Below are 144,179 nucleotides of genomic sequence, written 5' to 3'. Positions count from 1 at the left end.
CCCATGCACTATAATGCAGGAATCCAAGCAAACCCAAGATAATCAGAGAGGGAATCATGCTGACAGTAGCTTCACTTAGGAAAGTTCTTTTCCAAGTGACAATTTATTCGGTTATTATAGCTCAGGTATGGTTACATAAGAAAGATTGCTTTTTCGTTGTTGTTGTTTGTTTTTCAATTCCTCACATTTTGGAACCTATGTTTTAGAGATAAATGTTGTAAGAATCCTTCACCACCATCCCAGGGAACCACACAGAGGCAAGCAGGCACAGGAGAAAGATTAATATAAGGTTTATTAGAGGAGCCATATCTCCCCAGGAAAGGGAGCATGTGGCGTCTGCCCCTATTCAGGTAGCATGCTTGTCTTGGGGAGAAGTGAGGGCGGAAGTGAGGTAAGTGCATGCAAAGTAGGTCTGGGCTGAGAGAGGGAGTGGACAGCTAGCTATACTAGGAATTCTAGGGCAGGTCTGGGTGGAGCTGAGGACCAAAGATGGGGATAATACTAACAAGTGTTATTTCAGCAGGACTGGGAGGGGGTCCTGGGGTGGAAGAGATGACATCCTACTTTATGTCTCTACCTGTCTGAACCTCCTTAAATCCCATTCCCAGGGAGAATTGTTTTTCCTTCCATATCCATGTCATTAGAACTCTTCCTTCCCTTTAAATCCATTGCAAAACTGATACTAACCCAGAAATCAACTTACATGACTTTATTTTCCCCTTGTCACCTAAGAAGTTTTCTTAGGGAAGCATATTCTATTTATCAATGTTGGGCTCATTTTATTTGATATTTTCTTTTTAAAGTATCTTTTCAAAATTGCCAGACACTGATGGCTCACATCTGTAATCCTCCCTACTTTAGGAAGCTGAGATCTGCCAGTCTGGGTAGAAAAGTCAGTGAGACATATTTTCAATGAACCACCAAAAAGCCAGAAGTGAAGCTGTGGCTCAAGCAGTAGAGCATCACAGCCTTGATTAAAGCTAAGGGACAGCATCTAGGCCCTGAGTTCCAACCCCAGTATTGCACATACGTGCATAAACACACACACATACACACATATACATGCACACACTAAGTCTATGAAGTACCTTTTAAAAATAATTAGCGCCTTTTATAATAATGTATTCTTTAAAATTAAACCTACCTTTTTAAAAATAATAAATGTTGCTGAGTGCTGGTGTTTCACACCTGTAATTCTAGCTACACAAGAGGCTGAGACTTGGGGATCACAGTTCAAAGCCAGCCTAGGGAAGAAAAGTTCTTGAGACTCTTATCTATAATTAACCATCAAAAACCCAGAAATAAAGCTGTGGCTCAAGTGTTAAAGTGCTAGGCTTGAAAAAATGAAAAAGAAAGGGATTCAGAATGGTAGTCTAGTTGGAGGGAAGTATGGGGCATCTCTCTGGCTACTTTTTATATATTCTTAGCGCTCTCTCTCTCTCTCTCTCTCTCTCTCTCTATATATATATATATATATATATGTCCTTTCTTTTTATATATTCTTAATAAAATACATTCATGTAATATTAGGGGGAAAAAAAGTGCTAGGCTTAATCCAAAAGCTCAAGAACAGTATCCAGGCCCTGAGTTCAAGCCCCAGAACTGGCACCCCTACATGCACAAACATACACACACACACATAAATATCACTGTTGCTCTGGGAACATGGATCAGTGGTGGGGAGCTTGCTTGGCATGAGTAAGGTCTTGGGTTCTATCCCCAGTACTGCAAAAACAAAGCAAGATAAAACTGAACAATCAGGGAGATGGGAGAGCAGGGATGGGAAGGGGAAACAAAAGAGGAGGCAACAATGTACTCATTCCCTTGCTCATGTAATTGTAACCCCTCTGTACGGTATTTTCACAATTAAAAAAACGTATTAATAAAAAGAAACCTGAACAATCAAAGTAAGGAGCCATCAAAAAGAAATCATACGTCACATGTTTATGTGACACATTTACCAAAGTGTGAGTATGAATCATGTCTAGTAGTTACATGTGCGCCTGTATGTGCACCTATGTTTATGCATTGTAATTTTCACTTCGACAATAAAGATTTAAAACTCACAATTATGCTGGGCACCCAGTGGCTCACATTTGTAATCCTAGCTACTCAGGAGGCTAAGATCTGAGGATCACAATTTGAAGCCAGACCAAGAAGAAATGTCTATGTAAGACTCTTATCTTCACTAAAAAACTACCAAAAAAACTATATGTGGAACTGTGGCTTAAGTGGTAGAGTAATAGAGTGATAGCCTTGAGCAAAAAGCATCTCAGGCCCTGAGTTCAAGTTCTCTCTCTCTCTCTCATATACACACTCTCTCTCTCTCTCATATACACACACACTCTCTCTCTCTCTCTCTCTCTCTCTCACACACACACACACACACACACAGACAATTGTGTGCATCTTTTTGTTCAATTTGAATGTTGCTTTAACTTATTTTCTTTTGTGCAGATACTGGGGCTTGAATTTAAGGTCTGGGTCTTGTTCTGCAGTGTCCCATAGCTTTTATGCTCAAGGCTGGTGCTCTACCACTTGAGCCATACCTCCACTTCTTTTTTTTTTTTTTTAGTGATTTATTGGAGCTAGAGTCTCTCAGATTTTCCTGCCTGGGCTGACTTTGAAGTTTGATCCTCAGATTTCAGCCTCCTGAGTAACTAAGATTACAGGTGTGAGCCACCGATGCCTGTCTACTTTAACTTTCTTTTGAGCCATATTTTTCATCTAAGTGCCATATTCACTTTGATGACTGATCGTTCTCCTGTCTTCACAGAGGCCAGGCTGGTTATCTCTGATAGCAGGCAATAGGAACTTTAAGTAAGGCAGTCTTTATCAACTACTGTTTTAACAGCTGATTAATTAGCACTGCAGAGATCCTAGGGAGGCCTTTATCTGAAGAGCAGTTCAACCATTAGCAAAGGAAACTTCCTTGTGCACCCGCAGCTCAGATAACAAGGTAAGATAATAGTTCACAATCTGTCTTTGGCTAAAGCAAACAGAAGCACTCCCACTTTTCCCCACTCCCCGGCCAAGTTGAAAAGCTCAGCTGAATTCTCAAAATACCAAGGCAAGATCTCCCTAACCTGCTCAATTTTAGGAATATTTTTCTCCAACAGCCCAGTTGTACAGTTATACAGTTCAGCTACTCTTTGGAAATCAACTTATTTTCAACAGCAATTGGCTGGCTATTGAGAAAGAAATCAAGTGCCAGTGGAATTCTACCATGAGTTGGGTGGGGAATGTGGCTTAGTGGTACAGTGCTTGTTAGCATGCATGAAGCCCTGGGTTCGATTCCTCAGTACCACATAAACAGAAAAAGCTGGAAGTGAAGCTGTGGCTCAAGTGGTAGAGTGCTAGCCTTGTGCAGAAAATCTCAGGGACAGCACCCAGGCCCTGAGTTCAAGCCCCAGGACCGGTTAAAGAAAAAGGGGGGGGGGTGCTCAGTCAGTCTGATCAGTTTTAATAAGCGAGCCTGAAACCAATGCCCTTTTGAGCTATACCTGGTCAAGCTACTTACAATCTCTACACTCAGTTGTCCTCTTGGTGAAAGGAAACTAATAATGGTATTTCATGCCTGGTATTATTGAAAGAATTAAGTAATTCAATGCTTTCAACATCTGTAGAATTGTGTCTGACATAAAGGCAATTAAGTATGGACAATACTCTGTAAATGTTCCAAAGTTAGGAATGATGAGAAGAATTTTGATTCTTACGTCCTGATAGGATTAAGAAGTGACCCGAGGACAGTGACTCACACCAGTCATTCTAACTGCTCAGAAGATCTTGGTTCCAAGACATTTCAGGAAGTAAAATCTAAGAGATTCTTATCTCTAGTTAATCAACAAAAAGCTGGACTGGAGGTGTGGCTTAATTGGTAGAGCACTTAGCTGAGCAATCAAGTCAAGTTCAAATCTTGGTATAGATTAAATAAATAAATAATTTTGAATGAAGAAGATCCTATTAAGTAGAAGTAGATAGGATCTGGGCTGTAATGGGGCACAGACTGTTGTTACAACTATTACCCCCAAGATCTTTTTTATGACATCTGTTAGTAGCAACCTTATAATAAGGCATTTTATATGGATATATCTAGCCTTCTCAATGCTATGTGATAGATAGGCACTATTGTTAGTCCCTCTTTACAACTCATGAAATAGAAGCCTGGGCACTAAAAATGACTCAACATCACAGAGCTTACTATAACCATCAAGGTTGGACTTAAGCGACCTGACCATAGACCACCTGCTCCTGACCTCTAACGATTACAATTCTGTTGTTGTTAGTACTTCAGATCCAATCTTTGTCTCATCTCTTCCATGTGGGAATGCTCACAGGTGAAGTGACTTTGAACCAGAAACCCAAGACTAATAAATATTTGGCCAAAATTAAAAGCTAGATCTTCCCTAACTCTTTTACTTGCACCCTGATGCCTCTTTATTGCACAAGTTTGGGAAAAGGGGAAGTTAAAAGTGAAGAAGGACAAACTGGCAGGAGACCCAGGAATGTAGACCTTGATCTTTAGACTCCCTAAGATGTGGGATCCCCTCAAAGCCTTTGGCCCTGTGCCGGACCAACGTGTTTCCTTGGTGAGGAGGGCTGGGAGCTGCAGGTGTGAGTTGGCTGCAAATAGGAATAGTAGCTCACCCCAGCGTCTCCTGAGTTGTAAATAGACAAAGAGGTATGTACAGAAATCTGACTTGTTTACCTAATTGCCTTTATGATACAAAGTGGTACTTTTAATTTTTTTTAACAAAGATGATAAACTTATCTGTTTTTAAAGCACGAGTATACAAAAGACTGTATAAGCTCTCTCAGTTACCTGGACAGAGTTGAGGTGGGGGTTATTCTCACATGTAGACAGAGGATGGCACACCTGGTGTTGGCCTCCTGACCCATCTCCCCTATCCCTTTAAAACTTTCATAGAAGCAGCAGAGGATTTGCCACATTTGTGTTCATACTCCAGCTCTGAACATACACCTAGCACACAGTAGGATGCACATTGTACAATGAGTGCATAGTAGGAGGCCAAGGGAGGAGATCATATTATAATGGATCAACACAGAACTCACAAGAGGGCATTCAAAGAAATTGTTAGTCCTATGAGAAAGGATGTGATTTCATACCTCTAAAGGCTGAAAGCAATGATGAAAATGTCAAGGCTGAAGTCAGAAAAATCTCAAGGCCACCTTTTGAGAGGAGTCAAATAAGCCAAGCAACTGTTTAGAACTAGAATCCCATCACATTCAAGAAGAGCCAATATGAAGATTGTTTGCCTCTGTTCTTTATAACACTGAATGGCCTATAGATGTAAGTCCAGTGATGCTTTTCTGAATATAAACATTACTTGGAGTGCAAAACATCAAGTCATTTCTGGTATAATCCTTGGCTACTTAATTCTTCTGTACCTGCCCAGGAAATCCTAAACCACTTTTCCTGCTAATTTTCTCACTAGGGCCACCTCTGTCTACCTGGTAGTAGATGCATCAAAGGAGCAAATTGACCCCCTCAGGATATGCCCCTCAACTGTGAAGGAAATGTCACATCAATTATGGAGGCAAGTTGGCTGGGGATTGGACTTACAGCACTTGAGGAACTTGTTCTGTGATTGTACAAACACCTATGGAGTATTCCATGGAAACAGGGCCCCAGGGAAGCCCAGATGAGCCTCACGTGTGCCCTCTCCTTCGAGGAGTATCTGCTTACAGAAGAAATAAGGAGGAGGTAGAAGATGTTAACTGCCACAAAAGTTTTGCAGGTTAGGTGCTTTGTGAAGGCTGCAATCATGGAGAGGGTAACCTACCCATGTGCTCTGTCATAGTCATTAGCACTCTGCAGTGTCTTCTCAGAAAAACTAACAAAATGCTACACCATGTCAAAGTATTTTCTAGGCAACAGCAAGAACATATATTGTTGAAAAGTATATTTATTTATAAAAGAGAGTATATACTAAAAAATGGAAATTTATTATAGGAGGGTTTTGGGTCTTGTAAAGAATCACATAGAAACTTTGGTGTGGAGGGGGAGGAAGACTGGGTGGGGGGGGGTGGGGGGAGGATGGGAAGGGATGGGAAAGGGAAACAAAGAAGGAGGCAACAATGATTGATAAGAAATGTACTACATTATCTTGCCCATGTAATTGTAACCCCTCTGTACAGTATTTTCACAATTAAAAAAAAAAAAAAAGAATCACACAGAAGCTAGGTGCCAGTGGCTCACACCTGTAATCTTAGCTACTAAGGAAGCTGACATCTGAGGATTATGATTTGAAGCCTGCCTGGGCAGGAAAGTTCCTGAGACTCTTATTTTCAATTAACCCGCAGAAAGCTGGACTTGGAGCTGTGTCTTCAGTGGAACAACACTACAACACTAGCTTGTATACAAAACCTCAGGGATAGCAGGGATAGTGTCCAGCCCCCAAAGCTGGCACCACACACACACACACACACACACACACACACACACACACACACACAGAGCAAACAGAATAATCTTTCCACAAGTAGTATATTACTAAAGTTAAAAACATACTTGAGAGTTTGGTATCATAGTGCATGCTTGTAATTCCAACATTTAGGACGCTGAAGAAGGAGGATTGAGAGTTTGAGGGTGCACTACATAGTGAAAACTTGTCTCAAAAAATGTAACTCCCAAAACAAACAAAGATCATTGTGCTTGGAAAGAATGATATATATATATACACACATATATTTATACACTAGTTTATAATAATAATAATAATAAAAGCAAATTTATGAAAGGTCACATTAGCAATAGATCTCAGTGAGTTGTAGAATTATGAATGATTCTTTACTATGATTCTATTTTTCAGGTAATTTTGACTAGCATTCATGGTTTTTGTATTACTATTACATAGAAGTGAATTTTAATTTTAAAAATTGCTGTATGCACAGCTGGGAGCCAATGAGTCACAACTGTAATCTTAGCCACCCAAGAGGCTAAAATATGAGGATTATGGTTCAAAGGCAGCCTGGACAGGAAAGTCTGCGAAATTCTTATCTGTTATTAACCAGCAAAAAGCTGGAAGTGGAGCTGTGGCTCAAGTTGTAGAGTACTAACCTTGACCAAAAACTGCTCAGGAGCCCCAGGGCTGACACCAAAAAAATAAAATAAATAAAAATGCCTGTGTTTATCGTTCTTCCACAATTTTGTTGTGAGAGTGCACATATTTTCCGGGTCCGGGCTAGCTTCCCAGCAGTTCATCTTATGTTCAGTTGAGACAACACTTCAACTCCCCTGTCCTCTTGGCTGAGTCAGTGGTTGGAACCAGACTAAAAGAGCCCTGTTTTGTTGATTCTCCCTGCCTTCCACTTGAGTTTCTACCAGTGAGTGCTTTTGTGTTTAGTTTTTCATGAGAATTTTCTCTCTTTATGCTGTTTAAGTATCTGTATGTTTATGTCATAGCTGCCCTTCTTACTTACCAAGGACACTTCACCTCTTAGGGATAACCCAAGGTGTGGCTGAGAGTGACCTTGATGTGACATTCCAGCCCCAGGTTAGGTTTCTCAAAGGCTGTTGCTGCCTGATCCCTCCCTCCTTACCGGTTCCAGTCCCAGGTGAATTGAGGTGTAGTCATGATGACCCACTCACTTTGGTGTCTCTTCCCCTGCTCACCTCTGGCCACCATTCTGTGCTCTTTGACCCTTAGTCAAAGCTCCAACCCTGCAGTCCTCAGAACAGCGTGTGGTGAGGTCCCTGGCCCTGGTCCTCTCTCCGTCCTTCTTAGCCAACCATAATGAATGGGGTTGTGACCTTTGGACTGTCATGCTTCATACTTAGGAAGGCCTAAGACTGTTATTAAAACTCAAAACTCTTCACTTGTTTTTGTTAGGTTTTTAAAAAGAGGTAGCCGAGTAAGAACAGCACCACGCATGTGGTATTCAGGTAAAGGGTAGGTTTATTTAGTAGACCTGCTGGGACCAGGACCAGGTTGGCACTACATGGGGCTGGCAAAAGAGAGCTTGGGCCTGGGTTAGGCCTTATATAGGGTAGGGGCGGGGACAAGTGTGTCCAGGTAAAGGGAAGTGGGACCAAGTAAGAGGAAGTGGGACAAGGTGGGAGAAAGGTGTGGCCACAGCAGATTCAGATGTGACCTCAGCAGATGCAGATGTGACCTCTTCCAGGTGTCCCAGTTGCCTAGGTAACGCAGGTACTGGGCAGGGTCTGCTCGCCATTCACGAATGGACCTTACAGTGTTGTTTTGTGTTGGTACTGCCTTGAACTCAGGGCCATAGGGCTGTTCCTTAGCTTTTTCACTCAAGCCTGGCACCTATCACTTGAGCCACAACTCCATCTCTGATTTTTTGTTGGTTAATTGGAGATCAGAGTTTCATGGACTTTCTTGCCCAGGCTGGCTTTGAACCATTATCCTCAGGATCTCAGCCTCCCTAGTAGCTAGGATTACAGGTGTGAGCCACACATACCCATTTTGAAGGAGGGGCTTACGTTTTCATTTTTTGCACTGCATGTTAAGAAGGTGGTCCTGTGGTTTGGTTTGCAGTGGGAAGTTTGTGTGAAGACAATGGAGAAAGAGTAGGATATTCGGGCTGGGAAGGTGGCTCAGTGGTAGAGTGCTTGCCTTGCATGCATGAGGCCCTGGGTTCAATTCCTCAGCACCACATATGCAGAAAAAGTCGGAAGTGGCACTGTGGCTCAAGTGGTAGAGCACTAGCCTTGAGCTGAAGAGCTGAGGGACAGCGCCCAGGCCCAGAGTTCAGGCCCCATGACCAACCAACCAAAAAAAAAAAGAGTGGGATATTCATCTAGACAGTCCAAAGTTTAAATCTCAGCCCTGCCACTCAAATGTGGTATTCTGGGCAAGTTACTTGACCTCTCTAGGTATCAATTTTCTCATCCACAATATAGTATACAGATATCTACTTAGAGATAAACATCTGTAAAATAACACAGACAGGGCAACAGAACTACAGAACTATTTTATTGTTATCATTGAAAAATTATAGCTTTAGGACACTTCTCTCCCCAAATGTAACTTTATTTGTAGCTTTATTTGTAACCTCTGAATTTTATTAATGAAACTTAATTTTATTTTTTTTTTATGGTCCTGGAACTTGAACTTAGAGCCTGGGCACTGACCCTGAGTTTCTTTCTTTCTTTTTTGTTTTTTTCATCAGTGATGGGGCTTGAACTTGGAGCCTGGGTGCTGTCCCTCAGCTCTTCAGCTCAAGGCTAGCGCTCTACCATTTGAACATTCCAGTTTTCTGGTGGTTTATTGGAGATAAGAGTCTCAAGGTCTTTCCTGCCCATGATGGCTTTGAACTGTGATCCTCAGATCTCAGCCTCCTGAGTAGCTAGGATTACAGACGTAAGCCAATGACACCGGCTCAGTCTCTGAGTTTCTTTTGCTCAAGGCTAACAATCTACCACTTGAGTCACAGCGCCACTTCTGTCTTTTGTTGTTGTTGTTGTTGTTAATTGGAGATAAAAGTCAGCCCATACTGGCTTTGAATTGTTATCCTAAAATCTCAGTCTCAAAGTTTTTTTGTTTTTGTTTTTTGTTTGTTTTTAGTGCCCAAGCTTGGAAAGTGTCTGTCCTATCTTCTACTCTGATCTTATGCCAGTTCTGAACTAAAGATTGGGGACCAAGGTCCTCAGGCTGATACTCTCTCCCTGAATCCTCCACTGGAAAGCCAGTGTGGCCTTTTACAAGGATGGAGTGGCAAGTGGAACATGAAAATCTTCAAGTTCTGTGAAGAACAGAGACAGACCAAGGGAAAGAATGAAGTAAGCACCAAAGTAAGGTTCTGAAGTAATGACAGTTGAGCTACAATAGGAGGAATATGATGTAGTTCTTGCAGAGAACTTGCAGAAACAAAGACAGACAGACAGACATAAGATGCATACAAAAATGACAGTTATGCCAGGCGCCAGTGGCCCATGCCTGTAATCCTAGCTACTGAGGAGACTGAGATCTGAGGATCACGGTTCAAAGCCAGCCCGGGCAAAAAACTCTGTGAGACTTTTATCTCCAATTAACCACTAGAAAACTGGAAGTAGTGCTATGGCTCAAGTGGTAGAGTGCTCACCTTGAGCTGAAGAGTGCAGGGACAGAGCCCAGGCTCACAGTTCAAACCCCCCGACAGACAAAAAAAAAGTTATTGGTAGTAATTTACAGAAGTCTAAATTAGATAACAACTAAGTTTCTAAATTCAAGAAAAAAAGTGTATTGGGGGAAGGGATGGGAAGGGGAAACAAAGGAGGAGGCTACAATGCTTGATAAGAAATGTACTCATTATCTTGCCTGTGTAATTGTAACCTCTCTGTACAGTATTTTCACAATAAAAAAAAAAGAAAAATAAATAAAGAAGAAAAAAAGTGTATTGGGGGTACTTGAAAAGTCTTTCTTTGAGTGTGTACAATCTTATATATGATATGTTTAAGATGGTCTATGGTATAGTAATAATCAGAATGTTTCCTGTTGTTAGTTTTGCTCCCATTTATATATGGCGTGACTTAAAAACCTAGTCTACCCAACATCTGTGGCTCACACCTGTAATTCTAGCTACTTAGAAGGTTGAAATATGAGGATCCTGGTTCAGAGTCAGCCTAGGCAAGAAAATCTGTGAGACTCTTATCTCCAATTAACCAGCAAAAAGCCAGAAGTGGAACTGTGGCTCAAGGGATAGAGTACCAGCTTTGAGCAAAAATGCTAAGGGACAGTGCTTACCCAGGCCCTGAGTTCAAGCCTGAGTACTAGCATTAAAAAAAAAAACCCGCAGGCCAATTCATTGTCTCTTGACTGATATTAATTTTTCCCTTCTGTACTAATTTTTTCCTTTGAAATAGAACTTCTACTTTCTGTCACCCTCTGTAGGGTAGAGGGGAGCAACTCCCCATCTTCTCATTGTTTGAAATGACCCTATTCTATTCTATCTGTTACCAAGTTATGGCTCTTTTCTCTTAGTGGAGTACGTGTTACTCGAATATGACCCTGAGAGGAGTTTTATAATCTGAAGAATAAACAGATTGTTTGTCAAGTTTTCTTTGTCTGCTCCATTATGACCTAGTAATATTTCCACTGCTTCACAGAAATGAGGAGAAAGGTTTGGTTGGCCTCCATCAATGATTCCCATGTTGAAAATGTGATTATGATGGCTTTCAGGTGAAGAGTAACACCCCTACTTCAAGGCTGTCACCCCCCAACCCACCCAAGACTGTAAGCCTGTAAGAATGAATGCTCTGTAGTCGTTCACAACTTGGACTCATTTTCTAATAATTCCTTTGAGAGTATTGATGCATACATGAGACTTTCGACAACAACCACACAACTTATTTTCTCATGCATTGTTTTGAGATTCCTTTTTCTCTGTATTTTATTTGGATAAATGATGAATATGTGTTTCCTAAGAATCCATGAGGTTTTTTTTTTCAGTTAAAAAAATCATGGACACAGAGCAATGTTTCTTAGCGATAAAGTGAAGGATTTTTCAACTATGGCTACAATGGCTTTGAAAGGTCGCCTAACACACCACCCCATTTCAGTTCTGTCCCTTTCTTTTTGCAGACAATCCTCAGCACAGCCCAGTGAATCTGTAGACAGTGTCAATAATTAGTAAATTCTTTCTAATATGCTGCCAGAGGTCACCTTTCTTTTCTATCCATTAGCCTGACATCTGCTTCAGTTATTTCACAGAAATATTGTGACATAATAGGATTGCTGGAAAGACTAGTAAGAACCAGTGGTCTCTACTAGTTTTGCCCGCACACTTTCTCCCTGGCTTCTGTGCCAGTACTGGAGCTTGAACACAGGACCTTATACTCTTGCTTAGTTTTTTCACTCAAGGCTGGTACTCTACCACTGAGCTCCACCTCCACTTCTGGCTTTTTGTTGTTGTTGTTGGTGGTGGTGGTGGTTGTAGGGCCTAAACTCTGGGCACTCAGTTCTTCAGCTCAAGGCTAGTGTTCTACCACTTGAGCCACGGTGCCACTTCCGGCTTTTTCTGCTTATGTTGTGTTAAGGAATTGAACTCAGGGCCTCATGCATGCAAGGCAAGCACTCTACCACTGAGCCACCTTCCCAGCCCCTACTTCTGGCTTTTTTTTTTGGCTCTTAGAGATAAGAATCTCTCAGATCTGTCTGCTCAGGCTGGCTTTGAACTGGGATCCTCAGAACTCCTGAGTAATGAGGATTACACCTTGTGCCACCAGCCTTCTTTCTGAAGTCTCACCAGCCCTGATCATCCCCAAAGAACCAGTAATGCTAGCACTGTCCTCTATACAATACTACAGCTCTATGGTTGCTTCCTTTTCTCAAGCATCCTGGATAAAATCTGATCTTCATAATGGAGCAAGAATGTGGATTCGATCATAGAAAGCCTGAAAAGTTTAATTATCTGAAGATCAATCTCACCTCTTTCCTTTGGCTCCGCTTATGTCTGACTCAAGTTAATTGATAAGAACTAAGAAAAGACTATTTTGAGACCAAGACTTGAGGCTAAGGGCCATCCTCCTCCCAGTTGCCCTCCCCCATCATCTACCCCAGTCTTAGAGTTACATCTGAAAAAGGGACCTCCTCTAAACCAGTAACATAGGTCTCCTGCCTGCAGCTAGGAGCCTATAGCTAGCAATTTGCTTCATCCTCTGGTCTAGGTGCTTTGCTCCCTGATACTTTTCTCCTTATAATATCTGAGTACCTGTCACTGTCATTTCAGAATAAATCTGAAAAAGATATTTAGTATGTCTTTATTGTCTTTTCTTATTAGTTTTTGATTAAACATTTCTTACCCTGGGTTAAAATAGCTTGGAGGTAAAACCAAGATGGGCTTCAGCCAGAAAAGGTGGATCTTCATTTTTTTCCCCACATGCACTAGCTGTGTGTCTCTGGTTAAATCACTTTGCCTGTCTGAACGTTCATGTTTTGGTCTATAAACCAAGAAGATAGAGTGGATTATTTCTGAAATTATTCCTGAGGCTGAAATTTCACAACAATGTGTAACTGTAATTTATGTTCAAAATTATGATGAAAGAAGTCCTCTAATTATCAAGGGAAAGTTTTTAACATAAGTAAATTAGTTATCATGGTATTAATCTAGCAAGAGTTCTCCCTTCATGGAATTTTAGATTTTTCCATGAACTTTTGAAACAGTCAAGAAGATTAAGAAGATGACAGAAAAATAAGTAACACTGTGCATGCAAACATAGTAGTTTTGTGTTTTTTTTTGTGGGGGGCGGGGGGGGGCGGGGGTCCGGTCATGGGGCCTGAACTCTGGGCCTGGGTGCTGTCCTTCAGCTCTTCAGCTCAAGGCTAGTGCTTTACCACTTGAGCCATAGCTCCACTTCCGGCTTTTTTCTTTTTGCTTATGTGGTGCTGAGGAATCGAACCCAGGGCCTCAGGCATGCAAGGCAAGCGCTCTACCACTGAGCCACCTTCCCAGCCCAGTTTTGTGTTTTTTTTTAAGATGAAAGCACCTCTTTGAAAAAATTTTTGTGTTTGTGCCTCCACTGGGATTTGAACTCAGGGCCTCAAGCTCATGCTTGTTTTATTTTGCTCAAGGCAGGATCACAACCACTTAAGCTACACCTTGACTTCTTAGGCAGTATATTTAACCAACCCATGTATTTTTTGTAATTTAATCCTGAGGAGTTTGCTAATTACGTATGTATAGTCATCCCATTTAGGTTTACCTAAAAGTAATGGGAATGATGTCTCAAAACCACACCCAAAGAAGTCTCATTGTGTGTCACACATCTTATATTCTTCTTTCCACAGAAAAGCCATGTTTTAAAGAATAGTTAGAACTTAATGGGTGGCTTATTTTGCAGAGCTCTTCTTTTTCTCAGTTCAACAGTAGCTACAAGTCCATAACCAAACAAGAAGTTAGGTGATGGTAGCTCATGACTGTAATCCTAGCTCCTCAGGAGGCTAAGATCTGAAAATCCAGGCATGAAGCCAGTTTGAGCAAAGTCCATGAGACTTTTACCTCCAAGTAACTAGTAAAAAAAACCAAACACTAAAACTAAAAATCAGAAGTAGAGGTATGATTCAAGTGTTAGAGTTCCAGCCTTGAGCATAAAAGCTCAGGGACTATACTCAGGCCCTGAGTTCAGGTCCCAATACCAGCATGTGTGTGTGCCCATGTGCGTGCATGTGCAAGCATACACACACACACACACACACACACACACACACACAGAAAAGAAAAGACCTAGATTTAAATCTAGCCCAGATGATATTTTTTACTTGTGATTTTTAATTATCTTCTTTCATTGGTATACATTGATTTTACAAAGGCATTTCATTGCGATAAAGCCTTATAAAGCCTTCATGCTTATAAAGCCTTTCCATACATTGCCCTCCTGGTCCTCCTCTCATTCTGTCTTTCAAAAACTAATTTTAATGGGTTTCATTATTCTATTTCCAAACAAAAAAATAATGTACTTCAACCATAGCTTTCCATATTATGTTATTCTTTAAAATGTTTTAAAGTATTTTCAAGCTGCGCACTGCTTCTTCACACCCATAATTCTAGCTGCTCAGGAGGCTGAGAACTGGGGATCCAGGTTCAAGGCTTGCAAGAACCAGAAAGTTCATATAACTTCTATGTCCAATTAAGCAGCAAAAAGCCAAATAGAGGTATGGGAAAGTCAAGCAAGAATGACCAGTCCCGAGTTCAAGCTCCAGTACCACAAAAATATTCTAAAGTATTTTTACATAAATAATTAGCATTGTCCTTCTTAAGCACAAAGGAGGATATTTTCTGTACTTTATGAAGGCTAAAACTCAAATCTGGATTTAAAATTCAAAAGGAAAGAGAAAGGGATTGCCGGAATATTAGAAGATCTCATGTGTAGTTGGAGAGCCAACAAATTGGCTTCCTTCAGAACAGATAATTGGATGTAGGGGACTGGGCATTAACCTTCTATTTCCTTAATCAAAAAGTCACTCAGCAAATCTGAAAGGTGTGTTCCCTAGCTCTTGAATGACTGTGCCAAGGACCCAGCCTGTTTAGGGGAGTTTTGAAGAATTTTTTGTTATAATCCTAACTGCCTAAAAAAAAAAAAAATCTATAGCCTGTGGTATATACATAAGACATACATACATCCAAATTTCTGAATGAGCTTCTAAAAATTCCACAAGGCCAGCTTGATAGATAGTCTAGGATGTTGACAGAAACTAAAATCACTGTGCATTTCCTAAAAGAAGATTTTGTGATATACAATCTGCCTTTCATATAGTCAAATGTGTAACAACACTTTCCTTTTTTTCCCCTGAGGACAGAAAGTGCTCTTTTCTACTTGAATTTTGGATTGACACATGTGTAGCACAATATTATATCATCTTAGGTTCAGCCTGTCTTTCGTAGCTCAAGAGAGCCGTGGACTTGAACGGCGAGGTCAGAGTGTCAGTCACATTGTAAGAGCTCACAAGTATAATCCACCAGCCTGAAGAGACATCTCATAGCTTTGCAGTCACCTCTGCACACCTCCTGCAGGTCATCTCACACTTCCTAGCTTGAGGCCTTTGCAAAATCCATACAAACTGTGAAATGATTTCTCTCCATAAAACCCTGGAACAAAGAAGCTTGTGCTCTGCTTTCTGGTAAGCCTTGCTGAGCTATCTAGAATTGTGGTTTAGTTCCACAGCCTTGGACCTTTGGCAAACAATATCATTTCTTTCAAATGAAGATAATAGCAAGCAAGGCTTACTATCATTATGACTTTCCCTTTCACTCTTCTTTTTTTCCCCCCCTCTATGAAAGTTTCAAGGTTTTGGAGGCAGAAAGAAAAAAAAAATCCAGGTTTGCAGGTCAGTAGTAACAACTTTGGACACATTTCTACAATAGAGCTTCACACTATTTGATTTAGCCTATTTGAGAGCAATAACTTGCAGAGACAAGTAATATCTTGTAACACTTGGCCTCTGTTCACCTGATTTTTTTTGGGAAAATAGCAAGTTGTTTTGGATTTTAATACCCTGTGTTTCAGAAAAGTTAAATCCTGGAAGAATCCAGATTTTGAGATTTATTTAGGGAAAAGAGCTATTCATTCTAAGGGTGGAGCTGGGAGTATTGAAAGGAATTTGGACTTTAGCATGAAATCATTCCATTTTGGAATCCTCAAGTATCTTCAGCTGGGGAAAATTTGGACTGATTTAATTTCTTGGTATATACATCCAACTGGTAAAGACTTGTAGTTGGATGTGACTTATACTCCCTTATAGTTATGAAGATCTTACATCCTTGTCATTCAACCTCTCATAGATAATGAAATCTCCTCTATCAAAGATACCTGCAAGCCAGATGCTGGTGGCTCGCCTCTATAATTCTCGCTACTAAGGAGGCCGACATCTGAAGATCACTGTTCAAAGTTGGTCCAGGTAGACAAATACAATAGACTTTTATCTCCAATTAATCAGCAAAAAGCTGGATATGGAGCTGTGACTCAAGTAGTATAATGCTGGTTTTGAGTGAAAATAACAAGTGAGAGATGAGGCTCTGTCTGAATTCAAGAAACCAGTACCATGGTGCACACGAGCCCCCACCGCCACACATGCAGGCACACTTACATGCACACATGCATGCATGCACATAATTGCCACCTACATGGAATTAGTGAGTAAAGACCAGGATCTACAGGGTGGTTGAAGAGAGGATAAAAAAGCAAATACAGACAACTTAGATATTTCTATTAAAAAAAGTAAAATGGCTCAAAGAAGTGTAGCAAATAGGACCAAAGGGTTTTGCTGTAGCGGGCGGATAGGTGACATTAAGGTAGGCTGAGATGTCTACTGATATGATTCAGATATAGCAAGTAAGGAATGAGGAATGACAGAGAAAGATAACTATAAGAATTGAAGGAGAGTAGGTTCAGAGTCACAAGTGGGAACATAAATGCTTCTTTTGTCTTACAGGAAGGAAAACTGGTGGTTTTGCTGGTTGGACAATGTTGCTTTGATCTAAGTGCATTATTTTTGAAATGTAATTCTTATCTGGGAAAGTAGACATGGTTAAACAACCAGAATATAAAAAATTAGTGGAGAAGGTGCAAAGGGAATCTGAAGGAGGTCTGCCTGAAATTGCACAGGAACTGAGTAGAAAATCCAGAAGTAGAATACATGTAGGAATTTAGTGTAAGATAAATATTCCTTCACACCAGCAGGTTCGAAATGGATTGCCTAATGGATGATATTGAAATATATTTCTAGCTATTTGGTGGTCTGTGAGGTTTGATTTCTGTTCCACGCTTTACAACAAAACACATTGCAACCAGGCATAAGTGGCTTATGTCTATAATCCTATCTAAGATTGTATCTTCTCAGGAGGCTGAAATCTGAGGGTTATGGCTTGGAGGCAGAAAGTCTACAACTCTTATCTCCAATGAAGCATCAAAAAATCAGACATGGAGTAGTGGGCTCAAGTGGTAGAGTGCCAGTCTTGAGAGAAAACAGCTAAAGGACAGCATCCAGGCCCCCGAACCCAGCAGACTACTATATATCACTGAATATTCTAGCATTCATGATCCAGAATATTAATTATAGCATTATTTGTAATAAAAAAACTGGAAGCAATTTTGTATCAGCTATATTATTAAATATTATTGTTAATACAATTAATATAATTATTAATATAATATTTAATAATATAATATTATTAAATTTCTACAGTGGCTGAAAAAAATTGAACTGTAACACATGGTGTAATACATGTGATTTATGTTATACAATATTATATACTAATTAATAAAAGTGAAACATGTTATATATTGATTATAATATGAAAAGATGAAGATCTTGATTTAAAAAGGTCAAGTTATAAAAATTATCTTGCACAAAACTTAAAGTATTTTTTTCTGCTAGGTGCCAGAGGCTCATGCTTATAACCCTAGCTACTCAAGAGGCTGAGATCTGAAGATTATGGTTCAAAGCCAGCATAGGCAGAAAAGTCTTTAAAACTCTTACTATCATTTAACCACCAAAAAGCCAGAGGTAGAGCTGTGGTTCAAGTGGTAGAGCACTAGCCTTAAGCCCAAAAGCTCAGGGATAGCATCCAGGTTCTGAGTTCAAGCTGACACACACACACAAAATAGTTTTTTTTAATTGCAAATAACTTACATTTATATAGAAAAATCTAGAGTCTATGCTCTTAATATTTTTAGTTTTCTCTAAGGAACAAGGTTAGGATTATGGGATGACTGAGTACTTTTACATTTCATCTTTTACATGTCTGTATATTTAATTTTTTTCACCAAGAGACTCTATTATTTCTAACACAAGAGAACTATTTGATTTAAAAATTGTTATGGGTACTGGTGACTCACACCTGTAATCCTACCATTCAGGAGGCTGAGATCTGAGGAGCACAGTTTGAAAAGACAGAAAAGTCCGTGAGACTCTTTTTAAAACTTTTATTTTGTTGTAAGGGTGATGTCAGAAGGGTTACAGTTACATAAGTAAGGTAATGAGGACATTTCTTGTTGAACATTGTTAGCCCCTCCCTTGTTTTCTCCCACTTTCCCTCCCCCTGCCTCGACTCCCCTTCCCCACATGTTGTAAAATTCATTTCCAACATAGTGTCTTGTGAGTATCCCTGGTGCATTGGTTTACCCTTTGTCCTTTGTCTCATCATTTTGTTATTCCTCTTCCCTTCCCCAAATCAGATAAATGCATAAGACACAGGGTAGCAAAATCAAAAACAGTGACAGCAGAGGATAAACCAAAGGAGGGAAAAACAGGAAGAAAAAAGAAATAATTTCACATAGTACATAAAAAAAGACTCTTGTTTCCATATCTTGGAGTTCATTTCAATGAGCATCATTTTATATGGTCATATGTACATAGCTATTGAGCTATTCCATGAGATTCTTATCTCCAATGAACTACTTAGAAAAAGCCAGAAGTGATGCTGCTGCTCAAGTGGTAAAGTGCTAGCCTTGAGCAAAGGAGCTCAAGGAAAGTGCCCAGGCTATCAGTTTAAGTCCAACCAGCACCAAAAAAAATAAAAATAAAAATTTCATCCAGTGCTGATTGTGGTGCATATACATATGTACATACATATATATACATAGATGTATATATGTGTGTGTCTATCTATCTATCTATCTATCTATATATAATTCCAGCACTTGGGAGGCCAAGGCAGATTAAGCTGCATAGGGAGACTGTTTCAAATAACCAAAACTATATACACACGTACATATATACTAGATGCATACACACACACACACACACACACACACACACACACACACACACACACACACACAAATGCATCCATTGGCCACTCAAATCCAGATACTGTCCAGTATCTGCAGAACGCAGTTTATGGCTAACATTTCCCTTGTTCTTGCCTCTTTGCTACTGCCTTCAGTGAAACTTGTCTTGCATTATCTCAAATTTTCAATCTTCACTAAATGCTTTCAGGTTATTTTAATTCCAGAGAAATGACAGATTTGAGACACTTCAGCCTTGGAGATATACACCAACATGGGTATTTCAGTTAATCTTGTCAATGATAATTTAAAAAAAAAAAATCTAGACCTAAATACAAGATTCCAGATTATATCTGTAAGTGGAAAAAGAAACGGAAATATTACTTGCTTTGCTTTTTATTTATTTATATTATTGGTTGTGTGAAATGTGATGTTTTGATATATATACATATACATATATACATAAACTGATTTCTATCTTCAGGCAAATTAATACATCTACCACCTCACATGGTCAACTGTATACACACTTGTGATGAAAGCACCTAAAATGGATTTTCTTCACAACCATAAAAGGTTATTCATGGTATACCAGTGCTGTGAATTTGATTTCTTGGTTTTCTGTCTTATAGAACCGTCACTTTCTACCTTTGACCAGCATCTCCTATCTTCTTCCCTTTCTTGTTTCTGGTAACCACCATTTGACATCCTTTTCTTCTTCTTCTTCTTTATTAATTATTATTTTTATCAGTAGTTATACAGGGGTTGCAATTTAACAAAGCAGTTTATGAATACAATATATCTTGATCAATATTATACTTGACTTTTTAAAGATTCTACAAATAAGTAAAATTATGCAGTATTTTTCCCATGTCTAACTTAATTAATTTTAAAAAATCAAGTCACTATTCCTTACAGATAAAGCCAAATTAATTTTGCTGAGTTATACATCCTATGAAGATGGTTCTGAATCTGATGTTTTTAATTTATGACACAGAAATGCCCTCATCGACATTCACGTTTTCATTAATTAAAAGGTTTGGATAAAATCACTCACCCAGTTATAAAACTACTTCTTGAGGTTCTCCAGTGTTCAAGGGTCATGTGTTAAATAGTTCAGATCATAATCTGTCTTATAGTACAAATGGGAACAGATATGCTTTGGATCTAATTAGAAACGAAGATGAAGTTGGCAACTTTTGAAATAATAAGGATCACGATTTTACATGTTCAATTTTTTGAGATGAGGTTCTCACTAAGTTGCCCAGGCTGGACTCAAATTCATGATGTCCAGCCTCAAGCTGTAATATACTGGGACAATAGGTACATGCCTAGATGCACCTAGGTATCAGGCCTAGATGTTTTTGTTTGTTTGTTTTTGTGGTATTTCAAAACTCATCTCTGAACATTCTGTTTCCAAATGGATTTTGTTTCTTGATGAATCTAGTATCACTATTCTTATTATCTTCAAGGATGGTTGAATATGTGTCCAACCATAAAAATGTTGTAAGTTATATTGAAACTTTCTTGGCTATGTCTGGTTAAACTCTAACCAGAATATTTTTATTACATTACAGTTTATCTGTAAAAGGATAATCCTTTGTTGTTGCCAAGCACCCAAATTATTCTGAAGTCAATGGATTTGAAAATATAATATGAATACTTTCAAAGCATAAAAACTGATAAAAGACAAGGAGATTTAAAGTAGACAAGATTGTGAATCTGATTGGATATCTCTTCAATAACTTTTCCATCTTAATTGAAAAGCAAACAAGCCAGCAATGGCAGTGCACACCTGTAATCCTAAATCAAGAGGATTAGAATTTGAGGTTAGCCTAGGAAAAAGTGTACAAGACTCCTGCCTCATGTAATCATGTAATATAAAGCTGGTTATGGTGGCATGGGTCTGCCATCACAGCTACCTGGGAAATGGAGGAGAGTAGACCAGGCTAGCCAGGAAAAAAGAAAGATCATATTAAAAACAAAACAAACAACAGCAACAGCAAAAATGGTTGGAAGTGTGTTCAAGCAGTAGAGTACCTGCCTAGCAAGTAGGAAGCTGAGTTCAAACCCAAAACAAAAATAAAACAAAACAAAACAAACAAAGCCATAATCACAACAAGTACGCATCACACCATTTTAGAAATTGAAAATAATAGAATCTCTGGTAATTGCTTTTCTACCTAAGATTGTTTCAACAGGATGGAGAAAAGAATTAGGCAAATATTAAATAATATTATTAAGTCACAAGTTTACTATTAGTAGTTATAATTAAGACTCAAGTGTTTATAGTAGGAACAAAGGAGTATTCTATTAAAAGCTATTAATTAGCAGTTCAACTATTAGTGGATAGTTAAGAAAGACAGTTGGGACAATGTCTTCTAGGATGTATTTTTTTTTTTTGGGGGGTCCAGTCATGGGGCCTGAACTCTGGGCCTGGGCGCTGTCCCTCAGCTCTTCAGCTCAAGGCTAGCGCTCTACCACTTGAGCCACAGCGCCACTTCCGGCTTTTTTGTTTTTGCTTATATGGCGCTGAGGAATCGAACCCAAGGCGTCAGGCATGCAAGGCAAGCGCTTTAACCCCTGAGCCACCTTCCCAGCCCCTAGGATGTATTTTTTTATTGAAGCAGAATTACAACTTTCAATAGTAGTAGTTGATGTATAGACATTTTCAAAGAAAAAAAACAGTATTGAACAGGAAAGAAAAAGAAATAGGTAAACAAATTATTTTAAAAGTTTTTTATTTGTCTCTGAGAATTCTGCCCTTTCTCAAAAGAACTCTCCATTTAGAACACTTGGACAAGGGCAGACATTTGTGGATCATGGTTATTTTCTTCCTTATCTAAGTTACCCCTTGCTCCTTTTCTTCATTCACATATCCTTGAGTTTTCTACCATCCCATTCTCTTCTTCCCCTTTTCCCTAGCCATATTAAAAACCTACATAAAGGAAGAAGTTGCTACTGGTAAACTGTACTCATTTTTATGAGTTTTCAAACTTTTTCCTTCTCCAGGATATATGTAGGTTATTCATAGTTCTTTCAAAATAAAATCTACCATTCTTATAATAGGGTTGCTGGCAGAATTATGCTAAAGCTAGAATCCCATACAAAATGCTTGTTCTTTCACTAGCATTAATAGTGCTTGGTTAATTAGCTCCCAAAGATTTTTCACTTAGAATTCTGGATCTATGATCACAGTTGACATACACATGATACATTTATCTGAAAGGTGAGAACTAATGGTGATCACAGTTGACATACACATGATACATTTATCTGAAAGATGAGAACTAATGGAGAGAAAAATCAGATTTAAGAATCTTCCCCAGAAAATGGAGATGAGAGAGAGACAAATGGACAGACAGATTAGACAGTCTTAGAAAGTACAGAATAACCTAAAGAAGCCAGGAACTAGTGATGCACACCTGTCATCCTAACTACTCAGAAGGCTGAGATATGATGATCAAGGTTTGAAGTTAGTCCCAATCAGCCAAAGCAGAGACATCTCCAAATTAATCTTGGAAAAGTAAGAAGTGGAGGTGGGGCTCAAGTGGTAGAGTACCAGCCTTGAATGAGAAAAACCGAGCAAGGTCCAGGCTCTGATTTCAAGCCCTAGTACCTTTTCTGCCCCTCCCAACACAAAGACATAAATATTCCTAGGGAGCACATACTTTCAAGTAGGAGTAAAGGAAAAGAAAAAGAAAGAGACTAAGTGCTGAAAGGAGCCCTGGAGATCACCAGGCCCAACATTTTTTTTTATTTTATTTCACTAATGTCAAAATTAAGCTTAAACATATTGAATACTTGCTCATTCATGGCAGATGTGAAACTGGGATTCAGACTTCCATGTTAGTTTTGAGTTTGCTCATTTCTTCATTCATTTCCTCATCCAATAATCGTGGAGGGTAGGGTCTCTAGATCCTTGGATCTCTGCAGTTCAGTAACAAAACTATGAAGAAAGACAAGCTGAGCTTCTAGGCAAAGAGCTAGGATCACTATTGATCACTTTGTCTGGGAGTCAAGAGCTGCTCCCAGAACATTGCCCAGAACCCGACTGACCTGTACAACAAGCCAGTGAGTAAACTTCCCTGTTCATTACAGCCAGCAGAACCTTTGCGAGAGCTTAGCAGAAGCTGACACCTACCTGTCCTTTCTCACCACAGACTTCAGGGGAAATTCAACTCATTCATCTCTGACTCATTGGAAGTTTAAGTACTTCTAGGGCTGTTTACAAGAGGAGATTCAACAGCCAAGATTCTATTTTCATAGCTATAGGTTGAAAGGGTAAAAGGTTTTCAAAGTTTTACAGTAAGTAGAATCACCCTTCCCTCTCTCCCTCCCTCCCTCCCTTCCTTTTTTCCTTCCTCTTTCCTTCTTTTCTTCCTTCCTTCTTTCCCCAACCCTTCCCCCATCTCTTTCTTTCTTTTTTAAATTTCTAGCATGTTTGTCTTAGCCAGTACCCATTCTGCCAAAACTGCTCAAGTATCATATTTGGTAGTAATGGATGCCTAGTTTCTTTTTGAAAATATAATTTTATTGTATTGTAAAGGTGATGTTACAGAGGGTTACAATTACATAAGTAAGGTAATGAGTACATTTCTTATTGAGCATTGTTACCCCTCCCTCATTTTACCCCACTTTGCCTCCCCCTTGACTCCCCTCCCCTCCATGTTGTAAAGTTCATTTCTAACATAGTGTCTTGGGAGTATCGCCGTTGTGTGGGTTTACCCTCTGCCCTTTGTCTCACCATTTTATTATTTCCCATCCCTTCCCCAAATGAGAAAAAAATATATAAGACACAGGGACCCCAAATCGAAAACAGTGACAATAGGGGACAAAACAAAGGGGGAGAAAATGAAAGAAAAAGGAAGTAACTTTGCACAGTACATTAAGAAACAAAAAGAAACAACAACAAAAATTCTTGTGTCCATATCTTGGAGTCATTTCTATTAGCATCATTTTATATGGTCATATGTACATAGCTATTGAGCTATCATCTAGTTTCTTTATTTTGGGTCTGGTAGTGGGCCTGAACTCTGGGCCTGGGCGCTGTCCCTCAGCTCTTCAGCTCAAGGCTACCGCTCTACCACCTGAGCCACAGCGCCACTTCCGGCTTTTCTCTTTTTGCTTATGTGGTGCTGAGGAATCGAACCCAGGGCCTCAAGCATGCAAGGCAGGCACTCTACCACTGAGCCACCTTCCCAGGCGTATCATCTAGTTTCTAAGACAGAAATATGATATATAAATGGATTTATATATTAGGGATGACAGACTAAGTTTTCCTGATCAGCTCTCATTGTGGGGGGAAGGGGGAGGGGCAGGGATTGAAATAGGAGCTTTGCACGTGGGGTTTGTCTTAACTGCACCTTGACATCCCAGCCCTGGCTTTTATTACATGTCATGTCTAAGCCCCCAATTTATTTGTTGAGGTCTCTAGTACCTGCCTCTCAGATGTGAGATGAGAACTGAACTTGGACCCAACCCTATGTTGGGCTATAGAGGCTATTTAGAAAACTGACCCTCTTGCCACGTAGCTCCTTCCCTTTGCTTACCTCTGGTTTCTGCATGAGTGGAGCAGTTGGCCTTGCACACGGGGTTTGCTTTTCATTATCCTGCCTTCATGGCACACAGGGAGCTTGTTCTGGTCAGTCCAGCCGATTGTCCAGATGACCAGCTGCCTACTCACCTCCCTACCCCTTACATGGTGTTCTAAATGCATAAGAAAATACCACACTGGGCGCCAATGGCTCACACCTGCAATCCTAGCTACTTAGGAGGCTGAGATCTGAGGATCACAGTTCAAAGCCAGCCTGGGCAAGAAAGTTCATGTGACCCTTTATCTCCTACACCAAGAAGTCAGAGGTGGAGCTGTGGCTCAAGTGGTAGAGTGCCACCTTGATCAAAAAGGTAAGAGGTAGTACCCAGGCCTGAGTGCCCTAGTACTGGCATTAAAGGGGGAAAAAAGAGCATATTATGTTAAGTCCTAATGGAAGCTGTATTCACGTAGGGGAATCTCTTCCAGTCAGTTCTAGTGTTTTCTGCCCAATCATACCATTTGGAGATGCCCACATAAAAATACTCATAGTGGGGCTGGGAAGGTGGCTCAGTGGTAGAGCGCTTGCCTTGCATGCCTGAGGCCCTGGGTTCGATTCCTCAGCACCACATAAGCAAAAAGAAAAAAAAAGCCGGAAGTGGCGCTGTGGCTCAAGTGGTAGAGCGCTAGCCTTGAGCTGAAGAGCTGAGGGACAGCGCCCAGGCCCAGAGTTCAGGCCTCACGACCGGACCCAAAAAAAAAAATACCCATAGTATGTTATTACATGAAGAGGAATGAATAGGTACAAAGCAATATTCTCAATATACTTCCAGTTTGTATTGTAAAGTATTTGTCTAATTTTTGTTTGGCCACATTGAAAAAAATTTGGAATAGATACACTCAATAATCTTTTACTTTCAGGGAACAGAATTTGGAAAAAGAGAACAAATGAGAGGCTTTTTCCCTCCCTTCATTGTACTGATACACTATGTTATTTTTCTGCAAAAACTCTAATGCTGCAAAAGAGTTATTTAAAATAAAATTAAAATGTTGTAAGACTTGGGTTAGAAATCGGATCTGTCCTCTTCTTTTGTGTGTGTGCATCGGTACTGGGGCTTAAAATCAGGGCCTCACCCTCTCACTTGGCTTTGAACCACATTCCCCGCTTCTGGCTTTTTGCTGATTTATTGGCGATAAGAGTCTTCCCAAATTTGTCTGTTCCAGCTAGCTTTGAACTGTGATCTTCAAATCTCAGCTTTCCAAGTAGCTGGAGTTATAGGCACTAGCCATAGGAGCCTGATTTGACCAATAATTTGGTCTTTCACTGACATTTTCTAATGATACAATGACCTTTCTAGTTAAATGTAACAACATGTCATCTTTTAGATTACTGGAGATAGCATACCACAAAGTCTCTTGCCAATTTTTTTGAGGTGACTTTTAATGTCACAGAATTGACTGATGAACTTGATTCCAGATAATTCACAGCCTCTACATCCCTCAAGAGTAGAACCACTTCAAGTTCTTATTGGAAGGTGTGATGTTTTAAATACAAATTAGGCATCTTTCCATTCAAATTCAACTCATCTTCACCATACACACATATTTTGTCCCTCATGGGACTGTGTGGTTTTATATGGATTTTTCTTCTTTGGCCTCACAACAAGCTAGGAAAACACATTTTTGCTAGCTTCATTTACAGATAAGCAAATTAAGTTTGCACAGAGGGTCTTTCTTCTGAAGACACACAGTGAGTTACATCAGAACCAGGAAACAAACCCCACTTTTCAAGCTTAAAAATGTGTGCTTTCTTCTGGGCTTCATATGACTTTTTTGTGGGGGGGGGGTCCAGTCATGGGGCCTGAACTCTGGGCGGGGCACTGTCCCTCAGCTCTTCAGCTCAAGGCTAGCACTCTACCACTTGAGCCACAGTGCCACTTCCGGCTTTTTTTTTCTGCTTATGTGGTGCTGAGGAATTGAACCCAGGGCCTCATGCATGCGAGGCAAGTGCTCTACGACTGAGCCACCTTCATAGCCCTTCATATGACTATTGATACTCCCGTTGATTCACGACTTCCTAAGGAACACATGACTCGAAGTCTCTCCCAGAATTAACAAGCATGCTTTTTTTTCTTTGGGCTGTAGCAAATACCCTTTGCCTGCCATTCTTATACCCACTAGAAATATCTGTATCAACAGTCCTCTGTCACAACCTCATATCATCCAAAACCCAAGAGCACCCAATTATTACTGGAAATCAGAATTTCAGTGTCACTAACAAAAAACAAAAATACTGATTAATGACAACTCAGAGACAATATTATCCACTATATCCTCTAGAGCTGACTCTTAGACTGCAATTAAAAAAAAACTGCTTCTTTGTAACTTAATAAAGCCTGCTTCTCGTTGTAAGTAATAGAATTTATTTATACGTAATATCCTCTGAAAGGTGGCCACACTTTGACAACTGAGGCAGAAAGTCTGCTGTAATGCTTCTATACATGATGACACACAATCACCAGATAACACTGTTATCATTTTCATGCTGGAATAAACTTGTGTGCTCATTTCCCAAACTGCTTGAGATCTAGTGTGTGTGTGTGTGTGTGTGTGTGTGTGTGTGTGTGATTTCTAGGTGCTTAGAACAGGTCTGTTATAACCCAATGATCACACTGAAGTCCCATAACCTGCAGGACCAGTTTGTGTTCACTAATTCTGTGATGAGCTCGCTGCTCTACGTGGCTTTTCTCACTGCCAAGATTTTGGCCACTCTTTCTTGCTTGTCAGTCTTCATATTTGTCTTTGTATTTGGCATGAGTCACTGCCATACTTGTCAACAAAGTTTCCCAAGGAGAAACTCTGTCTACGTTTTCCTGTCATACCAAATGATCCTACTGGGCAAGTTTATTTTGTGTGTGTGTTTGTGCCCATGCAAGCATGTGTGCGTGTGCAAGACATGCCAATACTGGGGATTGAACTCAATGCCTCCTGTTCTTGAGACCTCAAAACTGAAACTCTAGCCCAGCACCAGTGGCTCATTCCTGTAATCCCTAGCTACTCAGGAGGCTGAGATCTGAGGATCATGGTTCAAATCCAACTGGGGCAGGAAAGACCAAGTGACACTTATCTCCAATTAAGCAACACAAAAGCTGAATGTGGAACTGTGGTTCAAGGGGTAGAGCCCTAGCCTGGAGCAAAGAAGCTCAAGGATAGCACTCAGGTCCTAAATTCAAGCCCTAGAACAACAACAACAGCAACAAAACACCTGACAATATTTGCATGTAATCTCCAAGTCTACTTCCATTTACCTCCCACCCACCCACACACACTCCATCACTGGTCCTTTGTCATACCCTTGATTTAGGCTAGTGTATGGTATTAAGCTGGGTACTGCAGTCCTCTTGCTCTTTCTTTCCTTTTCCATCAACAAAGGTTGATGGTCTGTCAGAGGCATCCTGTCACTGCTCCTCCTGTGCCCATGGAAGACATGGCCAGTTGAATGCAGAACTCTTCTCTCAAAGGTCTGGAAATGACCATAGTATCTTCAGTACAGCATCCAGATGCACACATGGGATTTATACATCCTCAGAATAGCTTTTAGGACACAGCTCTCTTCCTAAGTTAGACTCTTTGAGAAGATGTTTGGGGTTTTGCATTGTAAGGTTTTACAGAATGAAAGGAATACAACTGATGGCTGGCACTCTTAAAATGCTTCCCCTTTAAAAAATATCCTTTGAAACAGGGTCTCACTATGTAAATCAGGATGGTCTCAAGCTTGTGATCCTTCTGCCTTAGTCTCTACGTGATGAGATTATAGCATGCAACACTACAACTGCCTGGCTGAATGTCTTGCTAATAACCTAGACTTGTATCAGTTAACCTGGTGAAATCTGCCAACGAGTTGAGAGGGCTGATGGGTTTATGGTATTTTTATAAGACTTATCTATAAGTCTTAGATTTAAATGCTGGTGGGGTTGCAGGGTGGGGGTCTGCCTTATTATTCCATTGCAAAGACAATAGAGATGTTTAGGGAAGAGCTTATTTATAATATTTCAGTAACTACCAAACTCCATGTTTTCTTCTCTGAACATCTCAAATATCAGTTCAGTTAGTCATCAGAATAACTCTTTGATGTGGGAACTACTGATTTCACAGTAGGTATACCTCATTTTACAGATGATGAAACCAGAATGGTTAAGCAACTACCCATAGTCACACAGCTGGATAAGGGTGGAGCTGGGATTTCAACCTATTCTTTCACCCTTGGATGAAGTTCTTAACCACTGGATTCTTTTCTCTCTCTTCTTGTGAAAACAATGAGGTCTGACCTGTCTGGGAGCCATCCTGGAAAAGATAGAGTTGCCCTCTACCAAGAATCAATGTAATAATAATGTTGCAAGGACTACCTCCTTAAGTAACCCATACAAAGGACCTGGGGACCTGGCCAACTGAATAGGTGCTTAATCTCAGCTCCTGACTTCTGGCCTGTCTTTTCCTGTTAAGAATATGTGAATCCAGGAGATATATTCTCCGTATTTAAAAGATGGTTTTAAGCTGGTCATGGTGGTTCATGCTGGTCATCTTAGCTACTTGGAAGACCGAAATTGGGAGGAATGTAGGTCAAGGTCAGCCCAGGTGAAAAGGTCGAGAGAGTCAATCTCACAGAAAAGACTGGATGTGTTGACACATACCTGTCATTCTGTCTATGAGGGAAATGTATATAGGAGGCTCTAGGTCCAGGCAGGCCTGGGAATAAATATGTGACCTTATTAAAAACAAACAAGCAAACAAAAAAACCTAAAGCAAAAAGGGCTGGAGGTGCAGTAGCTGTCAGCAAGCTCTAGTCCCTAATTTCAGAGTCTATTACTACTACCCTCAGAAAAAAAAAAAGAAAGAAAGAAAAAAAAAAGATGTCCAGCTTGAATTCTGAAATAACTTCTATGAAAATCAAATGAGTGAATATAACCTGGTGATTTGGGGAAAACTGGAGATGAAGACAAATCAATTATTTAGGGGTATTTATTGATGTATTTTACATATACATTTACTCTATATGACAGTCTAAAAACCACAGATGCGAGGACTTTATTAAGATAGCCCCTTTTTCTCTCACCCACCATTCATGACCATCTTGTCACTGACATTTCTTTTCAATTGACTTGATGTCCTCAAGGATCTTCTCATGTCAGGATTCTATTCATCCCTCTCTTAAAGGAACAGCCAAGAGTTGTAAGAGCTCAAAAGGTCTCTGACAAAGAGGAGAGTTTCTTCTGAATTCCTTCTGGCCAGGCCTTTCACTCAAATGCTAGTGGAGATGTTCAGTGGTTCATTTTGTGACTTTGCCTTCCATTGACTAGCATTCCTTTGTAAGTGGCCCTTCTGGGCTCAGAACATCTTAATGACACCTGTTTCAGCCTGAGCAATCTAAGTAGAGATTGGAAAAGGGAATCTTCTAATCTCACCCAAACCCTTGTTCAAGAGGGGATCTTGAATGAGGGGTGAGACCTGACCTGTAAAGGCTGGCGTTGTCTAAGCTGGGGTGGCTGGAATGGCTGGGGAAGGGGATCCACTCTCATTTTTTGGATGGACTCTCATTTTTGTCCTGTATGTTCAATGATATGGCAAGTCTCTTGATTGAAATTTACAAAAATTAAAATTAAGATTAAACTAAAATTTACAGAGAGAAGGAGGTGGAGGCAGAGGGCGGCGACACTGTTTCACCGAATGGAAAACACACAACACCTTGACTGGATGCTCTCATAGACCTGGAGTTCCCCTCTTAGCAGTGTAGATGTTCCTGTCCTTTTGGTCAAGTCTCTGGTTTTGTTTTGTTTGTTGTTTGTTTACTTATGTATGTATGCATGCATGTGTATATACATGTATGTACATATGTATGTGTGTATTTACTAAGGCTTAAAATTCAAGGCCTCATGCTCTTGCTTGGATTTCTCTCCTGCTCATGGCTAATGCTCCGTCACTTGAGCCACATCTCAACTCCCAGCTTTTTTTTGCTGGTTAATTAGAGATAAGAGTCTTACTGACTTTTGTGCCTCTGTTGGCTTTGAACCACCATCCTCAGATTCAGCCTCTAGAGTAGCTAAGGTTACATATGTGAGCTCTCAGTGCCTGACACTGGTTTTGTTTTAGAGAAATACTTTTGGAGGAGAATTGAGGCTAGATTAGAAGCAGAAACAAAATGGACCCATTGTTCTAGAGAGAAATGAAGAAATGATAAGAGGCTGGAGGGATCAGAGGGTGATGGATGGAGATAATGGAGGAAGATGAGTGTCTCTTGACCTTGCGTTAAGGACACAGGGAGAGAGAGATTTAAGACAATTGTTAGGTTCTGGTCTTAAATACATGGGTCAAAGTAAGGCCTTTACTGAGACAGAAATATCAGAGAAACATGAGTTAAATTTAAATTACGCAGGACCCTTACTCACAGGTTTCTAGTAAGTTGAGTTTGGAAAAGCACCCCCTGCTAGTGACACGGATCTGGAATTCCTCAGTGCTTACCAGCCCTGAAAGGATAGAAGCATGTAAAGGTTTTCAAAGAGAAAGAAGGATTGCAAATGGAATGAACAGGAAGATAGTGTAACAATTTCATGTCAGAATACGTAACCTTTAACTTCAACACAAACACACCAAATGTTTCCAGAACCTATAGGGCAGCTAAATAAACTTGGTCTTTGCATCTGGCAAGAGAAGAATTCACGCAAAATGAGAACATAAGTAAATGACAGAAAAGAGAAAGAAACACAACAGCAAAAGAGTGCATGTGACATAGACATACCACAGGGAAGATAGTAGTTTATCCCATGTCCGCCATCTTGACTGTCTTTCTTGTTACAGAGATTGGTATTGGGTTAAATAATGAGGATTACGATCTTTGAAGACAGTTTTCTGATTGGTGGGTCTCCTTTTTGCTTCTTCCAAGGTTGTGACACCAAAAATTGAATGCCCTACCCTTATTTTCTCATTCTTTTGTAGTTTCTGACCCCCCCCTCCCCATTTTGTAGCCAGGTAATATTTGGTTTATTAGCTCTCTTTCCATCTGCATGTTGTATAGGCCTGCTTTTCTACTAATTCTTAGCAAGACAGCAAAATAGGAGGAATACAAGGCAGTTGTCAAGAAAATAGGAAAGAGGGAGGAAAAGTCAAAATTCTGGGTGATTTAATTAAATTAAGAGGTATAAAATGTCCATTGTATGTAATAAAAAGACCACTGTCAAGCCAGGTTAATGATGAAATTCCTGGCTTCAACAATTAAACATGAAAAGGAAAATCACAAGCACTCATTCAATCAAATCAATCAATTTATTTACTTATCTCCCTCTACCAAGCACACTGGAGGATAACAATAAAAATAGGAGCACCAGAAACGTAAATTTGATATTTTATGTTTAATTTAGATTCAATCTGGCATCATAACTTAATTTGAAACATGAGCTGAATTTATTCAGACAGGTTAGGTTTTCTGAAAAAAAAAAAGGAAGGTGGTTTATATACTAAAGCATGTAATCAAGATCAGAGGATTTTGTTTCTTAAAAAAAAAATCAATCACGTATGATTGTGCTCATCAAAATTATTCTTCATTATCTCTGTGTAAGCTCTAATAAGTACTGCAACTTTATCCTATTTCTATTCTTGCCAGTAGGATGGTTTTCAACTTCTCCTGCTCAGTGGCTTGATAGAGAAGGAAGCTCTCTCAATAACAGTTGCTACTTAATGAGTCCTGGTCACCATGCTGTTGAAGCAGCTCTTCATTTGCCCCCTCTATTCTCTTTTCTTTTGAACCAAATGTGCTAATGGCGTCTACCTGAAAGATGGTCGCTTCCCACTGCTTGTCCCTGTTTTAGCTCTGTGGCTCCCAATGATTCATCTTAATCTGTCTTGTGATACAGTATGACTTTGGAGGGTTATTGTAGTCCATCCCAGGGTCACTGAAAAAGCGTCAAAGTCAACCAGTGTCAGGAGTATTGGAACTCAGAATTCCTGTGACTTTTGGCTTCAGTGACAGGCTTCAGAGTGTGAGACCTACCCTACTCACACCCCAGAGTGGATGGGTCACCTCTAGCAGTGGACTGCCTTTCACCAGGTTGGAATGGATGACATAGCTTTGTTCCTTAAACTCCCACAAGTTGAGATATTCCCAGTAGAAACATCCAGACAGAATCGAAACTTTTCATGTCTCAGGTTCAATCAACAGGATTGAAAGAGAGAGCTCAGGCACCTCTTCCTTTTGATTCATGTCTTCCATATTCTCACCACCAAGATGTCCTTTCTTGTGTTTTTCTCTAGTGATGGAATATATACAATGCCATTGAAAGACATTTGAGGTACTTGCTGTTTGTCCTCCTCCTTACCACAGGAATGGGCCATCAATGGGTGGTTGTTTCTGGTGTGTGTGAGGGAGACTCAGACTCCCAGCAATTACCCTTTCCACAGCCTTTGCACCAGACCATTGAAGGCCCTTGGGTTACTGAAGGCCTTGCAACAAACCTGACTTTGTTCCTTTAACATCTTCTCTCAATACCAACTCATTAAAGCATATTGCCTGTGAAAGCCACCCTGACAGTCTTTCCTCTTTCAACCTGAACTGAACTGGTCTGTTTAACTTTTGTGAAGAGTGGACTAAGTTATTCCTAAATAATTTAGTAAAGAGACATGATGAAGCCTCGGTCCCACTAATGAGGAAGGCATTTGGTCACACTTGTCCTGTGGTCTTCACTAGGAGTTACAATGGCAAGATAAGATCCAGGAGCAAAGAGAGATGAGTGGCTAGAAAGGTTTAGAGTGACAGAGACTCTTACAAGAATATTTGGGAATAAAAGCTTTTTGAGGAATTCTTATTAAAGAGTGGTAAAATCTTCTATATCTAGATGGAAAATTGTCAGATAGAGGGTATATGAATGTAAAAAATAATTACTCTACTTAAGATACCAAACACTGTAAATTATACTAATTATTGAAGGAAAACATAGCCCCACTTCCCTTGACAAAGACTTTTCTCCGGCTTCTGCCTTCTATTCTGGAAAACCATCAATGATGCAGAAGCAGAGCAGAGGAAAGATGAGTTGGAACACATTTCTACTCTTAGTGGCAAAATTTCAGATCTTTGCATCCAGTTGTCCTATCACATTTCTGTTTCTTCAGATGCAGAAAAGAATACACACACACACACACACACACACACACACACACACACACACTATAGATATAGATATGTATGTATATATACATATATATATATGTATATATATATATGTAAAATCTTTAAGCAAAAGAGGAAATTAGAAGGAATTTAAGAAACAGAATCCTGACCCTGGATATAAACCACTACATCTATTAATGTATTTATTTACCTTTAGATTTTTCAGGGAGTTGATACACTGATGGTGACAAGAATAGTCTTGGATTTAAATTTCAACTCCATCTTGTTATCTTATTCCCTTGGAAGCCAAGCCAAAACATACTCCTTTTCATCCTCTGACTCAGCTGCCCCACCTATAAAGTGGGGTTCAGAATTAATTAAGCAGTTCCAAGTTGGGGGGTTAAGGCAATGCTTGGCATAGAGTACAACTCATAAACATTAGGATCCTTATTCCTACTCATGAAAAGGAGTTTGGGAAAGTTTTAGTAACATTCATCTGACCTAAAAAAAAAACCCTGTATGTGCCCCTATATAATATGTGAACAATTGGCCAAAACATTGTCTCCTGGGAGGAATTGGTGTGAAACAGGAAAGGGCTTAAAACCTGGGGAGAAGAACTGGAATTAGCTAATATAAGTGCTTTATAAAATTACCCACAGATTGCTTGGGTTTGTGACTGGCTGGACAGCTAATGTCATGGTTGCCCTTCCATTTACAAAGACTTCACTTCTATGTTCCTGGGGGTTCAAATTTAGCACTAATTATGGCTCCTACCTGATCGTCAAGGATGCCCAAGTGAGTTCCTCACCTGAATTATGAATAGTAGTGAGGTAGCTTTCTACACTAGTTTCGACCCTAACAGCATTACCATAGCATATCTATCTCTTCTTTTACAGGTAAAGAAATTGACACACAGCAGAGAAACTGTAGGTCAGAAAAGATTGCTACTTCCATTTGAGTCCTGTCTTGTTTGTGAAAAATATTTTGCATTAATACATAGACCTGTTTGCTTAACCCTTCCACTTATTAAAAAAAATGTATAAGCAAAAGATGCCATCCTAGTTTCATACTGAGTGTAGTTTTAGAGAGATAAGCTATGGTTTACCTACTCAGAGGACCCAAGTGTGGCTGGTGTGAAATCTGTGCTCTTCCCATAATATTACGAGTCCTTTGCTCCTAAGGTTACTCAGCTGTATTGGAGATGGTGATTGTAAAAAGGTCAGCATCAACAAACTAAGCTTAAACCACAAATGGAAAATTTGACGTTTGTTTCAAAAGATTCAGTTAGGCTCAAATGATATATTCAAATATTATTTTGTTCTACTCTTATGTTTCATAAACAGAAACATGTTTGTTCCCACGTATATATCTTAAGGCATAAATTCAAACATGCCTTATGAAATCTGTTCTTACAAACTCAGAAAACTCAATTCTACCCTTAAAAGTTAAATATTGCCGGATGCTGGTGGCTCACGCCTGTAATCCTAGCTACTCAGGAGGCTGAGATCTGAGTATCAGGGTTCAAAGCTAGCCCGGGCAGGAAAGTCCGTGAGACTCTTATCTCCAATAAACCACTCGAGAACTGGAAGTAGCACTGTGGCTCAAGCGGTAGAGCGCTCGCCTTTAGCTGAAGAGCACAGGGACAGCGCCCAAGCCCAGAGTCCAAGCCCCACAACTGACCCCCCCCCCCCAAAAAAAAATGTTAAATATTTATGCAGAGCACATGGGCAGCAAAGATGGCGCTGAGAGGGAGTTGAGTGGGCAGAGCCCAATTTGCCTTACCAGCCCGTGGAAGCTTAGGTGCGTGATAGGGTGTGACCTTGACAGTGATTGGTTCCTCTTCCTCCCCTGCCATGCCACTTGCCCTTTTTAGCTTTAAAAGGGGCTGCTCTCTGTTAATAAACGAGTCCGTCCCCCCCCCCCCCTCCGGCTGGGGAACGGGCAAACGCCACACTTACCTTTCCTCTGACCCAGTATGTCTTTTGTGGGACCGACCAAGACCCAACATATTTACATTTAAGTATTTTACTTACATTATTTTTTTTTTTTTAAATTTAAGTTTATTGTAAGGGTGATGTCAGAGGGGTAACAGTTAAATAAGTAAGGAAATGAGTACATTTCTTGTTGAACATTGTCATCCCCTCCCTTGTTTTCTTCCACTTTCCTTCCCACCCCCCCACTACCACCACTTTCACCCAAGTTGTAAGGTTCATTTCCAACATAGTATCTTGTGAGTGTCATTATTGCATTGGTTCATCCTTTGTCCTTTATCTCACCATTAAAATATTTTCCAAATATTAAAACTGACCTAAGGATCATAGTTTGAAGCCAGCCTAGGCAGGAAATCTTGTGAGACTCTGATCTCCAATTAACTACCAAACAACAACAACAACAACAACAAATCAACCACCAGAAGTGGAGCTGTGGCTCAACAGTAGAGACTTGAGCAGCAAAGCTAGGGGACAGTGCTCAGGCCTTGAGTTTAAGCCCAAGGACTGGCCCAAAAAAGAAACAATAACAAACCTAAATATTAATCATAAGTTCCACAGAGAATAAGAGGGCATACAGATTTCTGGGGAGGTAAGAAAACTGTCTTACTGCTGAATGGACAGTCCCTATGAGCTACCACTGGAATCAACCTATGCTGTTGAAGCAGGCATTTGGCAATTGCTAGGTCTGATTTACAAAAGGCCATATAAATTACTGAATCTTCTGATTCTAAGTCCCTTTAGCTGAATTTGGATTTACAACGTCTGGAAATCAGGGTAAAGGATATCATTTGTCCAGCACATTACAATCACAAATTGCATATTCTTTGCTCTGGTTCTCAGCACTTTGCCAACCTCATTCTTTTCAAAAGATAACCTTTAGAATCTATTCTTTTACCAATCATTAGGTGAAATTTCCCAGAGAGAAAATGACACCAGAATAAATTTTTCTTCTACCTCTTCTTGCTAGCTTGTCTTTGTCTAAGTTGTCATCCTGGCTTGCTTGGCTCATCTCTTGTTCAGAAATACCCACGATCATCTAGGCCTTTGGATCCATAGCAGATGGTGGACTCTCCCTTATGTAAGGTCGGACCCCCTGGTTTTGTGGGAGAAAGAACATCTTGGAGTGGGATCTCTAGATCATTCCTGGCTGGGGGAAGGTGGCAGGGTAGCTATTGCTCTGAAATAACCAGAAAGAAAGGAAAACTAATGACATTCCCTAGTTGGTGGCAGCTCTGTTCCTGTTCCCACTCTTCACAGGCCCAGAAGAGAGTGGAGTTAGAGGTTGGTGGAATCCTTGGAACACATTCAAATGGCTTGAGGTCTTGTTTAAAGGTCTTTTTTGCAGACTTACTTCACAGTAAAAATGGACTCAATTGTCTCTTCAACACAAAGAAAGGCCAGGTTTCAGTATGGATAAGGCACCAGAAACTCAAAGTATGACCAGAAGCAAAATAATGGAAAAAGTTCAAAATATGAGGCCATCTTTATAGTGAAGAATCAATAGATTAGTCTGTTTAGCAGTGTGCATGTTAGTTGTGATGGAAGGAACCAAAGAAGTGATGCTTTTAACAATATGTCTCTTCCTCTTGAATGAAAGGGAGTTAAGGACAACATTCCTTTTTAAAAGGCAGGACGAAAGTCATTTCTTGGTCTGTGTTTCCCATGGCTGTTTCTTCCTGTAAAACTGAAGGTCTTTTTCTGTTTAACTTCTGGTAATAACATGAGCCAAAATCTGATTACTCAGTGCCATTGGAAACCAAAAGATAAATAAAGAACAAAGATACAACTTTTTATTTTCTTTTTTGGTGCGGGTCTGTGGTTTGAACTCAGAGCCTGGGTGCTTTCCCTGAGCTTCTGTTGCTCAAGATTAGTGCTCTACCACTTGAGCCACAGCCCCACTTCTGACATTTTTTGTGATTAATTAAAGTTAACATTCTCACAAATTTTTCTGCCTTGGATGCCTTTGAAGCATGATCTTCATCTCTCGGCCTCCTGAATAGCTAGGATTACAGGCATGAGCCTCTGACGCCCGGCAGATAAGACTTTTAAATCTATTAAAATAGAATATTTCAAATAATTCCAAGGATTTAAATTGTTTGCAATCACTTTTGTGCATACTGAAAGAATGAAATTATGTGTCTAGGAGAATAATGAGGAAAACAACTGTCCATGAAATTGTAACAAAGTCATGCTAACTAAAAAGAACCTAACATTTAGGAAGATATTGCTAATCAGTCAACTTCAAAGTACTGAAATTTTTACTCTTAGAGAGACTGTGAAACGGATCATTATCTGGATACCATTTCCCCACAAATGGCAAAAATCACCACGACCACATCAGTAGATTAGTAGTATACATGGTTGATTTTCATATTTCCAAAACTTAAGTCTTCATGTATACTATTCATTGCATTCATTTTATTATACATGTATTTTCATTTTTGCCTTTCTCTCTGTATGTTTACATGTGTGCTCCTGTGTTTACTGAATCTTTACTACTGCAGACATGGATTCTGGACATACAAGGACAAAGGCCTGGCCCTGGTGGTTCACACCTGTAATCCTAGCTACTCAGGAGGTTAAAATCTGAGGATTGCAATTTGAAACCAATCAGAATATTCCATCAGACTCTTTTCTCCAATTAACCAGTATAAAATGCAGAAGTAGAGGTTCAAGTGGTAGAGTACCAGCCTTGAATATAAAAGCCAAGGATAACATGAGGTCTTGAGTTCAGGCCCTGAGATTGGCTGGTACTCCTGTGCTCCACAGGAGCAGTGGACTGTGTGTGTGTGTTCTATCTAAGCAGTATAAGCCACCAGCTGCAGAGACAGTGCATAGTTTTAAAGATAAGAGGACTACTTAATGGAGTAGTGCCTACTTACAGTGAACTCAGAAGGAACATGAGGAAATACTTTGAGAATGCTTCCGTTCTTATCATAACAGTATGTCATGTTCATTTTTTGTTGAAATAACACTTTTCTGTTTTTAGAGCAACTTGAAGTTTATAGAAAAGTGAGTGAAGTCCATTTCCCTTACAAGCTCCTGAGGCCTGTTCACGCTACTCGCCTGGATCCCCCTGTTACTAACATCTTGCATTAAAGTGGGGCTTTTGTTGTAATTGATGAACTAGTGCAGATACATGATCATGAACCAACACCTATAGTTTACAATTAGAGGTCTGTCTGTGTGGTGCAGTTCTTTGAATCTTGAAAAATGCATAGTGCCATGTGTCCATCATAGCTTCGATGCACTAAAAACTATCCTGTGCTCCATTATTCATCCCTTCCTCCTCTTCCCTGAGCCAGAAGGCCACCACTGATCTTTTGACTGTCACCATAGTTTGCTCCTTCTCGCAGTAGAAATGGTTCCTTCCTTCACAATTAAGCCAATAGCTGTTTCTGACTCATTTCTTTCACCTAGTAACATGAATTTAAGAATTCCAGCTTCCAACAATGCTCAATAGGAAATGTACTCATTACTGTACTCATGTAACTGTGACCCCTCTGTACAGTATTTTTACAATAAAAATATATATGAAAAATTAAAAATAAGGGCTGGGAAGGTGGCTCAGTGGTAGAGTGCTTGCCTTGCATGCATGAGGCCCTGGGTTCAATTCCTCAGCACCACATAAGCAAAAAGAAAAAAGCCGGAAGTGGCGCTGGGGCTCAAGTGGTAGAGCGCTAGCCTTGAGCTGAAGAGCTGAGGGACAGTGCCCAGGCCCAGAGTTCAGGCCCCATGACTGGACCAAAAAAAATAAAAAATAAAAAAGGAAAAAGAATAGCCTCAAAGAAAAATACTGTTATTCATTGGGTGGGAAGGAAAGTGGGAGAAAAACAAGGGAGAGGGTAGCAATGTTTGATAAGAAATGTACTCACTCCCTATGTATTTAACTGTAACCCTTCTGTATATCACCTTGATAAATTAATTTTATTATTTATTTATTTATTCATTTATTTTGAAAATACTTTAGAGGGAAATAATTTTTTAAAGTACTCTAAAAAAAAAGAATTTCAGTTTCCCCCATGTCTTTCCATGCTTTGATTGCCATATTCATTTTCCCTACAAATTAAAAACAACAACTGTCATCCATTATCCCTGAGACAGATCCTATGAATGATTTAGTATTTTTTCCCAGTATTTTTTCATAAATGAGACAGATTTTGTAATCTTTTATCCAAAGGTATATAAAGAAAATTCTATTATTAAACATCAGTTTTGTAAAATCACTTATCATGGCTAAAGATGATTCCATTTCTGGTTACATCATTTATTTAATTAAGATCCTGTTTTGAAGGCATGAAGGCTGTTGCAATTTTTCTGCTGTCTACACAATGCTATGATGAATATTCATTTGGGCCAATATTTGTTCCACATTAGGAAACACATATTAGAAATGTAATGGTCATATGGAGCATAATATTCCCAGATGTTTGACAGCAACCACCACACTGTCCTCTGGAAGGTCTGTAACAATCTCTATGACCAGAAACTTCCTCCCCTTATCCCATCAAGATGTGACAATAGCCTTTCAAACAATGCTTAAGTTAGAAGGCCATTTGGTATGGATGTACTGAGTGGTTAGGAGGGGAGGGAACCCTATGGAAATAGCATGAGCAAAGGCCTGAATTCAAGTAGGCATGACCATAGTCTGTTCAAGGAACCCTGAAGTCAAGCCAAAAAGGGAAGGGCCTGGTGGAGACCCTAAGGGTGCATTACAGTCAGTGGAGGGCCTCAAAAATCCTAGGTACAAGTTTCTAGGCCTTTGGAAAACAAAGGCAAATTTTTGAAGGCTTATGAAGGATATGACTTGGGCAAAACTATGAGCTTAATGATTTGAGCGACAGACTAAGGATGAGCTGGAATATCACCCTTATGCCAACTAAGAATCCTGAGGATCTGCTTGGAGATGTGGAACTTGTTTATAAAGTAGGGAATTGAACTGACTGGCACAGAGGCTGCCACAGACTGCTACAGCCAGGAAGTACTGAAACCATTGCTTTCATGTAGGGGGCTTTCAGGACCTCAAAAGAAAATGATTTTTGCCCCTAGTTGACTTGTAGGTGACATGGTCAGGTAGGATCCGTTTGTGACTTTTGAAACATGTGGTAATTTTTTTAAGCTAGCTGAGAACTCTTCTGCATGCATGATCACACCAGGAAATTATCCCAGGCTTGCATTTGCTTGTATCATAAGCCATATGAAGGTGTAAAGTAGAAATCATATTTAGTTACAGTCCATAAAACTGATTGTTAAAAAGCATGCTTTGGCCAGGCATTAGTAGCTCCCACCCCTAATCTTAACTACTCAAGAGATGGATCTGAGAATATCATAGTTCAAAGGCAGCCCATGTAGACAAATCTGAGAGACTCATCTCTGGTGAACCAGCAAAAGGCTGGAAATGGAGGTATAGTTCAAGTGGTAGAGCTTCAGCCTTGAGGGAAAAAAACCTAAGCAAGAATTTGAAGCCCTTTTAAAGCCCTAGTACCATCAAAAAAAAAAAAAAAAAGCCTGCAATTACGTGATATTGAGACCATGACAAAATTCTGGGATGTTCAGTGACTGCCATTGTAATCCTAGTCCTTCCTGACAGCCACAGGATTTGCAAATACAAGATCAGAAAACCGAGTTCAAGGGGAAAGAGCAGAAGAATGGCAGGTTTGGAAGGAGCTAGTAGGTCATTTATATTTAAATGTCCAGCCACAGTTGCAATGGCAGAACTGGAACCCAGGAAACGTTCCTGTCACTTGCATTGTAAGGGAATTCCTCTGCAGGGTCACAATGGTCACGATTTTGAATATTGATAAAATTCCCTTAAAACCAAATTTGGGGTTGTGTTAGATGGCTGAATGAAGAGGAAAAGAAATACTGTGAACACTTTGTCTATTCTATTTTTTTTTAATTTTCACATACAGTTAGATGTGGGTCTTTTATAATTCACTTTGACTATTGAGAAGATTGGGTTTTGTTGGTTTCTTCTTCTTTTTTTTATTCTCTTACTAATGTATGTGTGTGCACCTCCACGTGATTCCTTCTCTGTCCTTTTCTGTTTTGTGTTATATAAGATCTTACTGCTGTCTTCACCAGGATCACACTTCAACAGTCAAAAAAAAAAAAAAGCTATATTTCAGGTGTCTGAGATGAAGGAGGTTGTGTGAGTTTAACCTTCCTTGGTATCCTTGTGAGCTTTCTGTATTTAATACTTGTTTTATCTGAAGCCTGTGGAGGTTCTAAACTATTAGAAGACACACTTTCTGAGAACTACCTTTCTAGTAGCCTGAAGACATAGCATTGATGTTAGGCAACAAAGTTATTCTCTGTAATCCTCTTGATGTTGTAAATGAAAAAGAAGACGGAGCTAGTTTCATCTGAACTTTGGGCAAACCATTTGCTCAAAAGGATCATCAAAGAACCCGGCCCTGCCAAAATAATATTTTTTTTTTAAAAATCCAACAGAAAAAGGAAAACATTGAGGAGCCCACACAAAAATGAAATTGGTGCAAATTAAGTCCATTGTGATTGGAGAGAAATACAAAACAAACTCCCCCCACAGTCCGGAAAGGAAAGCCACACAAGCTAGACATTGAAGTTAGAGCCTCTCAGTAGCCATCTTTTAACAGCTTTCTTTCTTCAATGCTTTAGCCTAAAAAAAAAAAAAAGAAGAAGAAGAAGACGAAGAAGAAAAGAAAGAGAAAGAAAAAAATGAAAAGGAGAAAAAAAGAAAAGAAAAACCTACCCATTGTTACACTCCCTATTCATCCTTCATTCAAAGTCATTCACTATGCATTAATTACCACTTTCTTCAAGGCAAGCACTGAAGCTCCCAAACACATCTTGTTTTCAAAGAGGCATTCTTCCATCCCTCTGCTATTTATATGCAGAGCCTGTTGAAAATTTCATCCTCATATTTTGAGATTCTCCACCACTCCTAATTTTTTCATACTGTAATTGTTCATAAGGAGGGGGAAAAAGACAAAAGAATGATTCCACGCTTCTGGGACAGTTGTTTGCATCCCTTTCATTCTTCTTTCCAGCTGTGACTGGCAGCACAAGGTTCTTTAGCAGGTTTCCTGCCTGCCCTGTGATAATGTTTAACTTTCCTTCATTTTCTTTCATGTCTGCACATTTAGAGAGACATTTTTACCCCTGTAGCCTGGTGCTGCTTCCCCTCTTTCTTATGTCAATCTAATATCTGGATTTCTCCTTATGAACTATTTCACAAGGAGGAAAGCCATTGCGATGAGAGTTCAAAACTCTCATCTGGACCTTTTAACTACACAGTAATCAAACCTCTGATGCTCACTTCACTTCTGTTCCTATAGGTCTCTTCACTCTGCATCTTATGAATACTTCAGTGATGGTTAATAAGAAATCAGTGCAGCTAGGCATTGGTGGATCACATCTGTAATCCTTGCTACTCAGGAGGCTGAGATATGAGGATCATGGTTCAAAGTCAGCCCAAGCAGGAAAGCTCATGAGACTCTTATTTCTAATCAACCAGGAAAAAGCTGGAAGTGGAACTGTATCTGGAGTGATAGAGCACTAGCATTTAGCGAAAGAAGTTAAGGGGGAGGAGGGGGTCCAGGCCTTGAGTACATATACACCACACACACACACACACACACACACACACACACACACACACACACACACACACACACACACACACATAAAAGAAAGAGAGAAAAAAGTGCAGAGTTGCTCCATGCTCTTCCCCAGCATTGATTTTCTAATTCTATGTAAACATCAGGAGATTGATGAGGTTGATTTTATAACTGAACATAACTACACTTAATTAGGAAGTATATTTATAAGTTACTTCAAATATACACAAATTCGTGATGTCCTAACCTGTTCTTGGCTGAACAACAGATATTAACATTATTTAAGGATGCAAAATAGAAGAATTAAGTAAATTGTATATAAAAATTGTGTATAAAAAGGCAGCTGTCCAAATTGCCACATCAGGTGCACAGAATGCTGGCTGTAGATCAGTCTGACATTTTTCTAATAGTTGAAGGCACCGAGGTCCAAATAGTGTGTTCTCATGGGAGATTTTTGGTTTCATTATGCTGATGGCACCATATTTTCTATTATATATGCAGCTAATAAAGGTCTTTGTGGGCTCTGTACAGGTATGGTACACAGAGTATCTCACTCATGCCTAGCATCCTCAAAGGGCCATGATGTTGAGATTGCGGGAAAATTTCCATATCACTGCCTATGGTGCCTGAAATGCAGTACCTGCTTTAAAATGATTGTTGCTAATCCTGTAGTCTTTATGATGATGATGATGATGTGGGTCCCCTTCTAGCACTTTCCCTTACATACATGAGAAGGTTCTGTTTTGGAAGTCTATTCAAATAGCAAATCTGATAGACAAAGCTGATTTCACTATGGCATTCAGGGTCTCTGATAGGTGGAGCAAATAAGAACACATAAACTATGATCATAGGAGTGTAGAGTTGCATGGATTACATTTCATCAGTTCTCCCACTGATAGCATTCCCTCAGTCCTAATATTAGATTTCTTACATTAAATAATGCAATATGTCACAAGATAAACCTAACAGTAACTTGAAAGGAAGTAAATCCTAAGAACAATAATCATGGCTTATCAATTGTCCATTTATAAGCACTATATAACAGGAGCTTTATATCATTATTTCTACCACAAAAAGATCTTGAATATTAAATATTCAAATCAATTCCATTTTAACACACGAGTATAAAAGATTCCATGGGTGGTATCATTACCAAATGTGTAAAATCAGAAAAAGACAGAACTAGAGTTCTGTTCTAAGCTTGCTTACATCTAAAGTTCAAGTCCATTCTCTCTTACTTCTTGCAGGTAGATTCTTCAATCAGGGGGTAATGGCCCCAGAACTCTAGTATTCCCCCCACCTCTCCCTCTCTCTCTCTCTCTCTCCCTCTCTCTATACATTTTATGGTATTCTGAATTGATATGCCACACTTCAGTTTGTATGACGGCCAGTTGTTGGGCCATCATATAGGTTCAAGGAATCTAAACATTAGTTATGAAATAAGCTTGGTTTACTACAAATAAAATGTCACTGTATGGCCTTGCAGTAAGTGAATTTGGTTTAATAACATTCGCATTGCCATAGGTCCCAGCTGGAGGGGATGTCTGAGTTTATGTCCAGTTTTGTGTCACCTTGACTACTTCTATCTGAGCTTTAGTTTACTGTCAGACAGTGCGGTCCCTTCCTGTCTTCCTGATAGAGTGCGAAAGCAGAGACATCTGCACACAGCATGGTTTATACATTATAAGACATAGAAAGAAGGTTTATCATTAATAATGATCCATGTATAAAATAAAATAGAATTTTGTTTTAGAGTGGTAAACAAAGTAAATATAAGACAACTCTCTTGAAGCAGAACTTACATGCTATGATCAATTTTTTTATCTCATAGACTAAAAAAAGAAATACCAAAAGAGAGAGTGGAGGGAGAGAGAGAGGAAGAGACAGAGAGAGAGAGAGAGAGAGAGAGAGAGACAGAGAGAGACAGAGAGAGACAGAGAGAGAGAGCTAAAGATACTTTTTGTCTTATTGGTTTGTTTTTGAAGGGAATTTTTGCTTAAAAATGAGGCAAATAAAATCACTCAAAGCAATTGTGATTATGTTTGAAATGTGGTTCTTGGGTTTCTAGGCACTTAGGATAACATCATTATTTGTTAATTATGGGAACTAAAGCATAAGCAGTAATCATATTCTCCTAGGGCTACACAGACATTGGAAGCCAACCTAGCCTGCCTTCCTGAGCTGACTTGTGTGGAAACAAGATTGAGAAAGTGCTGGTTCAAGTTCACCAAGCTCCTGAACTTGGAGCTGGGTCTCAGAGGCAGTTTCTTCTAATTCAGACTCCAGGGCTCCTGTTTCACCCCAGGCCTTTGTTCCACTCCATCCTGGACACCTGGAGGGCCCACAGTTTACTGTGTTATGGCTGTAAACTCTTACAAAAAATGTTTGTCTTCAATTTCACACACTCTTTAGAGTATCAGGGCGACTGAGAAGCCCCCAGGGATTCCAGGTCAGACTAAAGAAACACTAGTTTTGTGTGTGTGTGTGTGTGTGTGTGTGTGTGTGTGTGTGTGTGTGTGTATGCGTGTGTGTGTGTGCACGCACACACACATGCATGCACATGCACACGTGCACAAGGGCTGGGTTGAGAAGGGGAAAGAATGCACATAAAGGGCTTTCTAACACATCTTAATTTGAGAGAATTTTCTATTTACTGCTGATAGCTAACACTATCAAAGTGCAATTACATCCTTTATCAGACAATAAAATGACCAATGCTTTTGATGAAAGCCAAGCAGCAGCACCACCACCAGCTAAACAAGTGGGCCCTCATGCCCACTCACCCCCTCAGGGCACATGGATTTCCACGGGGATTTCTTTTCATTACAGAGTTCTCAAAGCCACCATTTGAACAGCTAATTGTTACTGCTGCTCACGAAAGGCACTATTTATCATTTATAATCTGCAACACGGAGCGTATTGCTTTAATTATCCTGAGGCTTACACTTTATCATTAAAAGAAGAGTGAATTGGGGCTATGTCTGACAGTATTGGAATTTTAAAAAATTAAATTAAATTTAAAATGAATCAGTTCTTTCCAGAAAAGCATATAAACATGGTCAGAAAGACATAGAAATACAAAAATTGCAATTAGCCACCCAAAATATAACAAAAAGTAGCAAACTCAAGCTCCTATTTTTGACTGTTCAATGTGGGTGTGTATTGATTTTTCACACATACTATGTTATACTCAGGACGGCCATCTGTGTGTTTTTAACATTAAAATGATATAAGATATGTTTCCAACAATTTTTACTTCAGCATTTTTTGAGCTTTATATTTTTTACTTCAGTATTTGTCAGTCTTGTATGAGAAGCTTGCTTATGTACTGTGCTGAGGATTTTTATTTTAAGTCAACACAATGAGTCTCTGCCATTATCTGTGCCTCTCCTCTGAAAGAGATGATTGTATAGATGTTAATTGGTGGTATGATGGTCCTTTGGGGTTATTATGCACGAATGAGGAATCCCCTGTCAAATGTTTACCTTCTACAGTGTCTTCTTATTTCCTCTTCAGAAGAGCATTTTGATTCATCAAGAATGATTAAGCTCTTAGGGGAAGTGTAACTGACCATTAATGTCAGTCTTCTGTAAAAAGATGCATTTTTAATATTGTCATTTTCAGGTCACCAGTAATGCTAAGTAAGGCAATGTTCCCTGGTTATGTTGAAGTTTACAAAGCACTAATAAAATGTGATTTTGTTAAAATTTTATTAAGCCATAGAGCAAAATGGTTCTTACAGAGACAATGAGATTCAGCCTGAACTCACAAGCACTGACTTCCAGATGTATTTCAACACTAGTGACTTGGAAATCCAGCAACTGTTTCCCTTTTCCTAATTTCTCTGCCCCAATATCCAGGTTTCCACTCTTGCTCACTATTTTCACATGCTCACTATTTCCAGATTAAAGAGGTGACACTGCTCAAGAGGCATTGTATTCATAAATGGACTCATAAATGCACTAACAAATGCACTCATAAATGTACTCATATGTATGGACTATTGTATCATAAAAAAGATAATAAAAATAAATATAAATTCTAAAAATATCAGTATCTGTTATTCTGAATGGGAAACAGAAATTTAGCAATAACATAAATAAGGAAAAATGTAGAGTGTTAATAATACTCTTACAAGAACGCTCAACAAAGAGAATTAATTATTGGTGACATTCTAATCTTCTGTCTTGGGTTTGGCTCACATATTGTAACATACAGATTACATCATATGATATGATTAAAATATCAAGTGGCCTTACCAACAAAAGCATTATGATTAAAAAGTTATCTGCTCTGTACAGCATATTTACAATAAAATAAAATAAAAACATTATCTGAAGAATTCTCCAAATGCTTTGTACTGGAAGTGACCAGGTCTCCGAATCCTTTACACGTAGCAGAAGCTATTGGTAATGGTCACTGGGATCTGTGAGGCTGGGCACATTTCATGCACTTAAGATACTAAGTTGCTACAGTTGGTGCTATTAGCTTCATTTAACAAATTCAAACATGTTAAATAATATGCTAGCTAATGATAAAGCCATCTTTTAAACCCATGTCTTTTTCTCATATAAAAACAAATGAAAGCAGTTAATACAGTACATGCAACTATTTAGTGTATGTGAAGAATCATAGAAGGTTATGAAAAATACGCTTACAGTCTACTTTTTAGTACCCATTTTTTTTAGTCATGGGTTTTGAGATCTGGGCCTGGGCACTGTCCCTGAGCTCTTCAGCTCAAGGCTAGCGCTGTACCACTTAAGCCACAGCGCCGCTTTCAGTTCTCTGGTGGTTAACTGGAGGTAAGAGTCTCATGGACATTCCTGCCCTGGCTGGTTTTGAACCCTGATCCTCAGATCTCAGCTTGCTGAGTAGTTAGGATTACAGGCATGAGCCACCAGTGACCAGCATATTACCCAATTTTTAAATGTGAAAAAAGAAAATACCATTTCCTCTTTTTCTTTCCACTTCTCCATGGTCTTAGAAAGCAGAAATAATTGTCCTTATATTTATATGTTAGCAACTGATGTGTAACCAGAAGATAAATGTTAAATCCATATCATGAATTGTGAACTGGCTCTAAATACAAACCAGAAGCATCATGATTCCATGCCCTGTGTAACTGCTAAATATTCAAGCATAATTTAGAATATCAAGAAACAAACTTCATTTTTTTTAAATTTCTCAGTGTTCATGAGGTTCAAAGAATAAACAAGACTTTTTCCTTTGATGAGTAGACATTACTGTCTCTTTCAGCCACAAACTGCAAGATGATCAGAGTTCACCATGTAGTCTATCCATTAGCAAAGGCTACAGCTTTTTCCTGGCAAAGCAAATTTGCTCCAACACCTGTCCCAATTACTCTTTGAGGCAAGGGGACAAAGGCAGTTGACATGTGACCCTTTAACCTCTCAGGCACTTCCATACCTTCAGTGTTTTACTGAGAAATAGGCCACTCCCCTGCTTGCTTGCGCTCTCCTGTTATTCTCTTGTTTATTTTGCCCACATTGCTGTATTTGCCCTGAACACAGCTAAAACTCCACTGCCCTTGTGGCCTCTTGTCTGCCATGTAAACAGCAGGTAGAAGGAGAAATCCTCAAGATTCTTGTGTAGCACACACTCTCCAAGTGGGAGGGCTTAGCAAAAATAGCTTTATGGTACCAGGGTGCAGATGCATGCTTTCTCCCTCAAGCTTTGTTTTCATCCTTGCTTTCCCATCAAAGGTAGTTGTATGTTGACACTTGGTTGCTAAATGTGGCCAGGTATGGGCTGGATTTTTGCTCTGAGTTTGCACTAAGTGACAGTGTAAAGGTTTTTTATTTGTTTGTTTACTTATTTGTTTTTGGTGCTGGTACTGGGACTTGAACTCAGAGCTTGGGCACTGCAATTTAACGTTTTTACTCCAGGCTGGTGCTCTACCACTTGAGCCACAACTCCACTTCTGGCTTTTTGCTGGTTAATTGGAGAAGAGTGTCTAGTGGCATTTTCTGCCCAGGCTGGCTTCCAAGGGTAATCATCAGATCTTAGCTTCCAAAATAACAGATAGTGGGAGCCACTGGTACAGAGCTTAAAAATAAATAAATAAATAAATAAATAAATAACCCTCCCAAAACAAAAAAATGTTTAAATCCTGAGATTCCATTATTTCAAGAGAATAAGGTCAATGCTTATTCATTTTATTGATTCTAAAACATTGTTTTGCCAATAAACTTAACAGGGAATAGAGCTATAAAACTTGTTTTCTAAGCAAATAATTTACAAGTCATGTTAATTAGCACCTTAAATATTCAGTGTCTGCCCTGGACTAATGTTTCAATTTTGTTAAAGGGCTACCATGGACTCCTCAGCACGGTCAGATGTTAGATGAAGGCTGAAGAGAGCTTTACACATATAATTGTTCAGGTATGCCTTCATCCTTGGCTTGTGTTTTTGATTTAACTTTATGCCGACATCTCATTACAACCCTTCGCTGACCAGGATATCAAAGTCACCTGGAAACAAAACCCATTTCCTCCAAGTTTTGTGCTATTGGGGGAAAGACTTCCTCTCCTGGAACTCAATTCCTCCCTTTGAAAAATGGGATGATGTTGAAGATCTGTTCATCTCAGAGAAAATCAAAGCAGGAAATCCTGTGTAAATGGCAAATCCAATCTAAATAGAATTTGATTATCAAATTCTCCCCCAAATGACTGGGTAGAGAATTATGGTCCCTGAGTGGCTTTCGATATAGTTCATCTTGTGAGTCCTAGTCTCAGTTTCCTTGGAAAGAAGGTAGAACAAGGTTGACCTTTAAGGTCCCTTCTAAGCTGCTTTCTGATGCTCTCTAATCTTCCTCTGTGGCTGACTAAACTGGTGATTTCACTTATTTTAGGTGGGTGTGCCAGTAATGTGGCTTGAACTTAGGGCCTCACACTCCCATTTGCCTTTTTCACTCAAAGCTGGTGCTCTACCACTTGAGCCACAGCTCAACTTCCAGCTCTCATGGATTCTCATGGATTTTTCTGCCCTGGCTGGCTTTAAACCATGATCTTTAGAGCTTAGGTAATCCTAGGTGTGTACCACCAGCTCCCTTAGTTGGCTTCAAATGCTTTTCCATACCCTTTGCAAAATTCAGTAGAAATATCTGAGGCATGATAATAAGGCTGCTTTCTCAGATGCTCTAGTGGAAAGTGAGAGGGAAGTGTCTCAGCCAGATTTGTGCCTCTCCTGCCCAGGCAATGTTGGCAAGGCCTCTGCTGGGCTTTGCATATCAGATAGGCCTTGGGTCCATCACTGTCACACATCAACACCACAGGAGGACTTACAAAAGCTTGTTCTTCCTTCTCTAAAGAGATACTATGAAGAAAGCTATCGCTGGCCCAGCACTGGTGGCTCATGCCTGTAGCTACTCAGCAGACTGAGATCTGAGGATCACAGTTTGAAGCCAGTGTGGGATGAAAAGTCTGTGAGACTTTTCACCAAAAAGCCAGATGTAAAATTGTGGCTCGAGTGGTAGAGCACCTGCCTGGAGCAAACAAAAGCTAAAAGAGTGCCCAGGCCCTGAGTTCAAGACCCAGTTCCAGCAAAAGAAAAAAGGAAAGAAAGCTCCCCTATGACCCAGCAATCCCACTTTTGGGCATTTACCCAAATGATCACAAACAAGGCCACACTAAAGCTACCAGCACAACTATGTTTATTGCAGCATTATTTACCATAGCTAAGATATGGAACCAACCCAGATGTCCCTCAGTAGATGAATGGATCAAGAAAATGTGGTATGTATACACAATAGACTTCTATGCCTCCATCAGAAAGAATGACATTGCCCCATTTGTTAGGAAATGGAAAGACTTGGAAAAAATTATACTAAGTGTAGTAAGCCAGGCCCAAAGAAACTTAGGTCCCATGGTTTCCCTTATTTGCAATAATTAGTATATGTCTGAGACAAGCAGAAACAGTCAGATAAGTTGATGTTAGGCGAAATGAAACCTAAGATATGTATTCATATGTTTTTTTTCTTTCAGGTGATTGTTTCTAACACATTTATAAGATGATTTTTTTGTTGCTTTGTATGTCCCTCCCCCATGGTATAACCCTGGCTTTCACTGTATTTGAGGTTGGTATAATTTGTGGAGGGGAAGGGTAAAAACAAATAATTTAAATAGGGATACAGGTGGATCCATTGCAAAAATGAGATGTACAAGTCATTATGTGGAAAAACAAACTTTACAATTTTGGTGGGGGGGGGAGGGGGAGGATGGGAAGGGATGGGAAGGGGAAACAAAGGAGGAGGCTACAATGTTTGATAAGAAATGTACTCATTATCCTGCCCATGTAATTGTAACCCCTCTGTACAGTATTTTCACAATAAAAAAAGAAAGAAAGAAAGAAGGAAGGAAAGAAGGAAGGAAGGAAAAGAAAAGAGAAAAGAAAAGAAGGGTATCTCTAATGCAAAGGTAGCTACTATGAAGCAGGCTTTGGGACCTATGTTTCATAGACATTTTCATCTGTTTTCATGCCACAACATCCTTAATTCAGTAGTTGTTATTTTTCTGTATACAGAAAGAAGCTAAAATCCTTTTATAGTCTAGTGGTTAAGACAGGACCATCTGCTTTGCAAACTATTCTTTTTTATTTACTTCATTATCATCTATCTATCTATCTATCTATCTATCTATCTATCTATCTATCTATCTATCTATCTAGTCATCCTATCTATCTTACCAATTTGTGAAGTAAGAATCTTAAAAATTGTACTTTTTTTTGTCAGTCATGGGGCCTGAACTCTGGGCCTGGGTGCTGTCCCTCAGCTCTTCAGCTCAAGGCTAGCACTCTACCACTTGAGCCACAGCGCCACTTTCAGCCTTTTCTGCTTATGTGGTGCTGAGGAATCGAACTCAGGGCCTCAAGTATGCAAGGCAAGCATTCTACCATTGAGCCACCTTCGCAGCCCAAAAATTGTATTATTATTGCAACATTTTTTCAGCATAAATGTCAAGAGGCCTGGGAATATTAAACAATGTCTAAGTAAGTATTTAAAAATTTCAAATTTTGAATCCGTGATGGCAGTGTGGCTTTTTATTATCAGCTTTCCACTAAAATCCCTTTTAAGCTAGTGTCAGCCAATCACGCATTTGATTCTCTTTCTTTGAAAGAGTTATGGTCATCTATTTTTAAATGAAATAAAACTAATTGCACTTGAGAAGCCTTTGGAACATTTCATGACATTCGTTGAGATAATTGGGGACATCCCGGAGTGTCACAAAACCAAAGTTGGGAATCAGTGCTCCAAGGACAGAAGAAACAAATTATTTTTTTTTTCCTCTCAGGCTTTCTTCAGATAGTTTTCTGTGTGGAAAGTCAACTTTCTAAGGCTTTCATTATCTGTTTTTTACTTCCTTCCCCCTTGTTATTCTCTCTCTTCTTCTTTATTTCTTGTGTGTAGACTACCACAGAGCTTACTAATGTACCTCCTAACCTAATTAGCTTTCCTCCAGAGAAACAATACCGCTCATTCCAAGAATGTGCAGGTTTTCAGAGCCAGAGAGTAGGCTATGACCTTCTGAACTGTGCTGCTGTCAGACTGCACAGGTGAAATACTTATTGAGGTACAGGGGGAAAAAAAAACAGCCCAGCAAGACAGTGCCCTGTCTTACTAATAGGAAAAATGCATTTTCAAAGAGTTGTGCTAGGCTTCTTTTGAAGACTCTGTTCATGGTTTTCAAGGTACGTGACCTGACCTGATTGGATTGTGAGATAAGCAATGCTTCAGCAGAGGGAATCTTCATGTTCTCATGAGGATGTGTTTAGAGGCAAAGCCCAAACCGATCTTAGGGAGAATGAAATAGAAATGTCTCAAGCTGGCCCACCAAAGAGCCTCAGAACATCTACTGATGATTTTAAAATCTGCCATTTCTAACTTTACCAATCTACGATAATTTCTTTGTTTGCTTAATCTTCTTGCCATCACTCAATTTTCATTTAATAGGCACCACTACAAGCACAATTTTTTGCCATCGACTTTTCTGTACTTGTCTCTGTAATCTAAAGTTCTTTAACTGTTCTGAGCCTCAGATTCCTCATCTGTTAAAATATAGAATCAGAGCCAGATGCTGGTGGCTCATGTCTATAATCCTAGTTACTCAGGAAGCTGAAATCTGAGGATCATGATTTAAAGCCAACCTAGGCAGGGAAATCCATAAAAATCTAATCTCCAATTAACCACCGACATGTCAGAAGTGAATGTGGTAGAGTTGAGCAAAAGGCCTAAGCAAAAAGGCTAAGAGACAGTGCCTAGGTCCTAAGGTCAAGCCCTAGCACTGGCATCAAAACCAAGCCCAAATTCATGGTAAGTATATCAATGTAATATTCATCCAAGTGAAGAAAGAAATACAACAATTTTCAACTCCTTGTAAATGATTTATCTTAATAGGCTTTTTATTGAATTAAAATGTAGACTCAATGCAAGTTGGATTACATTTCTGATAGTAAAGAGGTGGAAGTATCCCCAAAGCCAATAGGATTAAAGCCAAATTTGATTAAATTTGATTTAAACAGTGCCTTCCTTCCTTCCCTCCTTCCCTCCTTCCTTCCTTCCTTCCTTCCTTCTTCCTCTCTCTCCCCCCTCCTTCTCTCTTCCTCCCTCTCTCCCTCCCTCTTCCCCTCTATTCCTCTCCCCCTCTCTCCTCTCTCCTCTCTCTCTCCCCCTCTCTCTCCCTCTTCCCCTCTATTCCTCTCCCCCCTCTCTCCTCTCTCTCTCTCTCTCTCTCCCCTCCCTCTTCCCCCCCCCCCCTCACATTCCTGACACTGAGCTCTCTGCTTCAAGCAGTGTATTTGGGACTTGATATTTACTACTCCTATTGCCTCTGTAATAGAACCAGACTGATGGTCAGACTAGAAAAAGGTGATGGCGGAGTAGGCTACTTGACCCCAGTGTCTGCTCTGCTCTCCTGTTTCTCTCTTTAGTGCAGAAGACTGTTTTAGTTGGGCCCTGGTGGCTCATACCTGTAATCCTAGCTGCTTCAGAGGCAAACTCTGAACTGGGGATCAGATCCCCAAGTCAGGTTTTGCAGTTAGCCTAGAGAAACAAATCCATGAGACTATTATTTCCAATTAACCAGCAAAAAGCCAGAAATAGAGATGTGACTAAAGTAGAGCATCAGTTTTGAGAGAGAAAGAGAGAGCTCAAGGCCCTGAGTTCAAGCACAAAAGAGATGACTATTTTAGCTAGTCTTGACTGTCCATCAAGATTCTACATTTTCCATACTCCCTTGAACCTAGTTATACCCATAAGGCTGAACTTGAGCCAATGGATGAGAGCTGAAGCCACTTTGGGTCATCTTGACCATCAACCACATACTCTGTTTTTTGTTTTTTTGTTTTCTTTTTATCCTTCTTGCTGTCTTGGAAGTGGTAACACTAGAACAACCTCAGGAACTAGTACCGAGGATGCTAGAGCTAACCACCAGCTACAAACCACAGTTCTCTGGACTCAGGACAAAGAGAGAAAACTTCTACCTTATCTGTGTCATTATTTATCACAGACACTTTGATACAACTCCTTCTATAATTCATTCTGGACCCAAAAGAAAATAGCTTTATGAGATTGAACATGTTAATTTTTTTTTCAGTCGTGGGGCTTCAACTCTGGGCCTGGGCGCTGTCCCTCAGCTCTTCAGCTCAAGGCTAGTGCTCTAACACTTGAGCCACAGCACCACTTCCAGTTTTCTGAGTGGTTTATTGAAGATAAGAGTCTCACGGACTTTCCTGGCCAGGCTGGCTTTCAATCTTCATCCTCAGATATCAGCCTCCTGAGTAGCTAGAATTACAGGCGTGAGCCACCAGTGCCGGCATGTTAAATATTTTTTTAATAGTACTTTAAAAGAAAGAAAGGTAAAGAGCTGGTAGTATAAGCTGCTTTTTAAGTATACTCCAAAGAAAGTGAGGGGAGTGTCAGATTAACCTTTCTGCAACTTGAAGTCTTGCTTCTACTGATTCTGCCACAGGGTTGCTGGTATTTTACATTCGGAGTGGGCCCAGTGTCTCTGGAGGTCTTTCCACAGAAGCTGGGACTTCCCCATTTGCAACCCAAGCAGATAGAAGAAAAGGCTGGGGCTCTTCGATGTTTGCACTGAGCAGCGATGAACATGTTTTCAGGAGTGTTTAGTGAGAACTGGGATTACTAGAGAGTCCTGGCAATTTAAAACATGGTAAAATTCCCCAAGCAGGTTAAGTTCTTTTTTTCAGCCTTACTTGCAAAGACAGAATCTCAGCCTTGGTGTCCCTCACTTCTTTGGGGATTAATTTCGGAACAACAGTTAATTGTTTCACCAATGTTTGCCTCAAAGGGCCCTCCTCTTTTTGGTGCATATTCTTCTGCATATTATAGTGCTTTTATTTGGCAGTGGAAGCATTTTAAATGTATGTCACAGAATGACTAGATCACTTCTCACACTTTCTGATTACTCTTGAAGTATTTTTGGTGCATGTTAAAGGGAACGGACTGAAAAGTCTCCACAGCATTAGAACCTGCCGTGTTCTGCTGGCAAGTGTTTCTGGCTCAGACAATCTCTTCAGGAGCCAAGCTGCAGAGTCAAAACAAAACAAAACAAAACCAAAAACAAATGATGCTTCCCAAGTTCTCCAATTTGATCAAATGTAACCCTGTCATCACACAAACACAAGTTCCAAATAAATCAAATGGAAAGCCAAATAGGTTCTAAAGATATCATAATCTGTGTGTTTAGAGAACCCTTAAATTATCTGCACCATGTGAGTTTTAATATTTTGGTTATTTCATTATTATTATTATTGTTGTTGTTGTTGTTGTTGTTACAATCACTATTATGTTTGTGCTGGTACTGGAGCTTGAACTCAGGCCCTAGGTGCTATTCCTAAACTTATTTAGCCACTTGAGCCATAGTTCCACTTCCAGTCTTTTTCCCCCCTTCCTTTTTTCTTTTTTCTTTCTAGTAGCTAGTTGGAAATAAAAGTCTCATAGACTTTCATTTATCCTACCTAGATTGACTTGGACTTTGATCTTTAGGTCTCAGCTTCCTAAATTGTTGGGATTACAGACGTGAGCCACTGGCACCCAGTTAAGTTTTCACATTTTAAAACATCTGTATTATGATTGAAATTCTAAAGACAGTAATACATTTAATCTAACTGAAATCATAAGTGGCATGGATTATTTACTAAATGTGACCTATGAACGAGAACAGGTTTATGGTTCAATACTTCATATTAGCTAACCCTTAAGGTTCAATTACAATTAGCCTCATTTAAAACCAGTGTAACTTAGACACAATTTCACAGTAAAGTCCATTTTAATACTTTTTAGGCCAGGATTAACTTGAGTTAAGCCAGGCCATAATTTCCCTTTGTTACATTAAAACTCCATGATTTTGACAGATATTATCATCTATGAACAAAAATAAAAGGTATTTTGTAAATGAAGTCTTTCTTTTCTTTCTCTCATCTTTAAAAATTGCCCCCAACATAATGGGGGAAAACACTTAATGGAATGAATTACAAGTTCAGATTATTAAAAATATATTTTCCTGCCTTAATGAACATATGTATATGTGCAAAGTAGGTCAGTTTATCTAATGGCAGGGACTGGTAAAAGGCTTAAGTCTGTCTCATTAATGCCTCTTCTCCTCTATACCCACATATTTCAATCTACTCAGAACATCTTTAGAGGGAAAACGTTGAGAATTTTGAAAAGGCATTTGTTTTTGTAGTAATTACGCCAGAGGGTCCTGCCCTGTCTCCTGGGCCAAGGGAGCATACAGCACTCTAAGTTCAGTTTTCACGTAAGTCCTTCTTCATTGCTGTTTAGCAGACAATATGTAATTTAGGGCAATTACTTCACTGACTCTCCTCCTTCCTCACCCTCCCCTAAATTCACACTGTAGCAGCCCTGCTCTTTCAGATAAAACCAGGAGATAAAACTTCACTTACCTGGCCTGAGGCCACACCAGGTTGACATGAGCAGAAGAGGAAGCCCACCTGGTAAGAAGAAAGGGAACCCTGGGCCCCAGCAGAAGAGGTGCTTGACAGGTAGGTAAACCAGGCACCAGGGGCACGTGTGGGGCAGAGGGGGAGGGGAGCAATGTGGGGGAGCACAAATCTCCAGTTTGGTGGCTCAAGGATACCATAGTCTAGCAATTGAGGAGTGTGGGGAAGCGCAGTAAGGAAAACATCTTGTCATTTGGGGAGTTTTTGTTTTGTTTTGTTTTGCTAGTACTGGGGCTTGAACTCAGGACCTTGTGTTCTTGCTTGGATTTTTTTATTCAGGGCTAGTGCTCTACCTCTTGAGCCATAGCTCCACTTTTGGCTTTTTTCTCTTACTAGAAATAAGAACCTCAAATTTGTCTGTCAGGCTGGCTTCAAACTGTGATCCGCAGACACAGTCACCTGAATAACTAAGATTAAAGTAGTTAAAAATATGACATCCTGCTGGGCACTGGTGGCTCATGCCTATAATCCTAATTACTCAAGAGGCTGAGATCTGAGGATCACAGTTCAAAGACAGCTCAGGCAGGAAAGTCTGTGAGACTCTTATATCCAATAAAGCAAACAGAAAACTGAAAGTGGCACTTTGGCTCAAGTGGTAGAGCTCTAGACCTGAATAAAAAAATCATTATCATAAAACAACATTATCATAGTCATATTTAGATGGTGGTCAGTTTATGTCTAAATATTTTACCTGATATAAGCTTACTAACATTTATATGGAATATAAATATGGAATAGCCATCACACATATAATAATGCTAGTGGTTCAATTTCTACAACTTTCATAAGTAATATTGTTAAACATTTTGGGATTCTCTGGACTTCTCTCAACTTTGTGATATATATATATACACATACACACACATACATACACACACACACACACACACACATATATATATATATATACACAAAACAGTGTGAGGTGACTTACTCGATTTTTATGATTATAATTATTTTATAATGGATTGTCTGGTGAACAATAAACAAAAATGATTAAAACACAATGTTTTTTATTTCGTTTCTCATGTCAGTCCTGGGGCTTAAACTCAGGACCTGGGCTCTGTCCCTGAGCTTTTACTGATCAAGGCTAGTGCTCTACCAGTTGAGCCACAGCTCCACTTCTGGCTATTCAGTGGTTAATTGGGGATAAGAGTCTCCCAGACTTTTCTGCCTAGGCTGGTGTTGAACTACAGTCCTCAGATCTCAGCCTGATGAATAGCTAGGATTATAGGCAAGAGCCACTAGTGCCCAACTACAGTTATACTTTTATACTTAAATAAAGGGAAAAGTATATAAAAAGCATATAAAAGCAGTACTGCATTTAAATATATTTAAAATTGAGTACTCATTGAACATTTAGTCTTGCTTAAGGAGTTTTTAATTAACACAAACTAGGACAAAGCTTCTTAAATAGTGGTTAATACAAACTTGGTTATTTAATAATTTACTTAAGCAACAAAAATTAAATATTGACTTGCTCAATATTGACAAATCAGCAACTGGCTGACTTTGAACTCCCTTCTTTCTCTGTGCTTCCTTATATTGATGACCATTGTTATTAAATCACACAGAATGGGAATGTAGCATTTAAAAAACACATATCAACCAGATGCTGGTGGCTCGTGCCTGTAATCCTAGCTACTCAGGAGGCTGAGATCTGAGAATTGTGCTGCAAAGCCAGCCTATGCACTAAAGTCTGTGAGATGCTTATATTTTAGACACCAAAAGGCTGGCAATAGAGGTGTGGTTCAAGTGGTAGAGTACCATCCTTGAACACAAAAAGCCAAGTGAGAGTGAAAGCCCCTTAAGTTTAAGCCCCAATATAGGCATTAAAAAAAAGAAGAAGAAGAAAGTTGAGATATAGGAGTGAAATGAGCATATATCGATCAACAATGTGGTCAACCAATCAGGCCTGTCATTTTGGGGACCACAATCTGCACCCCCACTCTTCTCACTTTAACAATAAAATAATAATATTCGATCATAGTATCTCTCATAATTCTCATCATTGGACATTCATTTTGAAAGTTAAATTCACCCTGGAATTACCTCCAGGGCTATTATCACTTGAAATATGTCACAGTTCTCCTTCAACCCTCTTTGGGTCCCCAGCATGCATGAATACAATAGCCCTCTTTTTTTGTGGGGTGGAAAAACTCCTCACCACGACCACCTTTTTGCCCCTCCCCTGTCACATTCACAATCATCCCCCACCACAGACTCCATACCTGACACACACCCAGAATTCTTTTCCTTACTTTTTTCCCTAACAATAGAAGCTTGATCTTTCTTAAAGACAAAAATCAAAAAACTGTCAGGTGTCAGTGATTCACACCTATACTCCTAATTGCTCAGAAGGTTGAGATGTGGGGATCATGGTTTGAAGCCAGCCTGGAAGGAAAGTCCATGAGACTCTTACTTCCAATTAACCACCAAAAAGTCCAAAGCAGAGTTATAGCTCAAGTGGGAGAGTGCCAGCCTTGAGTGAAAAAGCTAAAGGATAGCAACCAGGCGCTGAGTTGAAGCCTCAGTAACAACATAAAAAAAAATAAAATAAAAACAAAAATAAATAAATAAATCACTGACCAAGGACAGTCTATTAAAATGAGGACCTCTGGGTCTAATTGTTTCTTAGGTGTCATTTTGAAGTTTTCTTTACCTTTCTGTTTTCTGGCTGGTATTATATTGAACTATTTGCCTATATCCCTCCTTCCCTAAATATTGAGAGCTTTGTAGACAAGAGACCATGTCCTTTTATTTTTCTGTATCCAGAGATATGTTGCAATTTCATAGTTCAGCTTCAGAAGACTGATGATTCTATGCTTTTGAATTAACAAATATAAAAGTCTTAATTTGATAATAGAAAAACTACAGCTAAATAAACAGCATAAGACCCACAAAGCAAATAAGCAATAAATGTTGATTTGATATTGGCTGAAGTACACTTTCAGTTCTAGACTGAATTGTTGAAAGAGAACATCTTTTTTCTATCCTAGTTCAGCTATGTCACAAGCTAGTGGACACCAAATAAAACTGTTGATTAAGGTCTCTTCCTTTGTTTCTTTAATACTTATTCCATAGCCAAATCTAAGCTCATGAAAAAGACAGTCTCTTGCCTTCAAAGGAGTCACAATTTTTTCATGTACAGTCTTACTAATCTTTAAATAAATACACATCATCAAGTAAAGGTCTTACTGAAAGATTGGGACATTTAAACCCTGGTGGTCAAGTCTGAGTTTCATAATCCTAGCTACTGAAGAGATTGAGATCTGAGAATCAAGACTCAAAGCCAGCCTGGGCAGGAAAGTCCTTGAGACTTTTCTCTTCAATTAAGAAGATCTCTGGCTCAAATAGAATGCCAGCCTTGAGTGATAAAGCTAAGGGACAGCACCCAGGCACTGAGCTCAAGCTCTAGTATCAGATTATAAAAACGCAACAACAACAAACATGCTTTTAAATCCCCCACCAAAAGACATTCAGCTGGAATAGCCTATAATCAAGTCTGGAACCCGTGACTTAGACTTCAAATCTAGACCCTGCTTCTGACTGGCATCATGAAGAAACAGAACAAGGCTGGCCCCATACCACACCCCACACGCCAGCCCTCCCCTCAGTAAATCTGTGGCTGTGCAGCCACTCAAGTTGAAAGCACAGGGAAGCTCTTCCAATAACGCAGCCTCCCCTTGAAGGAGTTTGACAGTGGCCTTGGGCAGTAACCATGTGTGTACATGGAAAGAAAATCCAGATAAAGAAAGCAACAGATAGGCTGAGAATTTGGCTTTGTGGTAGAGTGCTTGGCTAGTGTGCATGAAGCCCTGGGTAGATTCCTTAGTACTATATAAACAGAAAAAGCATAAGTTGTGCTGTGGCTCAAGTGGTAGAGTCAGCAAAAGAAGCTCAGAGACAGTGGCCAGACCTATGATGGGCAAATAAAAAAAAATAATAATAATAAAAAAATAAGAAGAAAGAAAAAAAGAAGAAAGAAAAAGAAAAGAAGAAAAGAAAAGAAAGTAACAGAGAAGCATCCAAGAAGCCTAGTAACAATCCAGTCTCTCTAAGAAGATGATTGGAAACAGAATCCAAAGCAGTTCAAGCCCCACAACTGACAAAACAAAACCAAATTTGCAAAAAGCAAAACAAAAATCCAAAGCAAACCATGACTTCATCCTAAAATGTGCTGTTACCTATGTGGGCAGTCTGAAGGCCTGTCTGTCATAAGGACTGCTGTGATTAGACAGAGAATGGCTTTAGTATTCCCAGCTTCTTGAACGATGCCTGGCATTACAGGCCTAGGAGACACCCCGGACATGGATCAAACTAATATCATTGAATAGGTAGGCCTCAATGTTTTGATCATCGCAGTTGGAAAAGGCCAACACCAACAGGCACACAAACAGAACCTGTAAATCACAAGTAGCCTAGTGAATGTAGACATGCTCGCTAGATATGGAAAAGTCATAAAAAAGATAAGTGGGGAACTCTTATAAGTTGAGTGAAAGCAATATCAACTCTTTAAGAAGATATTCTTCTCTCTATATCACTTCTGGAATGACAAATACACCACTGAATAGGTGAGTCGTAGGACCAAGAAGTTCCAAAGAAAATCTAGTCCCATCCAACCTTTCAGAGGTGTTTGCTATTTCATTCAGCAAATATTTATTAGGTGTGCACTATGCGCGAGACCTCTACAAAATACTAGCAATGTGTAGTCCATGAAAATGACAGTTGTTAGTCTTCTGGTACCTGTATTGAGGTGACATGGGAGAATGATAAACTCATTGAGTGTCCTTTGTGGCTCAGACACACTTTGGATCTGTAGCCAAATGCAGCTTATATCCTGTTCCTCCCAATCCTGCTAATTTGGAACAGAAACAGTGGATAGCTATTGAAATTGCACGTGGAATGTTAGCACTAAGCAAGAATTTTCAACTGTACACAGCAAGAAAAAGGTCAACTGACTTGAAACTCTCCTAAGACACAAGGGTGAAACTATACACTGAATCTGGTCCATTGCTCTTTTTGTTTTTCAAGCTCTGTTGTGGAAGCTGTATTCCAAATGTATTTATTAAACAGATACAATAGTAGAAAGTGGTGCAACCATGACTAAAATAGCTACATCTTTTATGGCATATTGGTCACATGAAAGCACTGTCCCAAGTACTATTTTGTGCCTAATTGAAGATAACCTTCAATACATGCTAATCTTCACTGTTGCGTGTGGTGGTACACACATGGAATCCCAGCATGCCTCAGGATACGAGGCAGAAGAATCCAAAGTCTAAGGTCAGCCAAGGCTCCATAGCAAAATCTTGTCTCAAAACAAAAAGGGGCCTATGGATATGGATCAGAGGTAGAGCATTTGCCTAGTAAACTTAAGGCTGTAGGTTCAACAAACAATATTACAACAAGTAAATAAAAAATAGTTTTCACAGTGAGAAGACTGACACTAAGGAGGGTTCCTTAATTCACGGTTAACTTGTCTAAGAAAGATAAGTAAGTAAATACTCAAGTCAGGATTCATAATTAATTTTGTCTGATTTCTGAGTCCTCTGACAGATACAGTATCTTCTAATACATTGTTCTCAAATAGATGCAATATTGTCTCAAAAAGTTAGTTCTCAGTCAGATTATTTGTTCTGGAACAGAAAGAGAAATGAAGAAGTGGAGTTGTGGCTCAAGTGGTAGAGTGCCAGTTTTAAGCAAAAAGCAAAGTGAGAGCTCAAAGCCCTGAGTTCAAGACCTACTACTCTCCTCCCATCAGAAAAAGAAACAAAAATATCATTTTCACATGAGTGATAGATAACATTACAGGAAGAGCAGGCACTAGCTCACTGATGATACACATGGAAAACCATTGCATTCAATTTTGAGGGCCAAAGGGGTAATAACTAACAGTCCTAACAGATGTGTAGGCATTTACCCAGTAAACTGAGGGGGAGGGCAATCAAGGTAGAAGAAAAGTGATGTGAAATGCGTGGAGGGAAGGTGAGGAACCTGCAAGTATAGAAGCCCCAATTTTCAGTGACCATCCAGCCACTAAGAGGCACGAAATGCTTTTATACACATGAACTCCTTTCTGCTGGGGTGTGACATGTAGGCACTTGAGGAATTGGCCATGCCCTTTGAGATCAGATTCAGTTTTGGTGGTAAAGCCTATACTGGGTTACCTTAGGCCAGTGTTGTCTGAGAAGGAGGCAATGCTGACATACAGCCAGCACAGCTACAGCTGCCATCTTCCCTCCATCTGCCTGACAGGTGGTGATTGGCTATTCTTTCCTTGTGACCAGATGCTGCTAGAATTCTCAGATTTGGGTTCTACATCAAGCCTTGTGTCTGAATGATAGGAAACAGATTGAATAACCAAATGAGCCAATTCTGTCCTCACTGGGCAAAGGGTGTGAAATACTGACTGGGAAAGACAGAGGAAATGAAGACAAGTCTTCATTCTATGCTGCAGTGGCCTTGCTTGGCACCGTTATTTCAAAATCTTTATTAGTTTTAATGTGAAATGGAATGGATATCACTGCTCAGTATATTTTCATGCACTTGTTACTTTCTCTCACACAGAGAAATGAAAAGGCTTTAGAAACGCATAGACTTGGATTCAAGCCTCTGACTTTCTAGCTGGGTGGCCTTGGTCAAGTTGCTTATCCTTGTCTTTAGAATAAGGATAATAATGTAAATTTTTAGTGACCCGCTAAGGGATTAGAATGTAATATATGTAAAGCATCTAGTCTGCTCTTCCATAGGCATTCAATAAATGCTAATTGATATGATGATGATATTGACATTTAAAGGAGAGTTTTCATTGCCTTAACTCACATTTTGAATGATGTTGGGGGGTTGAGACTGTTGGAGATTTATATGCTTGAGTATTGAGTATTTTCTGAAGCAGGCAGTAGTTTACATTCACTCAAGGCTCATAATTTAAAGGAATGCTGAATGATCATATTTCTGAACCAATGGGTATTCTAGTATATAGTAAAAGATAAAAAATATTTGAAATTGGGAATATTCCTTCTTAGGAAAAATCCAATATGTGTGGTTTCCATACCTGTGTTCATGATTCAAGAAAAGGTCTCTGATAATCAATGTAATTAATGATATTTTTGTAATACCATGAACCAATCTTTCTCTCTTTCCTCATTTTTATCTCTCTCTCTCTCTCTCTCTCTCTCTCTCCCCCTCCCCCCCCCCCCCCCCCCCCCGTGTCTTTGCGCTGGTATTAGGGATTGAATTCAGGGCCTAGACACTGTCCTTTAGCTTTTTTGCTCAAATCAGTTGCTCTATCACTTGTACCACAGTTTCACTTCCAACTTTTAATGGGATTTGGAAATAAGAGTTTCACAGACTTTCTTGTCTAGGCCGGCATCAAACCTTGACCCTTATATCTCAGCTTCCTGAGTAGCTAGGATTACAGGCATGAGCCCTGGGCCCATGAAACTTTCCTGTTCTTGATCAATCAAGTATGCCAGTATATTAGTGCTAACAACTCAGGACATCCGCAAGTAGGGGAGAAGATATGTTTTACTTTTCTTCCAACCCTCAGGGAACCAGCTCCCTTTCTTCAGTGCTTAGGCAGAGCATTCACAAGGGTTACAATAAACAGAAAGACCTATAGGCTAGCAATGAGAATCGAGTTTTAATTCAGACTTTGTCTAAGTCCAAGAAAGATCTCCATGCTAACAATAAGAATTGAGTTTTAATTCAGACTTTGTCTAAGTTAGCTGTAGGAGGAGTAGCTAAAAAAAAAAAAAAAAAAGAGTAACAGTATCACCTTCTCCTTAGAATGGAGCAAGGAAACTCATCAGGAGTTTAACCCATAGAAATGACATGTTTTGAAGCTATTTCTTCCAGTGTCTATATTCTTGTATAGCTACAGCATAAGTAGTTTTAAAAATTTAATGATGACTTTATCCATTAAATGTAATCACTAATTGGCACTCTATATTTACATGTTTTCAAAATAATAAAAGTTATAGACTAAGTTCTCAAATGTTCATTGTAATCTCAGACTTTTGGTCCATATATCTTAGGTATCATGAGAAAGCTACCTTAAAGCTACCTTAAAGCTACCTTAGCATCCTAAATAAAGATTTAACAGCTACTGACAAGTGTATACCTTTCCATTGGTGATGAAGGAATCTTGCTCAATTACATGATTCTGAAAACCCAAACATACTTCCCACAGAAAGAAATTTTCTAAGGGTCATAAAAATATTTAAGTTGTTTAAAGGCTTCATTTGAAGAAATATAAATCACTTACCACCCATGTTTCCTAAAATAATGTTTACTAAGTTTGAAAGGCACTTATTCAAAATAAGTAGAAGAACTTGTATTATTGATCTATCTCTTAAATAGATCACTGAACTGTAATGTAGCCTATAGAGTTAGTCAGTATCAATTAAAAACTGAGTCAGATGCTCATTCAAGGAAACAGAGATTAAAGATAGGTTACATAAACATAAACCCCAACTATGCAAAACCTAAATGCAATAATATAATTAAAACACAAAATCAAACCAATTGAATTATAAAATAAAGCACTTACCTAGTATGATCACTGGAAAAGCCTGGCAAACTCCTGCAAATGGCAAGAATTCACATTGCAAAGTACTCAGCAACACATCTGTGCAGTTCTACAGAAAGCCAGCCAGTGCTGCAATATCTCACAAAGTTCTCCACAGATATCCAATACTTTTAAACTAGCACCATCCTATGGCTCCTCAGTGGGTCCTCATCATATAACCACTGGTCTCTACGTGAGGAACAAGGTAAGCCTAGAGAAATAGAAGACTGTTTTTCAGTGTTGAGGATGGGTTTGAGATAAAAAAGATCTATAGCTCACAAGTACCCTGAACAGTACAATATACCAGATTTTTTTTTTAAAAAAAGACCTTTAGAATACTTTTTAAAAGAAGTATTTGCTTCTAAAAATGGTCAGAATCTACAACTGCTCAACCCATATTTTAATAACCCAACAATGGAACAGAAATGTTTGACAGAGGATGTATTGGATGTTGATGACTCCAACTGCTTCCAAATCTGCATAAATAAAACTCCAACAAATCCCTACACAATGAACCTACTGAATGGGGCTCTATTTATCTGCCGCAGAAGAATAAAGCATCAAACCAGTCCTATTGACAGTGAAGTCTGTAGCCTCCCACATATCATCAAGGTTACTAACCCACCAATACAGTACAGGCTGGCATAAGTAGCTCAGGGGCTCAACAAAAATTAGGGCTCAAATCATTTCACTGCTGAAATCCAGTTTAGACATCTCTCAGTTTGCATAGTTTTGGTTGATTGAATTCAAAGATGCTATCCGATTCATATTTCAGTAACGAAGATCGGGGCTGGGAACTGATATATTGAAAGGTGTATTTTTCCATTTCTTCTCCATATAAAATATTCATGGATGTCATGTTCTACAGTGTACTCTGACAGGCTAACAGCTGCCAAAAACCTGGTACCCGAGGCCACTTTTACATCAATAAATTATCGAAGGTTACATCTGTAGCAAGATAGCTTTATTTGGCTATGCAAATAATACCAAGGTACATAACAGTTATCCCAGCTTTTGTTCCCTTAAGTGTGGTTTATTGTTACACTCTGAGCTACAAAGCATGCTGGGAAGCTCTCACCAAGAGGCAGGAAGGAAAAGTACTAGCCTCTGTGCTCTGATAGAGGTGCTGTGGTATAGCCATAAGGTTACAAGATGGAGTTGTCATAGTTGGGACATCATGAGCTGTGTGATCATGACTAGAGTGTGCCCATAATTTAAAAGGGAAATGAAGCCAGGCACTGGTGGCTCATGCTTAGGAGTTGAAACCTGAGGATCATCATTTCTGATCATGTCAGAAAAGTCTAAAAGACTCTTATCTCCGATCATATAGCAAAAAGCCAGAAGTGAAGTATGGCTCAAGTGGTAAAGCATTATTAGCCTTGAGTGAAAAGCTAAGCAAGGGCATAAAGCCCTGAGTTTAAAGCCCAGTACTGGCACACAATTTTTTAAAAATTAATAGGAGTATTCATTTATCTCCTTATATGGGTATTGAGTTCAACAGATTGTCAACGATTCTAGATGGTCTGTCACACAATGGATTGTCATCTAAGGTTCCTTAAGATGCTACTTGTAAACCCATATCCAATTGTACTGAAACACTAAAGTATTTCTTCAGACCTAAGACAAGTCCTGGATAGCTTCCCTCTGTTTAGGAAGATTGAGTATAGAAATTGCACTTTCTAGTTTTCTGAAGAAATTGTTTTCGCAAATGAAATATCTACTCCTCTGCTAACCTTACTCTCTCCTTCCAGTCATCTATTAGAACTTTGGGTATCTTCTTCCTGTCCAGAAGAGACTCCTAAATGTAACAGGTACATCCCAAAGACAACCAATAATGCTGTTAAAGGCTTTCTTTTTTGACCACATTAAAAAAAATTCTTGTACTAGGCTCTTTTCTTTTCTTTCCAGTTATAAAATTGTATGAGATAAGTGGGTGGCCTTGCCCCAAAGGCTACAAAAATCTCCAGGTTATAGCACAGGATTCACACTTGGCTTTGAAGCTCAAAGTCTGTTGAATAGACCCAGTGGTGGATGCTTAGATTAAATATAAAGAAGGATGCTACAGTATCTAATTTTTCCAAATAGAAGCAAAGTCTCTTGTATACCCTCCTCCCCTTCCCATTTATTGTACAGGATCCCCCTTACAAAATGTTCACCCTTAGAAACTGGATTTATTCTTTTGGATCTTAGAAAGATAATCTCCCTTCTTTTTTTCTTTCTTTTTTTTCCCCTTTTTTTCTTTTTTTGCTGGTACTGGGGCTTGAACTCTGGGCCTGAGTTACTTTTGCTCAAACTAACTCTTTGCCAATGGAGCCACAGTGCCACTTCTGTCTTTTTCTGAGATTAATTGGAGATAAGAGTCTTACTGACTTTCCTGCCCAGGCTAGCTTTGAACTACAATCCTCAGATCTCAGCCTCCTGAGTAGCTAGGATTACAGGAGTGAGCCATCAGCCTCCACCTAGACAGTTAACCTTTAAGAAAACAAAAAAACAAACAAACAAGCAAAACTCAACCATAGTGAAATGTATTGTTGTGCTGGTGGCCAGATGATTTTAGTCTTCCTATACACATTATGGCTAATCCTTATAAATGAGGCATTTTGGAAGTCAGTTTTTAGATGTTGAAATTCAGACCCAAAGGAGTTGTGACTTGCACCTGTCTACAAGACTAAGGAAAATGAATCCAGTTCACCTTTCCAAAGCACCGCTTTACCTCCTGATGTCAATCAGTTGACACAGAAGCATGATAGTTCAGGAGATCCTGGGACCTACCTTTTTACCCATAAACTTCCCTTGTGGATCACTCTGCCTGGACTCCACCCAGCAGAGAAAGGAGGATGCAGAGCAAGAGTCTGATCTTTGAACCTTAACCTCTTGTTATCCAAGGAGATCAGGCTCCTGGAGCTGCATCTTGCCTTAGGAAATACAGATTTCCTACTCTGCCACCAAGCGACATTTTAAGGAGAAGTGGCTGAAGAATCACAGGTTCCCACATAAGATGCAGTGACAGCTGGCTGCCATAGACTGACCCCAATGTGAATTTGGCAAAACCACTGGCTTCTTTCTTCAGTGTCTTTCAGGAGTAGGGTCTGCCTTGCCTCTGAGAGCTAGATGTTTGATACCCTGAGGGATCAGAGTAGGGACATGGGTCACCATTTTTCAGGAGCCAGTGTCTGGTTTGTGTCTCAGATAGCATCTTGGATGTCTCACAACCTCAGAGTGGCCTCAGTTGATTTTTTTCTGAGTAGAGCCTTGTGGTTTCTATCCTGCTTCCCAGGCTGTTACCACCTGGGTCAAATGCCAACACCTCAGGAGTTTGGAAAACACATCTCACGGCTGTGTGGCCTCAAGCTGACAAAGTGTTTCTACAGTACACAGCTTTCCCTTTGCTGCCAACGCGTCCAATATGTGACTTAGGTGCGAATGGCTGCTCATTGGCCAAGTTCATTAGGAAGAACATTTCAAAGGTTCCATTTAACAACTGGAATGTCCTTTGGAGAAGGCCAAATTAATGTGATTTTTTTTTTACCTTAAGAAGCTTAGAAACACATAGCTACTGCTAACTCAATAATTACATTGTACTGCCAGCAACAATTCAATATTTTTTTTCTCGCCTGAGGGTTACAACACATTTGCACCACGGGGAAGCTTTTTCTCTTTACATCTCAAAACTGTACCACAAACTCTTCCTTTATTCATAACAGCGAGATCTCCAGCTGAGATAGGCACTTTTGTATTGCTCTAGATGACAGTTTTCTGTGTTCTTTCCAAGCACAGGGGGTTTAATAAACATATCTGGCAGGCCTTCCATAGCTGGAGGGCCCAGGATGACACTGTGGGCAAACAATATGCTTGCACTGGAGGGAAACAAGTTTATTCAATTATTCAATTAATAGATTACAGTCGAGATACTTGTTATCCTACAATGAAAAATGGGGCAAGAACTCCAAGAATTAGGGTAGGTCCCAGGATTAGTAACAGCAGGCAATATGGCATGTACAGATTAGAAATGTCTGGCCAAATGTATGAAAACATCTCTCTCTCTCTCTCTCTCTCTCTCTCTCTCTCTCTCTCTCTCTGTCTTTCTCTCTCTCTGTCTCCTGCCCCTTGAGCCTTAAAAACTCAGGAATATATTGGGTAACAATTGTTCATACCTATAATCCTAGCTACTCAGGGAACTGAGATCTGAGGATCTGAAGACAGCAGTTTGAAGCCATCCTGGGCAGGAAAGACTATGAGATTAATTATCTCTAACCCCCAAAAGCTGTTAGTGGAGCTGTGGCTCAAGTGGCAGAGTGCCAGCCTTGAGTGAGAAAGCTAAAAGATGGTGCTCACACCCTGAGTTCAAGGCCCAGTACTGGCACACACAAAGACAGACAGACAGATACATGCATAAGCTGGTGCATGCGCGTACACACACACATACCACCACCACCACCACCACCACCACCACCACCAACATCACTACCACCACCAAAAAACTTTAATTTAGTTTAATTTTAATTTGACTTTGAAGCTTTGACATGGTGGGGACCAAGCAAAAAGGCCAGTGCTAGAGCAAGCAGATCTCTGAGAATTCTAGAAAGAAATGTTAATAGAGATTTCTCCATTGAAGGGTTTTATGCTTAGCTACATTTTTGTCTCTGGACAAGATCATTCCTTAATGCAGAATATCTTGGAATGTTCTTTATGCCAAAAATTCTCCCTTAAGTAATTCCTGACTTTAGTGTGAAGTTGATCAAGTTTTCATATGCATGTTAAGATCTCCTTTACAAGAAATGAACTACTACACTTAATGTGCGATTGGGATCTTGGGGGAGGACAGTTTTCTTTCTGCAGGGTATTAGCACGTTTTCAAATACCAGTGAGTTAATACAAAATCACTCTGAGAAGGACAGCATATGAAAATACCTGGGGAATACCAAAAAGGTTGCGGTGTGCTTGACTAGGAAATTCTGGCTTGATGCTATGCACAGTAGGAGCCATTCTATCAGGATTGTTTAAAATTATTGGATTTTATTTAGAAGTTGGGAAGTAAAGACTTGAGACACCATTCTTATGCATTCAGAGCATGCTGTGGAACAGAACAGGACCAGCATTCTGAGGGGCACAGAAGTAGCTACTTATAATAGTACAAAGCTGAAGAGAAGAAATTCTCTTCATGTTCCAAAGTAAAATACTATTTGGAAATTATTCTATCTTTAGGGATGTCTATCTAACATCTATTTATATCTATTACCTATCACCTATTTCTATCTCTATAATCTCTGTATCTGTCTATCTATCTATCTATCTATCTATCTATCTATCTATCTATCTATCTATCTATCCATCTAAATATATTATCTATCAGGCTGGGAAGGTGGCTTGCCTTGCATGCATGAGGCCCTGGGTTCGATTCCTCAGCACCACATAAGCAAAAAGAAAAAAGCCAGAAGTGGCTCTGTGGCTCAAGTGGTAGAGCGCTAGCCTTGAGCTGAAGAGCTGAGAGACAGTGCCCAGGCCCAGAGATCAGGCCCCATGACCGGACCTAAAAATAAATAAATAAATAAGTAAATAATATATTATCTATCTATCATCTAACTATCTCATTTATATTGGGACTTGGTTAACTTTTAAGAACATTAAAAAAAAAGTAATAGTGAGATACTTAGGATACCATATTTTTTAGTGGAAAATGATGCTAATGAAAATGTTGAAAAGTTTTCCAAAAGTGACTAAGGAACAAAACAGGAAATGTATTTCCAGCTAATGGAATCTTTTCATGTTGTGAGGGCTCTTGGGAAGATCCCTGGGCATGTTTAGTTCTCTCCTCTGTGAGATTTGGCCACATGGGACGGCAAGTAGTTGGGCATACAAAGTAAAGCAGATGGTGCATTTTAGTTACTCAGGAAGCCAGCCAAGCCAAGAGCTTGAAGTTGAAAATTAAACCTCTTCATTCTCAAGGAAGAATGTTCTTCAGTTTATGATTGTCTCCCAACAAATGAATCAAGATGGCTTTTATGTGTCTGTCACTTGTGACCTGGCCTTCCCAGCTGGACTCACTGATGTTCTGCCAGTCCCCATCCCACTCCCTGTCTAGTCCTTGGGCCAACCCAGGGCAGGGCTAGCTCTAATCCAGAGGGTAAGTCATTTGGGCTGAGGCTGGAATCCTATGCTACAAGCACCTTTTCCAAAAGTGGCAAATTACTTGAAGTTAAATTCATGAATGCCAAGTTACCATCATTTTTGAATATACATACTATCATAGCTTGAATAAGTTTATGCAAAGATGAGAAATAGATAATGTGGAATTAGAGTTATCAGGCAGGCAGAAAGAGACTGAACAAAAGGGTTGAAAAGGAAGTTGGGAACCTTCCTGAATCACGAACCTGTCACCTTGGCTGGTGCCTCAGGCCAAGGTTACCAGGTGGTCAGCTGCTTTCAAAGAGAAAAAGGGAAGAGAACAGGGCCCAGGTGACCAGCTGGTGGGATCTGAGATTTGTCTATTTTGCCCAGAAGAGCTTGGACACACATCTGGCCTCTGAGTGGTCACCTTTTCCATTTTTATCACCTTGGCCAAAGCTGCTGCTTCTGTTTCCTTGAAAATGGCACTCTGGACCTGGATGTATCTCAGTGGTAGAATGCTTGCCTAGCAGTAGCAAGGCTCTGGGTTCAATGGCCTGAACAAAAGAAGAAGAAAGATGGAGGAGCAGGAGGAGGAAGAGCAGGAGGAGGAGGAGGAGGAAGGGAGGGGAGGGTTGGGGAGCAAAGGGGATGGGAGAGAAGAGGAGGAGGAAAAGGGAAAGGAGAGAAGAGAGGAGAGAGGGGAGAGTAGGGGAGAGGAACATGGATTCTGTGCTGAATCTGAGGCCCATGGCTGCAGAAGCAGATAAATCTCTTCCTAAATCTTTCAGTTCTTTTTCTTAGAGACTCTAAGGCTGGGGTCTTATCTGCCTGGCATTTAGTCACAGTGAACTGATTTTTTTTAAAGTGTGTTATTACTGAAAACTGTCCTTAAGACTCTCTTCTTTATCCACTCACAAGAGGAGGCATGCTGGAATACTGGGTCTTGGGTACAGTACCTAGAGCTACACTGATGCTCCTGAAAGAGCCAGTCCTGTAGCCCATTAGCTTCCCTGATGCTCCTGAAGGAGCCTGTCCTATAGCCCATTAGCTTCCCTGACTCCTACCTCTTCTAGTTTCTCTCCTTCTCCCTCTTGTAGAAAACATTGAAGTCTCAGCCTAATGGGGTGAAAGGGCTTGAAAATTCCAAAGGTTAAGACAGTATTTCTAACACTGGATGTCTTGAGCTGCACCAGTATGAAAATCATAGCATAATTTCCATCTTAAAGTCATCTCACAAAGGAGAAGGCCAATACAGAGAATATGTAAAATAAAAAGTATTTTATAAGTTGAAAAGGTCTATAAAATAGTAAAGAAAAATGATATGCAGAAAGAACACACCATCTACATGATCCCAAGTTATTTTTGCAAAAATAATAGAAAGCAGCTAATATGATACTTATCTACAGATAAAGCAGCTTAAGACCTAGAAAAGTTGGGTAAACTGTCCGGGTAACTTGATTCGTGGATGTATACCTGAGATTTTCACCAAGATCTACCTATTTCCCAAATCTGTCAATGTTCTACTAGGCAGGATGGCCTCTATCTATCTACCAGCATCTCAGAGAGCTAAGGCGTGTGTAAATTTTAATGGAAATTTTAAATCTTGGACATAAGCACAGTTTCTGACACTATTTAAGCTTTATGTTTGTTAATGTTAATTGGATTTCTCTAAGTCACCTTGTGGTAGAATATGGAATGGGAGAAGTGAAGTGTGCATAGGGCATCACCGATACAGGAGTTGTGGGTACATTGCTATCACCAAGCTCTTGTGTGACCTTGCAAGAATAACTTTGCACATATATCTATGTATGTGTGTGTGTGTGTGTGTGTGTATGTCAATATTGTTATCTCTTAAAGGAGAAGACTTAAACAGAATAACTTAAACAGAATAAGAAGGGCCATGTCTAATTATAATACCTATGATTTAGTCAATCAAAACTTGAAGAGCTTTTTCAAAGATGAAGTCTGTAAATACTGGTTACATGATGCAATTGCTTTGATCTGAGAATAAATATTTTCATTCTGGCCAACAGCTATGATTCTTAATACAAGATGGAGGTTAAGTTGGAAGGTATCAGATTCATCTTGTCACTGCAGCCTATTTGGGCTACAGAGGCTGTGAGTTGATACCTGGGTAGTCAGGCTTGAAATTAGAGGAGCATATGCCAAATATATTCTTCATTCAATGATATATGCATGTACAACCGACATAACAGTTCTTCAAACCCATCGGTGAAAGCCAAAACCAATTTGGTGCAAGATATTGATAGTGTACATGTGTGCATGTATAATATGTATTATATTATTTATATTATATAGAATATATTAAGCTTATATATTCTATGTAATAGATAAAACATAGATTATATGTACATATATAATAAATATATTCATATGTTCATATAATAAATGACTTATATATCTTCTTTTTTGAAGGCAGAAGCCTCATAATTAGCATAAACAACTCATATAATCAGACTGCTCATTTAAAAGATTCTTATTTTGCATATAGCATCTACAGGTGTCACAGATAATTGGGGATGAATGCATGTTAACAAAACTTTCACAGTTATAATCTAATGAGAAAATGACAGAAACACCCTGGGGATATAAGGATAGGTATATAGTCAATCTATAATTGGGGCCAAAAACATAGTTCTTAGTATGGAAACAAGACAAGGAAAGAAAATGGGTGTAAAATTAGAGAAAAATAAAATTTCCAGGTAAAATTACAAGCTGTTTAGTGTAAATTTTCTCTTTACTTGTGTTTACTACTATATGTAGTGTAGAATTAAGCTATTTTGTTTGATACTTGTCCTGAACCCTGTAACAAGATAAGCATTAAAGATAGCCCAGTGTTATTTGTGGATAGAGTCATAAATGTTCATTTTAGTTACTTATAATTTAGTTACTTATAGTTTAAAGTACACATTTTCAGAGAAATCTTTCATATCCATTTGCAAAAGCATATATAAAAATGGATCCTCCAGTTTAGGTCCAAAAGATAACATGCATTCCAGTAGAACTTCCTTCTACATCCCTCACATTCATTATTTGCTCACTCATCCAGTAAAACTCTCTTCCAGCCTGCCAAGTGCTGCACTCTGCCCTGTGATACAGTCTAATACATTAGTAGATGAACAATTAAATAAATATCTCCTGTGGCTGAGATGTGAGGATTCTGGTCCGAAGCCATTCCTAATAAACAAATTTATGAAACTCTTATCTCCAATTAACTAGCAAGAAACAGGATGCAGAGTTGTGACTTAAGTGGTAGAGCCCCAGCCTACCACTATTCTTAATTTATTAATTAATAGCAAATACATAAGTAATAATTGATGCAACTGATGAAGAAAATAAAATAGGATAATGTGACTAGCCAATGGTCCTCAAAACATTGTCCCTAAACCATCCCTGGGGACTTGTAAATGCACTCTCCTGGACCCCACCTCAGATCTATTGGATAAGGATCTCTGAAACAGCAATCTGTGTTTTAACAAGTTCTCCAGGGGATCTAAGAACCACTGTGACAGACAGATTTGTGGCAGTCTGAGAAGAGAACCTTGGATTGAGAATGAAGGAAAGACTGCTCCAGGAGACATGCAAACCACCTGGAGGTATTTTTCCTTGCAGAGGAAACAACACTGCAAAGATGTGAGGGAGGACATTTTGATGAATTTGAGATCCAAAAAGAAAGACAGTGCAGGGGGCTCAGATGGCTCATGCCAGGCAGGAAATGCAAAACTCAGGAGACAGAAAGATGGTAAGTTTGAGGCCAGACTGGACTGCAGAGTGACCCACTGACACAATTCAAACCAACAAAACAAAAAGAGTGACATGACAGGCATTGGCAGCTCATGCTTGTAATCCTAGCTACTTGGGAGGCTGAGATCTACAGATGGTAGTTCGAAGCCAGCCAGGGCAGAAATGTCTCTATAAGATCCTTATCTCCAATTAACCACCCAAAAGCTGGAAGTGTAGCTGTTCTCAAAGTGGTAGAGTGGTAGCCTTGAGCAAAAGTGCTCAGGAACAGTGTCCAGGCCCTGAGTTCAAACTCCACAACTGACAAAATGAAAATTATGGGGAATCAGGTGATGTTCATCAAGAACAGATCAATAAGGGCTCTGTGTCCACAAATTCTCTTAAAAGAAACATGAAATTGGGCCCCGGTGGCTCATGCTTATAATCCTATCTACTCAGGAGAATGAGACCTAAGGATAACAGTTCAAAGCTAACTGGAAAGTTCATTAGACTCTTTACTTTCAATTAGGTAGCAAAAAGCCTGAAGTGGAGGTATGGCTCAAATGGTAGACCATCAGCCTTGAGTGGAAAACCTAAAGGACAGTGCCCTGGCTGAGTTCAATTCCCAGGGTACACACACATACATACACACAGGAAAGATTGAGAAAGAGACAGAGACAGAGACAGAGAGAGACAGAAAGACAGAGAAAGAGAGAAAGAGAGAGAGGGAGAGAGAAAGACTTCCTCTAAATATGAAACTTCTTATCTCTCTTTGGTTACCTCCCTGCTTATGCATATGCTAAATGGAAAATTTATATAATGGGAAGAGTTGTCTTTAATCCTACTCACTTATAAAGTAACAAAACTATGAAATACTGGGTGAGTGAGAGCATTTAAAATTCTCTTGCCACACGTTTATATCATATATAATACATAACAAAAGCAAATTGGTGGTTAATATTTCAAACCTCCCTATTGACTAAAGGTTTGTTGTCCTTGAGGAAGTCACAGTCAGCTGGAACAAAAGTTCAGAAAAGTGATTTTGCATCTTTGATTTCCACAATGCTAATGAAATGGTTGGATCAAGTTCTTAGCACTTCCTCTAGGAACAGCTGGGCATAGGGTACATTTGCCCAATTCATTAGTCAAATGAGAGAAGAGATTAAGACAATTGGCAGTATCTGGTAGCCCCCATGATCCTGGTGTTCACATCCTTGTGTGGCCCTCCCCGAGGATGCTGGTGGGACCAGTGGTCCTGGCTGATAGAATACAGCAGATGTGGCAAGCTGTGCATGATTGCACATAGATGACTCTCCCTAGCTGTTTTGGAAAAGGCATGTTATCATAGTATGAGCTTCTAATTCCAGGGGTCCATGGAACAAACAGCTAAGGCTAGCTTGAACCAACAGTCAGAAAGAAACTGGTCCTCAGTTCAGCAACTTGCAAGGAATTTATAACCATGTAAACTTGGATGAAGATCCTTCCCCCAAGACAGTGTTGATAAGACTGTAGCTCTGGCCAGTTTGCTGATGGAAACTTGTGATGCCCTAACACAGTGAACCTAGCTAAGTTGTGTCGGGACTCCGATTCTCTGGAACCATGAAACAACGTGTTGTTCTAGATGTTAATTTTGTAGCAGTATTAGTTAGAAATCTACAGAAAAACAGAGCCATGGAGCCAGGGATGGTATGCCTGGAATCCCAGCTACTTGGGAGGCTGACATGGGAGAGTCATGAGTTCAATCTGAGCCTGGGCAACATAGCAAAATGTAATCTTAGCAAGAATTAGAAGGAGAAGGAGGAGGAGGAGGAGGAGGAGAACAACAACAACAAGAAGAACAAGAACAAGAAAAACAAGAACAAGAAGAGGAGAAGGAGGAAGAGAAGAAGAAGAGGAAGAAGAGGAAGAAGAGGAAGAAGAAGAAGAAGAAGAAGAAGAAGAAGAAGAAGAAGAAGAAGAAGAAGAAGAAGAAGAAGAAGAAGAAGAAGAAGAAGAAGAAGAAGAAGAAGAAGAAGAAGAGGAAAAGGAACAAAAGGAGGTGGAGAGGGAGGAAAAGGAAAATAGAAGACAGAATAATAAGACATATATAGAGACATATAAAAACAAAAGAAAGGACTCTAGAAATTGTACTTGTGGCTATGAATTGAACAGTTTTACAATCTGCCATCTGAAAGCTTAGAGAACCACAAAAATAAAACAGTCAATGTTACGGTGCAGTTTGAGTCCACCAGTGAGAACCAGTGAAACTATGGTGTAAATCCCAGCTAAGCTGGAGTACAGTGATGTACAACTGTTGATGTGGACCCCACAGTCAAAAGGTCCAAGGAGGTCCCAGCTCATGAAGAGAATGAGTTTACCTTTATTTGCTAGCCAGGCTCTTCTCCAATGGAATGATGTATGCCCACAGTGGTAAGAGTGGATCTTGCTTACTCACTCTAACCATTTAAATGCTAATCTTGTTTTCTGTGTTATAGTAGCACATGTTAATTGTACAAAGGTTGTACTGTGATAGTTCCATCCTCTCTCTTATTTAAGAGAATGAATCAAGAACAGAATCCTACATCTGGACACTTCCTTCAGAATGACACAGGATGATCAGTTACTCTAGAACAATATTTTTCCAGAAATGCATCTGAATAATAGCGTTAATCAATTTTCCCATTGAGTTTGTAAGAAAATCTGTCTCAGAGCCTATGAAATAAAGATAATTCTCTTGTCTCCTGTGTTAGTTTCTGATTATTGCTATAATAAATTAGCACAAATTTGAAATGGCTTAAAACAACGTAAACCGTCTTAGAGTTCTAGAAAATAGATAATAGATATTGAGTCACAGCACCACTTATCATTTTGTTTATTTTTGAGACAGGCTCTTACTATGTAGGCCATGTTGGCTTTGAACTCACAATCTTCCTACCTCAGCTTCTTTGGAGTTGAGATTACAGGTGTATACCAACATACTCAGAAAGATCTCTGTTTACTTAACATCACTTTGCAAAATATTTCCTCATGTTTCTCCTTTGGTCCTTCGTGGAAACCCTAGCAGAAGTAGATATGATGAGGTTTTCTCTTTCGATAGTGAGGAAAATAAGGCTGATCGAGGTCACCCAACTAGCAAATAGAATTTGTGCCCATGTCAGTCACTGACATTGAGTCACCGATCAATAATAGATGGGATAAAAATCAAGATGTGAGCAGGATTGTTGTGCCTGGGAAAGAGGATTGAGTGGAGAATCTTTTTTTCTAAACTTTTCTAGCACCTGAAGGCTACTGGCATTCCGTGGCTCGTGACACTGCCCATTTTCAAAGCCAAGAATGGCTGGTGGAGTTTTTCCTACATGATATCACCCCATCACTGACATTTTTAACTTCTTTATTCAATTCCTTCAGAGACTTTTGATTCAATTGAGCCTACCCAGATGATCAGGGACACTTCTCCAAATTCAGATGATTATCACTTTAATCTCATATGCAACCTTCAATCTCCTTTGTTATTTCTCCAAACATTCCATATCACAGAGATGAAAATAAGGACATCTTTTGGGGCTGTTATTCTGCCATCACATCTAAACAAGTCTGTGGTATTGTTTTTAAATTATTGTCTTTAAGTAGTTCTATAAAGGAGTTGCTACTTAACCAAGCAACTTATGAATACAATATATCTTGTTCAGTATCACTCTTTTCAACATGTTGTATGTTTTAAATGTCCAAATGTTCTGAACTATATATTCTGCTTTCCTTAGAATAGTCACAGGATCTCTTCAATTTAAGATCTGAATCTATATTCTTTGCTACAAACCAATACTATGTTAATTAGATGAATGTTTCACTTCCTTTCAAACTTAGATACCATTTGCTCTTTCGCCCAGGGGATTCTTCCCAGCCTCTCTTATTGTTTTTGTGCCAGAACTGAGGTTTGAACTCAGGCCTTGTGCTGTTGCTTGACTTTTTTTTCAAGGATGGTGCTCTACTCCTTGAGCCACACCTCCATTTCTGTGGAGTCCTAAGAACATCAAAATTGGTTTCTTTGATCATATCTTTGAAGTATATCAATGTTTGGGGATGCAAGTCTTTTAACACAGTTTTCTGATTAAGAACACTTGTGACCCTCTGTCTCTCTGTCTCTCTCTTGGATCTGGTTATATTTTTTCTTTCTTTGCATAGTTCTATCCTCTTGATTGCAAGATAATTATTGTTATTAGATCAGCTTATTGGAAGACAACTTCTAGGAATAGAGCAAAAGTTTTCCCAGGGAAGGGTTCTTAACATCACTCAACCAGAGCCAGAATCATCACATTATATGTCTTTCCATAGTGTATATATCTTCAGAGTTTTCTTTCTGATTTTTCATGTTTGAAGGCAGCTGTATATTTCTTTAGCATTTTGCCACCTTCCTATCATTATGGGATAGTCTCATTTGAATACATTTCTGTTTAGTATTTCTCTTCTGCATGCTTAGTATTTGTGATTCTTGAGCTGGAGAGTATCCCATGATGCCCCTTTCTGGCAGGGAGTGACCCAGGCAATGGCACACTGGCTTCTTGCTCTGGAGCTCACCTGTGGCACTGCCTGCCCAGTGTCATCCATCTTTAGGCCTTTCTTCTTCCATCTCTTCCATCTCTCCTAGGAGTCCTTTTGAATATCACCTTATCAGAGAGCTCCCTTGGCAGTCACAAAGCTTCTTTAGATGTGCCAACCTTTATTCACATGGAGATTATTCATGAATATATGATCAGAATTTCATTTTTTCAGAGTTCCCTATCTCCTTTGAGGTATATTCCCTTCTAATGTCTATCTACAGAATGATGCCATTTCTTAGGAGTGGTTTCTTTGATTTAGGGAGAAAATGCATTCTGAAAACCCAGAGAACATGTTTAACCATGTGCATTCTTCCCTCCGACAACTACTTTCAACTCTAACATTATGTAGTATTTTTTTCTGTAACCTTCATCATCTCCATAACCATGTCTTTGCTGATAGGAATTAATTCCAATTTAGCCGTTGTCTCTACCTTATAAAAGATCAGATCTACCATGAAGCACAACAGTGGAAGTAGTTGTCTGATTTTAGCACAATTAAACTTCCTGCCAGTAACTCACTGGCACAAATTCTATTTGCTAGTTGGGTGACCTCGATCAACCTTATTTTCCTCACTATTGAAAGAGAAAAACTCATCATATCTACTTCTGCTAGTGTTCCCAGAAAAGACCAAAGGAGAAACATGAGAAAATATTTTGCAAAGTGAAGCTAAGTATACAGATGGTCTTTCTGAGTATGTTGGTACATACCTGTAATCTCAACTCCAAAGAAGCTGAGGTAGGAAGATTGTGAGTTCAAAACCAACCTGATCTACATAGTAAGAGCTTGATTAAAAATAAACAAAATGGTAAGTGACACTGTGACTCAAAGTGCCCAGGCCCTGAGTTCAAGCCCCACTACCAACAAAAATAAATAAATATAAACAAAATGAAAATACAAGAATAAATACAAGGTCTTAAGGGATTTGCCCAAAGCCTAAAGTCTATGAGAAAGATTTTCAGAAAGACTAGAAAGCAACCTTCTGCTGAGCAAAGGGAACAAAACCGGATCCAGGATTCTGAGTCAGACAGATTTAGCCAGAAATAGTGGGCTGCTCTTCAAAGGTGTTCATTGAGTGACTCACGGGGAGGAAAGAGATGAGGATAGTGGGAAAGGGATTAAAGTGTGGGAAAAGGTTGCTCTGAGTGGTTTGGTGGAATGGCAAAGTTTCTGAAGTGATCCAACAAATCAGTGAACACTTGGTTAATGTTTACTATTTGCTAAGTACACGGGGCTTGATGGGAAGTATGAAACATAAATGAAACAGCGTGTGCCCTCAAGGAGCTATCAATCTAGTAAGTATGGATTATCAAACTCCAAACTATTTGGGAAAAAGGTTTCAGGGCTCTTTCTTGGTACTTGGAGGCATTAAATGGTTGAATGTGGAGTAGTAAAATCCAAACACAAGATTTTTGTTCACCATACAATATAATATAATATAAATAAGTAAATAAACAACTCAATACAATGTGAAGATTGCTACATAGTCGTGAGAGAGTAGGTTATGCTGCTATAAGTAGGTCCAAAAATTTCACTCATTATGTAACTCCTTTATGACACCTGTCACTTGATACCTAGGGCTATTGTCCAACTGGGCTCCAGAAGATGAACCTCGGTCCATCATTTGGGGGATATGGTGGATAGGGTTGATGTTAATCATCATCCTTGAGTAGAGGCAAAGAAGAAATCTCCCTCAAAGTTGCAGTTTCAGGCTGCCCTGACAGTTATCAGAATCCCTTGTTTGAAGGGCTCTTTTTCAGCCCTCTCCTCAGTCCTGCCATGTGTCAGGAGTCTTTAAAGCTTACCCTAAAGCCTCACGTGCACTTCTCCCTCTGCCGGGAACAGACCCTGTATCTCTGATACCATCACCTCCTAATGAAAGCTAATTCTAAAGCTAACGACAAGTTGTAAGTTGTAAATTAGACACAAACAAGCACCTCCTCATGAGAGGTTCTCGACTTAGGAGACCTAGAAGAGTAATCTTTTCTTTATCTGAAATGTTCTCCTATGAGTCTGCATGCACAGAATCTATTCAGCACAGCAGGCACTAGCATTATGCCAGAGGCTTGATGGTGAGCCAACTTCAACTCCTCTCCGGGCTAGTGAGATGATTGGGGAAGGTCGGGACAGTGGGGAATGCAGAGTTCTTGGCCTTGTTGCATTAAAGGTAGTAACAAGCAAAGCTGCACACTGGTTTGTGTTTTCAATAAATATTTATAGGCTGTCATGATAACTCTGCTTTTCCCAGTTACTTGGATTATGTTCTCTCCCCCTTCTGTTGGTCAATGGAGCTATAAGTCATGTGCTATGTCCTACAGACATACACTTATAAGAGTGAGTGTTTTTTTCCTATGAGCATTGTCTCTCATATGGGACTTAGTGGAGAAAACAATATTCCATGGGGAATTCCAAGTCAATGATTTCCACCTTATATACAAGTAAAGGCTACACATGGTGGAAGAGGTCAAGTGCTACCAAATGTAACTCAGCAATGCTTAGTAGTGTTATACAAATAAAAATAAAACCATTGGATGATTGATTTCAGAAAAAAAGTTGGATACAATGGTTCACATCTGTAATCCTAGAGTTAAGAGGGTCAGGGTTTGAGGCCAGTCCAAGCAAAAGAGTTAATGAGCTCTCATGTCAACAAGTAAACTGGGCATAGTGGCTGAAGCCACTTATCTCAGCTATGTAGGAGGTGTAAATAGGAGAAGTATGGTCCAGGCTGGCTGGCTTGGACAAAATATGATCCTGTCCAAAATAAAAATAAATAGAAATAAATAAATATAAATATATTATATATATATGTGTGTATGCATATGTGCAAAATGTATTGGAGATTGGCTAAAATGCTACAACACCTGCTTTGCAAATGTGAGGCTCTCACCAAAAAAAAGAAAGAAAAAGAATCAGTAAAAGACTCATAAACAATCCTGAACAATTTTTTTTACTGCGGCCATTAAACAAATATCATAAAGGTTTTAAAGCCATTTGTATTTTTCTCAACACCTCCCAGTGTAGGGTGTTTGACACATACATATACATGATGCATTTATACATATTCGCCCTCATCACTTGACAGATGGGAGGGATCTTGCAGTCATCTAAAAGCAGACAAAAGGCCGTTGGTTCTGCTCCGCGTGGCGTGCTGACTTGTGAAGACAGACTATCACAAGCTTCCGTTGATGATTATATAGCTCTATCCATCTGTCTGCCGCTGGAGGTTGGGAGAGGGAGATACAGCTCCCACCGTCCCCATAAACAAAAGTAGACCGTGCTGTCACCAGTCAGACACGCCAGCTAATTGGAGCTGTCGACAAACACAATATTCTGTGTCAACAGCTCTAGTAACAGTTTGAAACAGCAATGATATGTTGGATGATGGTGAGGATGACACATGTGTCTCTAATAGCATGCTAGAAATCTGACATAACTAGAAAAGAATTACTCAGATGTGATTTCTAGGCCCTGGTGCTCCTGTTCAGACTTACCAATCTCTGCAGGGGTGGGGGAGGAGGGGTCTGTTGTAACACATCTTTCTCTGTGCTGCTTCTCAGGCTGACAGCTTAATTTGATACTCATAATGTCTAACTTTAAAATTAAACTCCCTAAAAGATTTGTTTCAACAAGCCAGCAAGTCTTAAACTCTTTGGGGAAAGTTAATAAGAAAACAATAACAACAAAAACCCAGCCATTACTTGCATAGGCTCCTAAGTGGGAACAACCAAAATAAAAGAGAGAGAGTCATTTTGTCAATTTACTTCTTAGGTGACTATGAATTTATACTGATCTTTCTGAAAAAGAATTTTGCAGAGTTAAATATATACACATACTCATGGATATGGGTGGTGATTGGACTTCAGTTCATGCTACACAAAATGTGTTCAAAACAAACAGTTTTGACAAGGCTTTGCAACAGAAACACGGACTGTACATTGATCTCTGTGTGAATGGTACTGGTTGTATTTACATTAATGGACTATCAGGAAGATCCTTGCTGCTTTCCAGTGATTTATCTTCTAACTAATCGAATCCCTTGATTCCCTAGGTTTGAACTTTAGCTGAGCCATACTTCCCTACTTAGATGAGTTGTGAACATCTCTATACTTCAATCTCTCATTTATAAAGTAGAAATAATAATGCCACCTGCTATAAACTATTATAAGTATTAAATGTATTTTTACATGTGAAGTGCTTAGAACAGTTACTGGCACATTGGATAGTAAGTAGTCAATAGATATTTTATTTATTTATTATTGTTATTGATATTAGTCCATTTCTAAGGAAATCCTTGAATAACTAAAACAGTGAAAAGCAGATATCAAGTCAGTTCAAATGGCCAAATAGTCAAGATGTAAGAGTCTTACAGAGCTGAGTATAAACACCTATATTGCTGGACGCTGGTGACTCACACCTGTAATCCTAGCTACTCAGGAGGCTGAGATCTGAGGGTGTCTGTGAGACTCTTATCTCCAATTAACACCAGAAACCAGAAGTGGCGCTGTGGCTCAAGTGGTAGAGCTGAAGATGTGCTTGCCTTGAGCTGAAGAGCAGAGGGACAAGGCCCAGACCCAGAGTTCAAGCCCCACAACTGACAAACACAAAACAAAACAAAAAAACCCACCTATATTAACTTTTGTGAACTTGGGCAAGTCTCTTAACCTCTCTGAACCTGTTTCCTCATCTGTAAGCATTAACACCTACCTCAATGCTTTACTACCCAGCTGTGACCCCTTTTCTGGCATTAGTTGGGATCCCCGCACTTTTTCCCCTTCATTGACACAACAAATGAGATGGAGGATGCATGTATCACCCTTGGCTTCTTTATCCCAATGCCTGGGCCCCATGAACCTGCCCCCAGAGCTTCTGCCACCCAACAATTGCCTTCATCCCAGCACTTCCACAGATTTAAATATCTTGCCTTTGGACCATTGTCCATAGGCTCAGCCTGAAACATGGCTTCCAAAACCATCAAAACCTATCTGTCTTTCAAGGACCCCAGAATCACAGCCCCCTCCAGGAAGATTTCCCTGGTTCCCATTATACCTGCTGAGCTGTGGATAATTCTTCTCTCCTGACTTCTCCTCCAAATAACACTTACAGTTTTCTTCCATATGAGTGTTATTGCCCCCCCCACCATATAGTGTCAGCTCCTTAAATGTAGGATTGAGTTGATTGTTTATTGATTGTTACCATACAGAATTCCCCATGTAATAGACACTCCCTCTCTATTAATGAAAGAATTTTCCCTCACTCCCTCTCCCCTTTCACATTACCAATGTGAGTTGTATATGTTTAAATGGACAAAACCCAAACCATACCATAAGGAAAAGTTTTCAGTGGCTACAGAAATGATTGAACCAATGTGGCTCAAAAGCTTTTAAAAAGATCTTACTTAGTTTGTATTAACATCTATTACCTGCACAGATTATTGTACACAATGTGGTACTTCAACCCAAACAGACAGCATATCTTAGTGACCTCTATCCCATATTCACCCTTCCCTCTACCCTTTCCAACCTAGAGGAAGCATGTACAATGAGGGTGGCATTATTTAGTTTCCACATAAGAGGAGAACAGATACATGATGCTTGTCTTCCTGTATCTAACATGATTTGTCCAGTTCCATACATTTTCACCTGATAAAGGGTTATCACCCAGAAGATGAAAGGGACTCAAAACCTTAACAACAAAACCTCAAAATTCCAATGGAAAAATGGACAAATAATCCAAATATATACTTTTCAGGAGAAGAAATACACCTGGCCAATAAAAATATGGAAAAGGATACCATTAGCCATCAAGTAGATGATAATTAAAGCTACAATGAGGAGAAAAGGAATCTAGACATACTATTGGCTGCACTGTATAATATAGTCATGAGGAAGAATAATGTGGAGTTTCCTTTAAAAACTACAAATAGCTGGCCTGGAGGTTTGGCTCAAGTAGTAGAGCCAGCCATGAAGCCCGAAAGACAAAAGTCAAAGGAGATTGTGAGATCCTGAGTTTAGGCCCTGGAACCAACAAAAAATAATAATTAATTAACTAAAAATTAAGCAAAATAAATGAGGTAAAATAAAAATTACATAAAAAAAATCACTTTAATTTGAAAAGCCAGGTGCTGGTGGTTCTCATGTGTAATCCTAGCTTCTCAGTAGGCAAAGATTCTGAGAATCAGAGTTGGAAGAGCCACAACAGAAAAGTTTGTGAGACTCCAACTCTGAAATAATCAGCAAAAAGCCAGGCTGAAGTCTTGGCTCAAATAGTAGAAATCCAGCCTAATAAGTGAGCTGAGTGAGCATTTGAGCAAGTATCTAAGAGAAATGAAATTATCATATCAAAAGAAACACTTATACACTGTGTACATTATATTGCACTACTGTTCACAACAATAAAGGTATGGGATCAAATAAGTATCCACGAAAAGGTGAATGGAGTCTTTTGTAAACATGAACATCATTTTCCCCCTAGACTCTGAGCAGCTTGAAGATAGGGTTTACAGTGATGTATTTGCTTTAACAAATTCCATTATTCAAATATCCAGGGTGTTTTACTTGAAATCCATCACCAATAAAACATGCTTTTATAATTAGTAAAACTCTTTCACACTGATAATATCCTCATGAATTACTCATATAAAAGTAGCTAAACATGCAGCGGCTTTTACAAATCATCTTGCTTTTCTACACATAATCCCTAAGTCAAGAATCAATCTAGGAGAAAAGACTTGTCAGGTAACGAGGCAGAGGTGTGTACTGTACACCTGTGGAAGACAACACTCAGCAGAGCCTTATGTGACTGGTACCTCTTGGAGTTGCGCAGTGCACAACCTGAACAATGGCCCTTGAGTGAGAGAAACCTCTCACGAGTAAGTTTGCTTCAGAAACTACAAAGCATTGTCACTCATAGATCAGGGAAATGAATAATCCAGGCTTATAGCTGTGTTTGAAAGTACCTTGACAGAACCAGATAGATTCACAGCTGAATTCTCTATGGCTTTCAAAGGAGAACTCACTCAACTACTCCTAAAACTCTTCAATGATTGAAAGTGAAAGATCACTACCAAACTCATTCTATGAGGCTAGCATAACCCTCATCCCAAAACCAGATAGGGACCCATCAAAGAAAGAGAACTGTAGAACCATTTCTTTAATGAACATCAATGCAAAACTTCTCAATAAAATTCTGGCCAAATGACTTCAACAACTAATCAAAAAAATTCATTCACTATGACAAAATGGAATTAATTCCAAGGATGCAAAGTTGGTTCAACATACACAAGTCAATTAATGTAACTCAACACATCAATAGGAGGAAGGACAAGAACCATATAATCATCTCAATAGATACAGAAAAACCATTTGATAAGTTCCAACACCCCTTTATGATAAAAGCTCTGTAGAAACTAGGAATTCATGGAACATTCCTCAATATAATAAAGGCTTTATATGACAAACCTACAACTGGCATTATACTTAATGGTGAAAAGTTAAAACCATTTCCTCTAAAATCAGGAATGAGAAAAGGATGTCTGCTCTCTCCACTCCTCTTCAATACAATATTGGAATTCTTAGCCAAAACAATAAGGCAAGAGACAAACATGAAGGGGATCAAATAAGGAAAGAAGTAAAACTCGCCCTCTTTGCAGATGACATGATCCTGTATTTTAAGAACCCCACAGACTCTTCTCCCACTTACTTGTGCTGATAACAAAAATTTGGCAAAGTAGGAGGGTATAAAATTAACCCCCCCAAATCAGTAGTTCTTCTATATGTCAACAATATAAAGAGTGAGATTGAAATCAGATTGTAATAGTCTCAAAAAAAAACCCCAGGATTTCTTTTAACCAAAGAGATAAAGGACCTAAAGGACTTAAAAACTTAAAAAAGGAAATTAAAGCAGATTTAAGGAAGTAAGAAAACTTCCCATGCTCCTGAATTGGGAGGATTAACATCCTGAAAAGGGCAATGTTGGCAAAAGCTATCTACAAATTCAATGCAATAACCATCACTGTCCCAACAACATTCTTTAATGAAATGGAAGAAGCAATCTAAAAGTTCATATGGAATCATAGAAGACCCTGAATAGCAAAGACAATCCTTAGCAAGAAAAAAGTGCAGAAAAACATCAAACTCTACTATAAAGCTGTAGTTATAAAAGACAAACAAATAAACAACAAAAAAAACCCAAAAGAGTTTGATATTGACACATGAACAGGCCTGAGGATCAATGGAATAGAATCGAAGACCCAGAAATGATCCTGCAGACTTATGACCATCTAGTTATCATATAGAATAAAGACAGCCTCTTCAACAAATGGTGCTGGCAGACCTGGCTAAACACATGTAGAAAACTGAAGTTAGATCCTTATATATCACCCTGTACCAGAATCAACTCCAAATGGATCAAAGACCTCAAAGTAAGAGCAGATACCCTGAAAATATTACAGGAAGGGATAGGGGATATACTAGGGCTCCTTGGGCACAAGCCAAAACTTCCTAAATAAAGATCCAGAAACAACAAATCAAAGAAAGACTGGATTAATGGGATTGCATTAAACTGCAGATCTTCTGCGTGGCAAAGGACATAACTAGCAAGATAAATAGAAAGCTCACTGATTGGGAGAAGATCTTCACTAGCTATACAACAGACAAGGGCCTCATATCAAAAATATACGTAGAGCTAAAAAAACTAAACCCACAATAAAAAAATTCCTCAAACCAATGACTACCCCATTAATAAGTGGGATAAAGAATTAAAAAGAGACTTCTCTGGAGAGGAAATAAGAATACCCAATAGATACAAGAAGAAATGTTCAACATCTCTGGCCATAAAAGAAATACAAACCAAAACTACCTTGAGATTCTACTGCACCCCGTTAGAATAGCCATTATCAAGAAAACAAATAATAACAGCTGCTGGAAGAGATGTAGCCAAAAGGTAACTACTACACTATTGGTGAGAATGTAAACTTATTCAACCACTCTGGAAAGCAGTGTATGGAGGTTCCTCAAAAGACTGAAAACAGAGCTCCCCTATGAGCCAGCAATCCCACTCCTGGACATTTACCCAAATGATCACAAACAAGGCCACACTAAAGCTACCAGCACAACTATGTTCATTACAGCATTATGGAACTAACCCAGTTGCCCCTCAGTAGATGAATGGATCAAGAAAATGTGGTATATACACACAATGGAATTCTATGCTTCCATCAGAAAGAATGACATCGCCCCATTCATAAGGAAATGGAAAGACTTGGAAAAAATCATATTAAATGAAGTAAGCCAGACCCAAAGAAACATAGGCTCCATGGTTTCCCTCATTTGTAATAATTAGTATATGTCTAAGAGAGTCCTAGCAGAGGATCATAATAACTCAATAGCTATGTACATATGACCACACAAAATGATGCTAATTGAAATGAACTCCAAGATAGGGAAACAAGAGGGTTTGTTTTTGTTTTTGTTTTTAATGTACTGTGTGAAGTTATTTTTTTCTTTCATTTTTTTTCCTTTGGTTTATCCCCTGATGTCACTGTTTTTTATTTATACATTTATCTAACGTAGAGAAGGCAAGGGGAATCACAAAATTGTGAGACAAAGGACAAAGAGTGAACCAATGCAACAGCAATACTCACAAGACATTATGTTGAAGATGAACTTTATAACTGGAGGGGCGAAAAGGGAGTAGGGAGGGAGGGAAAATGGGAGAAAACAGGGAGGGACTAACAATGAACTGTAACTGCTCTGATATCACCCTTACAATAAAATAAAATTTAAAAATAAATAAATAAAAACATTTATGCATCTGAAAAAGAAAGAAAATGCCTTGATAGGGAAAAAATGGGAGAAAATGAGGGAAGAGGTAACACTATTCAAAAAGAAACGTACTCATTGCATGACCTATGTAACTGTAATCCCTCTGTACATCACCTTTACTATGAAAATAAAAATTTTAAAAGTGTCTTGATAATTTGAAAATAATACTTTTTGTGGCTAAGTGGAAGCATTTCAGAAAGTACAGACAAGTAGAACATAAGAGTCCTCATCCCCTCTTAATGTTAACCTCTTCATTATTATTTCCTTCAGGTCCCTTTCTATGCATATGTGAAAAATATATGTCTTTGTACTTGACAATATGCTCTCTATGCAACTTGTTAAATGCTTAACATTATAACCAGACATGATGGCACCTGCCTGTAAATCTAGCACTCAGGAGGCTGAAGTAGGAGGATCATGGGTTCAAGGCCCTCCTGGGCTACATCAAGAAACCGTGTCTCAAAACAAACAAATAAAAACCCCAAACAAATGCCTTAACATCATATAAAATAGTATTTCTTAAACTTGCCTAATAAGTAGAATGTTTTAAAAGGAAATTCTGAAAGAATTTTTTGTCACAAGCGAATTACCTCAATAAGGCAGCTGTGAATCTAAAAACTAGTGTTGTAAATAGCCACCTCCTTCCACATTTGAGCAGTGATTTATTAGGTATCTTCTCAGATATTCAGATGATCTCAGAACAAAGGAAACAGATGGATTCTCTTAACCTTCTGAGCTATGTGGATAAGCTGCTGCCATCATGTCAGTCTGGAACACTGCATGCATTAGGCAAGCCAGGAACAGGCTTCAATGCCCAACTCTCCTTAACATGTTACTGCTGGTCCTGAGACACATATTCCCCAGGAAGATTGGGCAGAGACTTTTCAGGAGTGCTCAGGCCAAAACCAGGTAACTGTCTTGGTCCATTTGACTAATTAACAAGCAAAATGTATTTGCCATAGTTCTGGAAAGCAGGAAGACCAAAATCAAGGCACTGGAAGATTTGGTGTCCAGCAAATGTTTGATTTCTGCTTCACAGAAGGTGCTCTCTCTCGTGTTCATAGTTAGCTAGTGTTGGAATAGTTCTCCTACTCTCTTTTTGCTAAAGGCACTAGTCTCAGTCCTGGGGGCCTCCACCCTATGGCCTAAGCCCCACCTTTTAACACTGTCATCTCAGAGATCAGGGATTCAACAGGAATTTGAGGCAGGTGCGAACATTCAGTCTATAACAATGACTGTTTCATGGGCATCCTACACAGGGCTCCCTCCCCCTGCTTCTCTGCTTGGTGTATCCATCCTGAGTGGGGTTTACTTGCAGAGACACGGTACTTTCTAATAAGATCCCTAAATGGAGCTCTTGTTAATGAATCAACAGCAATCTTTTAAAAAACAATGTTTAATGAATCTAGGAAGCACACTAGGTTGAGGTCTCCCTGACCAGCTAATACTATTCTTTTGCCTCTATTCTCAGAAGTACTTGCACTTCATAAACTGCACTCTCAATGAGATCCACCAAGTGTCAAGAAGTTCTCTAAACATTTGGCTATCAAAAGTTCCATAAAATTCCAGCTATGTTGCTTTATTGTAAAAGATCCCAGCTGAGAACAAGCTTGAGGCCTTGGATATGAGTTGGAAATATTTTCCTCTCTTCTTTGAGCTGTCTTTGCATGTATGTGGGGCAAGGAGGGCAAGAAATGAGTGTGCCAGTACTGAGGCTTGAACCCTGGGCCTGGATGCTATCCTTGAGTGTTTGTGCTCAAGAATAGCACTCTACCACTTGAGCCATAGCTCTACTTCATGGTGTGTGTGTGTGTGTGTGTGTGTGTGTGTAATTGGAGATAGTCTCACAGACTTTCTTGCCTGGCTTGCTTTGAACTGTGATTCTTAGATCTCAGCCTCCTGATCAGCCAGGACTGCAGGTGTAAATCACTAATGCTTTTTATTGTGTTTGTTTTTTATCTTTACATTGTTGTACAAAGAGGACTAAATTCAATGTCAGTTTGTGGGTACTATTCGGACTGCTTAGCCAAGATGCCTCCATCTTGAAGCCCTTGCCCAGGATTGTGCTTAACATCAGCTCAAAGCTGAATATTCCCCTTCTCCCTCCAACCCCCTAAGTTTTTACTTGGAGTGTGGGGTGGAGCTGACCGGATGTAAATCCTGAGCCCCAATTGACCACAGCTGACATCCTGAGCCCCAAGGGACTTGAAGTCACCACCTTAGATTTCTCCTTAACATCCTTACCCTCCTCCTCCCCTCATCACCCTACTCCTTCACCCCCTTCTCAACTCCTTTCCCCTCTCATCACCTTCAATCACTTGTGAGCAATCAGCCCTCTTTCTTGCCCTTCTACAAAGCCCTTCAGTCACAAGCAACTGAGGACTCTGTGCTACAGATCCCTTCCCCAGACCTTGCTCCCAAATAAACCTGTACTGACATGGAGCCATTTCTTTGCCTATTTTCTATACTTTCTTTGGTTCTTTGGTTCTAACATTTTGATCAATGCTGGTTAATTAAAGATAAGAGTCTCAAGGACTTTCTTGCTCACCCTGGCTGAGAACCACCTTCCTTAAATCTTAGCCTCCTGAGTAGCTAGGGTTACAGATGTGAGCTACCAGTGTCCAGGATTTTGTACTTTCTTGATCATGCCATTTAATTATTTATTTACTTATCTATCTATTTATCTATCTATCTATCTATCTATCTATCTATCTATCTATCTATCTATCTATCTTTTGCCAGTCATGTGGCTTGAGCTCAGGGCCTGAGCACTGTCCTTGAGCTTTTGTTCAAGGCTAGCACTCTACCAATTGAGCCACAGCCACTTCTGGCTTTTTCTGTTTATGTGGTACTGAGGAATCAAACCCAGGCCTTCATGCATGGTAGGCAAGCACTCTACTGCTAAGCCACATTCCCAGCCCCTTGATAATGTGTTTTAGAAATACAAAAAAATATTAATTCAGGGGTAAGAAAGATTCTAGTTGACATGACATGTTCTTATTTAATGAATTTATTTTAGTTATGTTAGTATGACAAATGTAATTGTGATGAGTGCCCGTGTTCCTGGCCCTCTCATCATTATAACTTAGGACAGGGCCCTAAGAATTAAGCAGGATGGTTTGAAACACTTTTGCTCCAAAAGAATTCCTTCCTATTTGACTCTATTCCTGTTTTTAAAATTACTGACAGCCACAGCAAATTCAGGAAAAAATTAATAGGAATAACTCACACCGTTAAAGTGTTAAAAGTCATCTTCTTGCCAGATACTGGAGGACTATGACTGCAATCTTAGCTATTCAGTTGGCTGAGTTCTGAGGTCCAAGGTTCAGTCAGCCTGGGCAAACAGATCCTGGAGACTCTTATCTGCAATTACTCAGCAAAGGTTGTGAGGCAGGTCTGTAAGTTGGCTATTCAAAGAGTTTTCAGAGGGCTGGTGTGGCAGAAGACATGGTCAAAGAGGTAGGGGCAGCTTTCTAGGCTATGGCAGAGATATTTTGAGTTTTACTTGAATGAAATGGAGACACTGCAGGCTTTTGTTTTTAATTATGTTTTAATTGTCTTTAAGTAGCTGTACAAAGTGGATTTGGATTTAACATGTCAGTGTATGAGTACAATGCATCTTAATCAATGTCACCCTTTTCCTCCTCCTCCCCCCATTTCTGCCAACCTCATGTATCTCTTCTGTTTTTTTCTTAATTTCAAAGAATATACTCAACTATTAAGACTGCATTTGAAGGGAGGAATTTTAAGACTTATGTGGAAGTAGAGCAGGATTTGACTTAAGCTGTAAGTTATACTCTGCCTTGCTCATAGAGACAAGGCTGGGGATGAACGAAAGTCCTTTTCTTTGCATACACAAGTCCTTTCAAAATCCATATACCGGAACTGGAACCCCAAGGTGGTTCAAATATTCGGAGGTAGGGTTTGGGGATTCTGTCCTCATGAATAAGATCAATTCTTTGATAGAAGAGCTTTTGAGAGCAAGTACTAAGTTCACCTGTTCTATACTTTTGCGTGTTGTTTAAGGATGTAGAAAGACACACTATCTGTAGATGATGATTCCCTTTCAGACCTGAAATCCACTCATGCATCTCCGGGAGCCAGGGCCTGCGGGCTGTGGAGTTATGAGGAGCCTCCTCTCTCATTTATCATTTACTCAGGCTGTGGTATTGTTACAGCAGCAGATCCAGATTGAGATAACAGTGTGAAGGGGTGGCAGAAAGCTAGAGACTGAGAGGGTTGTTTTCAACAAAAACTAACATGGTGGAGGTGATAAATGGGTGAATGTCAGCTCTGTATCTTAGAGAGTAGATTAAGAGGCTTTTCTAACAGATCTGATGTGGGGTAAGAGAAAAGGAGGAATCATGAAGACCATATCTTGGACAAGGAGAATGGGGTACAGTTGGGTGAAATGAAGCCCGGAGATGCTGAGAGATGCCCTAGAAGGGTCGGGTGGAGATTTAATCAGACAGTTGAGCACACAGACTTGGAAATTGACAGAGGTGTCAGGGCTGAAGGGCACATTTGGAAACATCAGCAGGCAGATAATGTAGAAAACCATTGGATAGGATGAATTTGTCACCAGAAAAAGTTCAGAGAGAAAAGACCCAGGAAGTCATGACAACAGTAGAGTGAAATAGAAAACAAAATTGTAAAGCAAAACACAAAACAAAACAAAAAAACCAAAAAAGCAAGAAAGGTCCTTTAGCACAAGCATTTATTGGCTAGCATACAAAGATAGAGATAGAGATAGAGATCAGCCCCTATGATCAGGCTTTAGGTCTGATTATTCCTCCCAAGCTACCCTCCCCAGCCTCAGCACCAGTACCGTAAGTACAAAGCATCAATCTAACTGGAGTAAATGTCACACGAACAGTGATTTTACTTTACCACTTTCCACCGGAAACTCTGAGGTTTTAACCCTCGGAATTCAAAATAATTGCTAACGAAGTCATTCAAGTGTAATGACATTTGTATACACCAGAGCATTAAAATGTAACATAATTAGATCTAATCTCTCCCTGGGGACTTAGCAGCTGCTACTGGCTGACCGTTGACTGTCTTTTTTTTTTTTTTTAATCAGTGCTGGCCCTAAATGACTAACGATCAATTTTTTTTTAGAAGCTTGTTCATTTTAATTACGTATTTATGACCTGAAATAGTTATAGAAATATGAGTACACACATATCCATATGGATAATAAGAAACTCTAGGCCCTAATTGAGGAATGCAAAAAAATTTACAAAATAGGCTTATCAGGGCTAGGTTATAAAAGTGTGACTTCTGTACAATTCCTTAATAATAACAATAAAAGGGGTTTCGGGGAAAAAAAAAATAAAATAATAACAATAAAATTACATTAAAGGAAAAAGTTAAGAGACTTCAAGTGAGAGTCACTTGGGAAGAACCTGGAGTCCAATAATCAAAAATAATTTAATCTGTTCAGAAGGAACAAAGCGTGGCTCTAAAAAGGGAGTACATTTCTCTAGGTAATCTATAGCCTTACTATCTCCTTACTATCTCCAGGAAAAGTATTTTCTTGGTGGTTGTTAGGTTTTAAAAAGATGTAGCCAAGTAAGAAGTACACCACATATGTGGTATTCAGGTAAGGGGTAGGTTTATTCATCGTTCCGGCTGGCACCAGGCCATGTTGGCACTTCACAAGGCTGGGAGAGACCTGGGAAAGTGTCTGGCCCTAGGCTAGGTCTTATCTAAGGTGGTGGTGGGGGGGGGAAAGGTGTGGGTACATGGAACCCAGATGTGACCTCAGAGGATGCAGAGGTGACCTCTTCCAGGTGTGCCAGTTGCCTAGGTAACGAAGGTATTGGGCGGAGATTTTGCTTCGAGAAGGGTGGAGTCTGCTCACCATCCAGGAGAAGACCTTACAGTGGTGGTGTTGGGGCTTGAACTCAAGGACTTGCTTAGCCATTGCTTCGCACTCTGATCACTTGTGTCACACTTCTAGCAGGTTTTTGTTGTACTTATTTTTCCAATAAGACCCCATTTGTTTGCCCAGGTTGGATTAAGGCCTTTATCTTCTTACATGTTCAGCTAGTTTTACAGGCATGCACTACCATACTCGTCTGGGAAAGAGAAAAGAGAACTCTTGGCTTGTAGGTTTAGTACATAAACTGTACTCGAGAAGAAATGAGGGGGAAAAAAAGAATAATCAAAGAGATATTAAAGAAAAATAAATTGGAAAACTTTAATCTGTTTTGCTGTAGATTTACTAATCAATTTTTAATTCTTTGCCATTTCTTTACTTAAGATGTTATAAAACAGATTTATGAAGTTTAATTGATTACCTTTGAAAATGTCTGGAAATATGTCACATTCTCAGACTTCTCATAGAATTGCTTCAAACAAGTGAGAACATGTGAAGCTCAAGATTAATCAAGTGAATTAAGCCAAGTAATCTATCCATCTGCCCACCCTCTTCAATGGCAGCTCTTTTCTTCCTGTGCACGTGCTGTGTGGTCATGTGTGTGAGTCATGTGTATGGGTCACATGTACTAGTGCCTAGTGCTAGTAGCGCAGTTTCACCAGATCTGGGCAGTGTCCCACTAAGCAATTTTATCCCTGGAGCTGTGCCGCAGCTTCCAGAAGGCCCTGGAGGGATTAGCAAACACTGTGACCATTCTTTCTCTAAGACAAGCTCCAGCAGCTGGGCTGTTTGCATGACTTGCAAATGGGGAGGAAGGCTAGAATGCTCTGGCACTGTCAGGACAAACACTGACCGCTGTGGAAAGAGGCCAACAAAGAGAAAGCAGCAGTGAGAATGCAGTGGAAGGCAAGACCAGAAACATCTTCCTAGGGAGCAGACTGGGCAGGTGAGACCAGGCAAACACTGCTTCCTGGAACCCATCTCTGCCTGGTAAACAACAGGTGGTGGGAGCTGCAGGTAACTCCTGTAGGAACAGCTTCCTCTGCCCCACTTCCTCCTTCCAATTCAGTTCCTAAAACACTTTCTATGGGGAAAGTTACTGAGTACTTCAGAGAAAAGCAATCAGCTGAAACAAAGGCTCTGGGGCCAAGAGGAATGTTAAGAAGGAAGGGAAAGAGAGGAAGGAAGACAGAGGAAGGAAAGAAGGAATCAAAAAAGCACATGTGAAGTCAGACTGATGTGAGCAAGAGTCTTATCAACTATGAATGTTGGGCCTCCGTTTCCTTATTTGTAAAATGGACACAACAACAGTATCCCAAAGTGGATTTCTAAGGTCTATTAGTGCCCTTACAGCATGGCAGTATCTGGTTGATAGCAGAGAGGAGATTGCAGTTCTTTAAGTTCTTTAACCCAAAGAACAATCGGTGTAGGAAGCCTAAAGATCTAGAGATTATAAGCAGCCTATACAGGGAAGCCCCACTCCTTCCAAAGGCTGCTAGCTTCAAATAGTGTATTTATACAGTTCCAAATGAAGCCACCTAACAGGTCCTAAGGCCTGAGGGTGATCCCCATCTTAAAACGCATAAGCCTAACTAAGCAGGGTAGAAGAGCCTTCTGCTATTCTCAGTGCTTCCACTGTGGACTTGTGTGTCCTGGTAGGAAGGCTCTCTGGGCCACACACAGCCCAGTGTGTCTCCCTTTCCATTCACCGGTGAATGTCACAAGTTAGATATTTAGAATTACATATTTGCCTTTAACATTCTTGTGGTCCTAAATTATGTTAGTTGTACAGCTAGTAATAAATTAAATCAGTAGACCCATAATATTTGTGGGGTTTTATTTGTGGGGGGAGGCAGTCCTGGGGCTTGAACTCAGGCCCTGACCACTGTCTCTGAGCTTCTTTGTGTTCAAAGCTATGTGCTTTACCACTTGAGCCACAGTGCCACTTCTGGCTTTTTCTGTTTATATGGTACTGAGGAATCGAACCCAAGACTTCATGCATGCTAAGTAAGCACTCTGCCACTAAGCCACATTCCCAGCCCATCATTTGTATTTTCGTGAAAGTGGGTTTTTTGGGGGGGGAGGGGGATTGGCTTATCATCAGGTTTTAAGTTTTATTTTACAGGTCATCTTTTTAAATTGTTTACCATAGCCCCCTATAGGAGCAGCCTGCAATGTATGATCTGATCTTCAGTTGATGTTAACCTAAAGTTTTGTTCTCATTTTTCTGTTGTGTTGTGTTTCTGGTTTTGTCCTACTACAAATTATACTGCTACAAACATCCTTGTACATATCTCCTGAGATACTCTAGGATGGGAGCATTGTGCCAGATTGCTTCAGGTATTAAATATCAAAATACTTAATTTGACAAAATTTTCTCTATGTCAGACACTGGTTTAAACTGAAGAACACATCCATTAACAAACATACCCCAATAGGTTGGGTGTGGTGGCACATGCCTATAATCCCAGCAGGAAGATCTCAAGTTCAAAGCCAGCCTGGACTATATAGTGACATTCTGTCTCAAAAACATAAAAAGCAGTAATTGTAGCTACTAGGAGGCTGAGATCTGAGGATCACGATTCAAAGCCAGCCTGAGCAGGAGACTCTCATCTTCAAAAAAATTACCAAAAAACAAAACAAAAGAGCAGCAGCAGCAGCAGCAGCAGCAGCAGCAGCAACAATAAAATGGGAAGTAGAGCGGTAGCTGAGCGGTAAAACACGAGCCTTGAGCAAGTAAAGGTCAGGGACAGTGCCCAGATCCTGAGTTCAGGTTCTAGGATCTGAAAAAAAAAAATTAAAGAAGCCAAAAGCAAAAAACTCAAAACAAAAATAAAAAAAATCCTTTACAAACCAAAAATTCCAAGGAGGAAAGGCCCTACCTTCACATGCTTATATGCTATCGGAAGGAAACAGAAAGTAAAATTAGCATACAAATTATATTTTTTGGAAGGTGATAGCATTATGGAGAAAAATGAAGCAGGAGGAGAGACAGGAAGTGATGGGTGGCTTCTAGGTTTAGAAGGGTTTGATGGGAAACAGGCAGATCAGATACATGTGAGTGAACTTGAAGGAGATGAGGCATAAGTGCGTGGCTATCGGTGGGAGAGTACTACAGTGACTAAATCTTCATTCTACTCCACAATACAAACACGGCTGTACAGCCTGGACTCCGAGCCACAGAGGCTGAGTTCCTGAGGCTCAGGTTCTTCCTGGCCCCTGACACTGTCACAAGGCACATTTGGAAGATCTGGCAAATACCACACAGATGCTGGTGGTTTTCTCTTCCTCCCCTTCCCTTCCTTTCTCTCTATCTTCCTTTCCCCTTCCTTTCTTCTCTTTGCCTCCTTTCCCCCCTCTTTTCCTTTTCTTTATCTCCCTCCCTCTCGCTCTTCTTCCTTCCTTTCTTTCTTTTTTCTTCCTCCTTCCTCTTCTCCCTCCTCATATGCAATTTGAGTTTATTATTACTCAGAAATTGAGCATTTATGTCAAATTTCATCCTTCAAAATGTCTTTTCTATTTCTGCTATGCTGTATTTTATGTTTTCTCTTTCTTACTAATTTCCACTTTTACATTTATGTAATAATCCTTTGTCGACTACATGTAATAAAAATAAATCTGTGTGCTGGACCCATTGCAACAATGAGATGTACAAGTCGTTATGTCGAAAACAAACTTTACAACTTTGGTGTGGGGGGGGAGAGGGTGGGCAGGGGGGAGGAAGCTGGAAGGATTGGGTGGAGGGGCGGAGCGGGGGAAGGATGGGAAGGGATGGGAAGCGGAAACAAAGGAGGAGGCTACAATGCTTGATAAGAAATGTACTCATTATCTTGCCCATGTAATTGTAACCCCTCTGTACAGTATTTTCACAATAAAAATAAATAAATAAATGAACCTCAACTTTCTAAGCAAAATAAATAAATAAATAAATCTGTGTGCCTTCTTGTTCTACTATAGCTTCTTTCTCTCCCTCCTCTCTCTCTCCCCCCCTCCTCTCTCTCTGCCACACACACACACACACACACACACACAAACATGTGTGTGCCGGTACTAGGGCTTGAATTCAGGGCCTCCTGCTCTCTCTAACCTCTTCTGCTCTCAGTGGTACTCTACCATTTGAGCCATACCCCTAGCCCAGCTTTTTTGCTGGTTAATTTTTTTTTGTGCCTGGGCTGGCTCTAAATGTCAGTCTTCAGATCTCAGCCTTCAGAGTAGCTAGGATACGGTAGCTTCTCTTGAAAGTTTTCTTCATGTTTAGTATAACTGTAGTTTAGTCTTATGTATATAGAGTATCTGGTTTAATTTTGTACCATGTGGATTGTCACAGGACCATGTATTAAAATACTCATCCTTCAAAGACCTCGGAGTCAAAGCAGACACCCTGATAATATTACAGGATGGAATAGGAGAAACCCTAGGTCTCCTTGGCACAGGCCAAAATTTTCTTAATAGAGACCCAGAAACACAACAAATCAAAGAAAGGTTGGACAAATGGGATTGCATGAAATTGCAGAGCTTCTGCATGGCAAAGGACATAGCTAGCAAGATCAATAGAAAGCCCACGGATTGGGAAAAGATCTTCACTAGCCATACAACAGACAAGGGTCTCATATCTAAGAATATACCTGAAACTCAAAAAATTAAATCCCCCTACAACAAATCTTCAAAGAAACAACTGCCCAATAAATAAGTGGGCTAAAGACTTAAAGATAAACTTCTCTGAAGAGGAAAGAAGGATGGCCAGTAGACACATGAAGAAATGCTCAACCACTCTAGCCATAAAAGAAATGCAAATCAAAACAACATTAAGATACCACCTCACCCCAGTTAGAATGGCTATAATCAAGAACTCTAATAACAACAGATACTGGAGAGGATGTGGACAGAAGGGAACCTTACTGCATTGTTGGTGGGAGTGTAAACTTGTTCAACCACTTTGGAAAGCAGTATGGAGGTTCCTCAAAAGACTCTACATAGAGCTCCCCTATGACCCAGCAATCCCACTTTTGGGCATTTACCCAAATGATCACAAACAAGGCCATACTAAAGCTACCAGCATAACTACGTTTATTGCAGCTTTATATACCATAGCTAAGATATGGAACCAACCCAGATGCCCCTCAGTAGATGAATGGATCAAGAAAATGTGGTATGTATACACAATGGAATTCTATGCTTCCATCAGAAAGGATGACATTGCCCCATTTGTTAGGAAATGGAAAGACTTAAAAAAAATTATATTAAATGAAGTAAGCCAGGCCCAAAGAAACATGTCCCATGGTTTCCCTTATTTGCAATAACTAGTATATGTCTGAGTCAAGCAGAAAAGATCAGATAAGTTGATGTTAGGGAAATGAACCCTAAGATATGTATTCAAATGTTTTTTTTTTCTCTCAGGTGATTGTTTCTAACACATTTATAAGATTATTTCTTTGTTGCTTTGTATGTCCCTCCCCCATGGTATAACTCCTGCTTTCACTGTATTTGATGTTGGTATAATTTGTGGAGGGGAAGGGAAAAAACAAATCGTTTAAATAGGGATACAGGTGGATCCATTGCAACAATGAGATGTACAAGTCGTTATGTGGAAAAATGAACTTTACAACTTTGGTGGGGTGGGGGAAGGAGGATTGAGTCGGGGCGGGGGGGGGGGCAGTAGGGGGGAGATGGGAAGGGGAAACAAAGGAGGAGTCTACAATGTTTGATAAGAAATGTACTCATTATCTTGTCCATGTAATTGTAAACCGTCTGTACAGTACTTTCACAATTAAAAAAAGGAAAAAAAAACCATCTCTCAAGCTATGCATTTATGAGCATTATATTATGACTTATGAAAAATTAAAATAAAAATTCATAGCTATAAAAAATAAATAAAAATTAAAAAATACTCATCCTTGGGCTGGGAAAGTGACTCAGTGGTAGAGTGCTTGCCTTGCATGCATGAAGCCCTGGGTTCGATTCCTCAGCACCACATAAGCAAAAAGAAAAAAGCTGGAAGTGGCGCTGTCGCTCAAGTGGTAGAGCGCTAGCCTTGAGCTGAAGGGCTGAGGGGCAGTGCCCAGGCCCAGAGTTCAGGCCCCACGACCAGACCCCCCAAAAAATATACTCATCCTTTCTCTGCTGAGTGTAATAAAAATTTGATCATAATCAAGTTACCATCTATTCATTTTTCTTCTTCTGCATGAATGTTCTCTTCTGCGCATTGATATACTTCTCCAACACTATGCTAATCCCTCACTTTCTGAGTTGCTGAATGTTTTTCAAAGTTGTAGAACTCATGTAGGACCAAGAATCTTTTCACCTCAACCTTTGCTTCAGGAGTCAATGGGTGTTAGAGACCCCTGTTCTTCTGTGTCATTAAAAAAATCAATTCTACAAGAAAAATAACTTCTACACAAAAGAAAAGTTGAATCCTTGTCTCAGATGTATACTAGTTATCGCAAATAAGGGAAACCATGTTTCTTTGGGCCTGGCTTACTCCACTTAATATAATTTTTTCTAAGTCTTAACAAATGGGGCAATGTCATTCTTTCTGATAGAGGCGTAGAATTCCATTGTGTTTATATACCACATTTTCTTGATCCATTCATCTACTGAGGGGCATCTGGGTTGGTTCCATATCTTAGCTATGGTAAATAATGCTGCAATAAACATAGTTGTGCTGATCTCTTTAGTATGGTCTTGTTTGTGAGCATTTGGGTAAATGCCCAAAAGTGGGATTGCTGGGTCATTGGGGAGCTCTATGTGGAGTCTTTTGAGGAACCTCCATACTACTTTCCAAAGTGGTTGAACAAGCTTACACTCCCACCAACAATGCAGTTTCCCTTCTGTCCACATCTCCTCCAGCATCTGTTGTTATTAGAGTTCTTGATTATAGCCATAATAACTAGTATATATCTGAGACAAGCAGAAAAGGTCAGATAAGTTGATGTTAGGTGAAATGAACCCCAAGGTAAGTATTCCAATGTTTTTTTTCTTTTTTGCAATTTTTTCTAACATATACATAAGATGATTTCTTTGTTGGTTTGTATGTCTCTCCCCCACGGTATAACCCTTGCTTTCATTGTATTTGATGTTGGTATAATTTGTGGAGGGGAAAGGAAAAAACAAATCGTTTAAATAGGGATACAGGTGGGCCCATTGCAACAATGAGATGTACAAGACGTTATGTCGAAAAACGAACTTTACAACTTTGGCTGGGGTGGTGGAGGGGTGGAGGGGAGAGATGGGAAGGGGAAAAAAAAGGAGGAGATGGGGAGGGGAAACAAATAAATATTAATGCTTGATAAGAAATGCACTCATTACCTTGCCCATGTAATTGTAACCACACTGTATGGTATTTTCACAATTAGAAAAGAAAAGTTGAATCCTTATCAGAAATTTTACAAATCAAAATTTATTAATCAAAGCCAGGTATTGGTGGCTCAGGCCCGTAACCCTAGCTTTTCAAGAAGCTGAGATCTAAGTATCACAGTTCAAACTCAGCCTGGGCAGAAAAGTTGGTGAGACTCTGATCTCCAAATAACCAGCCAAAAGCTGGAATTGAAGGTGTGGCTTCAGCCTTGAACATAAAAGCCCATCAACAGTGAGAAGTTTTGAGTTTAAGCTCCAGTACTAGCACAAAAATAAACAAATAAATAAATAACAAAATCAGGCCAGATAGAAACAACATCTTTGAAAATTCGAGTCTTCTTGTAACTAGGCTTTTTATAGCTAAGCTTTCTTTATGTAAGACATGTTTCTCCCTGCCCATCAACTGGGTCTTGCTATTCTCCTCACCCTCATTGGCACACAAAGGTGGCTGGTTTATTTGCTGTTGTAAATATTTTGTTACATTTCTAACTATTCACTATTTAGTTGTAGAAACATGTGTTTGCTTGTTTAAGGCCACTCCTAATGTAATGAGTAAGGAATGTGACTTATCTCTACATTCTCATGGGTTTTCTACAAGAGGCAGTTCACTTGCAAATATGGAGAATTTCATTTCAGCCTTTCTATTCATATGGGATAGTTGCCCTTGCACACAGGTGGACCTTTCAGATCAGTTAAGTAGACATCATGTTAGTTAGAGGTCTCTCTCTTACACTTGATCTTGAAAGGAAAGCTTTTACTTGAACATTGAGTATGATGGTTTCTGTAGGACTTTTTCTTTCTTTTTTTTTTTTTGAGCTTTTAAAAAAATCAGGTTAAGAAAGTTTCCTTTTGTGTCTAATTTGATAAGAATTTTTATTCCAAATTGTACAAAGAATATTTCTGCATCTATTGATAAACGTATATGATCTTTCTCTTTAATTTATTAGTGGGGCTCACTCTACAAATTAGCATAATGTCAAATTAACCTTGAATTTCTTGGGATAAGACAAACTTGCTCATAACGAATTGTTGTTTTATATAGCTAGATTGATTGTTTTATTTAGAATTTTCACCTCTGGGTTCCTGAGTGAGGTTGTTTCCCAATTTTCCTTTTTTGTCTTAGTATAAATTTACATTAGTTTCATAAAATGTGTTGATAAATGTTCTTCTTGTTCTTAATCCAGAGTAATTTGCATAAGATTCAATTTATATATTTCTTATAATTCTTAAGAGCCTCTCCAGCAAAGCTGTCTAGACTTACATTTTCTTTGTAAAAAGGTTTGCATTATTGACCTCATGTCTTTGCTTATTGGTGGGTTACTGAGGTTGTTCTTCATTTTTGAGTCACAGAAATTGTATTTCCTTAAAATATTTTCCATTTCAAATACATTTTCCAGTTAATTAGTAGAAAATCAAGCTCTTATTGTGTAAATTTCTGAAGAATCATTTTTCTCCCCTATTCTCCTTTTGTTGCTGTTTTTTAAAATTCCTAACATAGTGTTCTCTTTTCTCCAGATCAGTTTCCCCTGAGCTAGCTTTTATTCATCTTCTCTTACTGTATAGTTGCATTCAATTCTGTTATATTTCTGTTCTTTTCCTTATTACTTTCTCTGGTTTCTTTCTATTGTTTTGCTTGTCATTCTTCTAGGTTCCTGTGCTGACTGATTACTTCTTAATGTTTAGCCTCGCCCCCACAGAAGCAGTGTATTTAATCCTGTGAGTCTCTCTTAAGTATCAAAGTTGTATGCTATTTGTAAAATGTTCGAAGTTTTTTCTACATTCCCTTATCCTTTCTTTTCTTCTCTAATATCGTTCTTACTTTTAAATCTCATGAGGCTCTTCCAGGTTTTAAATTGATTTAAATTGATTGTAAACCCAGAGAATATAGTCTGTACAATATTAATCTCTAAAATTGGATGAATTAATGGACTACAATGTTTTGTTTCCTTAGTCTTAATGTATGCCATTGAAAGGATGACATATTGTCCAGTTGTTGGATGTAATGATCTCTATTTACTACCATTGGGAACATATTATTGCTTTTACTATACTAACTTTCCATAGCTTTTTTTGGGGGGGGGGGGGCATGATCTAATTATTTAGAACAGAATACTATTTCTCCCCAATTTTTGTTTTGTGTATTTTGAGGATATTGTACTAAATGTATTTAAGTTAAGAAATTTGATCTGGGCATAGGTGGCTCACATTTGTAACCCTACTTATGTAGGATGCTGAGATCTGATGATCACAGTTTAAAGCCAGCCCAGGCAGGAAAGTCTATGAGACTCTTATCCCCAACTAACCACCAAAAAGCCAGAAGTAGAGCTGTGCCTTAAGTGGTAGAGCACCAGCCTTGAGCAAGGGGGGGATGCTTAGAGACTGTACCCAAACCCTAGAACTTGCATAAAGAAAAAAAAAAGACTGCCTCTCCAAAATAACCAACAAAACAATGGCTGAAGGCAAGGCACACGCAGTAGAATGCCAACTGTGAGCAAGAAAGTGGAACAAAACAGCACAAGGACCCCTCTGTACAGTATTTTCACAATAGAAAAATAAAAATTAAAAGAAACAGCACAAGGAAATATTGTATTGTTCTGGTAAATTGCACATTTTAACATAAATAAAGTTTTCCTCTTTATATCCATTTTTCTGGACTATGCTCTTTTGACTGCTTGCTTCTAGCAAATGTTTGAGGGACTTTCATCTGTTATCTCTCCCCTTTCAAACATCTTGTTGGTACCCCTCTGCCAGAAAAGGCCTGGTGAACAGGCAGTGAGTTTTTGAAATCCAATCTGACCATCTTTGAGTGACATATTTAGTTCCCATTGCTCATAGACTGGGATTTATTTGTGACAATTTCTTCTTGCTTTTTGTCTTCTTAAATTTCTCCTTTTCATATTTTTGACATGTTTGGGGTGAACTATCTTCATCTATTTTCCTCCCTACTGATCTGGGTGCTGCTACTTCACTTCTATTCTCCCAGAGATTAGTCTCCTAAGTGAAACATGCATTGTTAGACAATTATTGAAATAGTTAGGAAGTTCACCTTCAACCATGTAAGGCACAGAACACTATCTCTAGTAAACACTTCCTATTTTTGTGTGTTTTTGTTGGCCTATATTTTACTATACTTTTTACCATAAAATTTTTATCATTTTTACCATGAAGGTTTACATTTACCTATTATTTACTACAAATAATTATTTCTATATTGCATCTCAAAGTTTTCATCTGATGCTTTTTTCCCTACTGCCTGAGGTATGCTCTATGGATGGCAAACTGAAATGTTTTTCTGTCTTGTTTGTGGAAAATATTTTCAAATTCTAGCTCTTTTTACAGTACCATTCCCATCTTCATGCTTTCCATTGTTACTTCTGAGACTTTGAATCAGCCTCCTTGCTGTACCTATATGTAAGTAACCCCATTTTTGCCTCTAGCTCCCTCTGAGGTCCTTGTTTTTATCTTCAGTGTTCAGAAATTTCACCAAGAAGACTCTGGATTTGAATTATTTTAAAAATTATTCTTCTTATGTGATTCCTTGGAATTTCCAAATGTAAAAGAAATACGTTGCCTGTAATTTCAGGAAAATCTTCATATATGATCTCTCCTACCCTCTCTCTCATCTTCTAAAATTCTACCTCCATGTCTTTGTTTTGTTTTGTTTTGTTCTTAGTTGGATTTTTGAGGCAGGGTCTTGTTAGTCCAGGCTGGCCTCTAACTTGAATCCTCTTGTCTCAAATGCTGGGCTTACACGCATGCCCTGCCATACCTGGTTCCTACATGTCCATTGACTTCTCATGATTATACAATTTCTCTGAGCTGCATGCATTCTGTAGTATTTCTATCTTTTAGTTCACACTTCACCCTTTAATTGGGGCCCTTCCACCACTGTATCTAGTTCATTTTCAGTTTTCTTGTTTCTTGTGTTTTTCTCCTAATCATTCTCTCTCTGCCTCTCTCAGTCTCTCTATCTCTCACCCTTCCCCCACCCCCCTCTCTCTCTATCACCCAGTGGGACTAGAGTTCAAACTCAGAGCTTTGTATTTGTTTGGCTTTCTTGTTTGGCTGGTGCTCTATCATTTGAGCCATGCTTCCAGCCAGGAATTTTGTTGGTTATTTTGGAGATGGAGTCTCAGAAAGTTTTCTACCTAAGCTAGCTTCAAATCTTGATCCTCTGGGTCTTAAGCTTCTGGGTAGTTAGGATACCAAGCATGAGCTACCCACACCTGGCTGTTTCCTTTGCCTTTGTTTTTCTTGTATGTATGCATGCAAATGTGTATATGTATACTGGTCCTCATGCTTGAACTCAGGGTTTGAGTGCTGTCCCTCAGCTATTTCACTCAAGGCTAGAACTTACCATTTTAGACACAGTTTCACTTCCACCTTTTGGTGGTTAATTGGAGAGAAGTCTCATAAACTTTCTTGCTCAGGCTAGCTTTGAACCAGGATCTTCAGATCTCAGGCTCCTAAGTATTTAGGATTATAGCTACCAGTACCTAGTTCATTACCTGTTCTTTTTCTCTCACATTTTCTCTCACAGTAAGTCTTCAAACCTTTGTATCTTGATGCCCAAGTAACATATTACTTATAAAAGAAAATATACACAGAAAATAGAAAGTAGAATTAAAATAAGATGGGGGAGGTCAGTACTTTCATCCTGGTCCTATGAGGCCCTAGACTTTAGCAGACATTACTGGGAAGAACTTTAGAGACTCACAGAGAGATTTCTGACTTCTGTCACTGACTGGGAGGTTAAATGACCTTAAGCAACAATTACAAGTATCATGAACCAAGAGGACTTCCAATGAACCATTGAAGAATGGTGGATAATGACAAAGCATGTGGTGTCAAACTGAAGAATAACTCCAATCTCCCTAAAAGGGAGGATGTCTAATCATTCCCTGTTTTGTAATTACTCCTCTTCCCCCCAACTGCTTTTCTAGTGTTTTTTACTCTGCTCTCTGGAAATTATTCTCGGTGTTCAACATGAAGAAACCCAAACCAATTCTTTATTGTCCTATCTCCATTACTACTATACTTTTCTATAAGGGCTCTAGTACTGTACTTCAGTTAATGGTTGTGATCTGAGAAAAGTATCAGTTAATAAATACATTATCACAATCATTAATTTATACTTACTGAATGTTCATTATTGGAAATTACTGATTATTAAAATTCTAATTATGAACTGGATACTGGTGGCTCACAGCTGTAATCCTAGCTACTCAGGAGGCTGAGATCTGAGGCTCATGGTTCAAAGACAGCCTATGGAGGAAAATCCGTGAGATTCTTATCTCTAATTAACCATCAGAAAACCAGAAGTAGCAGTGTGGCTCAAAGTGGTAGAGCACAAGCCTTGAGCAAAAATAGCTGAGGGACAGCATCCAGCCCCAGAGTTCAAGCCCCACAACTGACAAACAAACAAACAAAAAATTCAAATTATGAGCAGAGCACTGGTGATTCATGCCTGTAATCCTAGCTACTCAGGAGGATGAGATCTGAAGATGGCAGTTCTAAGTCAACCCAGGCAAGAAAGTCTGTGCGATTCTTATCTCCAATTAACTTCTGAAAAAAGCCAGAAGTAGAACTGTGGCTCAAGGGGTAGTGCACTAGCCTTCAGGTAAAAGCTCAGGGACAGTGCTCAGGCCCTGAGTTCATGCCCCAGAACTGTCACACATACAATAAAATTCTGATCATGAGAGTTAGAATGGCAGTAAGGAGTAAGAGAAAGGAAAGAGAGGCACTCAGAGGTCATAAAGAAGAGATTAGTTCTCCCCCCCCCCCCCATGTCTTTCTGTACCTGCTGCTTCTGCTGCTTGCCTGTGTATGCCTCCACTGTCACACACATGGGTAATTGATGCTTGTGACTTACAATGAATCCATGGACATCACCACGTTGGTGTGTCTCCTCCTCCACCTTCTCCTCTTCTTTCACTTTTTTTCTAATCTTCTTTTGTTTACTTTTGAATGGATGTTTTTCATATTCTATACATTAAACCTCTTTACTTAGTTTTCTCACTAAAGACACCTTCATAATAGGCACAAAGCTGAGATCAAGAGGACGTGAATGGATCCCCATTAAAATGAAATTAAAGGATCATTCTAACAATGTGTTCATCACTTCACTGCTCACATATTTTCAAGTATTTTAAGCTTCTTGCATTTGGGTGACCTGTAAGATCCTGGCATGTGGTAATTGCTGAGCCATCCCCCAAGCTACTTCCTCCATATCTTATGTGGGCATTGTAGGCCATAAGGTTTCTTTAGGCACAAATTGCAGAACAATTACTGATGAGAGCAAGGTCATAATGATAGGTTACAGAAGTCTGGCTGGCTTTGGAACCATTTAGAAAGAACCATTTTGTCCTATTGTTACCAAGATAAGAAGGAAGTAGTTTTAGGTAGTTAGGGACAAGCAAACAAAAGCCAGGCCAGCCGAGCTATATAACTTCTACTTTCCCTTCCTGCCTACTCCATTACTTCCAGCATTATGGTTGAAATAACATGATTGGAATGACCTAAAGGTGAGGGGGTGGGCAAGTTTTACCTGGTAGAAAGTAGATTGAATACTGTTGGCTAAACCTTGATGAAAGTGAAAAGTAGTAACATTTAACAAAAATGCCAGGCTGACAGTAGGGGTGGGGGAAGGTCTCAAATCACATTTAGTCATTGGCTTGCTTTTTTTCTCCTTCACGTCTTCATTTCCTCTTCTTCCTAGGTGTGTATCTTTTATTAAGGAAGAAAGATAGAATGGAGATTGGCAGGATGTTGGGGGTGGGGGGAGGCAGGAGTTGGTGAAGAGAGAAAGTGACAGAGGGAATTGTTTGCGTGAAAAGGGCATGTCCATTACTGTGCTTCTGCAGTGAGTGCCACTCCGAATGTTTTATGAAGAAATCAATGATTCTAAACTGTTTCCAATCAATAGATATTTCTTAAGCATTTGTTCAATGTCAAAAATGACTTTACAGTGCTCAACTATCTCTCTTTTTATCACATAAGGCTCACTCGTCTGAGGTCTATGGATCTTTAAAAGGCTTGTATAAACAGACTGTAGGCTCAGTAGACTTAAAAGATCTCCCAGCAGAGATAGTTCCTTAAAATACACAGATTAGTGAGATCAAAGGAAACAACAATTTAAAGATCTATCTGCCTATCTATCTATAAATACATATGGAAACACCAGAAAAATTACAATTTATAGTTGTTATATCAATAGCATAAAAGCTTTTTACTATTTGCTGTGTACTGATGATACTGATGAAAAAATCTCTACCAACTATATATTTTGCTTAGAAAGGCAAATGTCTGAGGTAATAGGAATATTTTTAACCTTTGACATTGAAGTTAATGTTAAAGGTAATCTATTTATATATTCCTAAATCAAGGACAGTATTTTCCTGACTACAGATAGAAAGAGAACCAGTGTTCAGAGTCATGGCTTCAACTGGTTCAGTTGACCAATTTCCAGTTCAAAGGCAGCCCTGAAGGAACTGGAACAAGAAACAAGACTTCTCTCAAAAAAGCTAGGTTGTTCCCAAGGCCCAAGTAGAAATCAGAATGTTACTTCAAACAAAACCACCTAAAGGATTTCTGATATAGTGAATTTTAATTTATATATTCCTATGAATAATGATTTTTTAAAGATATAAACTGAAATATGTGTTTGGCATTGCACTTAAAAATTTCCAAATGTACTGATAACCACAAAACAGGTCAAGTCAGTCCAGGGATTTTCCTCTGTATGCTCATATAATAGCTTGACCTCTTCTATTACCAAGCAGGTTTATGAGCTTGAGAAGAGTAATGCAACTTTGAAGTGTTCACTAAAATTGCAGCAATTCTGTTTTATCTGTTATCTGACATACTTCAAAACTGAGTATGGTCCTCTAATAAAGAGTATGGGTAGTTGGGCACTCACTAGTACCTCATGCCTGTAATCCTAGCTACTGAGGAGGCTGAGATATCAGAATTTCAGTTCAAAGCCAGATGGAAGAGAAAAGACTGTGAGACTCTTTTCTCCAATTATCCAGCAGAATGGTGTAAGTGGAGGTATGGCTCAAGTGGTAGAGTGCCAGTTTTGAGGGAAAAAAAAAGAAGTAAGACATTGCTTGAGGCCCTGAGTTTAAGGCCTGTACTGATACAAACACACACACACACACACACACACACACACACACACACACACACACACACACACACACACACACACACACACACACAGACCCCTGATCTCAACCAATAAAAAGCTAGGTGTTGTGGTGCATACCTGTCATTGAAGCTATGTAGAAAGTGTAAATAGAAGGATTTCGTTCCAGGCCAGCATTGGCATAAACCTGAGACCGTACTTGAAAAATAACTAAAGCAGAAAAGGCTGGGGACAAAGTTTTAAGTGATAAAGCAAGTAATAGGTCCTCCCTGAGTTCTAATTCCAGTACCACAAAAAAAAAAAAATTCTTTTAAGAGTCATTTCTGGGTCTTCAGTCCTATTCCATTGGTCCTCAGGTCTGTTCTTGTGCCAGTACCAAGCTGTTTTGATTACTATGGCTTTATAGTAGAGTTTGAAATTTGGAATTGATATTCTTCCAGCACTGTTCTTTCTACTAAGGACTGTTTTTGCTATTCAGGGTCTTTTATTGTTTCATATGAATTTTTAGATTCCTTTTTCTATTTTATTGAAGAATGAGGTTGGGATATTGATAGGTATCCCATTAAATTTGTAGATAGCCTTTGGCAGTATTGCCATTTTCATGATGTTAATCCTTCCAATCCAAGAGTGTGGGAGGTTTTTCCACTTGCTTAGTTCTGCTTTAATTTCCTTTTTCAGGTTTTTAAAGTTTTTGTCATACAGTTTCTTTACCTCTTTTGTTAAGTTAACTCCTAAGTATTTTATTTTTTGTGGGGCTATTACAGAAGGGGTTACTTTCCTACTTTCAGCCACGCTCTTCTCATTATTGGCATACAGACCTACAGCCACCTAAGCTTTGACAAGGGAGCTAAAGAAATAGAATGGAAGAAAGACAACCTTTTCAGTAAATGGTGCTGGCAAAATTGGTTAAACACTTGTAGAAAACTAAAGCTAGATCTGTATATATCACCCTGTACCAGAATCAACTCCAAATGGATCAAAGACATTGAAATAAAAGCAGACTCCCTGAAAACATTACAGGATGCAATAGGAGAAACTCTAGGGCTGTTTGGCACAGGCTGAAATTTTCTTAATAGAGACCCAGAAGCACAACAAATCAATGAAAGGTTGAACAAATGAGATTGCATGAAACTGCAGAGCTTCTGCATGGCAAAGGACATAGCTAACACGATCAATAGAAAGCCCATGAACTGGGAGAAGATCTTCACTAGCCATACAACAGACAAGGGTCTCATATCTAAAATATACTTAGAACTCAAAAAACTAATTTCCCCAACAATAAATCCTCAAAGAAACAACTGACCGATTAGTAAATAGGCTAAAGACTTTAAGAGAGACTTCTATGAAGAGGAAATAAGAATGGCCAATAGACACATGAAGAAATGCTCAACTTCTCTAGCCATAAAACAAATGCAAATCAAGACAATGTTGAGATTCCACCTCACCCCAGTTAGAATGGCTATAATCAAGAATTCTAGTAATAACAGATGCTGGAGGGATTGTGGCCAAAAGGGAACCCTACAGCACTGTTGGTGGGAGTGTAAACCTGTTCAACCACTTTGGAAAGCAGTATGGAAGTTTCTCAAAAGACTCCACATAGAGCTCCCTTATGACCCAGCAATCCCACTTGGGGGCATTTACCCAAATGATCACAAAGTCATACCAAAGCTACCAGCACAAACATGTTTATTGCAGCATTATTTACCATAGCTAAGGTATGGAACCAACCCCAATGCCCCTCAGTAGATGAATGGATCAAGAAAATGTGATATATATATATACACACACACACACACACACACACACACACACACACACACACACACAGACACACAATGGAATCAATGCCTCCGTCAGAAAGAATGACATTGCCTCATTTGTTAGGAAATGGAAAGACTTGAAAAAAATTATATTAAGTGAAGTAAGCCAGGCCCAAAGAAACATAGGTCCCATGGTTTCCCTGGTTTGCAATGTTGCAATGACTAGTACATGTCTAGGACAAGCAGAGAAGGTCAAAGGCTATGAACATATGACCACATGAGATGTTAAGCAAAATGTACCCCAAGACAGGGACACAAGTGGATTTTTCTTTCTTGCTAGTGTTTTTAATGTACTTATGATGCACTATGTGATTCTCTTGCTTCTTTTGTATATTCTTCCCCCACGGTATAATTCTTGTATTCACTGGATTTGATGCCGGTGTTCTGCATCTTGTATATACATTTTTTGTAATTTGGGGAGGGGAAGAGATATAGTGGAACGCTTAAATGGGGATGCAGGCTGACCCATTGTGACGACGAGATGTATAGGACATTATGTGGAAAATGAACTTTACAATGTTGGGGTGGGGGTGGCGGGAGGAGTTGGAGAGGTGGGGAAGGAAGTGATGCTATGGGGAAAACAAAGGAGGAGGTAACAATGCTTGCTACAAAATGTACTCATTACCCTACTCATGTAACTCCTCTGTACAACATTTTTTTAAAATTTTTTATTGTAAAGATACTATATAGAGGGTTACAGTTACATGAGGAAGGTAATGATCTGTACAACATTTTTACAATAAATATATATATAACAAAAAAAGGAAAAAAAGAGTCATAATATCAGATAAGACAGAAAAAGATTCACAAAAGTCCCGACTATGGAGTGTGACTGATTCTCAGTCTTGCTGATTTTTGTGGTGCAAACATTCCCACCACAGCCCCTTTCAGCAGCCCTGGAAGATGGATTGAGAGAAGATGGGCAGAATTGCCTTGCATTCCTGCACATACCTCACTGGGTATATGACCCCAACTAGTTACCTTGTTAGATTCTGTATCTCTGAGACATTTGAGGTATAAGAAGCCAGTTGTGTATAGTGGAGGTATAGGAAGCCAGGTATGTAAATGACTAGAATTGAGATTGACTTTCTCTCTCGCTTTCTCTTGCCTACTCTGATTTTCTGTGAGAATGGAGTTTACCTTTTTAGGTGACCAGTCTCCTTGAAGAACTTTTGATAGGAATCTTTGTAGAATGGCATTAGACAACTGGACACTGGTGGCTCATGCCTATTGTCCTAGGTATTCAAAACAAGCATATGCTAACAAAGGTGAGAGATTATGTTTCTAACAAACCAGCAAAATACTGAATTGGAGGTGTGCCTCACATAGTAGAGCACCACACTTGAACAGAAAAGTCTGAAAGCCTGAGTTAAAGCCCCAGTAGTGGCACATAGATAGATAGATAGATAGATAGATAGATAGATACATACATACATACATACATACATACATACATACATACATACATACATACATTTATACATACATATACACATGCATAGATGTATAGATGCTAGATAATAAAATGCACTAGATACTCCTTGCTTGGTGTTTTTGAGCAGAGAATATTGAACAGAGGTTTTTTTTTTTTTTAACATACTTTCCTAAACAATGATAATCACAACACTGACTTGATATTACAGAATTATTATTTTTGGGCAGTTCTGAGGTTTGGACTAGTGCTAGGCAGACACCCTACCGTCTGAGCTATACCTCTAAACCTAGAATTATTCTTATAAATGAATCACTTGAGCTGCCACCAAGGATAAGGTCTGAGGTCTGTAAGATAATTTATCTCTATAAAGTATGATTCTTTTTCTTTATCTGTATTTGATTTTCTGTGTCTCTCTTTCATCTTGTAATATTTGGCTTTCAGCTGTTGTTTTGTATTTCAAAACCATTGAGCACTTGAAAAACAAATATTAGTTGCCCACAGATTTTGCATGCTTAATATTTTCCCAGTTCTACTTTCCATCCATATATACCGACCATGTTTTATTTGGACTTTTTTTTGTTGTTAGTCATGGGGCTTGAACTCTGGGCCTGGACACTGTCCCTCAGCTCTTCAGCTGAAGGCTAGTGCTCTACCACTTAAGCCACAGTGCCACTTCTGGTTTTCTGGTGGTTTATTGGAGCTAAGAGTCTCACAGACTTTCCTGCCCTGTCTGGCTTTGAACTGTGATCCTCAGATCTCAGCCTCCTGAGTAGCTAGGATTACAGGTGTGAGCTACTGACACCAGCTTATCTAGACTTTTATACTCAGGCAGTGAGCAGCTGTTTCTACATTTTCATACTCTATTATGTGAGAGTTGAGTTTCTAAGCATAGGAGTCTTTGTACAGTAGGTTTTTGTTCAATTATTTAAATTTTTTTTAGTCTAACTCTGATGGCTCACATCTATAACCCTAGCTTCTCAGGAGGCTAAAATCTGAAGATCACAATTCAAAGTCATCGTAGGCAGAAAAGTCCATGAGACTCTTCCAGCAAAAAGCTGGAAGTAGAGCTGTGGCTCAGGTGGTAGATCTCCAGCCTTGAGCAGAGAAGCCAAGCAAGAGTGTAAGACACTCAGTTTAAACCACACTACTGGCAAAGAAAACAAATACGAAATAAAATAACTATTTCATGATAGTTTGCACATGGAATTTTATTCAGATATGTGTATATACAGAAGAGTCAAAACCAGCACTAATGATTAGATGTACAGATTTCACATGAGAAGGGCAATCCAAATGACAACATATGAATCATTTGACCACACCTAAAAGGGACACTTGACATCATTCAGCTGTACTGAAAAGGGTCAAGACGCTCAACTGTAAAGGAAATGGGACAACTAACACCACATGAGGAGTGCTAGATACTACTCAGATAAATTTGCTTCCATATTTCTCTTCTGTCCTCACAGAAAGGAATTCTCATAAGATTTGACATGAGCTTATTGTTTGGATTTTATACATATAACTCATATGCATGATTTTTGAAATTATCTTTCAGCAGTTTACAAGAGAGATTCAACTCAACATGTCACTTTATGAATACAATATATTGTGACCACTGTCACCCCTTCCATTTTCCTCCTTGCCATCTATCCCAACCTGGCCCAACATGCATGTTTGAGATGTACACATTAAGCATGAAGGTGGGAAGTGCACTATCATCAAAGCTGCCTGAGTGACAGTACAGACTGCAGCTTCAATTTTGACTCAGTCTTAGAGGTTGCTGCCTTCTCTTGTCCCCCGCATAGCATACCTAGGGGAGAGGAATGCTCCCTGCTGTGCATTACACACAGCTCTTCTCTGAATGGTTGGTTTCCCTTCACTCTCCTTTGGACAGCCTAGACTGTATACTAGGCAAGAGATTCTTGGAAAATCAAAGCACTACTGAAGCAAATTGGCCATGGTCTCAGGTTCCCAAAGTATACTTCTTTATGATTACAGTAGAGAAAGAGCATATATTTAACCAATTTGTGAATGTGTGTGTGTGTGTGTGTGTGTGTGTGTGTGTGTGTGTGCACGTGAGTGGTACACACGCTCTGGTCCTCAGGCATGAACTCAGGGACTGGGTACTGTCCCAGAGCCTTTTTGCTCAAGGTTAGCACTTTATCACTTGAGCCACAGTTCCATTTCTGGCTTTTTTGGTAACTAATTAGAGATAAGAGTTCACAGACTTTCCTGTTTGGGCTAAGATTACAGCCTCCTGAGTTGCTAGGATTACCCAGCCTTGTCAATTTTTTAATGCCATTAAGATTCTGTTTGTCATTAGTGCAGTCATCTTCATTTGGAAATGACTGCACTAATGACAAACAGAATATTTTATCTTATTCCTGTAAATATTTTATTTTATTCCTGATTTGTTAAATCCCCATTGAATGTATGAAGATCAGTCTTGATCCAGGAATAGCAGAACCTGGGGCTAAATCTGTAACATTAATCTCTGCTCTATGGCATTCTGAGTGATTTCATTATCTTTTGTCTTTATACATCTTTATTTTTCCCCTTTTCTTTTTTCTTTCTTTTTGTTGGGGGTCAGAATTATACTTCACACTTACTAGGCAGGTGTTCTACCATTTCTCATGGCTCCAGCCAGTCATATAAATAGATAGATAGAAAGATGATAGACATATAGGTATAGATATAGATTTTAATGTGAATAACTTTATCTGGATTTTGACTAAGTAAAGTAATAAAATTAGTCTTTTGTTTTTCTCTAAAAGTACAAGATAATTATGATGCAGAGTTTGAATAAATTCTAGTACTAATTCTATTCTGTCACCAGGACTTGAACTAACAGCCTCATATTTGCATAGCTGGTGCTCTACTACTTGAGCCACACCTTCTTATTTAGCTTTATGATAGTTTTTTTGAAGAGAGCCTTCTTTTTTTGAACTGGCCTTGAACCTTGATCTTCCAGGTCTCATACTCTTCAATAGTTAGGATTATGTATATGAGCCACCAACAGCTGGCTAATAATAATATTTATTGACTATGCCATTTTAGTACCAACCCCTTGTTGCTTAACATTGGACTTTTGTCATGGTAGGTAGACCCTGAAAAATGGGCTCTATTTGAAAATAGAACACCAAATTTAAAAAATCCCTAGCTGTACCTATTTTATTGCTAGATAGTTGAGTCAACTTCTTACTGTTACCTCTCCTTAAAAGTAAAACAATCATTTGATTAGTCCTATTTATTTTCCAGTATGATCATCGGTTGTGAAGAAAGGACCTTTGTGACTGTTAACCTGCAGCTATTCTCAACTATCACTTGGAGTGTTTACTGATGCTTCTAATGAAAGAAGAAGGAAGAGTGTCTTGAAGAGCATGGATGGTTAGAGAGCTAGGATCACTTGACACAGTCACAATACGGCTGGCTCAGGAGAACCACAGCTGGACACAGAAGAGAGAACCCAGATGTGGCTTTAGATGACCTGGTCTGCGGAGTTCATTCTACCAAAGCTTTATGATCTCGATCAGCGCCTCTGAGGCTGACTCTCTACAAATGGGAATTAGTCTGAACTCAGCTCTGCCCAGCAGACTCCAAAACACTTTTTTATTCACATGAATTAAGAAACATTTTGCATGCCAGAAAGTGCTAAACTCTGTGATACTATTATACTTTCTGTGATTTTATTCAATAATTCCAAATTGGAGTATTAATCAATTTTCCAGGCACCTGCCATCTTGTTACTTGAAGGAAGATTACAGATCCGAACAATTGGGCAGGATTTTGTTGTTATTGTTGTTGTTGTTGCTTATTTTTAATTTTATTTATTTTGGTCTGAGACTGGGACTTGAACTTGGTACCTGACACTTTTGCTCATTATTGGCTGTCACTCTACCAACACAGCCACACCAACCCCAGTCAGTTTTTCTCTTTTCCTCTCTCTGTCACATATTGATAAATGCATATGCATACACACACACACACACACACACACACACACACACACAGAGGAAAAACTACTTTTGCCTGATTTCCTTTAGCTTTAGGACATACTTCCTTGATACTTATTCTCCTGATTCTCTACCTCGGCTGTGACCTGAGACTCCATGGCAGAATTCCCTTCAGCTCTGAGCCATTTCTAGTCTAAATGCTTGTCTCTGAGGTCGCCTATCGTGGCACCCTCAAAAAGCTTCTGTCTGTCTTTAGGATCTAGTCCTTCCCCCAGAGGTTCATCTGGGGTCTCTTCCTGTGGGGAGCCTCCCTTTGTCTCTTTCTTGCTGGAGATCATTTCTTCCTAGGTCTCTTGCTCATCCTTTCTTCCTAGAGAACTAAAGCTGAACATTAGCACATCTGTATCTAATTAAAATTCCATTTTTTCCTTGTTCAAATTTCCCTGAACACACCCAGACACCACAGTGGATTTTTATTTAAGCAGTTGCTGCAAACCAGTTGCTTAGTAATTAGCATCAGCCCAGTATGCTCCGTCTCTATGCACTGGGGCGGTCTGGTGACTTGTTCACACGCAGCCCTGCCAAACCTGGAAATCAGGAAGGGTTGTGCTTTCCTCTGGAATTGTTCTGGTTTTGATTCACAAGCACATTAACAGTGCAATCAATCAGCTTTTCCTATTCATTTCATGATGAGAAACTCAGACTGAATTTCCCTCCAAGCCTCAAGGCATGGGCTGAATTGGGTTCCTCCAAATTTATAGGATGGTACCACAAATGCTCAACACGTTAGAATGTGACTGCCTTTGCAGACAGAACCTTGAAACTGGTATTTAAGTAAAAATGAGACTTGTAGCATGGCCCAACTCCAGTCTGACAGGTGTCCCAACGTTCGAGAGGAAGACATGAGGAGACACGAGGGCAGGGCTGAGATCTGCAAAGAGCAGCAGGAAGGCATTCCCTGCCAGTCATGGGTCTGCTGCAGAAACCAACCCTGTTCACACCTTCTTTTAGCCTTTCAGTCTCCAGTAGTGAAAATAACATGACTGCTATGGAAGCCAACTAGGAAGTGCGTTTGGTAGTGGATAGTGGATAGAACTTGAGAAAGCAAACCTACATTGTCTTGAAGAGACTGTTAGTGGAATGTAAACATGAAAGATGATGGTGTTGAAGGGTCAGGAAGAAATAAGGAATGTGCTATTGACCCTGGAGTGAAGACGATCCTTGTTGTAAGTGGCAAAGGACTTGACTGAATTGTGTCCTGGAGTTGTGTGGTGAGAAATTTGGAGTTAGTTGAAGAGAGTATTAAGCGTAAGGTTGAATGTGTGTCTGGTGAGAGGCACACGAAGTTAGGATGAATGTTCTAGAAATGTGTCTTTCAGAAATTTCATGTGAGTTGGGTGCTGGTGGCTCATGCCTGTAAGCCTAGCTACTCAGGAGTCTGAAATCAGAGGATCATGGTTCAAAGACAGCACAAGTAGGAAAGACTGTGTCTCTTATCTCTAGTTAACTAGCAGAAAGAGGGAAATGGAGTTATAACCCAAGTGGTAGAGTAATAGCTTTGAGCAAAAAAGCTTAGGGGTCGTGCACTGGCCCTGAGTTGAAGCCTCATGACCAGCACAGAAAGGAAGAAAGGAAGGAAGGAAGGAAGGAAGGAAGGAAGGAAGGAAGGAAGGAAGGAAGGAAGGAAGGAAGGAAGGAAGAAGGAGGAAGGAAGAAAAAGAGGAAGGAAGGAAAGAAAAAGAGAAAAAAGAGAAAAAAAGAAAGGAAAGAAGAATGATTTATGGTAATTTATAAACAACAGAAATGTTGTGTATGTGCTGGTATTTAAGCTTAAACTTAGGGCTGTCCCTGAGCACCAGCCTGGTGTTCTACCCCTTGAGCCACAGCTCCACTTCTAGCTTTGTGTTAATTGGAGATGAAAGTGTCACAGACTTTCCTGCCTGGAATGGCTTTGAACTGTGATCCTCGGATCTCAGCCTTCTGAGTAGCTCAGATTACAGGCGTGAGCTAACCAGGGCTTGGCATGGTTCCTGTAAGATGAGTTTGGATTCTCTCTACCAAGCGCTCTGCTGCCATCTTTGTCCCTGTTGCTCCTACTGCTATAACCCTCATTGCTTTCATGGTAGAAAACAAGTAAAACGCGGCATCAGGTTGACAAAGAATTTGAAGAATCATCGGAACTAGTTTCTAAGTGCCACTCATTATAGGAAAATAAACATTGAGCTTATCTCTATTTATTGTCAATGTTGTGAACACCACAAAAGAAATGCGGTGGGTGAAGGAAATGGCAATGCATGCTTTGAAGGAAGTTGTGAAGAAGTTCAGAGGCTACTGGGCCTCACTGAAGGCCTCAAGCTGCAATCACAGAGAGCAGTGTACACTCACTGGCAACTGGTCTCACAGACTAAGTTGGTCTGCTAACATTGGTGGTACAAGGTGATCTCATTTCAGCATTTGTCAATGGTGGCCCTACGATGTGTTATTACACAAATATGTCTCCAATTCCTGTGGAGGTACAACTTTGAGTATCATCTGTTGTTACTTAATAACGACCCAGACATTCGAGTGTTCTACAAAAATTATGACCAAGAGACGTAGTAAAACCATGTGCCAGTGGCTCACGCTTGTCATCTAGCTACTCAGGAGGCCGAGATCAGAGCCTCACAGTTTGAAGCCACAAGTGGAGGTAGTAGAGTGTTAACTTTCAGCAAAAAAGTTCAGAAAGACCACAAGGCCCTGAGTTCAAGCCCCAGCAATAGAACATCCAACAGCAACAACAAAACAGATCTAATATAAGAGAAAGATACCCTTATCCAAAACAAAATACTGGCTCACAGGGATATTCTGATAACTTAATCCTGAACAACAACAACAAAAAATATGTCATGTTTTCTACTACTAGAACACTCAAAGTATCCCTGTCTTTAAATCAGGTGTGATTTTCCAGTCAGGAATGGACATGGAGTAGTCACTCCCAAAAATGCTTTGTGAAGGTGCCAAGCACCTTCTTTCTCTAGCATTTTTTCTAGAATTCTCAGCTTCATTGTATGTGACAATTCTTCCCTGACTGTATTATACTAAACCATGTTCTTTTCTTGCCTCCAGCTGTGGTAATGGGAAATAAACAAGGCTGATATTTGCAACTCCATTTTCTTTCTTGCTGAAAATTCTGTGATTTTGTTCTCTGATTGGATTCACACAATTACTGGTTTGCTATTTTCCAAGCTATTGAGTTCAGGTTGCAACCAGATCAGATTTGACAGTCAGCGCTACTCACTGGAATGATCCTTCCGGTGGTATTATACCCGCATTATCATCACTGATTTACAATACCAAAGGGCAACCTAATTTCCAGATCCCGGAGTTCACTTACATATGTTTATTGCACATAATGTAGAAGACTTATTTGAAAAGTAACTACAGGGAAATGAGACACTATTTGTTCATGCATATATCATCCAAGTAACTCTAGGATGTTTTTGCTTCTTCCAAAAAGAAAAATAAAACAGCTATTTAAATCTCTACATATTTAATTCTGAAGCTTTGATAGGATGACTTTAGGCAAAAGAGTGATTTGACATTGCCATGCTGAGATATACATAGAACATATGTATTAAATACTATAGACAAACAGAACAATAGAAAAGACAGTTTTCTTTCTGTTACTATTACAAAGTAATTGAGGCAGGATAGCTTTATGAAGTAGAAAGGTTTATTTAAGCAGAGTTTTTTTTTTTGAGACTGGAAGTCTTAACCAGGTAATGGCTCTGGTAAAGGCCTGATAGTGGATGGTGTTAGCACCGATGGAAGGAAGAAATTATATCTAAAATTAGGAACTATGAGCATCTGTTTAACCAGTAGGTTTTCATTAAAACCTAGGCAGAAAAATAAAATTAGAGACTAAGCTCTAGATAGAAGTAAAGTCAGTAACCTAAATATACCATAAAAACCTCTTTTTTAGAATTCTATCTCTAAGTATATCCTTTTTTTTCCTTTGTTTGTTGAGACATTGTCTCACTAAGTTATCCCAGACTAGACTTGAGATTGGTAGGTAGCCCAGCCTACCCTCAAATTCGCGATCCTCCCTTCTCAGCTTCCTCGGTGCTGGATTACAAACACGTGCCATGATGCCTGCCATCTTTAGTTGTTGATGCCACGGATGACGTTTTAATGTAATACATGACTCCAAAAATGAACTACCATCATATATATATTTGTATATGTATATATATATATAGAGAGAGAGATACATGTGTGCATATATCTTTCTTCTTTTCTTGCAATTAGCTATTTTTGTTCATCTTTAAGTAGTCATTCAAGGTCTCATCATCCATCAAATCATTTTATGAATACACTGACACTTGATCAGTGTCACCTCTTCTGTTATTCTTTCTCATAGCCCTCCTGTTCCTCTCCATTTTCTTCATTTTGTAGGATATGCATTAAATTTTAGGATTGTTTTCTCCTTGCTCCCTTCTTTTCTTCATTGGTCTACCCTCCTCCCTTTTACTCACCCCAACCTTGGAGTACGTATTGCCCCTTATATGATAGTCTCAGGCAAGAACTCAAATGGTGGTGTATAAGTAAATAATATATATGTACATATATATATATATATATATATAATACAGGGAGTGAGATGTGAAGATTTAAACAAAAGTTAGAGTAATATTAAGATTATATTTTAAATTCACACACAAAATGAAGAAAAGGAAGAAGGAGGAGGAAGAAGAGGAGGAGGAGGAGGAGAAGGAGGAGGAGGAGGAGGAAAAAGAAGAAGCAAAACTGGATTAAAATCTGCACAAATCAAAGCCGGCACTGGTGGCTCATGCCTGTAATCCTAGCTACTCAGGAGGCTGAGATCTGAGGATCGCGGTTCAAAACCAGCCCAGGCAGGAGAGACCGTGAGACTCTTATCTCCAATAAACCACCAGAAAACCAGAAGTGACGCTGTAGCTCAAGTGATAGAGCATTCGCCTTGAGCTGAAGAGCTGAGGGACAGCGCCTAGGCCCAGAGTTCAAGCCCCACGACCGACCAAAAAAAAAAAAATTCTGCACAAATCAGTCAGCACCATCAAATCGTGTTGTCTGCTCACTACTGAGTGCTGGTATACTATTGCCATTACCAGACTGGGTTTGTTCACAAGTTCAAAGGTACAGCTCAGAGTCCTTTGAAATACTGAGTAGCACCCATTCATTGCAAAGATCCCTTGGGTCTAGAAGTAAAAGGTCAGAAGTCAATGTTTGATCCATGTATCTTCAAACTTGAAAAGAAAGCAAATTGTATTTATTCCAGATTTCTCACCTTAAGGTATATAAATGCCTGGATACTTTCATGAACTAATATGTTCTTTAGAGTGTCTGTGGTGACTGGACTGAAAAAAGAGCCAGCAAAAATGCAGCTGAAAACATTGAATACCTTCCCTCTTACATTATTCAATGTGTTGTGGCATCGTCTTAGAAGTACATTTAAAATAAGCATCAAAAGATTTTTTTGTTTCTTTTGTATGTTCTTCCCCTGTTTTCACTGTATTTGATGCTGGTACCCTGGTATTGTATATACATTTATTTGAATTAGGGAAGGGAAGGGAAACAACAGAATGGCAAGACAAAGGACAAGGGGGGAATAATGCAATAGCGATATACACAAGACAATATGTTGGAAATAATCTGTACAACTTGGGAGTGGGAGTGTGGGGAGGGGAAATAGGAGAAAAATGAGGAAGGAGTAACAAGTTTGATGTAACTATAACCCCTCTGTACATCACCTTGACAATAATAAATAAATAAAAAGACATTGGATGGGGGGGGGGGAAACCTGTGACTCATACCTGTAATCCTAGCTATTCAGGAGGCTAGAATCTGAGAATCATACTTAGAGGCCAATCCAGGAAGGAAAGTCCATGTGACTCTTATCTCCAATTACCCAGCAAATATCCGAAAGTAGAGGTGTGGTTCAAGTCCTGAGTGGAAAAGCCAAGGGAGAGCTCAAGGGCCTGAGTTCAAGCCCAGTATTGGGTTTGTGCGCACACATAGAGTTACTAGATGTATTTATCATTCTCATCTTCATTTATTCAAGCTTCCATGACAAGAGTATTCTTTCCAGACCATGCTGAACTTTATTCCCTTCTTGTAAATGTCTGAATTTAAATGTTAAGCTATTGCTTCCCATACAGCTTAAAATGAAAAACACATATTTATATATTCTTCAGTCCAAACATTTTCACCAACAATGGTCTTGTGATTTGCATGCATTAAACTCATCTAATATCAGTATTTTACCAAAGGCATGAAATCGAAAAGCATAATTTCTGAATTCATACTATTCCTTTTAGGTCTTATAGTTTGGAGTTTATAGCTCACCCTGTATTTTCAAAGCTTTTGGTTCAATCTCAGAAAGTATACCGAAAAAAAAAAAAAAAACTACATCCTTTCTATAACTACCCTTAGGCTCCATTATGAGTCATTGAAATAAGATCAGATTTCCCTGAGATGGTATTTTTCTATTGTTCTTGGGGGGATGGGGGGGCAGAGATTGGTAAAAATAAGAAATTGGAGAGAATTAAAATAACTAAAATTACTTATATAAAATCATAAAGTCTAGAATGCATTTCCATAACCTTTTCAAGAAAAAACAAACAAACAAACAGGTTTTCAATCAGGGGGAAGAATGGATCTAAAATTCTTTCTGTTCTTTTGTAGGAGTAGGGAAGAAAGATTCTCATTATGTAGCCTAAACTGGTCTAGAACTCATGATTCTTCTACCTCAGTCCCTTGAGTGCTGGGATTATGAAACTGCATGACCAAATCCAGCTTTCCAAATCCAGCTTTGACAGTATTTTTTTTTTACATCAGACTTCCTGCCATCCAAATATTCTATTTTCTAATCATTGTAGCATGATAGTATGTATCCTAGGTGAGGAACACTTATAATCTGCTTTTATACCTGGACTGGGAAATCCAGTACATACTTTTCAGATATGACAAAGAACAAATATTTCCTTAGGAGTAGAAACAGTATTCATAATAGCATCCTTACCCTTAACATCCAGCCCAGTACCAGACACATAGCAAGTCCTTGGTAGATATTTGTCATATGAATCAGTCCTGTTCTTAATTCATAGTTGCATTATACATGATAATCAATTAGAACTACCCTCTTAACTTAAGCTAGGCATATTCTTTTTTTCCTCCAAAATTTTACACAGATTTTACTTTGTCTTAATATGCATAGTCAACTCAAAATTCTAAAATTCCTTGCACTTTTTTTTTTTTTACTGGTCCTGGGGATTAAACCCTGGACCTGGGCACTATCCCTGAGCTTCTTTTGCTCAATGTTAGCACTCTACCGCTTCAGCCACAGCACCACTTCCAGCTCTTTCTGAGTAGTTTATTGGAGATAAGAATCTCAGATTTTCCTGCTTGGGCTGGCTTCGAACAGTGATCCTCATATCTCAGCCTCCTGACTAACTAGTATTATAGGTGTGAGCCACCAACATCCAGCTAAAATGTTTGGTTTTAAAAGACTTTTCCCTGGGCTAGTTCCCCCATTATTTTCAGTGTTGTCATGTTTCACCACAAGAACAAGATTTGAGATGTTCTGTCAATGGGAATGTAAACTAGTGTTAACTATTATGGAAGACAATTTGGAGATTCATTAAAAAAAGAAACATAGAGGGCTGGGAAGGTGGCTCAGTGGTAGAGCGCTTGCCTTGAATGCATGAGGCCCTGGGTTTGATTCCTCAGCACCACATAAGCAAAAAGAAAAAAGCTGGAAGTGGCGCTGTCGCTCAAGTGGTAGAGCGCTAGCCTTGAGCTGAAGAGCTGAGGGACAGCGCCCAGGCCCAGAGTTCAGGCCCCATGACCGGACCAAAAAAAAAAAAAAAAAAGAATTGCCTATGATCCAGCAATACCCCCTCTTGGACATTCAAAAGATTACAAGTCAGGACACTTACACACCCATGTCCATCTGAACTATTCACCATAACCAAGATATAGAAATAGATACCCTATAAGGGGTGATCAAGAAAATGTGATATGCAATGGAATTTTACTCATCCATAGAAAGAATAAAATTATGTCATTTGCAGGGAAATGGGTGGATCTGGAACAAACCATGTTAAGTGAGGTGAGCCAAGCTCAGAGATACACATGGTACATATTTTCTCTCATATGTGGAGGTTAGATCTAAAATATAACTGTACATGATAATCTATACAAGACTCTAGGCATTTATACACAAGCTGTCATACTAAGGGAGAATATCCTTGGGAGAGGAATCTAAAGGCATAACTTCACTGAACACTTAAATTACTATTTATCAAAAGAAATTCCAGGGGCTGGGAATGTGGTTTAGCAATAGAGTGCTTGCATAGCATGTATGAAGCCCTGGGTTCGATTCCTCAGTACCACATAAACAGAAAAAGCCGGAAGTAGTGCTGTGGCTCAAGAGGTAGAGTGCTAGCCTTGAGCAAAAAGAAGCATTAGAGACTGAGTTCAAGCTCAAGGACTGGCCAAAAAAAAAAAAATTCAGGAAATGTTTTTGTTATTTATGAGTTATTGATGGTATTATTGTTGGTGGCAGTACTAATGTTTATATGTGCTTTTCTTTTTCTTTCTCTGCTTTTTTTTGGGGTGGGGGAGCTCTAGGGGGTGAAGAAAGGGAGTGAGGAAGGGTAAACAAATCCACTCATGCTATTTGGCATATACTATGTGGAAAATGAACTACAAAACTTGTGAGCAGGGATGGGAGGGGGACCTGGGGGAAAGTGAGGGAAGTGGTGACTTTATCCAAAAGAGAAATGTATATATTGCCTGAATGGTGAAATGATAACCCCTCTGTACAACACCTTAATAATAAAATTATATTAAAATATATTAAATTATATTTAGAAAAGACAATGTGATATGGAATTATACTCATCCATTAAGAAGAATATTATGTTATTTGTAAGGCAATGTATGAACCTGGGCGGGGAGGGGGGGGAGGTGGGGGGGGAGAGGGGGAAATATGTTAAGGCAAATTAGGCTCAGAGAGAAAAAGGGCACATTTCACCTGTAGAAGCAAGAGCTAAGGTATAAATATATAAGGTATAAAGTATATATAAGGTATAAATATATATAAGGTATAAAGCATATATATTTAAAAACAAACTGATTACAGTATGGTTGGTACATGCAAGGGAGGATTCCAATGGTGTAACTCCTTTGAACAACTAACTTACAATTTAACAAAATGAATACCAGGAAGCTGAAACATGTTTTGTAGATCAGTGCGCAAGTCAAGAGTTAAGGGGGCAGACGGGTGGGAAAGGGTGGCAGTCACGATATTCAATGTACATATGAATCAGGGAGCTTGAGGGGACGGGTGGGCTTGGAAGAGGTGCGGGGAGAATGATGAAAGGGGTGACATTGATTAAGATGCATTGTACTCATGAATTGATATGTTGAATTAAAACCCCAGGCCCGGTGTTGGTGACACATACCTGTAATACTAGCTACATACAAGACCGAGGTCTGAGGATCAAGGTTTGAATCCAGTCCCTGAGACTCTTTAATTAACCACCAAAAAGCCAGAAGTGGAGGTGTGGCTCAAGTGGTAGAACACTAGCCATGGGTGAGTAAGCTTAGACACAGTGTCTAGGCCCTGAGATTAAGCCCTAGGACCAGCACAAAAAATTAAAATTAAAAAAGATTTTTAAGGTCATATTATAGGGCTTTCTATTCACTGAGAACCTTTATAAGCCCCTAAGTCTCCTAAGAGGGACAGAATACCTGGAATAATTAATCTGCACAGAATAGAAGATAAGCATTAAGATTGCCATTATGTATAAACTGAGATCCACTATAAGCAAATGCAAAGCATGCTATGTACAGGGTGTCTAAGATCAAGATAAACTAATAATAACTAGACTGAATTATAGAAAGCTGAAGTAATTGTTTCAAATAAGTAAAAGCCTTTTCGATATTAACAACAAACAAACAGAAACCCTGTTGGGTAACGGAGGTTTTAAGGTTGATTTTTTTCTTACTTTCATGTATTAGATTCCTTGAATAACAAAACTAATATCTTATTAATATGAAACCACTAATGCCATAATGAGTGTTATGAAGTATTAAAATCATTATCCACTGAGATAATGCTAGATAATCACTAAGCTGGGTGATTGCCTCTGCCTGTTCCAAGTGTGCACAGTCCATCCATTTGGGAAGATTGGTCTTGAGTGCTTATGGCCTATTTTTATAGCATGTTTCCATGACAAAGTCCCCAAACAAGTAGAAATGACCATCTTTATATTCTCTCTTAGGGAAATGATATGAAAAAACAGCACTATGCACTCACTCAGTGTACCATAAGAAAAGTAAGATTTATAGGCTAGACAATTGTTTCATTCAAGACACTAGATGAGTTTTTTTTTTTTAATTTCAGTCTTTTGACTTTGTAAATCATTTAAAGCATCGCTGAATTCAGGAATTCAAATATAAACCCTCAGATAACACAAATATGAACCCTTAGAAATTCTGATAGCTACAGCCATGAACAATATAACCAATACTTTTCACTACAAATACCACTGATGCCTCACAACAGGTCTGGAAGATTCTTGCTAAGTCAATAGAAAAACCTGGTTCATGTGTCAGTGGCTCACACCTATAACCCTGGCTTCTCAGGAGGATGAGATCTGAGAATCATAGTTCAAAGCCAGCCCAAGCAGAAAAATCCCCAAGACTCTTATGTCTAATTAACAAGAAAAAACAAAACAAAACTGGAAGTAAAGTAAGCAGAAGGCCCTGAATTCAAGTTCCAGTACTGGCCCAAAGGAAAAAAGAAAGGAAAGGTTAAAACAAGAAGAGAAGAGAAGAAAGAAAGAAAGAAAAAGAGAGAAAGAGAAAGAAAGGGAGACAGAGAAAGGAAAGGAAAGGAAAGGAAAGGAAAGGAAAGGAAAGGAAAAAAAGAAAGGTTAGCCTCTGGCCTCCTTGGAGCCTCTTACTTCACTGTGTAGTATGGACCCAGAAAATCAGCATGTAAGAAGCAACTGTGACTTTTAAATTAATAAATTTTGCTTATATCCAAATTTTAGAGGGCATTAATAGCTCCCTATTACTCTTTAAAATTGTATGTCAGTATGTGTGCAAAATGCTATTACATGTTATATCATGTACATGTTATATGTAACATATGAACTCTTTGGGGGAGGGAGGGGGAGTCTGCTGTGGCTCTGTCCCTGAGCTCTTCAGCTCAAGGTGAGTGCTCTACCACTTGAGCCACAGCGCCACTTCTGATTTTCTGGTGGTTAATTGGAGATAAGAGTCTCAGAAACTTTCCTGCCTGGGCTGGCTTTGAACTGCCATCCTCAGATCTCAGCCTCCTGAGCAGCTTGGATTTTAGGCATGAGCCACCAGCACCCAGCTGAACTCTCTCTTTCATATTATATAGTATAAAATACAGAATATTTAAATGGTTTAAAATAAAGTGGCTTTATTAATGTCTTTTTCTTTTTACAGTCAAAATAGTTCATACATTATACATTAATTATATTCTAAATATTTAAACATTGTTAGACTACATTTAAGTTTTCAAATCAGAAGGGCCTAATATCGAAAATATACTTAGAGCTCAAAAAATTAAACCCCCCCAAAAACAAATCCTCAAAGAAACAACAACAACCCAATTAATAAATGGGCTAAAGATGAAAGAGAGACTTCTCAGAAGAACAACTTAGAATGGCCAATAGACACATGAAGAAATCAATATCTCTGGCTATAAAAGAAGTGCAAATCAAAATGACATTGATTTTTTTCTTGCTTGCTATTGTTTCTAACATATTTATAAGATTATTTCTTTGTTGCTTTGTATGTCCCTCCCCCATAGTATAACCCCTGTTATAACCACTGTATTTGATGTTGGTATAATTTGTGGAGGAGAAGGGAAATAAACAAATTGTTTAAATAGGGATACAGGTGGACCCATTGCAACAATGAAATGTATAAGATGTTATGTCAAAAAATGAACTTTACAACTTTGGCACAGGAGGTGGGGATGGAGGGAGGGAAGATGGGGAGGGATGGGAAGGGGAAATAATTAAAAAAAAAAAAAAAAGAAAGACAGGAGATGGAGATGCTGGCCCCAAGACCAGCAAAGGGCTCCAAAAGAACCATTTCTGCCTTTGTGTCACAGAAATGAATTTGATATTCTAAAATACAGACCTCTCCTCTGTTTCCCACAAATTTCTAAGCATTGACAAAAATAAAGGCCTGCATCTACAAGTAAAAAAAAAAAAAAAGAGATTCCACCTCATCCCAGTTAGAATGGCCATTATCAAGAAAACTAACAGTGGGAATGTCACCAAAAGGGAACACCACTGCATTGTTGGTGGGAATATAAACTTGTTCAACTACTCTGAAAAGCAGTATGGAGGTTCCTCAAAAGACTAAACATAGAGCTATCCTATGACCAAGAAATTCCACTCCTCAGCATTTATTCAATTGATCACAGACCAGGCCACACTCAGCTACCAGCACAGCCATGTTCATTGCAACCACGTTCATTGTTTACTATAATGAAGATATGAAATCAACCCTGATGTCCCTCAGAATTGAATGGATCAAGAAAATATGGTATTTATACACTATGGAATTCTATGCTTCTTTCAGAAAGAATTATATTGTACCATTCATAGGGAAATGGAGTGAGTTGAAAAAAATTATATTAAGTAAGCCAGACCCAAAGAAACACAAATTACATGGTTTCCCTCATCTGTGATAACTAGAATGTCCATATAAATGTACAAGTAAGCACAATGGATGATAAAAGACCAAAAAGTACACTTGGACATGATAAATTATACAGAACTCTAGACATTCACTCAGTGAGACCAAAGTAGGGTGTATTTAGGAGAGGATCACAAAGGCTCAATAGCTTTGAGCATATGAGCATATGAAATGATGTTTAGTGAAATGAACAGCATGAAATAGAAATGAGTATTTTTTTGTTATTTTGCTTTTTAAAGAAAATCTACTTGTCATTGTGTTTTCTGCACCTTTTGGGTGAACAAATGCAGCAGTAATACTCACTGGACATTATATTGAAAATGAACTCTACAACTTGGGGGAGTGTTGGGAGGGAAAAACTGGGAGAAAATGAGGAAAGAGGTTACCTGAATTATGTAAGTGTAACCCCTCTGTATATCACTTTTACAATAACAATTTAAAAATAAATAAATAAACAAAATTTAAGTCAGGTACTGGTGACTTAACGCCTATAATCTTAGCTATTCAGGAAGCTGAGATCTGAGAATTGTGGTTCAAAGTTAGCCAAAAGGAAAAAGTCCTTAGACTCTTATCTTCAACTGACAGCAAAGTTCTGGAAGTAGAGTTGTGCCTCCAGGGTTAGAGCACCAGCCTTGAGCAAAAAAGCCAATGAGTTCAAGCCCCAGTACTTTTTAAAGAGTACTGTAAAAAATGAAACAGTCTTCTTTTACCTCCAGATTACTTTGGCTTAACTGAAAATTTTTAGGATGTTTAGCTTCTAGTCAAGTATCCTAAATCCTGGTTGAGATTAGAATAACATGAGAACTAGAACTCTAGGGATGAGAAGGGAACTCAGCAGTTGAACACTTGAATAGCATTCATTACACTGGCAAAGAAAAGAAAAAGAAAAAAAGGAGGGGGTGTGACAGATTGAAAACATTATCTGGAGAAACTCAGACAAAAGGTTCTTTTCTCTCCATTCTCAGATCTCTCCACATAATTTTTATCTAGCAAAACCTATTCCATGGTGGACACTCCTGTTTCATGCCTATGATAATCGCTACTCAGGAGGCTGAGATCTATGGATCAAGGTTTGAAGCCAACTGGAGCAGGAAAGTTTGTGAGTTTCTCATCTCCACTTACCCAGCAAAAGTGGGACACTTCCAACTGTGGCTCCAGTGGTAGAGTGCCAGCCTTGAGCAGAAAAGCTAGGATAGCATCCAGGCCCTGAGTTCACTCACCAGTATGGGCAACAAACCAACAACCAAACAAAAATCTGTTTCATTGTCATACATGACAGATCCGTTTTAAAAATGTAAGCAGGTGAAATAAATAAATTCATTAGGTATTTCCTGATTTGCCTGCGGAGACAATGGATACTAATCAGTAATTTTTGCTTCACTCTGATAATATAGAACCCACATAAAACAACATTGGTCATCAAATGAATTTCTGGAATTATAAACATTAGAGTTTATTTTGCAGAAGACGTGTCTCTGAAATTGCTTAGAAATTAAAACTGAGCAGGCTAAGCTCCCTGTTGAATAAGTCCAAGTATTGGATTAGCAGGTAAAATGAGATTCACACTTTCAATAACCGTTGAACATGTGGGAACACGTGCATATATCCCCAAGGCTTTAGAGCGATGTAGACGTTACCACTTCCTTTTAAGGTGTAATTTCATATTTTTGACATAAGAAAAATAAACCCTTAACAAAAACCATTTGCTTTTAAGCAAATCCAGCCTATTTTCACAGATTTGTGTGGGTCTCTAACATCTGACTTCTTACAAACGACAATAATAACTTTGGTTAATTTCCTCAGCTCTCCAAGGTTCTGCCATTCAGCTCACAGATTCTGAAGGCAGTTGACTGTATTGTGACACATCCTAAGCTGCCAACCCAGATTTAACTCTTTGTATATTTTGTACAAACTGCCAGAAACACATGAGTCTTAATGTCCTTTGTGGTATTTTCTTTTCCTTCCTTCCTTCCTTCTTTTCTTCCTTCCTTTCTTCCTTCCTTCCCTCCTTCCCTCCCTCCTTCCCTTCCTCCCTTCCTTCCCCATGTTCCACAATGTGTCATCAGGGCTGGGAGATGGCCAATAGATAACAATGTGGAGAGGCTGGAGCCTTAGTCACTTTGTGGCTCCAGAAGTTTCTCCTAGTTTGGTTCATACTGCTTGTTTGGCTAGCATTTCTGCATTTCCTGGTTTCACTCACATTGCCATTAAGACGATCTCCACACTGCCCAGGAAGCTGGCAGAAGGATGAGCTGGTCTTAGAGGTCAGGTAGGATTCCCCAAGATAAGTCTATAGAGCAGATTTAAATGGCACATAAATACCTATCCATTGTGTAATATATTGTTTTTTTTTATTCTTGATGTTTTATTGATTGTGTTGAGGTTCAAAGACATTTTATTTTTTTTTTAAATTTAAATTTAATTTTATTTGTGAACATACTGTACAGAGGAGTTACAGTTACATGGGCAGGATAATGTGTGTAATATATTGTTATAATCTATTGTCTATAATACTAATGAGCAGATTCATCTAGATATTCTTCTGTGTGTTCCTAGAAGTTGCAATACCATTGTATCTCTCATAATTTGGATGACCAGTAATCAATAAAATACAAAATATTTTATTCCGTGTCTTCATGCTTTAATTGTACAAATAGGTTTCATTATAACATCTGATGATATTCACCCCCCTCTATCTTATCCTTTCTCTCTTTCCCCCTTCCACATCTTTAATAGTCCCCATTTATAAGGATATTTTAGACCAACTCTCAAAACACAGAGCAAATAGACACATGATAGCTATTTAATCAAATAGTACTATAACATGAAAGTAGTCTTCTTCCTGAGGCTCAGAAGAAACTATGAGTTCCAGCTCCTCTGTAGGGATCCTGATCCTTCCTGCAGTGGTTAGGTACATCATCAAAGCATATTAGAATTGGCTAGACCAATGTTCAAATTCTATATCATCACTTAGTGTTGTTTGTGAATTTGGCCTTGATACACTCAACCTTGGTTTACCAGTCTGTTAACTGGGAATAAACTATGTTTAAAAGGTTATTATGGGCACTAAAATTAAAAATAAAATTGATGTAAAGAACAGTGGTTTGGAATGTCCCACATCCACAAATCAGCCAACGACAAATGCTGGAGGGGATGTGGAGAAAGAGGAACCCTATTACACTGCTGGTGGGAATGTACACTTATACAACCACTTTGGAAAGCAGTCTGGAGGGTCCTTAGAAAGCTAAAGATTGACCTCCCTTATGACCCAGTCATACCACTTCTAGGCATCTACCCTGAACAACAGGACACGTGCACCTCCATGTTTATTGCAGCACTGTTCGCAATAGCTAGGATATGGAAACAACCTAGGTGCCCCACCACAGATGAATGGATCCAAAAATTGTGGTATCTATACACAATGGAATATTATGCAGCCATTAGAAATGACAAAATAATGGCATTTGCAGGGAAATGGATGGAGCTAGAAGGAATCATGTTGAGCGAGGTAAGCCAAGAACGAAGAGACAAACGGTACATGGTCTCCCTCATAAGTGGATGCTAAATCCAAAAGGTTAGGTGATACGAAAAAACTAACAGGACTTAAGAAACAAAGAACTCCCGCTCATCTGGTTGAACCACTACTAAATATCCTCATGCTGCTGATCACAAATATGGTATATAACATGTGAACACTGTTATATATTATAGACTGTGGTAGACAATTTGCTCCAGGGAAGTTAGAATGAACTTGTGACTTTGAAATTATGTAATCATTTAATCACAATCAAAAAAAAAAAAAAAAAAGAACCTCGGGGAAGGGAGGGAGGGAGGGGATGGTAGGGGGAAAACAATGGAGGGGGTAACAATGTTCAAGAGGAAGTGTACTCATAACCTCACTCATGTAACTGTAACCCTCTGTATAGTAGCTTTACAATAAAAAAAAAAAAAAAAAAAGAACAGTGGTTTGCCCATAGTCGATGCAATTTAGAGCTCTAATTATTTTGATGCACTAAAATAATTTCAAGTTCATGAAGAATTTAAAAGCTGTATTCAGTTGAGTGCTGGTCGCTCACACCTGTAATTTTAGTTACTGAGATATGCAGATCAAACTTTGAAGCCAGCCCAGGATGCAAAATCTGAGAGATTTTATCTTCAATTAACCAGCAAAAAATCAGAAGTGGCAGAGTAGTTCAAGTGGTAGAGTGCCATCCTTAAGTGGAAAAGGCTAAAAGAGGCTCTGAGTTCAAGCTGGTACTGGCACACACACACACACACACACACACACACACACACACACACACACACACCTATATTCAACAAATCAATGTAATAACACTAAAAAATGGAGCTGCTTGCCACTTTACCCACACCGATCACCATCTTAATCAAGTAAAATATCACCTGTTTCAGAAGAAATTAACACTGTTTTAACACCATTTTGTTGTCTTCCCTTTCCATATTAATGTTCTTAAAGGGTCCTCTGTTCAAAATGAAGAGGTAAGTCACAGGAAGTGAGTGTCCAGTGATACTGGCAGCTTCCTGTAGAAGTTAAAGCCTAGTAAGAATCCTCCCCTCTCCAACCCTCACACACACACACACACACACACACACACACACATCCAATCTTGTAACCTAATCACAGCCCCCAGTAGTTACACACACATCCTATCTGTAACTCTTCTCCAACTCAGTCCAGGCAGCCGAAAAAGCCTGCCCCTGAAATGTGGGTTGCGTGTGTCTTGACAATGAAGCAGCAAAGCTTTCCAGTTTTTCGATAACAGGAGAGCCCGCCGTCATTGCTTGTTAGCGTCTTGCTCCAGTACACAGAAAAATTGATTCTTTTAAGAGGTCAAATTATTTTTGTATTTTTCTTTTTTCACGCATGGTAACTCTATTCTTTTACCTGGTCAATTCCTTTAAGAAAGATTCAGTTAGTAGCACTGCATCTTATTATCGACCGCTACCAAGGCGTGGTGCAAAGACAGTTTAATTCTTAACGAGAGAATCACTTAACTGTGACCTATTGTGTTAGTCTGGGTGCTTTCCATATCAAGCACCCAGAGGTAAAGAGGGTCTTTAATTTGTCTAAACCACCTTGATAATTTACAGTGGATTTAAAGTACTGCCTTTAAGGTACTACCCATTACCTTTCCAATCAGCTTGACTACTCTAAGATCAATTTTAAATAATACAAATTCTTTTGTTAATGACTCTAAAAAAAGAGGGGTGAGGGGATTACCTACAATGGATGATAGGAAGATTTGTCATCTGGTGAAAATGGTTTCCCCAAAATTGTTCAGTGTCCTAAAGGCATTCTATGTAATTAAGACTCATACCTTCAGCAGTGGTTTAAGGGTCTATATTAATAAGGGTCTATTATTAATAACACTCATTCAATAATGTTGTGGTTTGTCCAAATACATAAAAGTAGTATAATACTAGAATTCTGTGTGTGTGTGTGTGTGTGTGTGTTACAGGCTCCAGGAGTACTCTAGTTTCTTGATGTATAGATTTGCTGTTAAAACAACATAGCTTATATAAGAAAAGGCTATTAGATATATAAGTGATAATAGATATAGACTACAGCTGCCCATAAGTTGTAAATGACCCTTTAAAATGTAGGAAGATGTATAAAAAGATAGTACAACAAAAATAACTAAAAGATTGTGTGTGTGTGTGTGTGTGTGTGTCACTACTGGAGCTTGAACTCAGGGCCTAACACACATGCTTGGCTTTTTCTTTCAAGACTGATGTTCTACCACTTGAGTCACACCTCCACTTTTGGAGTTTTGGCTTTTGTTTTTGTTTGTTAGATAATTGGAGATGAGAGTCTCATATATTTTCTCTCCTGAGCTGGTTTTGAACCATGATCTTCAGATCTCAGTCTTATGAGTAACTAGGATTACAGGTGGGAGCCACCAGCACCTAAGAACTTATTAGTGTTTAAGGTGTTTTATCATTGTTATTTTGAATTTCCAACAGGCTTAGGAAATGTATGCTATTTTTATTTTCATTGGAAAGTGAGTCTTGGAGAACGATGAGTTTCTATCTCTACAAAGCTACAAAGCAGAGAAACTGAGCTTCAGCTCATTTAGCATCTACATCAGTGTTCAGCACCACAATGCAGATCACAGTCTATGGCTGAGTGTGAACTCAGTCCATGTGGCTACAGTGACGGCTTCTGTTTGCAAACACTGACAATGCTGGGCTGGATCAAAGGTGGCACATGGCCTAAGTCATCTATCTAATAACCATAATGAGGCTTCATCCAGCATGATCCTGCAGTAATTTGTCAGGTATGTTGCTTGGCTGAGACACACCTGTTGTGTTGGGCTTTACCACGATTTTCCACAGCATGTGCCTTTGATTTGATCATCTATTGTGACTGAGACCAACATAAGAAAATATTTTTACAACACAGTTTGGGGAAGTTCGTGGGCTTTCCATTTTCTTTTCAAAGCCTCTGCTGCCTCCTTTACAGGCTGCCTTTTGCCAGCTGCTTGATGGTGTGTTGTATTATCATTAGGCTTGTTCTGAAACCAGTGGGGTGAACGGTAAGAGACACACATTCACGCAGGATCTGACAATGTCTGCTCTCGGTGATCTGTTTGCAAAACTTTCTCACTCAAAAGACACTTCAACTAGACTTTAAATGAAAGGATTTCAGATCCAGGACTGGTTAACCATACTTTATCTCTCCCCCCCCCCCCCACCCCTTCCAAACCAAGTATATGTATGTGGAGGTGCTATTTCTCTCCATTCAGGTTAATGCTTACTTAGTGAAGTCTAGAATCAGAATGTTGATCTCTACTGTGCTGATCCTAAAATAATAATTAAAAGAAAGACATTGTTTAAATTTTTACTAGACTATAACTCAGAAGTCAATACTAGTAAGATACTGAAAGACTTCTAAAATATACTAAGCAAGGGCTAGGACATGAGTGGGCTATAATGCACCTGCCTATCGGTTCACACCCTTATATTAAAAAATAACTAAATAAACTAAATAAATACACCAAGATCAATAAGAGGCTTGATGCTGAATAAATTGACAAGAAATCCTGTCATAGAATTCCATTTTCATTTCCCACTTTCTAATCTCCTCTACACAATGCATAATTGGCTTTATCTTTATCTTTGTAAGTAAACTTTGAAAGTGACAGCAAGGTGTGGGTCAGGCATGTGGGGATGGGTGGAGTGGAGTGGATGAATGGGTGGGTCCTGATTCGCAGATGTTTAAACAGTGAAGTAAATACTATCTTTCAGTGATTTCTCTTAGATGTGTCTTGTTGACAGTCAGCCAATAGGCAATTTTTCCTGATTGGGAAGTGTAATAGGCCTCTTTTATAAATCTAGTATTTCCAGAACTGGGCATTAGCTTAGTGGAACAATGCTTGCCTAGCATGTGAAAGGCCCTGGGTTTGATCACCAGTATTGAATGGTTGAATGAATGAAGGATGATAAATAGGTGATAGATAAATAGATAGAGAGGGAAATAGAAATATGACAGGTGTAACTACTTGTATATGTATGTATATATTTGTATATGTACTTGTATCTATATGTATAACCCTAGTGTGGGAGACATGATTAACAGTACAGGCAAGTCATACTCTATTGGACTTCCATAATACAATATCTAAGATTTTGTGGGATTCAACCAGGGAACTCTATAATCTAGTTAGTGGAGAATCCTGTTTCCAGTTAGATCAGGGTGCCATGGAACCTAGAGAGGCACAAGTTTGATTTCCCTTTGGTCTTTTCAGGAGAACATAATTTCATTGGATTTGACTCCAATGTCACTTGACTGTCTACACACTAGAAGTCTGAACAAAGTCACATATTCATTAGTGCACATTGTACTGAGCTTGTTAAAACTAGTAGCACTAACTTCGAGTAGCTGTACAGAGGAGATTGAGTTCAGCATGTCAGTTTATCAGTGCAATGCATCTTGATCAATGTTTTCATCATTCTCTTTTTCACCATTCTCCTCCATCTCCCCACCCAGCCCATCTCTTCCATTTTCCTAGTTCCACTTTCACAAGTGTGCATTGAACATTATGACTGCATTCGCCCACCCTTCCTCTCTTCATTCATCCCTTTCCCTCCCCTTGAGCTCACACTCCATCTGACACCACAAATTCTAGCTCCCTGGCATTCATTTTATCAAACTGTAAGATACTTGACACTAAACTTAAACTTGCCTAATGAAAGGCACAATGATCTGTCATTCCATATATGTGAATATGTGCTGTCAGTCAAATCAGCCCTCCAACCAGATAGCTCATGTTACCTTTCTCAAATGTAAAGTCCCTGGAAGGTGCCCTGGTCTTCCCTCTGCTTCTCTGCATGAATGGTTTTCATTGCTGCCCCTTACATAAGTTGTGCAGGCCCAGCTTGTGTTTTCCCTCCTGTCTAGAAAAGATGCTGCGGATTTTTTGTGGGCCTATAGGGAATGGTACTAGACTGTTCCTCAATGGTAATGGATGAAAGGCATGACAGTTACCACATTCACACCTGCCACAGATGGCTGGATTTAGTATTTCTAAGCTCAGGCTGGTACTATCCTAGTAATAGGGCTTTTCCTAGGTGAGTGCCTGGGGTGAAGGTGGTCTCTAAGGGCCCTGGTCGGCATATCCTGTTTCATTGTGTCAGTGCCATCCCATTCCTATCCTGAATTCCAGATACCTTGGGCCCAAAGGAGATACAATGGCCATGAGAACCATGATGAACTGTGAACCTTAATCCTCAGTTTTTCATCTACAGGCCAACTTTACATGATCTTGAAGGGTTGTCTTTGAGAAAAGAATTTTTAAATGAGAAATATGTGTCAAATAAGTATGAGAAGAAATCTTTAATATCTCTAACCATCAGGAAAATGTAAATCAAAACTACACTGAGACCTGGATGCTGGTAGCACACACTTCTGACCCCACGTACCCAGGAGGCTGAGGTCTGAAGATCAAGGTTGAAAGCCAGACAGGGCAAGAAAGTCCATGAGATGTTTATCTCCAATAAACTACCAAAAGGGACAGAAGTATAGCTGTGGCTTAAGTGGTAGGGTGCTAACATTGAGCAAGAAAAGTTCAAGAGTATCTTCCAGACCCTGAACTCAAGATCTAGGACGGGACACTAACCAAACAAACAAATAAACCACACTGAGATTCCGTTTTACTACAATCAGAACAGACATCATTTAAAAAGAAAAAAGAAAAAGAACAACAAATGTTGGAAAGGATGGGGAGAGGGAGAAAGGAACCCCAGTACACTGTCAGTGGAAATACAACAACTATAGGATCCATATGAAGGTTCCTCAAAAACTAAATATAGAGCTACCACATGATCCAGTGATACCACTCAAGTGTTTATCCAGAGAGATGTAAGTTAGGATATAGTAGTGCCACCTGAACCCAGATCTTAATTGCAACACAACTCAAAACAGCCAAACTATGGAAATAGCCTAGATGCTTATAAGTAAATAATGACAAATAAATGAATTAATATATATACATATATATGCAGTGGGATATTATTGAGTCATAAAAAAGAATAAAATTCCGTCATTTGCAAGCAAATAAATGAACCTGGAAATTATCCCATTAAGCAAAATAAGCTATGCTAAAAACAACAAAGGTTACATGTTCTCTCATATGTGAATGTTAGAGCCAAAATATAAACCTACATGTAAAAACATACATATGTGTATAGTATATGTATATACTGTATATACATACACTGAACCTGACTAAAACATGGCATTGGCAGGTGTGATAACACCCGGAAGTTGAAGCACATCTGGACTATGCTTCAGTAGCGGGTAGGAGAAAGCGAGCCGGGGATGAAGACAAATATAGCCATAGTAATCTATATACGTGTGTGAAAGGTGACCTTGATGTGAACCTGATTGGGTAAAGAAGGGAAGGGAAGACCGGAGGATGGAAGAGCTATGATCATGCATCCATAAATGGACACATTGATAATGAAACATCCTTGCACAACAAATCAATGCTAGTCAAAAATGAAAGTTGTGTCAGAGAAAGAAAAAAATTTTTTTTTGTTTTTGTTTTTGTCTGTCGTGGGGCCTGAACTCAGCCTGGGCGCTGTCCCTGAGCATTTCAGCTCAAGGCTACTGCTCTACCTCTTGAGCCACAGCGCCACTCCTGGCTTTTCCTACTTATGTGGTGCTGAGGAATTGAACCCAGGGCCTCATGCATGTGAGGCAAGCACTCTACTACTGAGCCATCTTCCCAGCCCTGCAATATATTCTATATATTCATCTCCCATTTAAAATTTCCTTTCTGGGCTGAGTTCATGACCCAGGCCCAACTCAAGCACAGAGTCTGGGCCAGGCTTAGTAGTTTACTCCCAAACACTCAAAGAGTAGAATGTGTGTATGCGGGTGGAGGTAATGCACTAATGATACGTTGCATGGATAGTCTGAAACCTGCCATGATGAATAAGAAAGGTGCTTACTTTTGAGGTCTTCCTCCTCAAGACACTTAGGCCCCTATAACAAACCCAAAGCGACAGATTTATAAAATACAAACACAGCATTTCCCAACATCGTCAAAGCTGTCAAAGCCATGGAAAGTCTGGAAAACTGTTACAAAACACAGGAACCAAATGAGTCATGGCACCTAAGTAGATGATAGATCCTCTACGAGATGCTGGAGTGAACAAAGGATATCAAACAAAACCTAGTGAGACCCACTCAGGTACCAGTGGTTCATGACTGTAATCCTAGCTACTCAGGAGGATGAGACCTGAGAATCATGTTTCACAGCCAGCCCAGGCAGGAAAATCCATGAGATTCTTATTTCCAATTCACCACCAAAATGCCAGAAGTGGAGATGTAGAGTCCAAGCCTTGAGAGAAAAGGCTAAGGGACAATGCCCAGGCACCAAGTTGAAACCTCCATACCAGCACTAAATAAATAAATAGTTTATTTAAATTTATAACAAAATATGAACATCAGATACTCTATTTGTCCTTATGAAGTTGACACAAATTGGATGATAAGAAAAAAACATTTTCCTGCAAATGATGGTAGGTTCTCTGGGAGTGAGCCAATCACAGGTTCCAAGAAAGCAAAAGCTGTGGTAGAGAGAATGATCCTGGCCTTGGGTGTTAGGAGAGAAAACAACCCTGAGAAAAAGAGGGCATGAGCCTGGCGCTGGTGGCTCACACCTGTAATCCTAGCTACTCAGGAGGCTGAGATCTGAGGATCGCGGTTCAAAGCCAGCCCAGGCAGGAGAGACCGTGAGACTCCTATCTCCAATAAACCACCAGAAAACCGGAAGTGGCGCTGTAGCTCAAGTGGTAGAGCGCTGGCCTTGAGCTGAAGAGCTGAGGGACAGCGCCCAGGCCCAGAGTTCAAGCCCCACACCGACAAAAAAAAAAAAAGAAAAGAAAAAGAAGGCATGAGTATGTCTGAATTTTCTCCCAATTATAGAATCTGATGGATCATTAGCTAGAGAGGATTTTGTATAAAAGGAAGGGACTATGATGTCAAAATACAAAACAATCTGATGCCTGCTGTATGATGGACAGGAAGGTTTGAAGAGTGATCGTCTAGCTGAAACCCTAAGTTGAATGCAGAGTCAAAATTCTTTAAAGAGAAATTATCAACATGTATTCAAGAATAATGGGAATATTAATATGGTGTAAAAAAAATCCAAAACACATAGGGAGACAATTAGGTCTTTTTCAAAAGAAGCTAAGTAGGTAGAAGCTTTTGTGCTTGAGTACAATTCAAATCCAAAGTTATGCTTTCATCCTTTTCTTACTATTTAACAACAATTGAGCAATCTCAAAATAGTTAAGCTCTGCTGAATCCAGAAAATCAATAATTGAAACATAACTTAGTGAACACAATTAGAAGTAGAAGAAAGTGGTTCCTACACAGCATAGAAAAAAAGAAAAAAGGAAAAGAAAGGATATATGGAGCTAAAACTATCTGCTGGGATCTTGTATTGACTGAGGAAATTTAGATTTAAATTAAGAAATTTTCCTCAGGCCAGACAAATACTTGAATTCAACTTTTTAGCCATGTCTCCCCTAAACCATGAACCCAAAAGTAGTGTAAGATCTATTATTTGTCATAAAGTCCTAGTTATTTATAGACCTAAGTTACAGAAAAAAACAAGCTAAAGGCCACAGTTTAAAAAGAAAATATAAAAAAAAATCTTGGTTAGTAAAAACAACTTCAATTACAATAAAAACAATTCTTTGAGGTTCACTTGCACCCAGTTATCATGCAGTTTCCTCTAAGAACTCACTTAGGGGTGGGGTGAAAGGGTTAAGTCTGTGAAACAATTCATTTTTGAGCCACTAGCTGTGGAATCCTGGGTAATTATGGTGGCTTACTCTAGACCACACCTTAGATAAACCTGTAATGCTGGAGTTTTCTGCAAACATTTTCTTTCCTTGCAAGCTGTGGCTTGTCTCTTTCATATATTTGCCCTATGTTTTTAACTTGATTTTCCAGTGGCTAGTTTATACCTGGTAAAACCAACAAACCAGGGT

The sequence above is a fragment of the Dipodomys spectabilis genome, unplaced genomic scaffold, assembly GCF_019054845.1.
Source record: "Dipodomys spectabilis isolate Male_0828 unplaced genomic scaffold, ASM1905484v1 ptg000260l, whole genome shotgun sequence".
Taxonomy (NCBI): Eukaryota; Metazoa; Chordata; class Mammalia; order Rodentia; family Heteromyidae; genus Dipodomys; species Dipodomys spectabilis.
The sequence above is the reverse complement of the archived record's forward strand: the minus strand, read 5'-3'. Positions refer to the sequence as shown.